We start from the raw sequence: 144,179 nt of genomic DNA, 5'->3' as shown, positions 1-144,179 counted from the left end.
CTTCTTTGTTGAAGACAGAGAAGTGTTGTGTCTTGGTTAACCCCTTCGACGCGGATGACAAAGCCAGCTCGTCATGGGCGTTACCTGCGCTACGCGGATGACGAGCTGGCTTTGTCACGTTACCCGCGATTTTCAAAATTCAGCGCACAGCGGGAAAACCCGCTAGCGCGCATGCGGTTAAAGTATAATGGAACTGTGATCTGAGTGAGGATATGGCATTGTGTGATTGCGGTGTTTACTTATTTATTTATTTGTTAAGCTTATAGGGCGCACAGCTACCCAAGAAGGGTTTCCAGGCGCCAACATTGTACTTCAATGTTGAAGAAGGGAGAAGTGCTGTATGTTAGGTACTGTGCAATCATGGTACACTGTGATGTGATCTGAGTGAGGATTTGGCATTATGTGAGTAAAGTGTTGATCTTTGTTGAGGAAGGAAGCAGGGTTGTGTCCAGGGCGGGACTGGGAACGGAAACCGGCCCTGGCAATTAAGTCGGGGGTGGGGGAGGAGGGATGGTGTTTGGGCCTGTACCAAAACCAACCCCCACCTTTCTGTCTCACCGGGAAAATGCCTGGTGCCTGCTATGGCCAGTCCGGCCCTGGTTGTGTCCTGGTCTTGTGTGATGGCACTGTGATCTAAGTGAGGATGTGGTATTCTGTGACATGCAGTGTTCAACTTTATTGAAGAAGAGAGCAGGGTTGTGTCCTGGTATTGTGTGATCGCACTGTGATATGAGTGGGGAGGAGGTATTGTGTGAGAGCTCAGCCACTCTTCTTTGCTGAACCTGGGAAGTGTTGTGTCTTGGTTATTGTATACTGGCACTGTGAGTGAAGCGAGGATGAGGTAATGTGTGATTGCTGCACCGGCCGTCTTTGTTGAAGGCGACATACATGTTGTGCCTTGGGTATTGTGTGATTGCACTATGAACTGGGTACGGATGCTTCAATCCAGCCGGGGTGTATTTTACATGTTCGGCTGACAATGCTCAGATTTAAGTGCTGTATGTAATTTCATGGAATATCATTACTAAGAGAACATATCACCTAAAATGTTTAAAGGAAAATTGCAGGATGAATGGCAATTACCGTTTCATAGAAGCCAAATAATAGAATGTCTTTTTTTCAACATTGGCTTTGCTTTTGCAGGCTTATTTTATACGGTGCAAATGCAATGGTTGCTGGTATTACTTTCAGAAACAATTCCATTTCAGTGCTTTACTTTAGGGGATATTAGGGGACATTACTTTGGATTTACATATTTTACAGTGTAGAACAATTACTTCAAATGCTTTTAATTCTCTGACCCTCACCCTCCAAACACCATCCCTCACAGACCCCTCATAGCTCCCATATACCATTTACCCATATACCATCCATCCTTGCCCCTTTAAAACCTCTCATCACACCACACCACCCACCACCCACCCCTGACCCTAGATTCCACTCATGTCTGACCCTAGAAGCCCTTTCAACCCTTTAACTCCACCCATACCTTAACCCTAAAAAGCTCTCACCACACCTTAACCCCACCCATCCCTAACCCCTAAACTTCACCCATCCCTCAATCCTGAAAGCTGTTTCTACCCCTCAACTCCACCATCTCAGAGTGATTGAAGTGCCTCGCTAATCCAAACCTGAACCCATTCCTGAACCCCAAAAAAATCCATACTATGCTTAAACCCCACCCATACATACACCTTAAAAACCCATCACCACCTCTAAACTCCACCCATCCCTAACCCCTAGACGTCACCATCCCTCAACCCTGAAAGCTGTTTCTACCTCTCAGTTCCACCCATCTTTGAAGCCTAACAATGCTTCACTAATCATAACCAGAACCCTAAATAAATCTCCTCCATGCTTAAACCCCACCCATTCATACACCTTAAAAAACCCTCACCACCTCTAAAATACACCCATCCCTGACCTCTAAAAACTCATCAAAAACCCTAAGCAACACCTATCCTAGATGCCTTAAAACCCCTCACCCCCCCTAAGCACCAACAATCACAGGCCCCTAAAAACCCTCAACACAGACAAAAAATCCCCCATCCCTGATTCCTAACAGCCCAATCTAAACCTAAATTCCACCCTCCCCTAAAAATGCCTCAACACAACTTAACCACACCCATCCATGGACCTGAAAACCCTTTACCACCCTTAAACTGAACCATCAATAAACGTTAAAACACCCTTATCAGCGCTAAACTCCTCCTATCTCTGAACCCTCAAACACCCGTACACTCCACCCATTGCTGAATCCTAAAACCCATCAATGCTTCTAAACTACACTCATCCATTAATCCTTAAACCCCAGTGGATGGAATTTTACGTTCCGCCCGCTCAATTGGCAGAATTTTGGCAAATCAGCCAAATTCTGCCAATCGCCGGGAGGCCGAATTATTTCTCACATGAGGCTCCAAAACAGTAGTTGGTGAGCCAGAGTTGGCATACCTTAGTGCGATTTCCGAATGCTAAGAGGACAACTAGCAAGATTTTCCTAACATGGGCGGTCGTGACCATTTACAGTCCGAAGGCTTCGACTTGAGTAGAAAATCTACTCAAGTGGCGCAAAATCAACTCAAGTAGAGTAGCTGCGCCTACTGGTGCACCAGGTGGTGCTGTTCATGCTGATTTTTCTTGAATTCCTAAATATATCTAACCTTGTTCCTGTGTATACAGTATTGGGTCTTCGAGTGAGATCATGACTAGTCAACCTGTATGGGTTCCTCCTTAGGGGATGACCCCACCACCTTGCATCCCCCCTAGAGTAAGCTTGTGCAGGGGCCAATCTGGTCACTAGATTAATGACCTCGGGCTCCCCCTACATCCTACACTTTCCCCCCTAGGGCCTGTACTAGCTTGATGCCCACGTGCCAGTGTGGGGATTGGCCCAAAGGGCCTGTTGGTAGCGAGCATTCCTACATCCCCATCACTCTGCATCCTCAAGCCGACTTGTTGCACACACCCCTTGGAAGGCCCTGAGAGACCACTGTCCCACCTAGCCCAAGTAAAAGGATGCCTTCCATTGACCCGAGCTGCCCCACCAATCATGGCCTCACCAGCTGACCTATCATACAACAAATAAATACGATAACGCAACAGTTGAAAGGGAAAGTTAATGCACCTCAAGCACAAAAATTGATACGAAAAAACACGTGAATCAGTCAGTCAAAAATATCTTTATTCGGATAATCAAATATCCATAAAAGAAAAACCACATTCAGAACACATAAAAACATATAAGGTACAAAATAGAGAATAAAACACAAGTCATCACACAGAAAAGTGACATATAAAAGCAATACAGTTTCAACAGGGCAATCTTGACCGGGAAACATTATGGAAAATAAACACAATTCCTTAGACACTAAAATAAAAACCAACATATGGTGGCATGTATAAGCACTACAATTTCAACAGGGCCATCTTAATCAGAAAGCATGGTACGCTGAGCACGAACTGCTGATTTAAGAAAAGAGCCTATATATAAGCTTGTCTCATCATCTGGCATTTGTGAGAAAGTACTGAATGCCACCTTAAGATCCCTAATATTATGTTTTTTAGTGAGCGGAAGTAAAAAGTGCTTTGTAAATCTTAAATAAAATTTGTAAAAAAAAGTGCAATATGCTGCATGAACTGACCAAAGCACATAAACATAAGATCAGAAGAAGCTGAAAGGGAAAGTAAATGCAACATGAGACAGGAAAAAATTAATACTGAAAAAACGAACGGAGTCCCTGGAAAATAGGATACAACCCTACCAAGGAAAATACTGATTTGGAAAAGAGAAACACCGGGCACAGTACTGTTTACTTTAGAAGGGCATGTGAACTCTAGATATCTATATGCTTTAATTTTTTGTAAATATCATCAAGCAAAACATTTTGATAATTAAATGTGTCTTTATTCTTTTTATAAAAATAATTTTTCCTATTGAGTAGAAAAAACTTTCACATCTGAAAATTGCTTATACAAAATTGATAAATACACATTCCGAATGTTATTGATTAGAACCACCTATACATATTCGTCTAATCCTATAATGTAACATTAGACAAACATTACAATGAACATCCTAGTTCAATCTTTCCCATGGCACAATTTGATAATTAGAAATTCATGATAAGTCCGTTGCCAGTATTTCAATGATTTACTTGCATAGTCTTATTACTACAATACAATGTGCAGAGATTGGTGACACGTGTTGAAAACCAACGCGTTTCGGCTATGCCTTCATCAGGGCTCCATCACATTGGTTTACTCTGCTTATCTCTTATATATCGAGAATGGAGCTTGTGTTCAGTCATGAGGATAGATCAAAAAAGATGCCCTTTCAATACGGAAACTTAATTGGAGGAGATGAATTCAAAGGCAGCTAAATGCTTCTTAATGACTCAGGGTGGATAAAGAAAAAATTGAACCATGCAATGATATTCTGTCTAAGGGGATGGTGGGCGGGACAAAAAAGAGAATCCTGGTACCCCCATCGGAGTACCGGCAGCATCTGTCCTTTGTTGGGCAGTGAGTGGAATAAAGAGACCACTCGTTACTCTGCTGCCCCTGTTATGGACGGGGCCTGGCGGGAAAACCAGTGCACTCAATGCCAAAAGTGCTCAGCCCACTTCTGTGGTGCCGCTCACCCAAGGCCCAAACCCTGCGACCTTTACTGGGTGGTGGCGTCAGCGATGTCACACGCCCCACCCCCACCCTCCACATCCCTGGCTAGTCCTGTCATGACTGCCATACATGCGGCTCCCCCGATTTGGGGGAACCTTCGGCAGGAGCAGCCTCTGAGCATTGCCTTTAAAACTGTAGCATCACAGATCATCTGCATTGTCAGGGCTTTAAGTGGGACAAAAAAACTCGGGGGTCTCTCAAAGGGGCGTGGTCAATGTAATTAAGGGCATTTCTTAAAAACATGTAAGCTAAAAATCTGTGCTTAGCATAGTGTGCCGCCCGACTTGTATTTTGTTGTTTCTGTCATTGCATCCGGATATATGATATAACAAGTAACATCACACCTACAAGAAGTCAGGACTATTGGCTTTGTCAATGGTTGTTAGTTGCATAAGATAAATAAGCAGCAACTATGGCTTGTATATAATATTGAAAAGCTTCCACTTAGAGCCCTGGTGACACCACAACAAGGTTACTGCTCCTAAGTTTAAAGAAGTGAAGGGAAATCCAGAGAGAAAATGACTCTCTTTAAAGAATTTCCCGTCCCCTCCAATGCTTACCAGGCATTACATGCTGTAACTTCTCCAGGAGTGAGAGTGAGCAGTGTGTGAACGCGCACATCAACGTGCCTGCATCACTGTAGTCCGGAAAAAAAAGACCGTCTGTGCCAGGGCACACAAAAGAGCCCGGTAGAGACCTGTTTCGAGGCCCCCTTTAAAAAACTGCCGGTACTCAGCACCAGTGAGACCCGGCCCACTTAAAGCCCTGGGCATTGTCGATGCAACTAATCTTGCTGCAAGGATACAGAGATGGGTAGGCAGAACATTACAGCACAAAAACGTTGAAAATATCAGATTGAATGAATGAATGAAAATATTTATAGAGTGCGCTACTGCCAAGGCGTCTTGGCGCTAGAGAAAAAGAGCAGACCACAATGCAATCAAGGAATTATTGTTGAGTAAAGAGACAGGTTTTAATTTCCCTCCGGAACATTCGTCTGTTCCAGAAGACCTGTCAGTGCATTGTGGGAGAAGTAGTTTGAGACTGCATGGATTCCAGCATCAGGTCATCAAAAACGATAGAAAGTGCACATTCTCGTTTCAGGTACCCAACTGGAAGGTACCAGTGCTTGATGGGTGCTGTAATGCTCGTATCTTGTGAATGCGGCCAAACTAATATCCTAAGCAGTTCCCTTGCTATTCCAGCCAAGAAACATACAGCCCCTCGGAGGTCATGGGATTCAAGCAGGGATAGTGGAATTACAGGGCAGGGGAGGACCAAATTATGGGGCATGGCTGCCTGAGTGATACCCCAACGAAAGGCAAAGTATGCAGCATAATGTGCTATATTTTGTGATGGTATTAACTCATTATTCTGTCATTTTTACATGTTAACATTCTCTGTGAAAAGGTTTTACATCATTGGTACCAATTTGACACCCACATATAGCAATAAGTAAAAGAAATAAAAATAAGTCAACCTCAGAGAACTGCCTTCCAATGAGCAGCTCCATTTTTATTTACTTTGACCGGTTTGAGATAGAAACAATTTTTTTTGTTAAAATCTGCAGATTATGCAGCATATTATGGTTTATGTGGCAAATACGACAATTCCATGATTATGCTGAAAATGCCTCGTCCACAAAATCACATACTTCCAGTGGCCCTAGATATAAGAAGTCGAAAATGCACCCATGAAGGAAAAAAACATGCATTCCGTTTCCCACGAGACCACTGTTGTGTGTAGTTGAGGGAAACGTGAATGCTGCTGCTACCTCTGTGGTCTCGGGATTGGGGGTGCATAAGGCAATCTTGCACCGTAACCTCTCAGTGTGTATGATGGAAGCTTGCACTACTGCAGCTCATGCTGTAACTCCTCCCCCTGTATGAAGGAAACTTCACTGCTCTGGCATGTGCTATAACAGCTATGTTTGTATATGGGAAGCTTGCCCTGCTGCTTCCCCTGTTCTCAGTGTATGATAGAAGCTTACCCTTTGGGAACCACTGCTTTAATGAGGGAAGCTTGCCCTTCTGTGGCTCATGCTGTAAATTCACCCTGTGTATGACGGAAGCTTGACCTCTTGCGGCTCATGCTGTAAGTCCTCTCTTTGTGTGAAGGACGATTACACAGCTGTAGCACACGCTGAAATTCTTCCCTTTTAATGGGTGAAGCTTGCACTGCTGCAGCATATGCTGTAAGTGCTCTAGATGTATGAGGTAAGAATTCACTGTTACAACATGTGCTGTACTCCCCTGTGTGTATGATGAAAGTATGCAAAGCTGCTGCCCCTCCTGTACCTTGCTCTGTGTGTATGAGGGAAGCTTGCACGGCAGCTGCCCCTCATGTAACTGACCTGTGAGTATGATGGAAGATTGCACCCCTGCTGCACATGCTGTAGCTCCTTTGTGTGTATGAGGGAAGCTTGCACGGTAGCTGCCCCTCCTGTAACTGACCTGTGAGTATGATGGAAGATTGCACCCCTGCAGCAGATGCTGTAGCTCCTTTGTGTGTATGAGGGAAGCTTGCACGGCAGCTGCCCCACCTGTAGCTCCTCTGTTTATTTTATGAAATACATTTACATTGCTGCAGCACAGGCTGTAATTCTTCCTTTTTAATGAGTGAAGCTTGCACCGCGGCAGCATATACTGTAACTGCTCTCGATGTATGAGGTAAGCTTTCATTGCTACAACATGTGCTGTACTCCTCTGTGTGTCAGAGGAAAGTATGCACAGCTACTGCCCCCCATTAACTGGACTTTGGGTATAATGGAAGATTGCACCCCTGCTGCACATGCTGTAACTCCTTTGTGTGTATGAGGGAAGCTTGCATGACAGCTGCCCCATCTGCAGCTCCTCTGTGTGTATGAAGGAAGCATGCAGTGCTGTGGCACATGCAGTAACTGCCCTGTGTGTATGACTGAAGCTTTCACTGCTGCAGAACATGCTGTAACTGCTCTGTGTGTATGACTGAAGCTTGTACTACTTCTGCCCCTCCTGTAACTGCTAAGTGTGTATAATGGAAGCTTGCACGACTGTGGCACATGCTGTAACACTTCAGTGTGTATGGTGGAAGCTTGCACTGTTGTGGAACATGCTGTTACTGCCCTGTCTGTATGATGGAAGCTTCCACTGCTGCTGCCCCTCCTGTAACTGCTAAGTGTGTATAATGGAAGCTTGCACCACTGTGGCACATGCTGTAACACTTCAGTGTGTATGGTGGAAGCTTGCACTGTTGCTGACCCTTCTGTGAGTGCTCTGTGTGTATGATAGAAGCTTGTGCTTCTGGGGCACATGCTGTAACTTCTCTGTGTGTATGATGGAAGCTTTCATTGCTGCTACCCCTCCTGTAAACTGTTTTGTGTTTATGATGGAAGCTTGCACTGCTGCAGTACATGCTGTAACCACTCTGTGTGTATGATGGAAGTTTGCACTGCTGCTATCCCTCCTGTAACTGCTCTGTGTGTATGAAGGAAGCTTGCACTTCTGTGGCACATACTGTAACTGCTATGTGTGTATGATGGAAGCTTTCATTGCTGGGACCCCTCCTGTAACTGTTCTTTGTTCATGATGGAAGCTTGCACTGCTGCGGTACATGCTGTAACTGCTATGTGTGTATTATGGAAGCTAGCACTGCTGCTGCCCCTTTTGTATCTGCTCTGTGTGCATGATGGAAGCTTGCACTGCTGTGGCACATGCTGTAACTGATCTATGTGTCTTAGGGAAACTTGCACTGCTGCGGCACATGCTGTAACTGATCTATGTGTCTCAGGGAAGCTTGCACTGTTGCGGTACATGCTGTAACTGCTATGTGTGTATGATGGAAGCTAGCACTGTTGCTCCCCCTTTTGTATCTGCACTGTGTGCATGATGGAAGCTTACACTGCTGCGACACCTGCTATAACTGCTCTGTGTGTACGATGGATGCTTGCGTGGCAGCTGCTTCTCCTGTAACTGTTTTGTGTTGACGATGGCAGCTTGCACTTATGCAACACATGCTGTAACTGCTCTATGTGTGTGCTGGAATCTTGCACTGCTACAGCATGTGCTGTACTCCTCTATGTGTCAGAGGAAAGTATGCACAGCTACTGCCCCTCCAGTAACTAGCCTTTGGGTATAATGGAAGATTGCACCCCTGCTGCACATGCTGTAACTCCTTTGTGTGTGTGAGGGAAGCTTGCATGGCAGCTGCCCCTCATGTAGCTCCTCTGTGTGTATGAAGGAAGCTTGCAGTGCTGTGGCACATGCTGTAACCACTCTGTGTGTATGATGGAATTTTGCAATGCTGAGGCACATGCTGTAATTGCTCTGTGTGTATGACGGAAGCTTGCACCGCTGTGGCACATGCTGTAACACTTCAGTGTGTATGGTGGAAGCTTGCCCTGTTTCTGACCCTTCTGTAACTGCTCTGTGTATATGATGGAAGCTTGTACTTTGGGGGCACATGCTGTAACTTCTCTGTGAGTATGATGGAAGCTTTCATTGCTGCTACCCCTCCTGTAACTGTTTTGTGTTCATGGTGGAAGCTTGCACTGCTGCGGTACATGCTGTAACTGCTCTGTATATATGATGGAAGCTTGCACTGCTCTGGCACATGCTGTAACTGTCATGTGTGTATGATGGAAGCTTGCACTGGTCCGGCACATGCTGTAACTGATCTATGTGTCTTATGGAAGCTTGCACTGCTCCGGCACATGTTGTAACTGCTCTGTATGTATGATGGAAGCTTGCACTGCTCCGGCACATGCTGTAACTGCTCTGTGTATATGATGGAAGCTTGCACTACTGCTGCACATGCTGTAACTGCTCTGTGTATATGATGGAAGCTTGCACTGCTCCGGCACATGCTGTAACTGCTCTGTATGCACGGTGGAAGCTTGCACTGCTCCGGCACATGCTGTAACTGCTCTGTGTATATGATGGAAGCTTGCACTGCTCTGGCACACGCTGTAACTGGTATGTGTGTATGATGGAAGCTTGCACTGCTGTGGCACATGCTGTAACTGCTATGTGTGTATGATGGAAGCTTGCACTGCTGCTTATCACCTTTTTGTGCTCTGTGTGATTGATGGAAGCTTGCACTACTGCTGCCCCTTCTGTAACTGCTCTGTGTGTATGATGGACGCTTGCGAGGCAGCTGCCCCTCCTGTAACTGTTTTGTGTTCACGATGGCAGCTTGCACTTCTGCAAAATATCCTGTAACTGCTCTATGTGTATGATGGAAGCTTGCACTGCTCCGGCACATGCTGTAACTGCTCTGTATGTACGGTGGAAGCTTGCACTGCTCCGGCACATGCTGTAACTGCTCTGTGTATATGATGGAAGCTTGCACTGCTCTGGCACACGCTGTAACTGGTATGTGTGTATGATGGAAGCTTGCACTGCTGTGGCACATGCTGTAACTGCTATGTGTGTATGATGGAAGCTTGCACTGCTGCTTATCACCTTTTTGTGCTCTGTGTGATTGATGGAAGCTTGCACTACTGCTGCCCCTTCTGTAACTGCTCTGTGTGTATGATGGACGCTTGCGAGGCAGCTGCCCCTCCTGTAACTGTTTTGCGTTCACGATGGCAGCTTGCACTTGTGCAAAATATCCTGTAACTGCTCTATGTGTATGATGGAAGCTTGCACTGCTGTAGCACATGGTGTAACTGCTCTTGTTATATAATGGAGGCTTGCATTGCTGCAGCACATTCTGTAACTGCTCTGTGTGTAGGATGGATGCTCTGCAGCACATTCTGTAACTGTTCTGTGTACAAGATGGAAGCTTTCACTGCTGCCACACATGGTGAAACTGCTCTGTGTGTATGATGGAAGCTTGCACTGCTAAACCACATCCTGTAACTACCCTGTGTGCATTATGGAAGCTTGCACTGCTGCAACACATGCTGTAACTCCTTTGTGTGTATGAGGGAACCATGCATGGCAGCTGCCCCTCCTGTAGCTCCTCTGTGTGTATGAAGGAAGCTTTCAGTGCTGTGGCACATGCAGTAACTGCTCTGTGAGTATGATGGATGCTTGCACTTCTGCAGCTAATGCTGTAACTCCTCTGTGTGTATGAGGGAAGCTTGCACATTGGCTACCTCTCCTGTAACTTCTCTGTGTGCATGATGAAAGATTGCACTGCTGAGCGTATGATGGAAGCTTGCACTGCTGCAGAACATGCTGTAACTGCTCTGTGTGTATGATAGAAGCTTGCAATGCTGCTCCCTCTCCTGTAACTGCTAAAGTGTGTGTAATGCAAGCTTGCACTGCTACGGCACATGCTGTATTTGCTCTGTGTGCAGGATGGAAGCTTGCACTGCTGTGGCATATGCTGTAACTGCTCTGTGTGTAAAGTGGAAGCTTGCACTGCTGTGGCATATGCTGTAACTGCTCTGTGTGTAGGATGGGAGCTTGCACTGCTGTGGCATATGCTGTAACTGCTCTGTGTGTAGGATGGGAGCATGCACTGCTGCTGACCCTCCTGTAACTGCTAAGTGTGTGTAATGGAAGCTTGCACTGCTACACCACATGCTGTAACACTTCAGTGTGTATGATGGAAGCTTGCACTGTTGCTGACCCTTCTGTACATGTTCTGTGTGTTTGATGGAAGCTTGCACTGCAGCTGCCTCTATTGTCGCAGCTCTGTGTGTATGGTGGAAGCTTGCACTGCTGCAACACATGCTGTAACTCCTCTGTGTGTATGATGGAAGCTTTCATTGCTGCTACTCCTCCTGTAACTGTTCTGTGTTCATGATGGAAGCTTGCACTGCTGCTGCAAATACTGTAACTGCTCTCCGTATATGATGGAAGCTTGCACTGCTGTGGAACATGCTGTAACTGCTCTATGTGTATGATGGAAGATTGCATTGATGCTGCCCCTCCTGTAACTGCTCTGTGTGTTTATGATGGAAGCTTGCACTGCTGGGGCACATGCTGTACCTCCTCTGTGTGTACGATGGAAGCCTGCATTGCTGCTGCCCCAACTGTAACTGCTCTGCGTGTGTGATAGAAGCTTGCACTTCTGTGGCACATGCTGAAATTTCTCTCTGTGTATGATGGAAGCTTGCATTGCTGCCGACCCTCTTGTAAAATCTGTGTTCGTGTTGGAAGCTTGCACTGCTGCAACACGTGCTGTACCTCCTCTGTGTGTAGGAGGGAAACTTTCACATTGGCTTCCTCTCCTGTACCTGCTCTGTGTGTCTGTGTGGATGATGGACGTTTGCACTGCTGCAACACATGCTATACCTCCTCTGTGTGTACAAGGGAAGCTTGCACATTGTCTTCCTCTCCTGTAACTGCTATGTGTGTATGATGGAAGTTTGCACTGCTGAGCATATGCTGTAACTTCTGTGTGTGTGTGTGTTATAGAATCTTGCACTGCTGTTGCCCCTCCTGTAACTGCTCTGTGTGTTATGGTGGAAGCTTGCAAGGCTGCTGCCTCTCTTGTAACAGCTCTGTGTGTATGGTGGAAGCTTGCACTGCTGGGGCACACGGTGTAACTGCTCTGTGTGTAAAATGGAAGCTTGAACTGCTCCGGCACATTCTGTATCTGCTCTGTGTGCATGATAGAAGCTTGCACTGCTGCTGCACATGCTGTAACTGTTTTGTGTGTATGATAGAAGTATGATAACTTGTGTTATAATAATAACTTGTTTGATACAGTGATTTGACCACGTTTACGTTGTTTCAAAGGACTTTTATGAAAAAAGTATTACTTTTGATAAGTGTAGTGTCTACGAGAAAGTGAGTTGGTATTGCTGACATGCCATGTCTCAAATGTAGGTTGCAGTAGAAGTCAGCCGCGAGCATTTAACTAGCCGAGTAGCCTTGTCATAAGCATTTGCTGTGGGGCATTTTTTTGTTGTTGCAGTTTTATATAGCGCAAACTCGACTCAAAGGTATCAGCGCTTTATATGAGCATCAGTTGCATTACAGACCGACACAGTCATTTTTAGGCACGGGGAGATTAAATGATTTGCCCAGAATCACAGGATGCTTGAGGGTCCCTGCGAAGACTCGAGCCCAGTTCCACAGCTTAAAAGTGAGCTGCTCATGCCGTTAAACCACACCCTCTGCCTCTTGCATCTTAGATGCATGTATAACTATGTAAAACTATTGCATGGATGTGCTCTTGATATCGAGGAATGAAATAACTGTAACATTGGGGCATATTACCAAGCAATAGCGATAATTATCGCTATTGCTTGGTTAGCGTGAAAAAATTATCGCCGAGCTGCGGCGATTTTTATCGCAGATAAACCTTGGTATTACCATGGTTTATCGCAAATGCGATAAAAATCGGCCGCAATGTATGAATATCGCTGAAAAGTCAGCGATATTCATGCATTACCGAGCTAATGCTCTTAGCCATGTTATCCACCTCCCATTGGATAACATGGCTAAGAACTGCTCAGGGCAGGTGTTAGCTTTTGGAGATATTCGCGCTTAGCGCGAATATCTCCAAAAGTTGGTAATAGGAGATAGCGATGTAAGCGACTGTTTCCAGTCGCTAACATCTTGGCACGCCCACTTTGCATGTCAATTGTGATAAATATCACTGACATGCAAAGCGGGGCCCAAGATGGTCGCTATCTCCTACTAGCTGTCGCTAACTGGTGTTAGCGACAGCTAGGTAATAGGGAGATCATTTTATCTCCGCTTTCTTGGCTTTTAAAGCCAAAAAAGCGGAGATAAACACCCTTGATAATATGCCCCATTATTTTTCGACAGTACCCCTTTCTTCTCTAAAGCTGTGCTTAAGAAGTGATCCACTCCTGAGCCAGGGCGGGGCGCCAGGTGTGGGGCTCACAGCTGGGGTGCAGGTTATGGAGTGGAGGATGCACACGTCTGCTGTAGAAAAGGCAGAATAAAAACCCAGCCTCTGAAGAGGCTCCGGCCTTTGTTAGTTGTGAATGTTTTATTGGGCGTGAAAGCTTGTAGTTCTTGTACGCACTGAAGCAGTAAAGCACGACCGCCCACCCTCCCAGGAGCGGCCACTCTCCACCAGGGCCCGGGATTTTTTTCTTGTGTTTGACAAGGTCAAAAAGAGGTCAAAGTGAGGTTCCTTCTATTCCCACGAGGGTGTAGTCCCCCACACACCCTCTCTTTTTCGTTTTCCTTTGATTTATTGAAGATTTTGGTGTTAAAACCCGTGGTATGTGCGCCCAGCATTAGGCATTCATTTGTCAAACCAAAAAAACTGCCTGATGACCTGCAAAATCATTTTTTAAGGATATTTTCAGCATACAAAGCATGGATAAAACCAACCTGTGTGGTTATAGTGTACTTCTCGTTTGTGAAATAGTGAGTGCCTCAAGCATTTCAATGGAGATGGAAGGATACAGCCAAACAGCCAATAGAAAAAGGATGAGACTAAAATACTCTAGTAGTTTGATCAAAGTTGTGATTCACCCTGTCTCATGCAACAGGATGAAGGATGCTGCGCGAAAGAAGCCAATGGCTGAAGGGGGTGATCCAGATTGTGTAGGTTAGATATGTAGGAGACAGTAGGTTCTACAGGAATAGTGCAAGTGTCATTACATGTAAAAGCGAAAAATAAGAGGTCAGACTGCAAGACTGTAACCCTTGCAGCATGGGAGGAGTGTGAGAACATAATAAGATGTCAATGTTTAGAAGGAGAAATTATTTCTCAATGGTTCTGCGCATCAATGGGAGTCTTTCTTCAGTGTGCACTAAATACAGGTCATCATGGTAGACAGACTATTCAATTCACAGTTGGCAAGAAAATTGAGTCACAGACATTCGGATAATACAAAAAATTAGGGTAGATCATTTCAGGAGACAAAATTCTATCTCATCACAGTCTACATTAGATCCCAGGTGACAGAACAGTGCCCTTTAAGTCATTTTGCATTTGCCACATGGGCTGCTCTGGAAATCGCATATTCTACCCATTCGCACATCACAAACTCTTCACTCATATTCTCATTCACTACTGTCGGTCCAACAAACACAGAAAAGGGGATGGAAGGCTGCTTGCAATACGTCTAACCACCGTCAATAGCTCAAGGTAGCATTCCAACCCATATTCTTGTGCCCACCATGCCACCTTAGTTTGGACCCAGCCATATGCAAATCAGTCTTGCCCTGCTCCAATAGAAACAGTCCAGCCCCAACGGTCCACCCGGTCCTCCCTGAACCAGAACACAAGCAATTGTAAATGTAAATGTAAATTGATACTTGTATAGTGCACTACTCACCAGCAAGGGTCTCGAGGCGCTTGTACGAATACCGCTGTGGAACCCATCCTGGCTTTCCCTGTGAGGAGTCCACTCCTGGGCACCCCCAAGGTGAAGGCCAGGCATCCTTAGTGTTGTGGGGGCCGTTGTGGAGATTAAGCAAGCTATTGCCCAGAGTTGCAGAGTGGGACTCCATGATTGGAATAGGCACCGAGGCGAGAATTATCAGGTCCGTGGAATTTTGAGCCCAAGACTTGCCGAGGCGGGGAACTGAACCCTGGTCCCCGGCCAGATCTCTGCATCAGGGTTTGCCGCTGTAACCATTGAGCCACACTTCTCCAATTCAAGACTGGTTTCACTCAGATCTGGGCTCTTCAGTCGGTGTAGCTTGGTTCAAGTGGGACAGTGAGCTCGGGACCCATGTCTGTGAGTACCCTTGCCACTTAGGGCGTTACGTCAAACACACAGAAGGTGATGGGAGGAATGCTTGCAAAAAATTTAACAACTGGCAAATCCATTGGACTACTTTATATATGAGCATATATTACACAAGGTCAGATTCATTTTCTTTCTTTTTAGGCATGTGGAGTTTAAATGATTTGCCATGAATCACAGGATGTTGAGTCAACGCCTGGACTCAAAACTGGTTCCCCAGTTCCAAAATTGGCAGCTCTTGCCGAAACGCCATCTTCTTTCCCTTCTTTAGAGTTTGGTGGGCAGAAAACTCCATTACATATTACAAATGCCATAGGCCATAATGCATTTGTAATAAGGAAGACAGGATATCAATCAAGTTTTGTGATGGAGTGTCTTGCCCCTTCAACTCTAAATTCCCTTTGTCTTTAAAACATAAAAGAATATGCATTGCTGTTCTGGTATTCTGTATTCCAAAGTGCTTGCATTATAAGCAGGGCCACTGGACTCATAGGATCGTGCAGCTGCTGCAAATCTCGCATAATTGTAGATTTGCGCATTTGCCACATAATCCATTATCTGCTGCTAAATCTGCAGATTTTAACAACCCCCAAAAAATGTTTCTAGCTCAAATGGGTCAAAAGTTACTAAAGACACAATGACATGTGTTGCAGCGCATTGTAGGGCGTTTTGCAAAGGTTGGCTGGTCACAGCGGTTCGCCGCGGAGCGCGGCCGCTCACCTAAAATGGCAGCTGGGCTCCGATACTGACAGCGCTGCTTCACTGCAGAGAGACTCACTAGGTGTCCTGCGACTGTGGGCTGCGGCGACCCCTCCCTGGATAGCAAGACGACCCAGGTGAGCACCAGTCCTTGGGTCTGAGACACGGGAGATGGCTGGGCAAGGATGCGAAGGCGTCTTGGTGAGGTGACCACAAGATGGCAGGCACATCGGAGCGTAGCCCCGAGGCGGGGGGCCCGCTGGAGCGGCACAGTAAACTTGCTGCATGTGGGCGGCTACGGAGGGGGTTCTGAGCCCCGGGAGACGCAACAGCGATGAGGATGACCTGGTTGGCCTTAATAATCTCTACAGACTGGTGAGAGCATTTCCCTCCTTCCCTGTGGCGAGATGGCCCCCTGTGCTCCTGTGAGAAGCTCATTTCCCCTACTAAGAGCACAATATCTGGGGAGGGCATTGTGGGTCTTGGATGGCTGCTGCGGCGGCAACAAGGGAACTGGTGACTGCAGAGGGAGCTGCCTGACCGCCATGCCTGACCTTAAGATGGCGTCCTGAGGCTTCAATGTGAGTACATCCAACACGACTGATCCCCCCTAAGGCTGCACAGCTGGATGGACACTCTTCTACGGTAATGTATGGGATCCTCGGGGGCGCACCTCGAGGACCGAAGGGGGCGTATAGCCAGGGGCACTCCTTGTGGTGCGCACGTCGAGGCACTTTAACCGATTTTGAGGGCAAATCACAATCTCCCTAAGAGTGGTGCTGGGCCTGGACCTGCATTTATGCCTCCTAAGAAAACACAACCCAACATGGTCTCAAGCTATTTTGGGACCCCCAACGTAGAGGACGGACAAGGCCAAGTGCGCATTCAGATGGCAGGGGTGATACAGTTCACCCACGAGGACCTGCTGGTGACTCAGAGACTTCAAAAAAGAATTGCAGGATGACATCAAAGCAGATATAAAAGCCTCCCTTGATGCATTTAAATCTGAGATGGGCTCCTAACTCAGTGATCTGAGGGCAGATGTTGACTCTGTGAGGACCCACACCCTTGACCTCGAGGCGAAAGGCCCGAGCTTCTCTCGATGCCTTCAAATCTGCCCCTTACCCTTCCTTGCTCCATCCACCTTGTCCCCTATGTTCCCCTTACCCTTCCTTGCTCCATCCACCTTGTCCCCTATTTTCTTTAAATGTTTTTCTTGATACTTATGTAACTTTTAACTGATGTAAATTGCAACATTATTGTTCCTCATGTAAAGCGCTCTGATTCCCTCTGATCTAGCCAGTGCTATATAAAACTCATTAATTAAATATGTTCCCATTTAGTACTCTTTCTCTCTTTGTCTACTTCCCTAGCTCCTATACCCTCTCCCCTTAATCTCTCCCCTTGCCTGCTACTCTGCCTAGCTCCGTGTCTTTTGTGCCCTTTGAGTAAGCTCTCCTTCTCCCCTTGTTGGGGAAAGATCCAATATTTATACGCTGGAGTCTCAGCAAACCCGCGTAGAGAGTCCACTGCGCCAAGGGAGTCACTCACAGCTGATGTATGGTATGGCACCCCTTGCTAATGCACTCCCTCTCCCGTTTTTGGGGTTGGATCCAGTATGTAGGACTTGGAGTCTCAGAGACCCCTCTGAGAGAGTCCACTGTGTAAAGGGAGCCTTTCGCAACTGAGATAGGAAAGTGATACCTCTTCCCCTGGGATCACAGCTTACTGGACTTTGGACGTTGCTTTGACTCGCTACCGGTTTGTGTCCCCGTCACCCTTCCCCTCCTCTTTCCATGCTGTGTCTCTCACCCTCCCCTTCTCTTTCCCGCCTTCATTATCTGTCTACTTCCCCTGCTCCTTCCCCCTCCCCTGAATCTCTCCCCTTGCCTGCTTTTCCCCTTACGTATTTGTTCTCATTGTTTATCTCGACCTTACAGGTAAATATCTTGCCATGCTCTAATAACTGTGTAACCTTTGTAATGATGTAACCTGTAACTATGATCTGATACTCATGTAAAGCGCTCTGATACCTCTGGTCTAGCCAGCACTATATAAAACCTGTAAAAATAAAAATAAATAAATAAAATAAAATACCTTTCTGTTTCTTATTGCTATAGTTGGGTGTTAAACTGGTACTAATGCGGTGTGCTCAATGCCCAGACAGTGTTAACAAGTGTAAAGAGTACAAAATAATGAAGTAATACCATTTTAAAAAGTGCTGCACGTTGCATAATTTGCATTTTCTTGCTGTATAATTTACTCGATACTGCCGAATAATTTGGCACTCCCTGCCACATAATTCCAGTGGCCATGATTATTAGTAACTGTGCTTACTTACCACTGTCTCCCTGTGTTATCACTCCCACATGACACAAATCTCTCTTGTAACGTATATTGATGAGCATTTGGGGTTTAACCAGTTTGCATATCACTTTGCATCTCTACAGTCCTCAATTTATTGACATCAACTAAAAATAATGTTGAAAGAGTCTGGTTTGGATGAAAAAATGTGTACTTGGAAACTGCACCTTTTTCTTTCAATCTTCACATAATTCTGTTCAAAACTATGATTAATACCCAACAGTCACAAATGTATATGTGACCTAGACTTATGGGAGACAATTTAACTTTCCTTTCTCTATCAAATATTGAGTCACTTATGGGGGAAAGCTAGGTAATCTAAGCACTTGCATACAAAATGTTCACAAGTCGTCAGTGCAAGACATTTCTAGAAATGGGGATCTCTAGTTGACAGGTTGTTAACTTGTCCAAGTAGGTGCCCTTCTTCCTAGTCAGGAGAAGGGAGTTACACTTCCAAAACAACCCCTGCTAACCCCCTTGGAAGCTTGACACGAGCAGTCCGGCTTATCTCAGAGGCAGTGTGTAAAGCTTTTGCACATAACAGACTGTAATACAGTGAAAACACTGTAAAAGGACAGCACATCAGTTTTAGATAAATAGCCAATACTTATCTGTGTAAAACAAGACCAAACCAATAAAAATCCAACATACAGTTATTCAAGAATAACAATGATCAAAAAAAAACTTTAGAAATGGTTTCTTAAAGTGGATAGCTCCATCCGGGGTTACCACGGCGGTGTCGACCAAAAAATCCTACGGTTCCGGCTGACAGAGGTGGTACAACCCAGCTGCAGTATCGGAATACCTTTAAACAGTACCTTTGGTTCCGGCCAACTGTGGTGGAGCGGGCTGGTTGCGGCGGGCGTGGAGGCTGTGGATGGAGCTGTGCGTCGTGCGGTGCCCTCAGGTTGCGGTCCAGGCACCGGCTAGGTAGTCGTCATCCAGTGGCATTGGTGCGACCAGGGCAGCGGTGCAAAGTGGGGTGGGGCTCATCACGGTGCTGACAGTCACAGTGCAAGCAACTCTATTGGTCGAGGATCGGCTGTCGATGGGGCTGGCGTCGGTAGACCGAGACGGCAGTGTGAGACGGGGTGGTGCTTCGTGTAAGTTGCAGGTGGTGCCCCCAAACCATGAAGCAGGCAATGGCAGCAATGTCAGCTGGCAGCGTCATCATCGGTGAGACCCGGCCGGCGGAGTGAAGCAAGGCAGTGCGGGCTGTAGTGCCCACAGGTCGCGGTGCAAGCATCGGCTCAGTGGCAGCAGCAGACATCATCGTTGTGAGACCAGGGTTACGATGCGAAGTGCAGTGGTGCCCTCTGTGCCATCTTCAGGTCACGGAACTGCCGGCAGCTTTGGTGCCAGCACCAGATTACGGTTTCCCACTGTGGCAACTGGAACACACGGTCCCAGAGGTGGTACCCAGAGGAAGACAAAGTCTTCACTGTTGCTGAGACTTTTTGAAAAGGGGACAAGCTCTACTTCAAGCTCCAGCCCCATACTGCGAGCCAGGAATACTTTCATGCCGCAAGCAGGCTCATTCTGTTTTGCGCATTACTGAGATACACTGGCATAGACCGTCTTGGTCACAGACATCCCACGCTCCAAATCTTGAGGGGTACAGCAGTTTCACCCGGTATCTTACAATCATTCAAGGCCCCATAACACTCTTGTTTTTCCCTAAATTCAACGCCTAGATGGGGTAAAACAAATTTTACTCGGTTACCCATAATCACCTTAAGACCCCATAGTATTCTGGTCCATTCTTTGAGCAGGGTACAGTTATGGTCCCCTAATGACCATACTTGGCACCTATCTCCCCTTAACTCCACTCCCCTTTATCCCCTTTCTATAGCACTGCTTCATCCTACAACCCTGTCCTGAGGATGATCCAAACTTGATTGGATCGAAACGTCGTCGACTCCCCAGCCCATTCAAAAGGCGCTACCTACAATGTGACCACCTTCGAACACCAAAAACATTTTGTTCCTATTAAGGATCTAGTCACACTGTATTCTATCACTGTAAATATTGCACACTTGTATTTCTTGCGCCGTACACGCTGAGCACGTTTGTCACTTGCGTCGCTGTTGTGCACATCACTTGCACCATGTTTGCACCAAGTACAACTTGGGTTGTGTAATTTTAACTTCCAGTGCTGATAGTACTGTCCTTTCCAATTTGTTTGTTTAATCTTGATGCCAATGGCACATAAAAACGGATATACTGAGTCTCTCTTTTCTGTCATTGATAATGTTTTGGCATATCCTTGTAATTGTCTAATTGAATGATACCTGTTGGGATACTGTTTGTTTAAATACATATTCTTACCCCAATCCCAACGCGGTTGATGGGTTGTACTCCTGTTCTTTTCACCTACTTCAAGCTCAGCAGAAGAAGTTGTGGAAAGTCCAGTACAATCCTTTCCCTGCTCAAGACAAAAGCAGCAACAACAGCCCAACACAGCAAAGCACACAGCAACGTGGTAATCACTCCTCGCAGCTTCTCTGGCTCTTCGTCTTGGCAGGTTTCTTGATCCCAAAGAGTTCCAAATTCTGGGGTCAGGGCCCCAATATTTATACCACATTTCCCTTTGAAGTTGAACAAACAAAGTCCCACTGGCATACAATTTATAAAGCTTTATTCGACATTTGTCATAAAAGCATCCTTCCTATCCCTAATACAATAAATACTATAATTAAAAATAATTCTAAAACACATATTAAACATTATGACAGTCGAATATTATACAATAAATACAACGCAATTAAAATTCAGATCATTTCTATAAAAAGAGACAGTTCATGCAATGCAATAGGAAAATTTAAAACAACACCATTTCATGATACATTAACATTAGTCTTTAAAGTGCGTGTGCGTATTGACCATGCCCAGGCAAGAAATTTAGCTACGGCAACTACAAAAAGTGTGGAGCAATCCGTTTCAAGTATTCTCAAGGCTGTTAATTGACTACGTGTGCCAATAATTTGGCACACTGGCTTCAGCCATTTACGTCTAGGGGAAGCATATTGTGGACAACAAAACAGCAGGTGGGAAATGTGTTCAATTTGGTCCTTACAAGAATAGCAATGATCATCCCACATGGGAGACCAATGCTTTTTAAAAGCATTTACCGGTAAGGTTCCAATACGGAATTGGAAATACAGTTTCCTATCGTAAGGGCGTTCTATTATATCCCAATATATTTCACACGACGGATACATTTTAATATCCCAGAAGCGAGATGTCAGTGCTGATTGGGAGCCTTTACGAAACATTACTGTATACACCATTTCCCAGTACAGTTCTTTCAATTTTGCTTTCGATGGAAAGCTAGCCACATCATAATTTCCCCATAGATGATCCAATTTTAACAATCCAAGAAGCCCCTTGAGTTCTTTTAACCATTTGATACAATGGAAGCGGTCAAACTCAATGACGTCCTTCAAAGCTTTAGCATAATGGGCCAGCTCTGGGGTCACCATCAAGCGCCTCCAATATAGGAGTGGCCGTAGTCTGGCTATATCCTCAATATTTTTCTTGCCGAGGTCCAATTTCAGAGTGAGCATGGGTGTGCTTTGTGGGACCATAACAAGCCCTCGCAAAAACCTATTCTCTGCACAACTCAATTCTCTCAAATTTGAGAACCCCCACAGTTCAGACCCATACAAGCAGGCACCTAATACTTTCATATTGTATATCTCTAGTACAGATTTAACCGGCTTTGTTAATGATTTACGATGTTTCAGTGCTACTGCACCAGCGAGCTGGTTAAACTTTAATAGAGTATTATCAATATGCGATTGCCACTTCATGTTTCCTTGCATGGTGATGCCTAAATAGGTAAACGCGTCCACTTTCTCTAGAGGGATGCCTTTATACTTAATTACTCCTTTGAAAGAGGACTGATAGTTTAGGCACATGAATTTAGTTTTAGTAGTATTCAATTCAAGTCCTCTACTATCACAAAATTCCCCAAAGGCATCAACCACTTTCTGGAGACCGCTCGGTGTGCGTGAGAGTAGGAGCGTGTCGTCCGCAAACATTAAGACTGGAACGTGGCGACCTGCTATAATTGGGGCGTCACTTGGGGATTTCATTAGGTGGTCAACAATTCCGTTAATATAAATTGAAAATAGTGTTGGAGCTAGCACACAGCCTTGCCTGACTCCTCGTTCTACTGGGAAGGAATCTGTGGTTTCACCTTGCTTGCCCCATCTAATTTTAGCAAAGTTATTGTCATGGAGGCGGACAAGGAGGGTAACAAATTCCCGGCTTAGACCTACATCAGCCAGGGTCTGCCACAATTTTTCCCTGGGGACTAAGTCGAAGGCTGCTTTTAAGTCTACAAAGACTGCGTACAGCGATCCCTTTTTGAGTGTGACATTTCTCCAGTAAATTGTTAAGAAATAGAGAACTTGGTCAACACTACTGGTCAGTGGGCGAAAACCTGCCTGATAAGGGGATAGTATGTTTTTGTCGTCAATCCATTGTTGTAGCTTATTCTGGACTAGGCGACCCATCACTTTTTGCGCTGTGTCTATGAGACTTATTGGTCTATAGTTTTGAGCTAGTGTTTTGTCTCCTTTTTTAAATATGGGGATTATTTCCGCTCCCTTCCATGAGTGGGGCACTTCCCCTCCCATTGCCACAGCATTAGCCAGCATTTTAAAATATAAGCGCCACGTATTCCGGTCTGACAAAAATACGTCGGCCGGGATGCCATCCATCCCTGGCGCTTTTCCCCCTGCTATACCATCCAATGCTTTAATTACATCATTCTCATCAAATATTTGATTTTTGAAGAAAATAGATGGCGGATGTTGGACAGAGGCATGGGCCGAATTGCGGGCATACTGTGGTCTAAAAAACTCAGTCCATTTATTAATAGGGACATTATTTTGTGGCTGGGCAGCTATTCCTCCCCTCTCCCATTTAACAATAGCCCAAAAGCGCTTAGAATCCTTGGCAGCGCAAGCTTCCTTCAGTTCCTGCCACCCTTCTTCATCCCAGCGTTTCTTAGCCTTTTTTTGGGCTTGTCTGTATGCATCTCTCGCTCTCCTAATTCCTATTGCATTGCCGTTTTTTAATTCTGAACTCAGATTAAGTCGCGCCAATCTGCAACTTTTGTCGTACCAGCCTTGTCTCTGTAGGGTTTTACCCTCTTTACCAGATTCTACTTTTTTAATGAAAAAACTTTGTAGTTCAGTGAAAAGTTTTTCGTGGGCCTCCATCATATAATCTTGGAAGCTTGACATCCCTTGTTTAGACTTGATGTTATTTACTTCACTTACCACTAACATTTTAAGTGCCTCTAGTTTTATATTATCTTTTATCATCATTCCCCATTTAAGGTGACGCTGGTTGTTAGAACATACTACATCCTGTGTCACCAATCCATTGCCCTTAGGGTGCGATGGAGGCTTGCAGTGGGAGATAAAGGTTAATTTCAAGGGATTATGGTCGCTTTCTAGTCTAGGTTCTACAACCATGTCTAGTATTTTGCTCCAAAATTTTAAATCTATTAGTATGTAATCGATTCTGCTAGATGAGCGCCCATTGTCAAACGTCTTATTGCCTATTAGATCGGAAGGGGAGCGCCCATTTGCCGCTCTCAACCCTCTGGCTAAACAGAGACTTTTTAGCTGTATTGCCACATTACTCCATTTTTTAATGACAGGCAGATCCAACTGTGGAATTCCCCACTTAGCGTCCTCTTCCTCGGACAGAATCCGGTCCTCTTCCCCCAGGGGCTCAAAGGTTACATTAAAGTCACCACCTACTATTAGTTGATTATGTGGTGGTAATAATTCTATGTTTTGTTCTAAGACTGATAAAGTGTTAGAAACTTGTCCCCTGGACACTCCCCTAGCATAAACGTTGAAGATGCTGAGCTCTTGGCCGTTTTCCCATCTGACCGTAAGGGCCATAATGTCATTTGATGGTATTGATAGTCGTGTTATGATGACATTTAGGGATTGTCGTACCCAAATTAACAGGCCTCCAGAGGGGCGTCCGAGGCGGTTTCTAACTGCCGGGATGTAATAATTTAAATATCCCACTTTGAATGTTGGGGTAAGTGACCAGGTTTCTTGCAGCATAATAATATCATGCTGATTAATATATTCAGCCCATTCCAGTATATTTATCTTATTTACTATGCCTGCAATGTTCCATGATACAAGGGATAGTGTATTAGTTTTATACTGATCTAGTGGCTGGTCTTCTTTCTGATCGCTTGCGTTTTTTAACACTTCTAATAAAGATTTTTTTCCATCCCTTGAACTAATCTCAGAATCTCCAACCCCAGTAGCACATGTATGAACCTCAATTGCTATCTTTGACACTTTTAAAACGAGGTTTTTACATTTTAGGTGCAATGATTTATTTTCCCTTACATTCAGGTTGCTCAGATTAGAGCTAGTGATGTTTCCTTCACCTGCATGTTTTTGCTGCAGCAGCTCAGTGTGAGGAGCTAAAACGTGGCTTTTGAGTCAATCACATTCGTTTAAATCAGATAAGGCCGAAAAGCGATTATCCAAATTTAACCCCCAGTCACCGCTAGTGCCCCCCCTATCCCTTCTAGATCCTACCACTGACCACTTGGTTCTAAGGATGGTTGGTTTTGCTAGTAGACCTCTTCGACTATAGAAGAAGTCTAACGTTAGCGGGATTATTTCTGCCGTTCTTCGTTGGGGTGGGAGAATATTTTGTAGGATGTCTGGCAATACATCTGGACCCTTCAGATTTAATACCACACAATCCCCGGCAAATTTCTTGGGTTTGGACCCTATCCACTTAACTCTTCTTGCTGAAAGCAAGTCCTCGGACAACTTTTCCTTACCCCATGGAGTTGCTTGGATATTATTACCTAGCCACTGCAGTGATTTGTTTAGAAGGGAGTCCTGGGTCTCAATCTGATCTTTTTTCAATATAGGGACATTGGCGAGTACTAACACTAAAGGTGATGCTTCCACTATCAGCTCAACAGGATTTAGATCAAGGTGGGAATCAGATGTAAAACAATTCTCATTTGTTGGTGGCGGAACTACAACGGTGGGGTTGGTAAGATCATTTGTAGCATTAAGAGCATCAGTCTGCACTGGTGCAGATATAGCTTTTACATTCTCAATCATATTTTCCTGGAGCTCATCTATTTTATTTATGATTGAGTTGGGGATGCCTCCCATGTTGTCGTTTGTAGTTTTTACTAGGGACTCTAGTTTGTGTACTTTATCGGACAGTTGATCAATTTTCGATATGAGAGGTTTAATTATTCGTACAATCCTAGATTCTAACATGCCCATGAATTTATTCGACAACAAGTCATCCCAGTCTATAGTACAACTCCCTTCCTCTATTATGTCATCAATCACATTTTTGTGTTTAGGATTTGGCGGAGTTGGTGGTTTTTTACTATTTGATCGTAGTCCCGGCCTTTTAGTAGGAACTTTAGTAGACCTCTTAACTGCTCTTGGAGCAGGGACAGGTGTTGGTGGAGTGGTACTGGCATCAATTAACACTAAATCATTACAGTGTAAGTTGGGTTCATCAACCACTAGTGAATCAGTATTCATAACTGATTGTCCAACATTTACAGAAGTGTTTAGTGCAGGAGAATCAACATTTTCCACGTTCACAGTGTCACTTAAGTTCATAGCTTCTATGTCCAAATCAATTAGGCAGGACACTTCTGTTTGAGCGCTGGGAGGAGAATCATTAAGCCCTAATGAGGACCGCCGATCATTAATTATTTTAGTCACTCTGTGCACTAAATAGTTCTCCATAGTATTGACAGGAGTGTCAGGTGTTTTACGCTTTGACATGGTTAATCAAAGGTGCAGGATAGAATTGCAAAACAGCCTCGTACGTATAGATTGTCAAACAGCAAGCAAACACTACAACAGGTAACTCACGGTGCGACAGGAGTTAGTGTCCTGGTCCAGTCCAGTCGTGGCCAGTCTTGGACTGTCTTAGACTGTCCGCCCTTTGTCCGGGCTTAGTCCGGGCGTCCCGCTCGCGTCCCGCGACGCGGAGGACAGCGGGATTTTCTAGCGCCTCCGGGCGCGCTGACCCCTGGATGTTCTTCCGGGTCGCAAAGCAGGCTGGGAGTGGTAGTTTCCCTCCGCTCGGCGGCCGCGAGAGGGACTCGAGCGGCGGCGGGAGGGAAACCTGGACGAGGCGCGGTCAAGGGCTCAGGCAGTCCACAGCTCCGTGGCAGGTAGGGCAGCTTACTGGCACAACACCCGCTCCACCGAGGACAGCGGGATTTTCTAGCGCCTCCGGGCGCGCTGACCCCTGGATGTTCTTCCGGGTCGCAAAGCAGGCTGGGAGTGGTAGTTTCCCTCCGCTCGGCGGCCGCGAGAGGGACTCGAGCGGCGGCGGGAGGGAAACCTGGACGAGGCGCGGTCAAGGGCTCAGGCAGTCCACAGCTCCGTGGCAGGTAGGGCAGCTTACTGGCACAACACCCGCTCCACCGAGGACAGCGGGATTTTCTAGCGCCTCCGGGCGCGCTGACCCCTGGATGTTCTTCCGGGTCGCAAAGCAGGCTGGGAGTGGTAGTTTCCCTCCGCTCGGCGGCCGCGAGAGGGACTCGAGCGGCGGCGGGAGGGAAACCTGGACGAGGCGCGGTCAAGGGCTCAGGCAGTCCACAGCTCCGTGGCAGGTAGGGCAGCTTACTGGCACAACCACTGGCATACATAAACCAGTCCTGCCTGGCTCAGGCCAGATGCACTACAGGAGGTGAAGACAGCTTTGTGGAAGGCAGCCACAGTCCATTCGGGTGTAAGTGACAACTCCTCCCACTACTCTGAATGCAGCCAGGCCTACTCAGCCTGGCATGAGTTACCCAGGAAAGGCATGACACACCTCAACCCCCCCCCTTGCATCTTTCTAGTGTGAATGCACATCCCCTATCACTCTAAACCCAGATAGAGAAAACACAAAAGGCATAGGCACACAGGATGGTTAAGCATGAATAGGCCCACTTTCTAAAATTTGCATTTTCAAAACCATTATATAAAAATCATCTTTACTAAAAGATGATTTTTAAATTCGGAGTTCAGGAAGCCTAACTCCATTTCCCTATATGTCCCAATGGAAAGTTATGCTTGTAAGAGGTTACAAACCAACTCCATTGTTAGCCTTTGGGACAGATAGCCTTGCAGTAGTGAAAACAGAAATATCCAGTATTTCACTATCAGGACATGTAATAAACACCAGTACATGTCCTACCTTTCACACACACTGCACCCTGCCCATGGGGATACAGTGAGCCTACCTTAGGGGTGACTTACATGTAAGAAAAAAAAGGTTTAGGCGTGGAAGGTGGATGCAATTGCAAGGTCGACATGGCAGTAAAGGCAGTAAAAACTGTGTGCAGACACTACAAATGGAGATCTGAGGCATCTTTGAAAGGCCACTTGTGTGTGTACGGCACAACCAGTGCTGCAAGCCCATTGGTAGCATTTCATTTACAGGCCCTGGGCACACACACTGGACTGTACTAGGGACTTACTAGTAAATCAGATATCCCAATCATGGAAACAACAATCCATAAACGCAATTTACAGCAGGACCACTAACACTTTAACACTGAAAAGCAGTGAGAAAGTGTGCAGAGACACTAACCCCGCAAAAACAAAGTCCAGCACACCATCAAAACCAGGTCAGAAAGAAAAAAGACAGGGGAAACACGCCAAAAGATGCCAGGTCTAACAGATGTTTTTCCAGTATTCACAGTGCTTTATTTGAGCTGGTGGTTTCCAGTGTCTGGCACTGGCACTTAATTGTCAGCATCAGCAATTATGACAGTCTGCCACAAGGTGGCACTATCTGTATACACTATAGATGAACACAACCGTTGTTTATTAACTAAATATGAAAATGACTAATGTCTACTACTCAAACTGGTCTTACAGCTTTGAGGACAAGGAATAGTATAAATTGTCCAGTTTGTAGGAGTATGATGGTCAGCACTTGTGGTGGCAATGATATTGGGACTGCTGGTAGGAGCAATGTGAAGTGCATGCTGCATTGGCCACCTAAAGAGGGCCATGGCACTTATTTTTTTTTACAAATTAAGCACTTATGTATTAGTGAGAAAAAAGCACATCTTGTTTCAGCACCAACTAACACTACTGAGCAAACAAGCACTGGCAAAGCCAAAAGGTTTGATGCTTGCAATCGAACACTGACGAAAACAATAAACAAGTATTTGGTGCAGTCCCAAAAAAAAGTAAACAATTGTTTTATGCATTAAATTCATGAACAAAATAAATAATTAAATGTGTGATCGCAGAGTGCACTATCCAGATATAAAATAGTCCTTAATTAATTCTAATGAAAGTGAAAGGATACCAACAAACAGCCAATAGAAAGAAAGTAAGACTAAAATAGTCCTGTGGGCTTTGATTGACAATGTCTCAGGCAAACGGATTATGATTCCTGAACTAAAAAAAAGCCAATGACTGAAGGATTGAACCAAAGCCCTTTAAAGTAAGTACAGTATGCAATATGTCCGTTATTAATAAATCTAGAAACGAATCGGGTATATTCGGAACACCCTCAGAAAACCTTGCGAATGTCCATAATGGATAACTAACTGAATCCTTGCTCATGGAATAAAAACCATGGGGTGGACCTCCAAGATACACTAGGGGCATCCTGACAAACTCTAGAGTCGTGCTACGTAGCATAGGTTCCTTCTTATAATCTTCATGGAATTGTGGAACTTCACAAATTGATAAAGAAAGCGAGTTCTATGGTTATCCCGGATGCTAAAAACTTAGATTTATTTCGAAATAGGTATACTTGCACAAGAAATCCACTCTTTTGTATTGTTAAAATCTGAGAAAGGTAATTTTTATAATTAACCACATCCGTGCGGGTAAGATTTACCGCCGGTGCTGAGCCCTAACGAAAACGGGCATGGTCATGACGGAACGGTTCCGTCATGAGCACAGCTCAACCGATGCTCATGACGGAACTGTTCCGTCATGAGCATCGAAGGGGTTAAAAGTCTTCCTGTGTTTACCAAATTGCCAGGGCTTGAGTAGGGTGACAATTATCTTGTGATGCGTTAAAATTTATCTTCCCATCAGCAGTAAAACATTGCAGTGGCAAAGGACACCTATAACCAGAAATTTTACTGGCATTGAATACACTATACATTCTTGCCTAAACCTAATGGCACAGCTAGCAGATATGTCTATTAAACCTACAGTCCCATTTGGCCTCACCGTAAGAGATGATGGAAACAGATTCTACTTTGAACAGCTTCACCGCTTGTGGCGATAGACGTATCATGCAACATTCAACCTCACTCAATGTCATCAGGGTACCATGTTTTAAATTCTGTGATATTCGCTTGCAAACTATTGTTATCTGGGCCAAGATTTGTTAGGATTTTGCATCGGTTTTTTGGGGTAGCACCGCCACAAAATCTATTTTGGCATTTACTAAGCCATACAAAGTTGATTTGCTTGGCTTTGTGTGGTTTAGTAAATACAGAGTAACTAACATAGGGCATAGCATTGCGTCACTTTGTGTTGGGTAGGCGTTACATAGGTGGCACATGGCCATTCCTGTACTTCCAGCTATGTATTTTGATGCAAACACAGATTTGTAAAACTGGGTTTGAACAAAATGGTGCGCCTACCTGCCAGAGGCTTACAGAGGAGAAATATTGTCTTTTCTCCTAGTTACTTCCTCTTTCCATTTGTGCTGCATTCTGTAGCAGACATTGTAAGAAGAATATGTCTTTAAGGATTGTTTTTTGTGCAAGGAGGTATGCCTTACTGCACACAAAAAATCCTGCCAGTAAAACACCCTTGCACTATGGTGCAAAGGTGCCTATGTTAGCGCAAGGCAACCACAAGTGTGTCAGCGCATAGACGGAGCCGAACAGTGCCATATCTTAGTAAACATGGTGCTGTTAAGCTCGTTTCCGTCCACGCCACGCTGCATTGCATTATGTGAACTGTTAGAAAATATGCCCACTTTTTGTCTTACTTTTACTTAGTTCAATGGAAGTAAGCCAAGACTACAGAACTAGGAATGCATTCGGTTGTCACATGAAAGACAAAACTTGGAAAAAATAGCGTTCATAAGGAGACGGAATAAGATGGCCGCCAGACTGTCCTGCATGGGGTCAGGCTGATGGAGGTGCGCAGGAAGTAGTTAGCGCGAGAACACGCAGACCAATGGGGTCCGGCGCCCACGAGCCTCAGCTGCCTTCCCTGGCCGCCGTCCACGCCACCTGTACCGCTCAAAATGGAAGGGCCTGCTTTTCATTTGAAACAGTTGAATGCTCTTCCCGGCTCCTTCCCTAATTAGGATTTTTTCACCTCCGCAGACCGCCGCGGAGCGACTTCCCCCGTTTGATCTCTCAATTAATGAGCAGACAGCTCGACAATTAGTCTTCGGCTACACTTGAGGGAATTAATGAGGCGGCCATGCGCGGTGTGGCGCGCAACAGATGCGGCGCGATGAGCGGCCAGTCCCTCTGCGTGGAGGTCTGTCTGTCTGCCACTCACTCCAAGGTGGCATGGCGAGGAGGGAGGGGGCGCGCAGCACCTGCCAGGACCCCCAGAACTGCCAGCGAGCACATTCTCTTTCCTTAAATATATGGATTTTTTTTAACACATGAAGCTAAATCTATAGTTAAGGGGCGGTAATCAAGTGCTCCACCTGCTCGGAAAGTTCCGACACCTCCTGTTTTTTTCGAGTGGTTTTAGGGGCGCAGGATGAAATCCAGTGAGAAAAGACCATCCTTTCAACTTTTTGAAAGTAAATTTCTGTATGCTATCTCAGATCCTTCCTACCTTAATTTTTTCCTTTCTTAAAATCAACAGTTGATAGGGGGGCAGCCATGCTTATATACTGAATAACTGTTCCACCGATAACATAGCCAATGTGGCTGCAATGCATCCTGTACGACTATGCGCTGAGGTTGATACGTTTTATGTTTTGAAAAATACAATAAAGATACTTGAAATAAAAAAAAGAGCATTCTGCTAAAATAAAAAAAAATGCACAACGAAGTTGAAACTATAAATTAGTCAGAAACGGCAAAACACGAACAGCCTCATTTGAAGGTGGGTGGTAAGGGGATATCCACTAAACATTGGCAGAGGTAACGACCTCCCACCAGTTGCATCCACCGCCTCAACTGAGGCTGATAGGTAAAGTCATTCGTACTACATTTACAAGGATGCCCACGAGAAGACTATGCATGCCTGCAAGCATTTTTTTCCTGTCCATGCACACAGTGGTGCCCTGGACTGGAAGAGTACTGTTTTCACACCCTCCCACTCTAAGAAATCTCTGAGAGCATCGGGGACATTGTTGTTTTTTAATTTTCTGAAAGCTAGCCCAGATGTGGGGTTTTTGTTTATCTTCGGAGAATAATATATGTGCTTCCTGAAATTGGCGAAGATGACAAAACTCAGTTTTTTTTCTCCAGCAAAATAGTTCTCACCACGGAGTTGCATCGGCGTAAAAAAAGATGTTTAAACATAGTGGCATTCTTCAAGCAGGCGGCCCAGTGTCCTCCAGAATAGTGAGCATTAAGAATCATGTTCCAAAGACATCTGGGCAAGAATTCCAATAAACATTGTTTATATAGGTGTGGAGAAGTAATATAGCCCTACTGTTCTTAACTTTATATATTTGTATATGAAATATCTTAAAGGTATGTACATCTGGAGTTAATCCTAGTAAATCTATAAATTCTATATAAATTTGCTGTCTGGTATTTTTTGCATTCGACATTTTTGCTATTATATTTTATCTGTTGATGTTCGGATATGCCACAATTGGGTACTCAAATGGATGAAAGAGGCCCTAAAGCTTTGAAATAAACATTATTATTAGCGTTAATATTTATATTTATAAAGAACAACTGTGACCTGGAAAGGTGTCCTTGCGCGGGCTGTCACACACAATATATAATTTTCCTCAAACTAATAATATAATAAGTATAAAACCATATATTCAACCTAGGAAATAAGGCAATATCTAGATTGCCTCAAACTAATAATCTAACAAGTATACATCCATATATTCAACCTAGGATATAAGGCAATATCTAAATTGCAGCAAACTAATAATCTAACAAGTATACACCCATATATTTAACCCGGTATAGAAGGCAATATCTAAATTGCAGAAAACAAATAATCTAACAAGTATACAACAATATGCCCAACCTCGGATATAAGGAAATATCTAAATTGCCGCAAACTAACAATCTAACAATTGTACAACCATATATTCAACCTTGGATATAATGTGTACGCCATGTTTTTTTACCAGATAGTCATATAATTGTTTATTAAATAAAAGTGCATTCAGTGGACTTAAATAAAAGGTGTTGAACACATCAAAGAAATAATAGTTTTTTCTAAGCTATGTCTTTGTGATACTTTAATAATTATTAAATACTGAAAGAAAAAAGTCCTACTTGTGGAATCCGAGGGTGTGCACATTAATGAGGAGTAGGTGGGCAGCACACTTCCAACTTAATCATTATCTTAAGAACCAGTGCCGCTCTATGACGCAGAATTGGAATAAGGGGATAACATCCAGAATCCGTATTAATATTGGAGTTTACATCCTCAAATATTGCACCTTTAAAAAATATATATACTAAAACATGACCCTATGCCATACACTTGAGGAGCGATAATATGTGCCTTATTAAATACTAGTAATGTAACATAATATTTCCAAAGATTAGTGAATGTAAATGTAAATGTATGAATGCAGTGTAATCTCTGCTGATTGCGGTTCCACTGGGTGGTGTAAATCATACTGCTTTGTTTATGATGCGTAATGGCTCATTTCAGAGTACGTCGGCCCGTGTGTGATGCATTGGCCTACCCGCTATGTCAATGCGCCATTATGAACCTCGCTGCTTTGCATATGGAATATATTGACTTTCTGCCCCGTAAAATATTACGCGACATGAATAGCATATTGATATTATGACAATTAGGCTGCTTTATGTGGTATCTTGGCGGTATCTGGCTCTGCTTTACGGCTTTGCATTTTCACACACTAACTGGCGCGGAAAACATTGGCATATCAACGCACAGTATGATAATCATAAGAAAGCTGTCACCTAACACAAAGATAGTGCAACAGGACAGTGAGATTACTTGTCCGCTGACAATGCGCCTCGTCACTGCAACACTCCATTCCAGCCCGGGCCTTCCGGTCATAAGTGATCCTTACACAAATGGACTTGACCAAGATGCCTACCACGATGCATGGGTTTGTTAAAAGATGGCACAAGAATGTAAATATATAGAGTGATGTACCAAGGAGGCAGGTTGCAGCAAATTTTTTGCATTGCCCGTCAACAGTCCTGTCCTTTTTCCAGTGTGAGATATGTACAAAGCCATCGCGCAGCAAAGTGTCAGTTTGCAACAATGTAACAATTTTCAAACCTTTCCTCTTCATTAATATTAGTGGGATCGGGGTCAGTTTGCAACTCCTTTTACCATGTAGAGAATGCTGGGATGGAAGCCTGCATGGGACAGTAGAGTTAATTTCCTGCAATCACATTTGCAAAGTGTCTACTTGTTTTATTGGTTGCAGCCCGCTCCCTTGATGGGATATCCAGAATTATTTAGTTGATATTTACAGATGCGGTCTTCTTTTATGTATTATGTATTTACCATTTATAAAGCGCCTGGTTACACCAAAAGATTCTAACCCTTAACAGAGAAGGGATGAATGTGGCTTGATGGCTGTGCTCATTGCCTTAAAAACAATCGAACTTCTACAATGTTGCTTTAATTGAATTTTGATAATGTGTTTGCACTGTGTATTTTAATGTTGCATTATATCAAAACATTTACATTCAGTTGATTAAAAAATGATATTTCTAATAGGATGCCAGTGAAGCGCAGCTGGAGCTGGGGTTACGCCCGCGGTCTGTGGCCTTTATAACTGGTCCAGGAAATATATGGGTATTTGCATTGCAAAGCAATAGTCGTTAGTGGGGTGAAATCCATATAACACCAATAGGAGGGCCAATTGCATCCTATTTGAAGCATTCATGAATGGAAAACCCCACACTATAGTTTTAAAATGAAGCCTCCACCCCAGCCTCACTCTCGCCAGATTACTTTGAACCCCTGAGTTTTCAATGATAGGTCCTTCTCCATCCACAACACTACATTTTTTTATGATGTGAATGGGTTCCAGAATTTCCCCTGGTACACCCATAAATAGTTTGGCCAATAACCCTCCGACTACCATAGTTTCATTTCTTCATTTCCTTTGGGTTTCAGTTCATTTGATGAACGTATCCATCTGGCAACTGCTTCTAAGAGTTTAGTAACATTATTTAATCCAAATTACAAGGACATACCTTAAGAATCATCTGTGAGTCATGCATATAATTTCTCGGCATTCCACCAAGAGGTTTCATCAATTTGATGTGGCCACCGCTATTTTGTAAATTATAATAAAGTAATACTTTGAAGGGCAATTATAATATTTTCTCCTTTTCTTTTTTCCCCTCTTCAACTCCTTTCCTTTCCATTTCACTACCCGTATTTTGGAAGATACTCTAATTTCGCCATTGCCTTTAAACATTTCAGATTTTAAAAAAATTACTAAAATGAAAGTGGACCAGGGCCTGCTGATGCATTCGGCCCATAAAATGGCGGCCATACACTTTGAAATGGTGGGAGCCTAACAAAGCAAGGCGGGGGAAAAGAGTGGTGCTGTTGATAGACAAGATGCTGAACTTGAACGCACAAGGTCACGCTTCTGCAGGGCTTGCATCCAGCCAATGGCTGATAGATCCTGCGGACGCTGTTTGTGGCGCGCCGGCTTCACGACAGAAAGTGCTTGTCACTCACCGAAGGGACGGCGAAGTGGAGGCGGCTCTTTACTGGCTGCGGTGGGTGACGCATTGCCAAAGGGTTGGCGCGGTGATCTTTACTGGACGCATACGTCCTGGGCTCTTGGCAGCCCACAGACCCATCCATATCTCTAGATGACAAGGCGGGAGAGGTCCCCTCTCAGTGTCCATCTCTAATGGGCCCCTGGGCCTTGTTTAAGTACCACCCGGCGGAGGGCACTTGGCAGATGCTGGGGTGTTCGGGATCAGGCGAGGCTGGGATGAAGACGGTGATGGAGTTAATGAGATGTACAAAGAGGTCACCCATATTTGCCAAACGCCGGGCCCAGGGCCCTCTCTCCTAATGTAATGCTTGACACGCGTTTAATTTATAAACTCCATTATGGAGTCAGTAATCTGCTAATGGAGGAGAAAACCTCCACTAATCCCACACTCGCACATTAGGAGGCTAATATCACAATGGCTCCGGACCGCGGGCGCCCCTCGTCCCCGCCCTGCTCACACCGCGAGCCAATTCACTTTACACCGAGCAATCAGGGGAGATGGAAGCGCGGCGCGGAATAAACGGAGCGCCGGCGACAGTGGCTATAAAGGCGGGTATTTTATTGATAAAATACAACGTCTCCCAGGCTGATCTATGCGCTCGTGAAAGATTGGCTCAGCCGAGATTCGAACCCGTGACCTGCTGGTTAGTTAGCAGGTTGGCCCAGCATGCCACGTGTGTTGCCTTCAAATTATACATATAGATACATGCCGCTGAAGATGGATAAAAAATGGCACTTGCTGAGGATGAGGCTGCCGAACATCCCACTAAAAGCCAGAGGGACAATATCCCAGGGTTTAGTGATGAAAGTTAAGGAGAATCTAGCAGTGCTATATGAATGTCTTGGGTGGCAGGTATTAGTCATAGACACTTTAGTTTGAAATAATAAACAACTGTAGTTGTTTGGATTTCCAAATTAAACAAGCAGCGCCACTATGTGGCAGACTGTCATAAAAACCGGTATCGAGAATTAAGTGCTGGCGCTGAGCACCGGAAAGCACTGGCTCAAATTAAGCACTGGAATCTAGGATTTTGAAATTGGAGTTCTGCCTTTTTCAAGCTCACATATTATGTGATATCCCTCCAGCTATTGGACAGGGTGGTACTGAAGTGCCCTCTAGTGGCTGGAGTGGGTTAGTGTACTGATTTGAAGATGTGGTCCGAGGGTGTACTCTAGCAGGATATGTGGTGTGGTGACAGGGGCCCAGTCTAGCAGAAAGATGTCTGATATTAGTGCCTCCAGAGATGTTGATGAGATATAAATTCGATATAGGTGGTGTTGGCCTAATGTATCCAATATAATCATATTATTGTAGTGTTGTAGGTAACCCCGGACATATAGTCGTGGAAGATATTCATTTTTGTGTACGACCGGGCCTATTGGTATAACCGATGCCATCTTAGTTTCATTTCCCTGTGTTCACTTAGTCTTCTGTGAAAACACGTGATGTACCCCTCTATAGAAACCTAAGATGGTAGCCCAGGCTGAGCATAGATAGTTAGTTTGTAGCTCAGGGAAACCCAAGGTCACATCTGCTCTTCTTGTAGGAGTGGTACAAAAGGGGGTGGTGATGGACGGAGCATCTGAATCAATCAAACACTCACACCCAGTCAAAAGATCTGGGTTTAATCCATCACTGTTCTTTAGCCCACTCTGCCACCCCAGTTCAGACATGGCTATATGCAAATCAGTCTGGCCTTGTGCCTCATGGGAACAGTCCAGCCCGAACTGCCAAGCCATGTCTTCCCTGGACCGGAAACAAGCTTCCGAGGACCGGTTTCTGGCATTCCAGCCGTCCTCAGCCCGGCTTGCTTGAATCCAGTGGCGAAGTGAGCAAGGGACTCACGTCTGAGCATACCCTGCCACACCTATGGCGGCCAAAAGCGGTACAAAAGGGGGTGGTGATGGACGGAGCATCTGAATCAATCAAACACTCACACCCAGTCAAACGATCTGGGTTTAATCCATCACCGTTCTTTAGCCCACTCTGCCACCCCAGTTCAGACATGGCTATATGCAAATCAGTCTAACCCTGTGCCTCATGGGAACAGTCCAGCCTGAACTGCCAAGCCATGTCTTCCCTGGACCGGAAACAAGCTTCCGAGGACCGGTCTCTGGTATTCCAGCTGTCCTCAGCCCGGCTTGCTTGAATCCAGTGGCAAAGTGAGCAAGGGACTCACGTCTGAGCATACCCTGCCACACCTATGGTGGCCAAAAGCGGTACAAAAGGGGGTGGTGATGGACGGAGCATCTGAATCAATCAAACACTCACACCCAGTCAAAAGATCTGGGTTTAATCCATCACCGTTCTTTAGCCCACTCTGCCACCCCAGTTCAGACATGGCTATATGCAAATCAGTCTGACCCTGTGCCTCATGGGAACAGTCCAGCCCGAACTGCCAAGCCATGTCTTCCCTGGACCGGAAACAAGCTTCCGAGGACCAGTTTCTGGCATTCCAGCCATATTCTTGTAGGATGCACACATTCTTGCAGGCCCCGTCCCTGTCAATCCCCGTTTCCAGATAGAAAGGGAGGCACCTTACTGACCTGCCCCCGGAATAGCTTAGGCTCAGCTACTAGCAATCTATTGTGCCTTATATAGGTCTTCCTGCTGGCTCTCTGACAAGTAGTACTTTTCCATGTTAGGTGATATCATACTGTGTGTGAAACGTATATATGCTTTGTATTGCTTGTAGTCTTCAGTCTTTTCTGCGCACCTCCGAGGGTCCTGTAGACTAAGACTCCCCTGCGTAGGGCCTATTTTGCAAAATAAACGATTGAACCTTCTCCATTGCCGACTGACTCGTTACTTGTAAATAAGGTTTATGGGCTATTGGTGAGTATGGCCCCATTATAGAATTTTCTTGTACATCAATGTTTTTTATGCCCCAAGGGCTGGACCAGGTATTTCATCACTACATTTACAACAGACAATTGTTTTAAAGTCACTAATGCCCCGTGCTACATGACACACTGCGGTTTGAGGACAGTAAACTATTTTCAGAACGATGTGAGCCAGCTAAACAGAGGAAAAAATTACAGTAATATACTTTTTAAAGAGTTGTGTCTTGAAGACAAGATTCAACAGACCAAGCCTTTCAAAACAGAATTTCACCGAACCAAATTTTTAAATACATTCAAAAAAGTTTGGAATTAACTGGGGAAGGTGTAATTATAATGCACATTTTTTTAGCCATGCGTGGCATATTATAAAGATCCTCTCTGTAGCTCATACATTTTTTCAGTATTATCTTGCAAGAGAAGCGGACACGGGCAAAGAAATAACACAGTAAAGTTAATTGAAGATTGCAGTCTGTGACCATGTTTTAACGCAACAGGTAGGTAGTTCAGTGCTGAAATTCTGCTCTTGTGATATGTCATTTCCCAGCAGTACCATGTCCTGAGCCAGACTTTCAATAAGTGATGGAGCTTTGTCTGTGCATGTCGTTTGGACAGTTATTAATTTGGGCAGGGCATTGTTGAGGTTCGGCACCCGCATTCTCTTTTTAGGATCATGCAGTAGCTTCGCAAGGTTGACCTCTGCCCTGGTGCAAGCAAGGGAAATGGTCCCCTTGACTGCTGTTGGGGAGCAAAATACAGAGCTGTCAGGGTTCAATGGGCCACTCAGGACTCTGTATCCCGGTCCCACTATTACACCAGCAGTAACCATGCCCCTTCGACCAGGAAATATCCCACCTCATGTCCCCTTCTTACACCTCCATGCACTTCCTGTCTCCTTATCTCACACTTGCAGGTTCTTTTTTAATCCTTACTTTCTCCCCTTGCCACTGTTTTCCTGTCTTTCTTTTGCTTCTTCTTTTCTGCCCTTCTCTCTCTTGGAGTCAAAGTCTGATGAAGAAAAATGAGTCCTGGTCACCAGAAATGAGGGGCTTCCAACCCCTGCATCCGTAGCACTTATAAAACATAGCGCTAAGAGGCATTTGGACTCCTTCCCGACTGCATGTCTAGGAAGAAGTGATTATCCACACAAGTGGATTTGTGAATATAGGGTGATTCCACTTCCAGAACATGGGACCCTCCCTTCTCCCACTTCCTCAGAGCACTTCAAAAAAGCCTCCGGAAAGCATTACAGCTCAGGGATGTAGCTAATGTAGCTAGCAATAGTGCAGCAGGTGCAGTTGCACCAGGGCCAACGGGCATTAGGGGCTCAATGCACCCGAATTATGGCTGTATTTTACTGTCCAGTCAGTGAATAGGGAAGCGTTTACCTTGCTCACACCCGGGCAATTGGCAGCCTTGGCATGCCCCTGTCACTGCTGCAGAATAACAATACGGAAAATACCATCCGCAATGAATATGCATGAGGTCCATTTCCACTTAATGACTCTCAGTGGAGATTATTTGCATAGTTATTGGTCATTGTGAAAACCCGGTTGGATTTTACTCGTCAGTGGATTGGTGAGCAAAGGATGCCCGAACGTATGCGAAGTAGAGGTTGCAAAACTCAAATGGGTGTTTGAGCAGGCATGGTCTACAGAGAGCCTTATTTACAGTCTGCCTAGGTACACGGTGCAGGGAAATATGAACATTCATGAATGTATTTATTTTTATTTATGCGTTTTTATATAGCGCAGACTTTACCTGAAGGTGTCAGAGCGCATCACAATAGGAACAGACCTGATACATGAGAACATTACAAGTGAACAAATTACAAAAGCAAACGTTACATTACATGAGGCAAAAGTGACAATCGTGAGCAAACAAAATACAAGAGGTAGCAAACGGTGCATTACAGGAGGAAAAGGTGACATGTGTGCAGGTTACAAAAGCGTACAAAGTACAAGTAGAGGTATAATACTGCAATAAATGGAGGACACTCAAACACAAGAACAAACGTTACGTAGGCAGTGGTGGCACTTGTGCAAGTATCGAAAGCAAACAAAATGTAAGAGGTAGCAAACAGTGTGTTACAAGAGAAAAGTGACGTGTGCATGTTACAAAAGAGCACCAAACACAGGTAAAAGGGCAGTACTGCAATAAATGGCAGACTCTCAAACCACAAGAACACACTGGGAAGGCACTTCCATAGTCATGGAGGATAGAAAGTTTCTATACTAACAGGTCTTCCTTCAGATAATTGAGAGGGCATGAATGAACTTTGGAAGTGTCTTTGAGGGAGGAGAACTTTGAGGTCAGTTTTGAAGGCCTGGGAGGAGGTGGTGGTCAAGAGCTGAGGCGGAAGTGAGTTCAAGATTCTCACTGCGTTGCCTGAAAAGGATTGGGCCATCGATATTTCCTTCTTGAAAGTGGGTGGTTCAAGTAGTAGATTTTCCACATTTCGTGATGGTCTAGAGCCTCCAGAGAGTTTCAGTTTATTCGCCAGGTAGCGAGGAGAGGAGGAGTGCAAGGCTTTGTGGTTGATGCAGGCAGTCTTGTAGATAGATCTTGCCTCGATGGGAAGCCAGCGGAGGGTGGATAACATGGGTGTGATGTGGTCGCTTCTTTTGGCCCCATAAATGAAACAAGCTGCTGAATGGAGAACAGACTTAATGGGGGACAGGTGGGATTTAGGGAGGCCAGTAAGAAGAGAATTGCAGTAGTCCAGTCTGGAGAGGACCAGCGATTGGACCAGGGTTTTAAGGTCATGCTCCGGGAAGAAGCGACGAATCCCCCAAAGAAGGCGCAGTTGGTATCGAGCAGACTTTGCAATTGAATTAATGTGGGAGAGTAGATTGAGTTTTGTGTCGAGTATGACACCAAGGGATTTTGCGCTGTCGACAATGATGGGTTTATCGTTCAGTAGATGCATCTGGTCCATCCATGATTGAACCGGGGGAGGAGAAAGTGAGGAGGAGAGGAGGAGGAATTCAGTTTTGGAGGGATTCAGAATCAGTTGATGTGTTGACATCCAGTTTTGAATGGAGTCCAGAGTAGAGCTTAGGACGGAGAGATCGTGAGTGGAGGCAACCTTGAGGTAGATTTGAGTGTCATCTGCGTATAGATAATAGTGGACCCCGGATTTACTTAGGAGATTTCCCAGTGGTTCCAAATAGAGACTGAACAATGTGGGTGCAAGTATAGAGCCTTGAGGAACACCTTGACACACCGCCAAAGGAGATGAAAGACTGTCTACTATTTTGATCATTTGGGATCTATCAGAGTGGAAGGAAGCAAACCATTTAGGCACAGTGCCCTCCATGCCCATTCTCTGTTGAAGAGTGTTGAGGAGGGTGTTGTGATTGACAGTGTCAAAGGCTTCAGTAAGGTCAAGGAGAATTAGAAGACAAGACCCCCCCTAATCGAGTATCCGCAGTGGCGTCATCAATCACTTGCAGCAGGGCTGTTTCAGTGCTGCAGTTTTGGATGAAGCCGGACTGAAAATTATCAAGAAGATCATTGTCCTTGATATGACGAGAGAGCTATTTCGCAACATATCTTTCTGTGATCTTCGCAAGAAAGGGTAGGTTAGTGATGGGGCGACAGTTGTTGAGGTCATTCGCATCAGCAGTTGTTATTTTTTAAGCAGAGGAGTGACCTGCCCAGTTTTGAAGGGAACAGGAAAGGAGCCTTGACAGAGGGAGAGGTTGACCAGAGTGGTCCAATAGGGAAGAGAATGGGTATAGAAGTCAATGGCAATGGCACTAGGGATGGGGTCAAGAGAATGGTTGGAGGGCTTTGTTTCAAGGATGAACTTGAGGAGGACCTCTTCAGAGATGGGGTCGAAGTTCTGCCAAATGGTTAGTGATTTGCGCTCCCCTGGAGGGGTAGGATCAGCGACCTGATCCACAAGTGAATTCACTTTTTCGTCAAAGCAATACAGCGAAATCTGCAGCTTTCTTTGTAGAATCCTCCAACTTGGAGGTTGGGGGAGAGCAGTTAGTATTTTTGATGAGATCAAACAGTTTATGGGTCTATTGTTGGCTGAGACAAGGAGGGTTCTGAAGTGTGATACTTTCCCACGGAAGATGTGCTTGTGGTATTTGGATCTTGCTGAACGAAGCGTGGCCAAATTATCAGTGGAGGGCGCTTGCCTCCATTGTTTCTCCAGGAGTCTTAGGTGCTTCCTTTCTTCATAGAGGGATTTGTTGAACCAAGGTGCTGAGGGAATGGGCCTTTTCTTTTTGCTTTGGAGAGGAGCGACGTTATTGATTTCGACTACAAGGACTGAGAGGCATTGGGAGGTGAGATCGTCAACATCTAGGTTCGGGTCTAGCCTTGGAAGTGACAGCAAAGCTGTCCCTGGTAAACAAGTTCAACTTTATTAGAGCATTTACTAGCATGGAGGTGCAAGCCAGATTTCATCTCAGAGCATCATCTTGGCTTCTTAGGCTCCTCTGTGGAAGACACAACTAAATATAGGGCTGGAATGCAAAAGGGGTCCCAAAAATCATCTTCAAGAATAGGGGTGCGCTAAATGCGACTTTTTTTGGACAATGTCGCAAAAATGATCAGGGCATTAGAACAATGACTGCTACAATATACTATGAGCATGGAAATATATCCTGATATGGTTCATGGAGGAATGGCCGTTAGCAGGTCCATGTTTGGCCAGAGAACAGTTTTCCATAGCAGGCACCTGCAGGCAAATCACATGGACTGGCCTTTAATAATCTCCCTCCATTACATAAATGGGGGAAGTAGGGGAGATGGACTTTGCTACAGGGCCCTGCACCTGTCCATCAGATTTGAAGGTGGCTATTTGAAATAAATTAATATTTCATACTTCATCTATAGTTTCTTAAACGTTTTTTCCCAGCTGTGAATTAGGGAGACCTTTATTAGTAATTGTGGGAGGAGGAAGTGTCCCAGGAAGTCATGCTTTGATCTTCATCAGTTTCATGTTCCCCTTCTTGTTCCCACTTCTTACCTCCCTCCTTCGCGCCATAGTGTGGTGGTAATTCCAACTAAGTGTGGAGGACTTGGTATTGTTTCTTACACAGATCTTCAACCATGTTCCCATATAAATATACATGACATATTTTGATGTATGTTATTTCTTGTATTGTCACTTCGTTACCAGTGCTAGTCCCATGATTCCATTTCCCGCATCCATGTACATAGTCTAATTTTAACTATGTACTGCGAATCTTGTCGCTATGTGCGACATTTCTTGGCAAAATATTCCTGTTTTAGGAATAAAGAATAAACAAAAAGTAATGAATAAATAAATCAATCAACAGATACATACTGAAGGATGGATGTGTTAGTTGGGTCTTTCAATGGCGTAGCAACAGGGCCGCTCTTTCTCTCTTTCTTGCGGGCAGAAATGGCCAGCACCCCCCGCTTTTTCACGGGGCTGCCGCGGGTCGCAAAAGCAGTGATCGCCACAGGTGGCACAAGGGCTAGCTACACCACTGGGTCCTTTACTAACACTACTCCTAGGAGGTGGCGGGTAACGTGCTATAATGGGTGGAAGGTTTTTAATTATTTTATTTTTATTTACTGTTTTTAGTTAGTGGGTATTGTAAAGGATTGTGTGTTTAGAGGCTCGCATGTAGCTGACTTATTGTAGTTAAGAAGATGGTGGATTAGTCTACAGGGAAGTCAGGTTTGTCGTGAAAAGTAATTCCACTTCATTAGTGAATAATGTGAGATGAACATGGACCCTGGAGTAATGAGAATTATCAGTAAACAGTCAAATCGTTACAGATCTAGTGAAAGCCACAAACAGACTTCACCAGGAAAAGTTATCACTATTTTCAAAATTGTTCAGTTCAAAAATACAAACTAGATACACAAACATCTTGCACGGACTTTCAGACGTTGTTAAAAATGCAGTAGTAGCTTTAAATCCTACAGAATTGTAGGCAGGGACAATGCTCTTCTCTTCTGGAAAGGTGGGTGCATTTAATTCCACCAAAGTATAACATGAATTGTGGTTCAAAACATGAAATTCATCCCTCCCTCCCCCAAGGAAGTCCTTGATATATGTCAAAAGTATTATATATATATATATATATATATATATATATATATATATATATATATATATATATAACCTACTGGCGGTCGCCAGTAGGTATATATAGTTAGGATTTTTTTCCTATGGGATTTTTGAAAATTCTATGTCGAATAACTTTGGCGTTTGTGGACGGAATTGGCTGAAATTTTTAGGAAAATGGCACAATTTGTTTCTGAGCAGCCCTTGAAAATTTGGGGGGGTTTCATCAAGGGGGGGCCGAGAAAAAAGGGGGGGTCCCAAAACGCATTTTTCCCATTCATTTTTCCATAGGGCGGTTGGAATCACTTTTAGCTCGAACGGCTGAATGGATTTACTCGAAACTTGGCAAAATTGTAGATATGGTTTGCCCGACGTGCCTTTGCTATGTCTTAAAATATGTGCTCCAGTGGATTTTGAGAAATTAACGTTTTAAAAAACAGATATATCTGTGACAGCGTCCCGGTTAGCGCCCCGGTTCGCGTACCTGACGCGTAACGGAACTTCGCTAGGAGAAGCGGATTGGCTCCCCGGTGACTGTGAACATTCTAAACAGTCCGAAGCGGCCGCCATCTTGTGTCTCGGTAGGATCGAGCCACAAGATGTGGCAAAAACAAAGGGGGAAATGAGCATAAGGGGGCAGAGTACATCCTCCCTGACCCCCTACGTTTGATGAGGGGGCTTTAAAAGGGCCCCGCGGGGAAAAAAAAGAATAATTTTTATTATCGTTTTTTTTGCGGGGGGAGCGCTCGGTACGCGCACCGGGAAGCGGTCCGGGAAGTGTAATATAGGGAAAATAGGATGAAAGAATGTTCAAATAATGTATGTATATTGATTGTTCTTTTTGTTGTATTTTTTTTATTTTTTTTATTTAAGTACTAACATGTAGGTACCAATGCAGAGTCTAAAAATAAAAATACACCGTTTCCTTTGTAGATATTTTGCATGTTGTTTCAGAAGTTATTGTGGTATATGGAATTCATAGCGTAGTCTGTCAGGAAAGCAGAAACACCATGGAGGCAGGAGATGATAAAGAGATGTTAAATACACATACACATTGGAGATAATATAGTGGGAGAAAGGAAGTAACTATGAGCAAACTTACTATGCAACACAAAAAAGTTGCACAGTATATTTAAAGTCTGATTTTACATTTTACATTATAATCAATTTGGTACTAGTTTAAAAAATACATATAAAAATGAATAATGTCTCAAACAATTTTTGAATTATTAAATATAAATTTATTTCTCTGATTCGGTTTCAAAATTTAAAAGAACTTCTAATAATTGATTGTCAGAAATGTTCTCATTTTCAATCAAGTAATCTACTGATTCTACACATTGCAGAAGTTCAAAGTCCTGTGATTCATCAAAGAATTCAGAGTCATTGGGTTCAATTTCTGTATCTTTGTTGCTTTCCAGAACAATTTCGATGGTATTTTTTCGCTCTCCTTCCATTTTTGTGCTGTAAATTGAATTTTAAAAAAATATATCAGTACAGATAGGGCCCTGTTGGGTTTAAGTACAGACAGGTAGTTTAGTTTTTTAAACAGTGATTTTATCTTTGGGCAGTGTATGGTATCAGACTGGAAGTAGAAATATAAAAAAAATTATGTGATACAGCCTAAGTAAATTCTTAATTATACAAGACAAGCCTAACTCCATTCACAACTAAAACAGAGAAGTCTATCTTATTCTATAACTATTACAGAGGGATAGTATATAACTATCAGAAAATGTTTTCCTAATTAACTTAAAGTGCACAAAATACTTCAGTTTTTAAAATAACATCTTACCTTTCAAAAAGAAGTTTAAGTTCTCAGTTGAAATGCACTTGATATGTACTTCAGGAAGTAGTAGTCAAAATGGCTGTGTTTCTCTCTCTTTCTTTATATATATTCAGGTACATAACCAATCAAATGTCATGAAATAATAGAAGATATTGAAAGTAGCATTTTAATTGGTTGTCAATTCTAACACTTCATAAGTGTTTTTGTTAGGTAATTTACCTCAGGATATTTAGTCAGGCTTACAGCATAATTTTCTCAATGGAATTCCATCAAATTCGGGTAAATGGTAGGGACTGCTATGTAGTAGGGCCTATTCTATATTTGATGAAAGTGTCTGTAGTGGTTTTTCTGTAAATTACTGATCCACCTTTTTTTATCGAGCGCTCACGGGTGCGCTCCCCGGTACGTGAACCGGCAGCGTTACGGGAGTCCTCCATTTTGTGTATTGGTAGAATAGAGACACAAGATGGAGGACAAACTTTGTGACCCTCTAGGTTTTCTGAGGGGGGCTTAGGACGCTGATATATGCAAAAATAAAAAATAAAAATTGGAAAATTTTGTGGGGGGAGCAACCGTTACGCTCACCGGTAAGCGAACCGGGGAGCGTACTTTGGTGAAAAATAAAAGTTAGAAAAAGATAAGCGTTTTGAATGATCAGAGGTAGGGTAGCTCTGAAAAGAGCTATTGGGTTCTGTGGCTAATTTAGGTACCTACAAGTAGGTTCCAATGCACAGTTTTAAATAAAGGAGGAATATGCTATTCCCCTCATCAGAGAAGTGCACACCATCTCTTCTGTAGATGTCTTGAATGTTGTAACGCAAGTTATTGTTGTATATTAAACCCATTCCATAGTCTCTCATGTAAGCAGAAACAGATTTATTCACATGTTTCCGTGCTTTCTCAAATTGTGGAAAAAATTGGTTGGATCACTTCCATTTCTGTTTTTGGCATATATTGGAATATACCAAGGCAGTTTGGGGAAAAAGTGTCATCAATTGATGAAAGGTGTCCTTTAAAAGCATTTCCAGACCAACCCCAGTCATAGTGCCCAAATCATTTCCACCACAGTGCACTATTAAGAGATCAGGGTTTGGCAGATGCATAAAAAAATTATATTAAAAACATATAAAATATATTTTTCATTTAAAAGAATAATACATTTTACAGCTTTTGATATTTGCTATTAAAAAACCATTGAAATTCACTGAAAAAACCATAGGTTATAGACCATATATAGTTAGGAATTAGCATTTACAAAACCTTGAAAATTCAATTAAAAAACCATAGGTTATAGACCATATATAGTTAGGGATTAGCATTTACAAAACCTTATTTTACTCACACAAAACCATTGAAATTCGCATATATAGTTAGTTGCACTACCTATATATCGCGCACCCGCAATCCACTGCTGATGATGTCACATATTACATCATTCATGACATGGTCAGTGACATCACTGATGACAACTCAAATGACATCACTGACAACATCACAGATGACATCATTCATGTGTTAATACGATGAACCTCTACAGACTCTGATATAACCTTAGATACACTCAGTGAAAACAGACACTCACAGATTGTCACTCATCCATGGAGTTACTCATACACCTGGTCAGTCATGCAAAGAATCAATCACACCTCCATTTCCTCAACTATACAGTTATACACACCTTACTTATTGAAACATATTGTAACACATATTTACTCTCTTATACAATCACTGATACAAGTTTTCAATGATCCATGCAGCCACTCACACATTCACTGGCTCTTAAACACAGTAATTTATATATGTCAACTCTCACATGTACTGTGTTTTACATATGTACTTACTTTGACATGTAGCATTGACATATCCATTCACTCACCAATACACTCATGCACACAGTCAACCACCCATACAGCTGTTTCCACATGCTGTTTTGAACCCATACATCTAGTGAATCAACTGTTCACACATCTATGCACAGAGTCACACACCTCCTAGCCACCCCCACACACACACTCACTCTCCCATACAAATACTTGGGCAACCAATGAATAACCCATATAGTTACTCATATAGCTACTGATCAACACATGCAGCAGTTTACAGAACAACAGATATAATGATGCACAAATTAAGACAGTTTAATCACTAACCCATGCACTCAGTGAGACACATTTAATCACTCTCTCATACAATCAGTCATGCACCTACTAAATCCTTCATCCAGATATTTATACATCCACTCATTCTTCAATATGTAAGACATATTTTAACTTTACAGAAATATACAGTCACTGGATGTTTTCATCAGTGATGTCATTTGAGTTGTCATCAGTGATGTCATCAGTGATGTCACTGACCATGTCATGAATGATGTAATATGTGACATCATCAGCAGTGGATTGCGGGTGCGCGATATATAATTAGTGCAACTAACTATATATGCGAATTTCAATGGTTTTGTGTGAGTAAAATAAGGTTTTGTAAATGCTAATCCCTAACTATATATGGTCTATAACCTATGGTTTTTAATTGAATATATATATATATATATAATATTATATATATATATATATATATATATATATATATATATATATATATATATATATATATATATATATATATATATATATATATATATATATATATATATATATATTATATTATATATCTCGCTCCAAGTTCCACCTCGGCGCATCCAGCACACTTGCTGACGGGTGCCATCAGTGGGTCCATTCAAAAACATGTAAGCTCCAGTGTAAAAACACACAGCACTCGCGGAGTTCCTTTATCCATTTATTTAAGCGAGGACGCGTTTCGGCGGTCTGCCTTCATCAGCTCGCACTTGGAAATAAAACAGCGTATCTGTGGCAATACTTGAACTGACAAATGGCTTTTCATTGGGCGCAGCAGATGAGAGGGAGGAGGGTATTGGCTGATGGTTTACCAATGAGATTTCTCCACACTCGTTGTTATGATCAGGACACACTCGGGAAAGTTCAGATGTTTGTCTTTCATATTGTGCCGGTATGGCGCCCCCAAAGTGTCCAGTTATGTACATATCCTCCCTTTGCCACAGTCCATTCAAGAGTGCCTTGTTGGTTGTTGTGTTGAACTTCGTAAAGGAGCCCCTTCGTCAAACCCTGGGCTCTATGGCATCCGGCGTAGGGATCGGTATATGCCCGAGTTCCCACCAGCGTATATCTGGCGACTATGTCGACGCTGATGCCTCAGGTGCCCAATGGTGGTGCATAACGCCAATAATAAATCTCGCTCCAAGTTCCACCTCGGCGCATCCAGCACACTTGCTGACGGGTGCCGTCAAGAATGGAAGTGGGTCCATTCAAAAACATGTAAGCTCCAGTGTAAAAACACACAGCACTCGCTGAGTTCCTTTATCCATTTATTTCAGTGAGGACGCGTTTCGGCGTATCTGTGGCAATACTTGAACCGACAAATGGCTTTTCATTGGGCGCAGCAGATGAGAGGGAGGAGGGGATTGGCTGATGGTGTACCAATTGGTACACCATCAGCCAATCCCCTCCTCCCTCTCATCTGCTGTGCCCAATGAAAAGCCATTTGTCAGTTCAAGTATTGCCACAGATACGCTGTTTTATTTCCAAATGCGAGCTGATGAAGGCAGACCGCCGAAACGCGTCCTCGCTGAAATAAATGGATAAAGGAACTCCGCGAGTGCTGTGTGTTTTTACACTGGAGCTTACATATATATATATATATATATTTGTGCGAAACAACCCCCAGCATCTCACCTCCTTACGGCGAACTGAAGAAACGGACCACCAGCACATTCGAATGGCAAATTTTATTTCTCACTCTTCATTCCATGACGCATTTCGGGCATCCAGTGCCCTTGATCACATAAGGAGACAGCAGTACGCCTTGTTTTTTTATGTGTTTTTTTTATTAATGCAACACCACATGATTCATAAGCAGTGAAGAAACACCATGTCAATACCATAGAGACGCTTGAAACATGCACTGAGCTGATATTAAAAACAGCATTACATTCTTTATATGCACAATTATTTTGCGAGACAAAATATAAACATGTATTTTACACTTGGAAAACATGTATGCTCGCATTTTAAATATTGTGTGGTTTCAAATAAATAAATACATTAAATACATTCATTATTTAAAATTGAATAAATATGTATAAATAATTTAAAATATACACATTATCACACAATAATAAATCTAGTTTTAAATATAAAAATCCTGTGCAAATTGCGCAATGATCATAATTCTGCTTAAATGCTTGCTAGCTATTTGACCGTGGCTAATTACTACTGCTTAATACAGTATTGGTTTTCCATTAAGTTTATAAATAACCGCAAGAATGCTCATATAACGTCTATAGGAAATTCCAAAAACAATGTATTTACAATTGAATTCCAGTGCATTACTTTGTTGTATATGCCATCTATATGTACTTCTGTGTTTCAAAAAAGAACTGTGCAAAAAAATATTATTATGTGTTATTTATACCCTAAAGTGCATAATGCATCCTATAAAAATAAATAACCAAAAATTTTAAAAGTATAGTGTTGATTCAAAAAATAGCCTTATAAAATGTTTAAAATGGAGAGGCAGTCTGTCAATGTCCTTATGATTCACAGTTGACAGCGGGCGAGAATGATATCTGAAAATATTAGTTTACCCAACAAGCCTGTTGGGCATATTTAAAGTGAGCATCGTAATCAGTTTTAGACATATCCAATATACATAATCAATTTATGGAAAGTACTATGTGTTTAAGACATACCAAGACTGCACTGTCGTCACTTGGTTAAAATATCCTAAAATATCACATAAAATCAATCCATAAGAAAAAAGACCCAGATTCATAAAACAGTATGCATATCTTCTGTATTGTTAAGTCCATTCGGGAATTTGCTATCTAGCTCTAAAAGAAATTTAGTTTCTCTTTGTTTTAGCAATTTTTCCGGATTGCCACCTCTACGAGGGGCTGAAACAGAGTCAATTACAATATAAGATTAGCATTTATGTCATTGTTATGTGCTTCTTTAAAGTGTCGAGGGACCGGATAGGCCGAATCACTGTTAATGATAGCGAGCAGATGTTGCAATATTCTAACGTGCACCTGCAGCTTAGTACTTCCCATGTACCTAAGCCCACAGGTGCACGTGAAAACATATACTGCGTGATCCGTTCGGCAGTTGTAATTGCCTTTAATCATAGCCTCATTCTCTCTAAATGGAGTCCTATACTTTGTTGTGTTCACTCCAAATTTACATGCACAACAGGATTTACATTTAAAGAAGTCTTGTCCTGGTTTTAGCCAGGTTCCACTTGCCCCTAGCTCCGAACTATTTCTTGTTAGTTTTGCTTTCATACATTGTGTTTTCCTAAACGTGATAGTTGGTTTAGATGGGAGTCTACTGTTCAAAACACTGTCAGTAAGAACTATAGGCCAATTTTAATTAATTATTGACCTTATTCTTCTCTCTTGGCAACTATACCATATTATTAGTCTAGGTGTTTCAACAATGGTATCTTCAGGATTTTCCTCACCCTCATCTCTTTGTGGCAGCAGTGATTCTCTTGATCTCATTTCAGATTTATTAACAGCATCTACTAGCATCTTATTAGTGTATCCTCTCTTTCTCAATCTGGCTAGAGTCTCCTGTTTGTAGCTTTCAAACTCATCCACCGTGCTGCAAATTCGCTTCAGTCTCAGGATTTCCCCATACAGGATACTGCTAATTAATTGCTTCGGTGTGCACTTGTTGCATGTAGTGTTGCATTTCCTGCTGTTCGTTTTCTATAAGCAGTAGTAGTCAATCTTCCTTCATTGTCGCCTCCCATCGCAAACTTTAGAAGTATGGCTGGTAACTAACGCGCTACCCTTCTTTTCTTTTCTTTCATCTTCTATTTTCGTTTCCCATTCTCTTTTTAAAGCCTTCTCTCGAAGGTAATACACAAGATCATCAACGTCAGCAAACGCCATGGGTCGTGAATGCCTACCTAACGTATAAATGTCCCATCATATCTAACGTAAGCCAACTGTAACCACAACGGCGTTATAACGAGACCTGTATTGCCTTCACTGTCTCTGTACTGTATATTTAAAAATTTTCTAATAAAATCTTTTGAAATAAAAACGCTAACGTCTCTAAATCCTATCCTGCTTTGACTGATATGTGATGTAAAGTGAAAATTCATACAGTTAATATTGATTGTTTTTACAAATTCTTCAGCACTTTCAATTCCATCATTCCAAACAATAAAAACATCATCAATGTAGCGTAACCAATGAACAATTTTGTTTGAGAAGATTTCATGTTGTTGAGCCCTGAGGACCCGCTCCTCCCAATAGCCCACATGCAAACACGCGTATCTAGGAGAGAAGCAGGCCCCCATGGCAACACCCTGTATTTGCCGATAGATATCTTTACCAAATGAAAAGAAATTGTTGTTTAGACACCATGTAATCAGGGCCAAAAACATTTTGTTATGTTGGTAATTTAATTTTGATTGTCCACAGCAGGCAACTCATTCGAGAAAGACGGCAGGCACTACGAGTACCAGCAGACCACAGTGAAGGCCACGCCCACTGTGGCGGGTGCAGTGAATTCAAAAGGATTCAGCCAAAAGTGCTTTGCTGTTGCTTTCAAGCCCAATGCCCCTGAGGAAGTGATACACGAAACACGTCGGGATGGGACTTTGATCTGAGTGGACAGGGTTGTGCTCATGCTGCTGCTCCCATCATTAAACAGAGTTTGGCGAATTATTACCTGTGGTGTGGTGTTTTCTATAGCAGGCAACTTTGAGTATTGGATGTTTATCGGCTTGCCTGAGCCACAGAAGACGACCCGATGCTGTTCCAGCATTCCTGCAGATCCGTCAACCGGCGGATTTGCATATGGCACGATTGCCGTTTTTGAAGGGATACAAGCCGTGGCAGTGAACTACAACCTGATGTCACTATCCACTGGGCTGTTATAAACTTTAATTTTGATTGTCCACAGCAGTCAACTCACTCGAGAAAGACGGCATGCACTACGAGTACTAGCAGGCCTTCGTGAACGGCACGCCCACTGTGGCAGGGTGCAGCGAATTCAAAAGGATGCCGCCAAAAGTGCTTTGCTGTTGCTTTCAACCCCAATGCCCCATAGGAAGTGATACACGAAACGCGTCGGGATGGGACTATGATCTGAGTGCACAGGGTTGTGCTCACCCTGCTGCTTCCATCATTAAACAGAGTTTGGTGAATTCTTACCTGTGGTGTGGGGTCTTCTATAGCAGTCAACTTTGAGTGTTGGATATATATATACCTATATATATATATATATGCAAAGAACTCTGCTTTTTCCTCCTGTATCAATCCAGAAAAACGATCACGGAACCAATTAGGTAGTTTGCCAATATTTATTTCGCGTGCAACACAACCTCCGCCATGACGTGTTTCGGGCCCTTGAGCCCTTGATCACATGACATTTTTCAACAAGCCACCATCCTATAAAGTGCATATGCAAGTCACCAGACCACTGGGCCTGAGGACATAAACAACAGACTTCCGCCTAATTTCAGTTTCAATCTTATGGAAAGGTTTAAAACATCATAGCAATCAGTATTACTATTAAAACAAGCATTGGAAATGCAATAGGTCTCGCATTAGAAAAGTTTGAGTTATTGTTCTTGTAAATGTAATATTTTTTTCATTTATGTTTATGTTTTTATAATTTCAAATGTATTAATTTTGTTATTATAAATGGGATTTTTTTTAGAAATTGCAAATGTGACACCTATAGCATTATTAAATGTACATGTTTAGTATTTCCCTGACCTACATGTATTGATATGACAAATTGTAATGGCTTATATTTTTTATAAATATTTAATAATTACATAATATTTCCAGTAATGTATAATGGCACTACCTATTTTTTTTTTGTGATAATGTGTAGCGTATTATAATATTTGTAAAAATGAAGATTAAAAGTGTAACATTTTTTTTTCTACTTTTTGTAATAAAGCCTTAAACATTGATACATTTCATTTTTGCTGCGAACTGGGACTTAAAGAAGGAAGTGCTGGAATAGAGTTTCATATTATGACGGGTGAAGAGATGTAAGCATGTAATTATAGAAGGCGTTAGAGTGAGTGAGGGTTGTAGAGTTAGTGATGTTGGTATAGCGGTAGAGAGAGGGCGGTGTTGTAGTGTTGTGTGTCTGTGTATGGCGATATATTAAGTGAGCGTAGATTTTGAGCCTGTAGTTTGAGTTTTTATTTGGAATGTGAATTTAGAGTGGTGAAGTGGATTTGGATGTTGTAGTTTTAATTTTTATTTGGATGGTGCATTTGGAGTGTGTATTTTGAGGATGTAGTTGGTGCTTGTAGTTTGAAATATTTTGTGGATGGATTTTTTTAATGCTTTTTTAGGAGTGTTGATTTCTGAGTGTTGCTGTGGTGGTGTTGAATGTTATTGTGGTGGTGCTGAGTTGTGCTGTGGTTTTCGTTTCTGCTGCTGTGTTTGTTTTTAGTTGTGCATGCTTCGTGGTGTTGTGGTGGTGCTTAGTGATGCTGTTGTGGCGCAGAGTGGTGCTGTGGTGTTGGTGAGTGTTGCTGTGGTGGTGCCGAGTCATTCTGTTGTTTCGCTTAGTGTTGATGGTGTTTGCTTTTAGTGATGGTGTGGTGGTGCTGAGTTATGTTGTTGTGGTGTAGAGTGGTGCTGTGGTGGTGCTGGTGTTGCGCTTAGTTTTAATGTTGTGCTGCCTATTGATAATGTTATGAAGGTGAGCGATGCTGGTGTGGTGCTAAGTGATGCTGGTGTTGTGCTAATGTTGATTTATGGGTGGTGCTGAGTGATGTTGTGTTGGTGTTGACTGATGCTGGTGTTGCGCTGAGTGATGTTTGGGTGTTATTTATTTATTTTGGTGTTGCGCTGAGTGATGCTGGTGTGGTGCTGATTGCCGCTGTGCTGTTTTTGAGTGGTGCTGTGGTGGTGTACAGTGATGCTGGTGTGTCCCTTATTGATGCTGGTGTGGTGCTGTGGTGGTGCTGAGTGGTGCTGTTGTTGTGCTGACTTATGCTGGGCTGGTGCTGAGTAATGTAGTGTTGTTGTTGAGTGGTGCTGTTGTGGTGCCTAATGTTGTTTTTGTGGTGCTGAGTGGTGCTGTGTTTTTGCTTTTGTGGTGCTGAGTGATGTTGTGGTGGTGCTGAGTGGTGTTGTGGTGGATTTAAGTTGTTGTGTGGTGGTGCTCTTGTTGCGCTCAGTGTTAATGTTGTGCTGCTGAGTGATAATGTGGTGGTGCTGAGCGTTCCTGGTGTGATGCTGAGTTGGCGTTGAGTGTTGTTTGCGTGCTGCTGAGTGATGCTGGGGTGTTGCTGAGTGATTTTGGGCTGGTGCTGAGTGGTGTTGTGGTGGTGTAAAGTGATGCTGTTGTGGCGTTTAGTGATGCTGGCCTTTTGATTAGTGGTGATGTGGTGGAGTTGAGTGTTGCTGTTGTTGTGCTGACTTATGCTGTGTTTGTGCTGTGTAATGCTGTGCTGGTGCTGAGTGGTGCTGTGGTGGTTTTGAGCGTATCTGTGGCGGTGCTGAGTGTGGATTTGGTGGTGTAGAGTTGTGCTGGTGTGTTGCTGCTGTGATGTGTATTAGTGCTGTGGTGTTGAAGAGTGATGCTGTCCTTTAACATTATGAGTGTCTTGTATGTTGTGGTGTTCTGCTTAGTGTGTGATGTCTGTATGTTATTTAGCAGATGTGATGGTGTGTGAGTGTTTTGCATGTTTTATTTGTATGTTTTATGTTAATATGTGTGTGTATGTGTCGTTTTTTTTATGTGTGTGATGCAATTGTGTTGTAACTTTATTGTCCTTTTTTTCAATTTAAAAATGGCGGATGCTATGTTTGTTCTTTACGTTCTGTACGTAATTGTGTTTAGCGTTCTAGTTTTTTTGTACCTTTCATTTTGTTAAAGGCGTGACGTAATTTCCAGCCAATGGCAGCGCTACGTTTTGTGACGTAGCTTTGCGTCAACCGGGAAATTCCCAGATCGCCGTGAATCTTCGCATGGGAAAGGCGTGTTTTTCTTCCGGTCTTGTAGCTGCTCGTTTGACAGGTAAGAATAAAGTTTTATATTATTTACTACATTATGATCAATGTATTATTGCTTGTGTGTATATTTTTTACTAAATGTATTAGTGTTTTGTATTTAATTCCGACGTTTGTGTATCGCAACTGTTTTTTTTAGCGTATGTACTAACTATAGATTTCTGTAAGTTTATAATCTGTGGACGTGCTATGTTTTAATTTATTGATATTTAATGTATAGCAATGTATTGTTTGTATGTGACATTTTTCTGAATTTTCCTGACTTAAATTTATTTTGCTTATGCACTTATGGGCATTGTAACAACAGTAACACTTGAAGGTGAATGAAGGTGAATGACTGCAGGAAGTTGTAGGAGGGGAAGGGCTAGCCTGCAACCGGGAGGTAGACGCCCTGGGCAGCAGGGGAGTGAGTCTGGAACATATGGGCTTAACTACTCTTTGTTTGTGGGGGCATACATAGAGCGTTCACGGGAGAGCAGGGGCTGTAATTTGTGTTTAAAGAAGAAACAGATAACATTTTCACTTTTATTGACTAAAAAAGGCAAATACCTTGTGTAACAGGCAGCACGTGGTTCTTGAAGGAAACCAAACGTGCACTACCAAGTATAACGACTTGTTGTGGGGGCAATGGGACGTATTTGTCTTAAGTACACAGAAAAAGTACTTTAAATTGGAGAGCGAGTTGCTCGCTGGAGAGGGAAGGGGTGGTCTGAGTAGCCAGCAAAATGGGAGAATGGCTGTGGGAAGGAGGCGAAATTGGAGAGCGAGTTGCGCGCTAGTGAGTGAGAGGGTGGTTTGAGTAGGCAGCAAATTTGGAGAATGGCTGTACGCAAACAATTGAATAACATTTTACATGAAAGTCTGGAGCCTTTGCGTGTCAGTATGCGATCTGTGTGCACTGGGAACACTCACTGCCAATGATGTGAAGAGTAGCGATGAATATGGGCATTGTAACAACAGTAACACTTGAAGGTGAATGAAGGTGAATGACTGCAGGAAGTTGAAGGGGAAGGGCTAGCCTGCAACCGGGAGGTAGACACCCCGGGCAGCAGGGGATCGAGTGCAAAGGGCGATATAGAAGCAAGGAGTACCAAGAGCTTGTATTACTGTGAGAAAGGAAAATACCATGTGTAACAGGCACCCCGTGGTACATGACAGGCGAACGAAGCCAAACGTGCACTGAGAGGTGATGAGCCGCTAAGAACTGGGGCAACAGGAGCCGCACTGCTGGAACATATGGGCTTAACTAGTCTTTGTTTGTGGGGACATACATAGAGCGTTCACGGGAGAGCAGGGGCTGTAATTTGTGTTTAAAGAAGAAACAGATAACATTTTCACTTTTATTGACTAAAAAAGGCAAATACCATGTGTAACAGGCAGCACGTGGTACTTGAAGGAAACCGAAAGCAGGCACCACGTGATACTTGAAGGAAACCGAACGTGCACTACCAAGTATAACGACTTGTTGTGGGGGCAATAGGACGTATTTTTTTAGGTACGCAGAGAAAGTACTTTAAATTGGAGAGCGAGTTGTGCGCTGGAGAGGGAGGGGGTGGTAAAAGTTGTGTGTGGTAGGCAGCAAAATTGGAGAATGGCTGCGAGCTTCGTGTTGTCGGCGTGCACAAAGTAAAGAGCCAATGAAAGGAGAGTCTGTGGGAGGGAGGGGGTGGTATGAGCGAGAGGCGCACGCAGGACAGGGCGAGGCTGTGAAAAGTGGTCAGATGAATGCAGCGTGCAGAAAGTAAAGAGCCAATGGGAGAGAGGCTGTGGGATGTGTGATAGCGTGCTGGAGAGAAAGGGGGTGTGATCAGCGCGAGGCGCGCAAGTCAGCTGAAAAGAGCGTGCACTAAGTGAAGAGCCAATGGGAGAGAGGCTGTGGCATGAGTGTTAGCATGCTAGAGAGAAGGGGGGTGATAAGCGTGAGGTGCGCGCTGGACAGGGAGAGGGTGGGAGGACTTAAAGTGAAGAGCCAATGAAAGAACTTAAAAAAAGTGCATGTGGCGAGAATGCGCGTCCTTGTGTTCACGTGAACTGCATGAAATCGCCGGATGGTTAAGCTCTGGTTAAGCCCCAATATCTCTCGCCAGCAATGCACAAGCGCATAAGCAGGTGAGACCTAATGCGAGCTTCATGTTGTCGGCGTGCACAAAGTAAAGAGCCAATGAAAGGAGAGTCTGTGGGAGGGAGGGGGTGGTATGAGCGAGAGGCGCACGCAGGACATGGAGAGGCTGTGAAAAGTGGTCAGCTGAATGCAGCGTGCAGAAAGTGAAGAGCCAGTGGGAGAGAGGCTGTGGGATGCGAGATAGCGTGCTGGAGAGAAAGGGGGTGTGATCTGCACGAGGCGCGCGAGTGAGCTGAAAAGAGCGTGCACTAAGTGAAGAGCCAATGGGAGAGAGGCTGTGGCATGAGTGTTAGCGTGCTAGAGAGAAGGGGGCTGATAAGCGTGAGGCGCTCGCTGGACAAGGAGAGGGTGGGAGGACTTAAAGTGAAGATCCAATGAAAGAACTAAAAAAAAGTGCATGTGGCGAGAATGCGCGTCCATGTGTTCATGTGAACTGCATGAAATCGCCGGATGATTAAGCTCTGGTTTAGCCCCAATATCTCTCGCCAGCAATGCACAAGCGCATTAGCTGGCGAGACATAAAAACATTCCTCTAAATACCATGTTATCAACCAATTCATACATTATTCCGCATATATATTACTGTGCAAAATTCTAGATTGTGCAAAATTCTGCAAATACATAAATAGATATTTAAAAATACAATAAATAAATAACATTATATGAATATAAATATATAAATACATCATTCTATTTACAACAATAATAATCTGTTGTGCAAAGTTGCGTTAGAATTGTACAAATATGCAAAATATATATATATATATAGAGATAGATAGACGGATATATAGATAGATAGATAGATAGATAGATAGATAGATAGATAGATAGATAGATAGATAGATAGATAGATAGATAGATAGATAGATAGATAGATAGATGGATAGATAGATATATTCACTGAAAAAAACATAGGTTTCAAGGATGTTATAGTCAGGAATTAGCATTTAAAAGACCTTTGAAATTCACTGAAAAACCCATAGGTTTCAGGGACGTTATAGTTAGAAATTAGCATGTAAAAAAACATAGAAATTCACTGAAAAAACCATGGGTTTCATTAACGTTATAGTTAGTTGGACATTTCACTCATACAAAAGCATAGAAATTCTGCGTTATAGTTAGTTGAGCTAACTATAACTTGCGCGCCCGCAGTGCACTGCAGATGACATCACATATTACATCATTCATGACATGGTCAGTGACATCCCTGATTACATCACTGATGACATCATTCACGTGAAAATCTGATGCACCCCCTCATACCTTAATAAAACCTTTGTACACCCATTCCAAAATACAGACTACATTTTTGAATGAATAGAGACATCAATACCAGTTACTATATACGCATTCACAGATTCATAGGTCTACACACAGTTCATGTAATTTATCCATACAGTTAGTCATAGATGCAGTGACCCATCAATACAACACTATAATAGGCACTCATACACCTAATTTCTAACTATTACGTCCCTGAAACCAATGGTTCTTTCAGTGAATTTCAAAGGTTTCTTACATTCTAATTTTAAACTATTTTCTTCTTCAAATCTATCGTTTTTTCAGGGATTTTAAATGATCACTTCATTGTCAAACCTAGTGAAAACAGCCAATATCCCCAGTTTACCAGCAATAGCTTCCACAAATGTTTTTTTGTCACAAATGAGAACAACAACTAATGGTAATAATATACAGAGTAGACGTCCCCGTGCAAAAATAATACAAGAGCACCAGTTCCCGAAATTTTCAACGAGCAGCCAAATCTGGGGTGCGATCCAAAAACAGGTTTGCAGTAGAAATCTAACATCTGCATTTTACTGGTGTAAAGCAAGACAACTACCTACAGTGTGAAAGGGAGCCCAGACAAGAATCACATCTAAAGACCAACACATGTCATAAGTTACTGATCACGCAACTCAAACACCCATGAAGGCCACAACACTCACTGCCACCTGCCTCAGGATGTCTCCCCGGGACCACCCCCTCCCTACTACCACCTAGGCAACGCAGAACAGGGTAGCGGACCTTCCAAAACGGCATGGTCTCTCACACAACACTTGAATGTTGGCAAGTACGTGTGTGGGATGCAACTCATCCATCAATGATAATAATGCACATAATACCAAGTGTAGCGGTGATGTGCTGGACAGACCTCACTATGCAGATCACAAACCTCGCCATGTGTACATATACCACTGGTGCTTGTAGTGTTGTGCACAATAGACGCAACCATGTTACCTCAGGCAGTGAGGAAGATCTTGGACATGTAGCTGTGTTGTCCTCCCCTGGAAGCGGAAGCACAGTGGGCTGGTCCAATGTACGCCACTCCAGCGTAGGAGTATGAATAAATAAGACGTGGCTCTGGGCGTGGTTCACTTGTGAACTGTGAAAACAAATGAGTCTGCCAGAGCGGCGGGCCTCACCCTGCCACGTGCTTGCCGCCATGACCGAGGGCCTCCTCGACACAGGCCCCCTATGAACCAAGCGGCACAGCACCCCAGACTTATGCCTGTACAGACTACTGCCTTCGATCTACACTGCGGACAGCAAGCCTCACAATTCAGATGGAGTAGCGATTGCAGATGACGCAGTGCAGTACGCAAGATACATTACTCCCAGTGCGGCCCTCTGGGACCACGCATCATCGCACGGTGCGCACACGCTGAGTGCTTCAGGTGCCACTAACTCAGTGCACCACAAGTCATCACCACATGGCCTTATTAAGGCAGAATTCAAAAGACGTTGGTCGGAGTGTGGCCCCCGGACCACGTATCATCGCAGGGTACGTACATGCTGAGCGCCAAAGGTACTACTAACTCAGTGCACCATAAGTCATTGCCATGTGGCTTTAATAAGGCAGAATTCAATAGCCTCAAGACTTTGCTCCGAGTGTGGCCACCGGTCCACGCATCATCGCAGGGTACGTACACGCTCAGTGCCAAAGTTACTACTAACTCAGTGCACCATAAGTCATCGCCACGTTGCCTTATTAAGGCAGAATTCAATAGACAAAAGACATTGGTCCGAGTGTGGCCCTCCCCGGACCACGCATCATCACAGGGTACGTACACACTCAGTCCAAAGGTACTACTAACTCATTGCACCATAAGTCATCGCCACGTGGCCTTATTCAGGCAGAACTCAATAGACAAAAGACATTGCTCCCAGTGCAGCTCGCCCAGACCACGTATCATCGCAGGGTGCCCAAACGCTGGTTGCTTCAGGTGCCACTAACTCAGTGCACCACTTATCATCGCTGGTTGCAAGCACGCTGAATTTCCAATAGTGTACAGCTCTACTCAACGCCACGTGGCTGTGCGCCCTTGCTCACTGCTACCTCCTGTCTACACTACGGTCATCAGGGCTCACAAAAATTAAATTACATTTTCAGTCAGTAATGACAGAGTAGAGTAGGCAACTAACTATAATGTCCCTCAAACCTACACAAAATCCTTTTAGTATCCTTGCTTCAAGAACTTTTTTTGATATCAATTATAGCATCATCGCAGGTGGCACAAACACTGAGTGCTTCAGGAGCCACTAAGTCAGTGCACCACAAATCATCGCCACGTGGCCTTATTAAGGTAGAATTCAAAAGACATTGCTCAGAGTGCAGCCCCCCGGACCACGTATCATCACAGGGTATGTACACGCTGAGCGCCAAAGGTACTACTAACTCAGTGCACCATAAGTCATCGCCACATGTCTTTATTAAGGCAGAATTCAATAGACACAAGACATTGCTCCGAGTGCGGCCCCCGGGTCCAGGCATCATCGCAGGGTGCGCACACACCTAGTGCTTGAGGTGCCACTAACTCAGTGCACCATATTTCATCGCCACGTGGCCTTATTAAGGCAGAATTCATTAGACACAAGACATTGCTCCGAGTGCAGCCCCCCCGGACCACACATCATCGCAGGGTACGTACACACTCAGTGCCAAAGGTACTACTAACTTAGTGCACCATAAGTCATCACCACATGGCTTTATTAAGGCAGAATTCAATAGGCAAAAGACATTGGTCAGAGTGCGGCCCCCCCGGACCACGCATCATCGCAGGGTACCTACACGCTCTGTGCCAACGGTACTACTAACTCACTGCACCATAAGTCATCGCCACATGGCCTTACTAAGGCAGAATTCGATAGACAAAAGACATTGCTTCCAGTGCAGCGCGCACGGACCACATATCATCACAAGGTGCCCATAAGCTGGTTACTTAAGGTGCCACTAACTCAGGTCACCACTTATCATCGCTGGTTGCACGCACGCTGAATTGTCAATACTGTGCAGCTCTACTCAATGCCACGTGGCTGTGCGCCCTTGCTTACCGCTGCTCCTGTCTACACTGCGGTCCTCAGGGCTCACAAATAACATTACATTTTCAGTCAGTAATTACAGAGTGGAGTAGGCAACTAACTATAACGTCCCTCAAATCTACACAATATCCTTTTATTATCCTTGCTTCAAGAACTTTTTTGATATCAATTATAGCATCATCGCAGGTTGCACACACACTGAGTGCTTCAGGAGCCACAAACTCAGTGCATCACAACTCATGGACCCTTTATGAGATGATATTTTGTTATTTTCAAAAAAATAGATTACTGCATGCAGTTGATACTGTGGGCGTTCTTATGAAGTGAAAAATGTCTCTCCAATTGAAAAAGAAAAGATAGTTCCTAGAAATGTTGAACAAGTAATAGCGAAGAACTTCAAGGGAGACATTCCCAGGCTCCAGTGTTTACATAGGATTGTAGTAGTATTTGTAGTATAGGTCAACAATCTATTGATATTTTACTAAATTTCCTAAGACAATATAGAAAAAAAACTGTGAAACAGAATATTAAGATATTACAAGAACTAGATCCTTCCAAAGTGAGAAAAAATACAGGATTGCAAGGTCATTCTCTGGCTTGTCTTTCAAGGAAAGTGTCACAGTTGTTTTCAGCATTTAACAATGTTAGCAGTACATCATTCCGAAATGCGAAAGTTAGTTAGAAGATTATACTACGTGAAAACTCATGCATTATGTCTAAATGAAATTAGTACTGCTCTTTTGCATGGTTCAGTATTGGATTTAAAACAAATTTGTGATATAGAATTACGTTTTTTTGCTAGTCTTGAGAAGTGTACAGAAAATAAGTTTGATAAGTGTACATGTTGAAGAAGAGATGGAACATAATACTGATGTGAAGTTTGAGAAAGAGATAACAAAGTTTAAAGTAGTTTCTGGTGAAAATCCCAACTATGTTTGTATTTGTTCTCGACGTACTCATCATAATATTCAAAGTAGGAATGTACATGTGTTTTTAAAAAGTGAAAAGGAAAACAATGATAAATAGAAAGAATTTCCTGTTTATCTGTTTCCAAAAGCTCGTTTTAAGGTACGTATTGTACAATATATTTGTAAATATTGTTACAATAAATGAGAACAAAACAAAATGCCAGCTAGAGCTGTCCATAATGACTTAGAATTAGTTGCTATACCTCCTAAACCTACAGATTTAAATAGATGTAAGGCCATCCTTATACAATCTGTGCACCCTTTTCAGGCTATAATTCGTATGCAGCCTAAAACAGGTAAGCTGCCTTCAACAGATCTATAAAGAGATTTAAAAGGAAGAGTTGTGTATTTACCATTAGATTTTAAGAAAAATGTTGAAACTGTTAGTGTAGAAAGAGACAATACTGAAACTGTAGTCATTCTTGTTAATGGTGTACCCACAGACAATCGGAAAATATGACAAGAGTTGGTACATGTCATGAAAGTCCAAAAGGCTACATTATATCTGGTGCAAAACAATAATTACTATAAAATTGTAAATGTAGAAGATGGAGAAATTACTTTAGAAGATGAAACACATATTTCAAGTGGACAATTCAAGAAAAGAACACATTTATGAACATTATACTATACATTTTCTACATTCAAAAGAACTGATAGGAGATACTATTGAATTGTTTCAGATGAAAAAAGCAAAACGAAGCCCCATGAGTATGTGGGATACAAGTTTGGAAGCTTGTTATTTTCCACAGCTGGTCTCTCTACTGGAAAAGGTAGACAATATGATGAACGACCAGTTCAGATTCTAGCTTCAGAATACCATATTTTACAACTGTACTCGGAACAACCAAAATTTCCTCAGTTTATTCCATAAATGTTTCATCTTTTGTTCCATACACCTACACTGCGGTCAGCACAGCTCACAATTTAAATTGAGACATCATTTATTTATTGGAGAGAATTGTACTCTATGTCCTTGAACTTTGTCAAGAGGAAGTGATTAAAAACATTCCTCGATGTCTGTGCTGACTACTGCCTTCGATGTACACTACAGATAGCAAGGCTCACAATTCACATTGAGTTGCGATTGTGTGGCTTGTGTAGCATCATCACTGGCTGTGCAGATGCTAAACGCTTCTGATGCCCCTATCTCAGGGCAGCACAACTCATGCACCCTTTCTGAAACAATATTTTGTGTATAATTTCAGATCTGCTGTCCTACCTCAGTGTATCGCAAGTCATAAACCCTTTACGATAGAATTTATTCTGTATGATTTCATATCTGGTATTCGTACCCATAGTGCAGCACAAATCATTGACCCTTTATAATTGAATCTCTGTGTCTGATCCAATGATTACTCTTGTACTTGTTGCCAGCACCAACCATTCCCGAATGGTTGGCTTACAATCACCCCACACGCATCCACCACAGACGTCACTGGACATGTGACCCTGGTAATAAAAAGGAGTTGATCGCACATGCCCGTACCCAGTGTAGTGAATTTATAAGTATGTGGGGATTGGCAGAGTGACTGTATAAGTACATATGTTGGCGCAGCCTAACTCTGACAACAAGCTTGTCTCTAATTGGCTGCCCTCCATGTGCCAAAAACTGAAACTTCAACTTTCCATATCTCTGTATTGCTACAGCTGTAACACTCCACTGAATATGCAATAAACATTAATATCAACACACAGGTATCATGTCCACCATCTTTCTTGTGTGAAACTATGGATGAATGTAGGGTCAGTGATTCCCCGTACCTTCCATGTTGGCCATATTTTGGACTTGGCTCACAGAGTGACACTTTGGCTTTTGCAACCCGGGTGACAGTAGCACTCCAACACGGACAACCGCATCCAGTGTTGTCAGATTTTTTAAGCTTTCTATAGCCCAAAGACAACCAAAAGTAGCCCAAAGTATCCCAATATTGCTACTTTAGGGAAGGAGGGGCAGGGACAGCGTCAAGCAGGTGGTGAATGCATTGGAATTGATGTTGCAGCAGGATGCCAAGTAAATATTTGTCTAATAAAGCACTTTAACATACTACTTTCCTGGAGCGCTGTGTATATATATTTATTATCTGGCAACTAGCACAAACCACAATTTTACCACAGAAGCAGCAACATATAGCCCACTTGTGCGTAATCTAGCCCAATCTGGCTACACTGCCCGCATCACTTGATTCATCATAGAGCTCACGACGGAGCCACGCACATAGCACCGCAGCCATTCTCCACATCCTCACAGTGGAAGGCATACCCCAGGCCAGCCCACGCCGCTTACACTTACAGAGAAGGACAACAACGCTACATGGCCCAGATTTTCATTGAAGTGATCTGCTGGTCACAGGTCTAGTTGTTAGTATGCCACAGCCACTCCCTCACGGCTGGTATACACCCACACCACACCCATCCATCCCAGGCGTCATAGGACACGTGACCCTGCCAATATAAAAGACCAGGCGCACATGCTCTACACCATTTTAGAGTTGCTCACAACGCATGCACTGCGGCCGGCACAGTCACACCCCCATGGTGATGGCCCGTCTTGGCTGTCCGGCCACTTGATGTTTTGTTTGGTCTGCTGCACCACAGTGTAGGCCTGAGCCCAACAGTGAGGGCCTACCGCCACATGCATGGCCTTACTTCTCACTGAGCTAGTAGCACCATAAGCACTGATCGGGTGTACAACCTGCGATGATGATAGGTGCACTAGTATGTCCTCTGCCATGGCGATATCAAGACTCAGTACCAAATATGAGACCTGTTAGCTTTCAAAATGTAGCTGCATGATGTGGAGGGTGCCCTGACCACAAAAAGGTGAGCAGTGAGGCCTTGGTGTGCAGCGTCGGGCAGATACCTCTGGGCGGCGGAAGTAGATGGGGTACAGCAGCCTGAATGCAGAAAGACGGCAGAGAGATTTAGGCATACGCACTCGTATATACTCCCTGCCACAGCGTCGCATTCGTAACGCGGGCACTAGTGCTATGCCTGAGGGGCCGTTGCCAACTTTCAACTGTGGGCAGCTTTTTGGAGCAGTCTGGAGGGCAGATCTGAGCAGTGTCGCTGTAGTTCAGATACAGCCAGCGGCCCAGTGGGTGTCTGAATGGCATTTCTGGAGGAAGATGGGCGTCATTACTTCACGTTTAGCAACAGGCAGAGATGTCACTTTCTTTCTCTCGCAGGGCCGGCCCATTAATGTATGCATACCTAGCGAGGCAGGGAGCCTGAGCAGAAATGGCCTCACTTCCTTTTAAGTCACCAGTGTAAACGAATCTGTGCATTTTTTTGTATCTCCCCCACCCCCCCTTTTTTTAATAAAATTTCGCTGAAGCAGTGTTTTGAGGAAAGGCAATATGCAAATGTGGGCCACTTTTTTTTAGAGTGCCCGCACGGATATTGAATCCTGATCCAACCCTGCTCTGCCATTACTATTTCTGTACAATATTTCAGATGTGGGAGCTTCAGAGTTCCACTAGGTCACGGCACGTGGTTGGAGACAGAGAGGTGGCGTAAAGGTAAGCTGTGACGGTTTTGTACACAGTGTGGGCACTCAGTGTCCCTCTTCATCTCTTCCTTTTCTCCCTCACACTCTTTCTATCTCCCTCTTCCTCTTACACTGTTTGTCTCTTTCTCTCTCTCTCTCTCTTCCTTTCCCTCTGTTTCTCTCTCAATCTTCCTCAGTTTCTGTGTTCCTCTTTCTCACACCATTTCCCTCTTTCTCTCTTTCTTACTCTCTCTCACTGTTTCTCTCTCTCTCTCTCTTCATCTTTCTCACTCTTTCTCTCTGTCTTCCTCTCACTTTCTTTCTTTTTTCTGTCTCTTTCTCTCACTCTCACTGTTTCTCTTTCTCTCTGTGTTCTGCTCACTCTTTCTTTCTTTCTCTCTCCTTTGATGGACGCATGATGCACAATCTTAACTTGCTTTTTATCTAACAGGCTGTGAATCACGAATCGAAGTTCACCCCCCCAACACCACCAGAGCTGATCGCGTAAAAAATCTGTGATGATGCGTGGCCATCCTAAACGGATGACAAAGTTGCTTCAGCACGAGGTGAACTCTCTTACACACACGCCGGTGGCGGAAGGTGAGCAGAGAGACTTCTTTCCGCAGCAGCGAGCAGTCACCTCTGGGTGGTGGGAGTGGATAGTGTGCAGCAGTCTGGGAGCACAAGAGCGCACAGACACCTCTGAGCAGTGGGAGTGGATAGGGTGCACCAGCCTCATTGCGCATTGGCGAAACAGAGAATTATGCGTGTGCAGTTGTATGTACTCTCCAATCACTAATTCTATACTATCTTTCGGATCACTAAACTTGAGGGCTGCACTATCTCCCGGCACATGGTTGGAGACACACCAGTGGCACAAAGGTGAGCTGCGAAGATTTTTCCAAGTGTCAATACTCCCTCTCCATCTCTTCCTTTCTCTCTCTCACACTTTCATTCTCTGTCTCGTCCTCTTTCTCTCATTCTCTTTCTCTCTTCCTCTCTCTCACTCTTTCTCTCTCTCTCACTCTTTCACTCCCTCTATCTTCCTCTCTCACTCTTTATCTCACTCTCTCACACTGTTTCTCTCTTTCTATCTTCATTGTATCTTACTCTTTCTCTCTTTTTCTCCCACTCTTTCTCCTCCTCTCTCTCACTCTTTCTCTCTTTCTCTCTTCCTCTCTCACTCTTCCTCACATTCACTCCTTCTCTCTCTCTCTTCCTCTCTCTCACACTGTTTCTCTCTTTCTCTCTTTACCTTGAAACAGAGAATCACGTGTGTGCAGTTGTATGTACTCTGCAATAACTAAATCTATACTGTCTTTCAGACCACTAAACTTGATGATTCACTATGTCCCGGCACGTGGTTGGAGACACACCGGTGGCACAAAGGTGAGCTGTGAAGATTTTCTCCAGTGTGAACACTCCAACTCCATCTCTTCCTTTCTCTCTTTCACACTTTCTCTCATTCTGCCTCCTCCTCTCTCTCTCATTCTATCTTTCTCTCTTCCTCTCTCTCACCCTTTCTCTCTCCCTCTCTCACTTTCTCTCTCTCTTCCTCACTCTCACTCTTCATCTCTCTCTCTTCCTCTCTCTCACACTGTTTCTCTTGTTGTCTTCCTCTCTGTCTCACTCTTTCTCTGTCTGGCTTCCTCTCTCACTCTTTCTCTCTCACTCTTCCTCTCTCTCGCTCTCTTCCTCTCTCTCACACTGATTCTATCTTTCTTTCTTCCTCGTATCTCACTCTTTCCCTCTTTCTCTGTCTTTCTCTGTCTTTCCCTCCATCACACTGTTTCCCTCTTACTTGTAGCTCACTCTTTCTATCTTCCTCTCTCTCTCTTCCTCTCTCTCACTCATTCCCTCTCTGTCTTCCTCTCCCTCACACTGTTTCTCTTTCTCTCTTTGTTGTATCGTACTCTTTTTCTTTCTTTCTCCCTCTTACTCTATCTCTCGTTCTCTGTCCTCCTCTTTCTCTCACTCTTTCTCTCTTTCTCTGTCTTCCTCTCTCTTACTCTTTCTCTTGTCCTCTCTCTCTCTCTCTTCCTCTCTCTTACTTTTGCTCTCTCTTTCTATCTCCTTTGCTGGACGCAGGACGCACCATCTTATCTTTCTTTTTGTCTTGCAGGCTGTGAATCACAAATGGACCAGCGATGACACGCCACGGCTGTACACAGTTTTATTTTTTCTTTTGTTTTAATTAAATATTTTATCTGTAAATCTATACATGACTAAGATTCTTATTTGTCCAACCTCACAAGCAACTTTTTCTTAATGGTTCACAGAGGGACATTTCCGGGCCCAAGAATGTTGTCGGGGGTACTTTATAAATAAATAAATATGCTGGTGATGTGGGAAGAGGGTGCTTTACCTGCTAATATGGGGAGATGCAGCGTGAAAGGGGTATCTCTCACAGAAAGAGCTCTGGTATGTTTTAAAAAAAAATGCCTCGGACAGATGCCAGCTGACGGACTGAATCACAAAATGGCTTTTCAATGCTCATATAGTGTGACTTATGAACAGTTTGCACCCAGGCTCGCAGAGGGACAACTGCGGCCCATCTGCTCGACTCACAGAGGCAGAACTATGAGCCATCCGCTTCCAAAGGAACAGCAGCATAGTAGCTCGCAGAGGTAGAGCCACAGCGGCGTAATAAGCTTGCAAAGGTAGAAATCTGCGAGCCGATGGACTGGCTTCTAAAGACATAGCTGCGAAGTGGTCATGTTGGGCACAGGGTGTGTGAAAGGGTTAACTTCCTACTGGTGTCCTGGAGTGGAAGTTGTGCTGCCTGGTGTTCACCTGTTTCTCCTTTATTGTTAATAAATCTTAAACCTTCACTGCATCCAAATCATCATTACACAGAGCTCCGCTATATTAAATTGCCCCCGGAATCTTTCTTTTATATTTTCACTCGGTGTGAGGCACAAGATGGCTGCTTACACTGCCTGGTTTGAAGTGTTAGCAGCAAATCAGAGGCAAGCTTGTGCTCGGCAGTTAGGCACCGACCAGATATAAATATTTTTTTCCTTTACTATCTCAAAACACTACTGAGCAGATTTACACCACTTCTACAAAAGCACGCTTTCTGGACCAAGACCTTTCTCCCTGCCAAATTTAGCATAATTCCGTTCAGCAGTTTGACCTGTAGCCTTGTCTAAAGTTTCATATGGAAAATGCATTGAGAAAACATGTTTTGGGACCCCCATTTTTTCTCAACCCCCCTTGACCAATCACCCCATAACTGTCAAGATAGGAGCTGATCAATAAAGAGAAACCTTTTGGAAAATGTTGTAAACATTCGTCAAATGACGCCAAAGTTATAAGCACATGGATGGCTCCAGGAGAGAGGCCGCACAACATCCCTCCCAACATGAGTGAAGCCCCGGGTCTGCAGGGACCCCAGTGGGCCCCAGCAGCCCCAGCCAGCCCCCACTATTATTTTTTAAGAAATGCCCCTGGACCTAGCCCACCCCAGGGTCTCATTAAAATAAAACACAGGAACCTGCGACCCCAGCGCGAATTGCGCCAATTTTATATATATATATAATATATATATATATATATATATATATATATATATATATATATATATATATATATACAGCACCGCCACGATCGGATGCCCGATCGTGGCGTTGCTGCAGCGAAAATTTCAGTGCTGCCAATTCCATCGCTTTTAGAAACAGAAATTCGGGCACACCGGAGGTAACCTCCTGTGTGCCTGAATTTCTGTTTCTAAAAGCGCCGGAATTGGCAGCACTGTGATATACATATATATATATATTACCTACTGGCGGTCGCCAGTAGGTGTATTTGTTAGGATTTTTTTCCTGTGGGATTTCTGAAAATTCTATGTCGAATAACTTTGGTGTTTGTGGACGGAATTGGCTGAAATGTTCAGGAAAATGGCACATTTTGTTTCTGACCAGCCCATGAAAGTTTGGGGGGGTTTCGTCAAGGGGGGGCCGAGAGAAAAGGGGGGTCCCAAAACGCGTTTTTCCCATTCATTTTTCCATAGGGCGGTTGGACTCACTTTTAGCTCGAACGGCTGAATGGATTTACACGAAACTAGGCAAAATTGTAGGGACTGGTAGCCCGATGTGCCTTTGCTAGGACTCAAGATATGTGCTCCAGTGGATTTTGAGAAATTAACGTTCAAAAAAATATATATATCTGTGACAGCGTCCCGGTTAGCGCCCCGGTTCGCGTACCTGACGCGTAACGGAACTTCGCGAGGAGAAGCGGATTGGCTCCCTGGTGACTGTGAACATTCTAAACAGTCCGGAGCGGCCGCCATCTTGTGTCTCGGTAGGATCGAGACACAAGAGGTGGCAAAAACAAAGGGGGAAATGAGCATAAGGGGGCAGAGTACATCCTCCCTGACCCCCTAGGTTTGATGAGGGGGCTTTAAAAGGGCCCCGCGGGGCAAAAAAAAAAAAATTTGTTTTTATCGTTATTTTTGCGGGGGGAGCGCCCGGTACGCGCACCGGGAAGCGTCCAGGGAGCGTAATATAGGGAAAAAAGAATGAAAGAATGTTCAAATATATTTATGTTTATTGATTGTTCTTTTTGTTGTATTTTATTTTTTATTTTTTTATTTAAGTACCAACATGTAGGTACCAATGCAGAGTCTAAAAATAAATATACACAGTTTCATTTGTAGATATCTTGCATGTTGTTTCAGAAGTTATTGTAGTATATGGAATTCATACCATAGTCTGTCAGGAAAGCAGAAACAACATGGAGGCAGGAGATGATAAAGAGATGTTAAATACACATTGGAGATAATATAGTGGGAGAAAGGAAGTAACTATGAGCAAACTTACTATATAACACAAAAAAGTTGCACAGTATATTTTAAGTCTCAGTTTATATTTTATCTTTTTGGGTACTATTTCATAATTTTCATATTAAAAAGAATGTCTCAAACAATTTTAACTTTTAAAATTTTAATTTATTGTTCTGATTTTTCAAAATCTAAGAGAATTTGTAACATTAAATCATTAGGAATGTCCTCCTTTTCATTCCAAGAATCACATTCTTCAGCACATTTTAATAATTCTTGGTCTACTGATTCATCCATAAAGTCTAGTTCTTCTTTTTCTTGGTTTGGATTGCTTTCAATCTTAATTTCAAATGAACTGTATTTTCTTTTTGCTGTGCTTCCATGTTCTTGCTGTAAATTGCATAAAAAATAAATATATCAGTAGAGATAGGGCACTGTTGGGTTTAAGTTCAGACAGGTACTTGTGAGTTTTTAACAGTGAAGTAATCTTTGGGCAGTGCATGGTTTCAGGCAGGAAGTAGAACTATTAAAAAGTGCCTGTGATGAAGCCTAAGTAAATTCATAATTATACCACAGAAGCCTAACTCAATCAATAATTTAAATAATTAAGTCTTTCTCAATGACTAACTCTTATAGAGGGACAGTATGTAACTATCTGAAAACGTTTTCCTAAATTAATTTAAAGTGCATAACATAGTTCTCCTTTCAAAATTTTAAAATTATATCTTACCTTTGAAAAAGTAGTTAAAGTTGACAGTGAAAAAAAATGCTCTTGAAATGTACTTCAGGAAGTAGTAGTCAAAATGGCTGTGTTTCTCTCTCTTTCTTTATATATATTCAGGTACATAACCAATCAAATGTCTTGAAATAATAGTAGAAAATGAAAGTAACATTTTAATTGGTTGTGAATTCTAACACTTCATATGTGTTTTTGTCATGTAATTTACCTCAGGATATTTAGTCAGGCCTACAGCATAATTTTCTCAATGGAATTCCATCAAATTTGGGTAAATGGTAGGGACTGTTATGTAGTAGGGCCTATTCTATATTTGATGAAAGTGTCTCCAGTGGTTTTTCTGTAAATTACTTTCCCACCTTTTTTTATCGAGCGCTTACCGGTGCGCGCCCCGGTACGCGTACCGGCAGCGTTACGGGAGTCCTCCATTTTGTGTTTCGGTAGAATTGAGACACAAGATGGAGGGGAAACAATGTTCGGAATGGGTAGAAGGGGGCACGGTAGACAATTTCTGACCCTCTAGGTTTTCTGAGGGGGGCTTAGGATGCTCATATAGGCAAAAAAATCGGGGAGCGTACTTTGGTGAAAAATAGTGAAAAAAGTTACAAAAAGAAAAGCGTTTTGAATGATCAGAGGTAGGGTAGCTCTGAAAAGAGCTATTCGGTTCTGTGGCTAATTTAGGTACCTACAAGTAGGTTCCAATGCACAGTTTTAAATTCAGGAGGAATATTCTATTCCCCTCATCGGAGAAGTGCACACCATCTCCTCTGTAGATGTCTTGCATGTTGTAACGCAAGTTATTGTTGTATATTAAACCCATTCTAAAGTCTCTCATGTAAGCAGAAACAGATTTATTCACATGTTTCCGTGCTTTCTCAAATTGTGGAAAAAATTGGTTGGACCACTTCCATTTCTGTCTTTGGCATATATTGGAATATACCAAGGCAGTTTGGGGAAAAAGTGTCATCAATTGATGAAAGGTGTCCTTTAAAAGCATTTCCAGACCAACCCCAGTCATAGTCCCAAAATCATTTCCACCACAGTGCACTATTAAGAGGTCAGGGTTTGGCAGATGCATAAAAAAAGTATATTAAAAACATAAAAAAATATATTTTTCCTTTAAAAGAATAATACATTTTACAGCTTTTGATATTTGCTATTAAAAAACCATTGAAATTCACTAAACAAAACATAGGTTATAGACCATATATAGTTAGGAATTAGCATTTACTAAACCTTGAAAATTCACTGAAAAAACCATAGGTTATAGACCATATATAGTTAGGGATTAGCATTTACAAAACCTTATTTTACTCACACAAAACCATTGAAATTCGCATATATAGTTAGTTGCACTAACTATATATCGCGCACCCGCAATCCACTGCTGATGATGTCACATATTACATCATTCATGACATGGTCAGTGACATCACTGATGACATCACTGATGACAACTCAAATGACATCACTGACAACATCACTGATGACATCATTCATGTGTTAATACGATGAACCTCTTCAGACTCTAATATAACCTTAGATACACTCAGTGTAAACAGACACTCACAGATTGTCACTCATCCATGGAGTTACTCATACACCTAGTCAGTCATGCAAAGAATCAATCACAGCTCCATTTCCTCAACTATACAGTTATACACACCTTACTTATTCAAACATATTCTAACTCATATTTACTCTCTTTTACAATCACTGATACACGTTTTAAATGATCCATGCAGCCACTCACACATTCACTGGCTCTTATACACAGTAATTTATATATGTCAAGTCTCACATGTACTGTGTTTTACATATGTACTTACTTTGACATGTAGCACTGAGATATCCATTCACTCACCAATACACTCATGCACACAGTCAACCACCCATACAGCTGTTTCCACATGCAGTTTTGAACCCATACATCTAGTGAATCAACTGTTCACACTTCTACGCACATAGTGACACACCTCCCAGCCACCCACACACACACACTCACTCTCCCATACAAATACTTGGGCAAACAATCAATAACCCATATAGTTACTCATATAGCTACTGATCAACACATGCAGCAGTTTACAGAACAACAGATATAATGATGCACAAATTAAGACAGTTTAGTCACTAACCCATGCACTCAGTGAGACACATTTAATCACTCTCTCATACAGTCAGTCATGCACCTACTAAATCCTTCATCCGGACACTTATACATCCACTCATTCTTCAATATTAAGACATATTTTAACTTTACAGAAACATACAGTCACTGGATGATGTCATCAGTGATGTCACTGACCATGTCATGAATGATGTAATATGTGGCATCATCAGCAGTGGATTACGGGTGCGCGATATATAGTTAGTGCAACTAACTATATATGCGAATTTCAATGGTTTTGTGTGAGTAAAATAAGGTTTTGTAAATGCTAATCCCTAACTATATATGGTCTATAACCTATGGTTTTTTCAGTGAATATATATATATATATATATATATATATATATATATATATATATATATATATAGATATATATTTTAAATTCCAATAAAAAATTGAAAAGTCGCAAAATAAAATCTACTCATCAAAAAAACTGTTTTCTATGAAAAAGTGATGAAAAACTCAGTCTAGTAAGGGAATTCTGTTTATTCTCTTTTTTAGACTAGTTCGGGGTTGCGCCTTTGATGTGTTTCAGAGTGGAGTGGCTACATTGTTGTGGAGGCTACCTGGGGCTGGATTCAATCCCCCAGAGACCCGTACAGCAGCATGAGGTGGGGAAACCCTTTCAATCCCGCCAAAAGTGCAGAGTTTTTTCCATGGGGGGCATACGGTACGGCATATGCCTGGGCAAAGAATGGGCCAAGAGCGGGTCAAGATCGAGCCCACCTGGGCCCGTCCACGGCCGTCCGTGGCTAGGCTGGGCCATCCCTTTTACACTGCCAGCTAACTCAACCGGGTGAGTGAGTGTGTTATTTAGCTTAATACCCTTCTAAGTGTTCCCTTGTTAACAATCACTCATCTCTATTGGTAGTTTGCCGCACTATAAATTGCCACCTCACCCATAAAACTGTGGACTAAAATACGTCATCTTGTCTACTGCAACAACTTTGTGAAGCCCCGCTTCTAAAAAAAAGATTATGGGGAAATGGAAATGTGATGGTGCACCCCACCTGGTTGCCCCTCCCCCAAACCAACATCAATTGACATGATGCTGCACAGGGCAATCGGGGTAGTGGCAACAGAAATTGACCTGGTAGAGAGGAGACTTCCATTCGGTGCAGGGGCACTTGTTGGAACGTCAGTATCATCTAGATTAAACTAATCTGACCCAGAGGATCTGATTACCACTGGAGAGCTTGGTCAACGGAGGTTAAAGAATCTCAATCTCAAGCCCTAAATGGTTCACCTAACTACGAGGCTTGTGGGAAAAGAAGAGTAGGGTTCTTCATAGCAGGTATCCAAAGACAGAGAAGTCAGGGTCAAAAACTGTTACTGTGCCCGATGTGTCCATCAATGCACAAATGGCAAAAACAACTACAGACCCAACTGGAGCTGCCTCAGATGCTTGCCCCACATGGGTGGTTCGAATGGTGGCTGAGATAGTGGAAAAGGTCAAAGGGATCTTGAGTGCAGAGCTGACCCTAATACTGGCACATTTATCAATTATTGAACAAGTAAAAAAAAAAAACGTGAGTAAATCAGACACCACAAGTGCATGAGGTGGGTGGAATGGGAAAATGATACCCTAAGAAATAGTGCCAGGCCCCTTAAAGGTCCTGCTCCGAGAACCAATTGTAGAAGCTCTGGTTGAACTGCCTCGTCATCATTACTAAATATAACATCATCAAATGCGACAACAATACTCCCTTCCCTGAGGAGAGTTGAAAAACAGTGGGAGACTCTGGCCTGCCAGATGGAAGTTAGTACTGAATGCCCAAGAATGGACAAACATGGGAACAGTCAAAAACTTCCGGCTATTGATCTACCCCCTTAGCCCTGTCCATATGTAATAGTGATTGTCTGCTGCTTCAGAACTACATGAAGGCCAGTTCGAGTCACATGAGGAGTTACTGAACAAATGTCTGAACTGGTTTGGAATGAATAGAAATGTTCTCATTGGCGCAAAACATTCTGTTGGTCCGCAGGGTCGTGTGCATTGGGAAGGGAAGGGTGGACCGGACAGGGGACTGCATTATTGTAAATTTCAGAAACCCGGACATGGCGCAAATATTGTTGTTTGGCGCTATGCACTAAGGAAGGGAATTCCCACCTTGTGCTTTTGCCTCTAGGTTACTTCAACAAACCTAACAGGCGTCACCGTCACCAAATTCCTCACCCCAAATGTCTAGAAAATATTTCACCAGCTTATTGTATCCTATACAAATACAACAGGAATTTTACTATCCCTTTCTTAAACAGGTTTGACCCATTGGAAATGATTGATTGACTTTATCTGAAGAGACTGGACCATCTAGTGTTTGTCTAGGGGGGAAGAGACAAAGGATCAGATATACCACCATCTTTGGAGGCATCGATTTGGCAGCAGTTACCAGCTGCATGCAGATCCAGCCCAAGGACACCTATTTGGCGCATCTCTTAGTATACACATAGAGCAATCCAATATATCCACCCAAATAACATGATTGAATCCCTCATGCGTGCACCAATATGACCATGTGAGGTGCACTGTAACTGTGTGAATGTGGTGGTTGAGGATGATCAGGGTCCAAATAGATCGAGCAGTGACCATTTGGCTGGGAGTCTCAAGGACAGGAGGACAGGAGGACAGGGTCCACTGGAAGGCTAGCTAAAACCAAGGAGAGCCATCTAGGGGGACAGGGACACAAAATTTTGGAATAGCGGTCGAACCAAAATGTCTAGTGAGGGTACTCGCATGGAATGTTGCCGGGCTAGTCTCAAAACTGGATTCCACGGAATGGAGTAAATTTTTAGGGCGCTATGATGTATATCTATTGCAAGAAATTTGGCTTACTATGGGAATTCAAAAAGCTGGATTTGCTTCCTATAGTCAAGAGACAATAGTTAGTTAGAAAGGAAGAGGTAGACACTCAGGGGGCTTAATCACCTGGGTAGGAGCACACCTTGGGTGCTCAAGCGAAACAGGCAGATATAGCCTCTGATGACAGTCTTTGTGTCCACCTCACATTCCCTCAAAAACCTGGGTCCATATTATCAAGAAAAGGCAATACATTATTGCCGCTTTTATCGGCAGGAAACTGCTGATAAAGTGGCGATAATGGGCTTGGTAAAAGGCCCTTGTGAATTCCCATAGAAGCCCAGGTTCTGGTGTTAACATGAGCAGAACTAATCCCAGGCCCATAGTGTCAGGAGGGGAAGTCACTAATATCTTTCCTGTAATTAGAAGAGTTAGTCAAGGGTGCATATTAGCACTAACACTCTTTACATTGTTCATCAATGATCTTGTCTCCTATTTCAACCAGTGCGACAATGATGACCCCCAACTTGGATAAAATGAAGGTGCCTGCCTTAATGTTCACGGATGGTACTTTGCTCATTTCCTAATCTCCCATTGGCCTTCAGAAGATCTTGAACCAATTTAAGTTATTGCAAACTCAGGGGCTTGGAAATAAACATTGACATGACAAAGTACATGATGCTTAACCCATGTCGCTCTACAGGAGCTAAACCCACTTTAAATGGGTCTCCCCTGGAGCAGGTTCATACGTTTGAGTGCGTGGGAATCACCTTCAGTGAAAATGTGGATTGTCAAGCACAAATCTCCAAACGCAGACTCTCTGTGAAGCGAAATATTGGTGGGCTGCAATTATTCAGGGTGTGCTTTCACAAACCCATATCCCCAATAATGCAAATCTATAGACTCAAGACCCTGCATTCCACATCATATGGGGCAGAGCTCTGTGGACACAAGTCAGTTAATGCATTGCCAATGACAGAGAATAGGTTATTTAATAAACTTTCCAACCAACATGCCACTGAACCCATTGAAGCTAGACATGGTGTCAGGTCTATTGAGGAAGGGAGTGCCGTCAAGCCCATATTATATTGGAGAAGCATATGGGACACCCAGGAATTGCCAGCATATTGACGAGGGCTAAAAGAGCTAATGGAAATGCGAGGTGCATGTGATCTACCCTGGTTGAGGCACATTAGAGAAATACTGAGCAAAATGGGGAAAGACAGGCTATGGGATAACCCACAGAGAAGATGTACACAAAAAGTATCTAAAGAAAAGTTTAAAAAACCTAAAGTTAGATAATTTGCTAGCAAGTTCATCCGTGGGCACATTGACTGATGGGTTCTTAAAACATAAGGCCTTATGTAAAGCTGAAATGTTCATGGATGAGGTTGAGCCCTATCTTGCTAGAAAGCTGTATCTACAGTTTAGACTTGGGTACCTACCCCTGCGTGATTTCACCCACAAATGTCCATCTTCCTTTCGACGGCATAATATGACATGTCTGTATTATGGCAGATCTACTAAAACAGTGGCCCACATTATGTTCTGTTGGCCAAGGTATAGATTGGCATGTATAAAATGGATTACAACTATTTGCAGGAACCTGGGGTTTGCTCAGCACATGGAGGCTTTGAGAAATCTCCAAACCAACAGAAGCCAACATATTGTATTTGCAGTGTCAAAATATTTGTTTGCAATTGTAGGAGAGTAGGATCTGCTTACTATGGTTACCCCCACTTTTTGCTGTGTTTCACTGATTTATCGACTTTAGTCTGGATGTGGCCCTGCTAACCAGGACCCCAGCCTAGCTGCTTCCACTGAAAATGATTGCATGTACATTAGGTACACTCCAGATTGGTTACTGGGCTACCCTTGTGAGTCCCTAGTATATGGTACCTTAGGTACCAAGGGCATAGGTACCCCAGAGGCCTACCAGGGGCTGAAGCATGTATTATACCACCCCTGGGAAGCCTTACACAATGATACCACAGGTCTGCTACTGCAGCCTGGGTAAGGTGGTCCTTGTACCCCTTACTTAGATATAGTATACTTATATCTACCTATATATATCAACACATATAAACCTATAAGTTACTCCTATGGCAGGCCTTGACAATCCTGAAGGCAGAGTGCTTGGTTTTGTGTGAGAGGGTGCCCAAGCATGAGCTGAGCCCCTCTGCAGCTTTTGGAATCTCTTCCTTATAGCTGTTTTATGATACAGCCATACCATATACTCTTAAGTGCATTATAACCTTGCTGGAAATGCTAACTTTGGGATGGCTACATCAAAACATGTTATGTTTGGTGTCAAACACTTTGGAAAACTACCCCCCGCCAGTTCTGGCAGCGGGGGGTAGCATTCAACCCTTCTAGAGGGAGAAGACATGTACACACTGATAAACCCGGTAGAAGTTAAACAGAGCCCCAGCATCACAAAATGGATGCTGCTGCCACAGACACGAGTCTGACCTCCTGCTGCTGGACGAAACTCCGACAGGGAAGGCTTGGACAATAGGTTTTCTGTCCACTGAGGTGCCAGCATCTCCCCAGACAGGCTTTAGTGTATTGGGGCAGGGTGGGTGCATTCAGTGAATGCTTTCCAGACAGTGCCTGGGGCACACAAGGTGTCCCCATGCATTACCCAGTTCACACCAGTTGCTGGGGCACTCAGCCTCAGCTCTGGTGCGAAACTGGACAAAGGGAAGGGGTGTAACAACCCCCTCCCGAGGTCCTCCCATAGGTGGGACCTTAGAGTCCAACCCCTAAACTTAGCATAAGTATAGGAACCCAGTCTCTATGACTTTAGATTACCCTGGACGAAACTCTGAAACATATATCTTGGACCTTTGACATTCCATTTTGACTGGAAGATGGAAGAAATCTCCCTAGGGGTCAAGGAGTGATGCCTCTGTTCAAACAGGCACCAAAGAAGCATCTTGCCGGTCTGCATTTTTGAGGCTCCCGCCAGATCCTGAAGAATCTGCGACACAGAACGTTTACTTCAAGACATTTCCGAGGTCGACATGAGTCCCCAGCAAAGCTGAGACCTGTAGCCATCACGAGAGACGTGAGACCGGAACTCCTGGACGCCAGCACATTTGCTAGTGCGTCAACTTTCCGAACTTCGCGAAGTTGTGCATTGGGCTACTTGTAGTCCAAGCCCTGAGCACCTTTTGAACCAAAGCTTAGAGGCCTACTCTCCACGAGTGTTCCATGGGCCCGCTTCCTGCATTTCTGCTCAAGGCCCCTTCGTGATCCCTGGTCCATCAATTGGTGGGTTCCCAAAAAGGAATCTACTTTGTTTCTTGGGCTTCTCTGGTTGCTCCAGACGTGCCGTGACTGCCCTCCAAAAGGTGAGTCCCTCAGATCTTGCTGGTCTGCTCCAAAGCCAATCTTTCCATCTTGCGTGGGTTGCTGTTGCCAAGGCTTGTTGGGACAATCCGGATACCGACACTGCAGCACTCGACGTCCGACATGGGACAGCTCAAATCCAGCCCCTGGTTGTCGTCAACACCTCCTAGACCTCGTGGCTGAAGAGTCAAGCTTCACCTACATCACCTGAAAGCACCCGACATAGGCTGGCATCTTCTTGCCACCTTCCTGGTCACTGGCTAGTGACCCAGACTCTGTCCCCTCTGCTTTGAGGTTCTTCAGATCTCTGATCCACCCTTGGATCCATCCGGACACTCTTCACCTGTTCGCTTGCAGCACTTCTTTGCAGCTCCTCTCCATTGGAAACGATGACGAAACCCGACACGAAAAGACACCTATGCACCCGGCTTCCCTGGGTGAGGTAAAACGAGTACTTCAGTGCTCCCTTGGGTCTTGACTCTGGAAGTGTCCAGTACTGAAAGGGTTTTACCGTAGTCCACTCCTAAGTGTACTTATTCTTTAAAATTCTAACTTTAACTTTCTCCATAGAAGTCAATAGTGATTCGCGGCTGTGTTTAGACACTGCACGCGTCCCCCGTGGGTCTCCTGCATCCCTACCTTGGGTGGTTCCTGGTTGCCCCAGCAGTTCTACAGGCTCTAGGCCTTGTCTCTATGCTGAGAGCGGTACTCATACCACTTTCTTAGTATATGGTTTGTGAGGCCCCTAGGGCAAAACGTATACTGTGCCAATTTACTGTGTGCTATTTAAGTTCTTGTATTGTACTTTTGCCTCTAGCCTCATAAAGAGACTAGAGGGGTGTGTTAAGATTAAATACATATATTTTATATATGCCTGGTGTTGTTCTGCTTTCATTTGGTCATTCAAGAGATTATAGTCTGGTAAAACAAGCTGCTTTACATTCCTTCAAGACTTAGCCTGAAGGCTGCTCTCCACAGCTACCACTAGGATAGCTTTCTATAAAGGTTCTCTAAACCTACCATCAATAAGGGTCCTTTGGACTGGTACAAGGTGCCCACTAGAATAGTGGACATCATATGCCTGGCCAACTTCTCACACTGGTGTGCAGCGTGTGGGATTCCAGCTTTCATTGATTTACCAAATAATCTTAAGTATTGATCATTTCAAAAACCACTAAAGGTACCATAGGTACATATAATACAAGCTTATAATACAGTAAGTTCTACTGAACTTAGAGTTGTGTGTCAAGGGCTTAGCACACCCTTTCTACAACTTAAGAGAGTTTCAGTAGGAAATAGTGTAGGAAGGTGCATACACCACACCTCACTAGTTGCTGCTGCTTTGCATTCATTAGGGCGGACCCCTCCTGAGGCGGAATCCGGGAGGAAGACTACTGTTTTAATCTTGTGTAACTGCGTTGATCACTAGCAAAGTGTACAAATATTTACTGTGTGTTGTGCTGACTACTAGCGCGACGCGCGTCTTGTAATCGCCGAATTTTAAATAATTTTATTTTCACTCCCCCCTTCACTCACTTTTCTCCCTGTGCTCCCCTCTGCCGTTTTCGCTCCTCTTCCCCGCACCCTGGTCGGTTCCAGACGATTTTCGGGCTGATCACCGAGACCTGGGCAGAGTGCTCCCACAGCGGACATCTTGAGTGGGAGGTACCAGGACCTTTAGCGTTCTAGTCCTCCTTACTTAAGGAGACGGTTATGTCTCGGCGCAGCGGACGCGTAAAGCGGACGCGCCGTATCAGCGCCGCAGTCACGCCTGAGTCCAGCCCGTCTGCGCCAGTCAGCGCCAAGGAGGCGCCGAGGGCCGGTAAGGTTACTGGAAAAACTACTCCTGACTCAGATATTTACTTCTACTCTCAGGATACTCTCCTAGCTCTAAGACCCCCCTGGAAGGCCTGTCATCACGGGTCTACTCCTCAAAGACTATGTAACGCTCTCAATTGTTGTTCCACTGAAGGGCCGAGCAATTACATCTCGCCTGCTCGCTCTGCTAAGAATACTCCTAAAACATCCCCGCCCCTTCACAAGGAATTTGGCTTCCTTATTAACGCCCGATCATTGGTTAAAAATAACATCACTTTTAATGATTTTGTCTCAGAAAGAAGGCCCTCTTGGGTTTTTATAACCGAAACCTGGGCCACTGACTCCTCGGGCCCCGAACTAGTAAATGGCGTCCCCGATGGTTACGCCCTAGTGAGACTGGACAGAGAAAGGCGGAAAGGAGGAGGGATTGCCATCCTACATAAATGCTCTACTATCTGCCGGATTGAGCCCCCCTCCTCCCCGCTGGACTCTCTTCAAGCTCTGCATTTTAGGTTAAAATTCTCTTCCTCTGCCTCCTTTGCCGCCATCCTTCTTTATAGACCACCCGGTCCTAGAGCTACCTTTACCTCCGACCTCCTGGAATTAATGGAGCCCTATATTGACAAAACCAACCTCACCATTCTAGGTGATTTCAATTTTCACCTAGAAAACCCTAATTCAGCTGACTCCACGCTTCTGCTCGACTCTCTAGCATCATATGGCTTCGTGCAGCAAGTAATGGGCTCCACTCATTCCGCAGGGCATACCTTGAATGGAGTTTTTACTAACGACTCCAGGCTACTCACAGGCCCTCCCCTTCCCCTATCTTGGACTGACCACATGGCAGTCCCTCTTGAGCTCACCCTCTGTCCTTCGGCCCCTTCCGATACGTCCACTAGTCATCAGGTCTCCAAAAGGAACTACAAGGGCCTCAATAACGAAGCCCTAGGCCCTTTTATCGCCAACCTTAACCTTTCATCTATATCAGATATAGATATGGCTTCCCTGGAGCTCTCCAACTCCATAGTAAAGGCCATTGATACTCTGGCCCCGGCTAAATCTTACTACTCTGCCAGAAAGCCCCCCTCGTCCCCCTGGTACACCGACGCCCTCAGACTGCTCAGACAGGACTGTAGGAAGCAAGAAAGGCTTTGGAGGTCCCATCTCGATCCACATGAAAGAACTAAACATAAGGACATGCTCAAAAGATATAAGGCCGCAGTTCTAGCGGAAAAAATGTCATACTTCACTAACCTTACGACTACCCTCAGATCACCCAGAGAGCTATTTAAAATCGTGGATAATCTACCATGGCTCTCCTCCCTGACCCTATTGTGCCCTCCCAAGAGTTGTGTAACCAGATTTCCACTTTTTTCCACACAAAAATCAAGGATATATACACAGCTCTAGAAGATTGCAACACTAACACCAATATCGCCCACCTTCCGACAACTCTCCCCCCGCAAGACTCGATGTCTCTACCTCGTGGCAGCATGACAAATTTTCCCTCTCTAACTTTGTAGCTCCTCCACCAACTCCTTGACAAACTTAAGTCTGGTTCCCCCCTTGATCCCTGTCCCCTAAAAATCCTGAAGGAGTGCAAAGAGGTTCTGCTGCCCCCACTCCTCCACATCATGAACCAAGCTAAATCCAAGGGCGCTTTCCCAGCATCTTGGAAAATGGCCATAGTCAAGCCACTCCTCAAAAAACCCTCCCTAGACCCCACCATCCTAAAAACCTCCGCCCGATATCCCTGCTACCTGCTCCTGCCAAGCTATTAGAGGCCCACCTTAACTCTCATCTCAGCGCCTTCCTGGATAAATCCTGCCTGCTAGATTCTTCTCAGCATGGCTTCCGGAAGGCGCACAGCACAGAGTCAGCTCTCACAGTGGTGGTAAACAACATCCGCACTAAGGTCGACAGTGGTCAGACTACCCTTCTGATCCGGCTCGACCTTACAGCTGCATTCAACACCCTGTCCCCCGCTATTCTGATTGCTCGCCTCAGTGAGTTGGGAATGGATGGGCCTGCCTTGAGCCTCCTGGCCTCGTTCCTCAACCAACGCATGCAGAAGGTTAAACTGGGTGACTTCCTCTCTCCTGCCAAGCCTGTGCAATGTGGGGTCCCGCAGGGCTCATCCTTGAGCCCTACCCTTTTCAACATTTATGTGGCCCCTCTTGCCAGGCTTATAAGATAATTTGGTTTGGAAGTATTATCATATGCCGACGACACCCAGATAATGGTCTCCTCAATCAATCTGTGGAGACCGAGGCATCCAACTTCAGGAACTGTATGGAAGCAGTAGCAGGATGGGTGACCAAAAATTTCCTGAACCTTAATGGGGAAAAGACGGAGGTCTTGGTCTTCGGAGGCAAACATGAGATCTGGTCAGCTGACTGGTGGCCATCGGCCCTTGGAGTATGCCCCACACCCACCCTTGCAGCTCGTAATCTAGGAGTTATTCTTGATACCACACTCTCCCTCGATAGACAAGTGAATAGAACCGTTTCTACCTGCTGCGGGGTTCTAAGGATCCTCCGCAAACTCTCCAACTATCTTTCCTTGGATTCCAGAAAACAACTTGCGGTGGCCCTTATCTCTTCACGCCTAGATTATTGCAATGCACTTTATCTGGGCATAAATAAGAGCCTGGTTCAACGTCTGTAGGTTGTGCAGAACGCTGCAGCCAGGTTTGTTGTCAACGCCCCTAGACGGTCCTCTGGCTCGGCCATAAGAAAACATCTCCACTGGCTTCCGATGCTGTCCAGGATAGATTTTAAGGTTTTATGTCTAACCCACGGTACCCTTCATGAATCTGGTGCAGAGGACATCAGGTCCCTGGTATCCTTCTATACCCCTGGCAGGGTCTTGCGCTCTGCCAACAAGAACCTTCTGTCCACTCCCCGGACGAAGAAGACCAGATGGGGAGGGAAGGCTTTCTCTGCTCTTGCCCCGAAGCTCTGGAACCTTCTCCCTGATAAGCTCAAGGGTCTTGCACCACCTGATCAATTTCGCAAAGCCTTAAAGACCTTGCTTTTTACCAAAGCTTACCAGTAGTTTTCCCCCTTCTAATCTGTGCACTGCTCCCAGCTTTTACATCTTATGCGCCTTGATGCCTCTGGGCAAAGTTCTGCGCTATATAAAACTAATTTCATTCATTCATGACTTCAAAGGAAGGATCTAGTGGGTCTGTTCCAGATGTCAGTCAAGTACAGACATCTAAGTATGACACATTCCCTTTCAAAGAGTTAGGGGCTCTGTGTGCCATGAGAAAATTGAAGTCAGGACAGAATCCTAATACACAATGCCTTAGAGTGGAGTGGTGTGGCTCACTGGTTAGAGGCGGCAGACCCGGAAGCAGAGGACGGCCCGGGACCAGGGTTCAATCCCCGACGCGGCAGGGTCGTGAACCAGGGTCAGCGGACTCGATAATTCTCGCCTCAGTGCCTACTCTAACCAGGGATCACACTCGGCAACTCTGGGCATTAGCTTGCCTCATCTCCACAATGGCCTCCCACAAACGCCGGGGATGCCTGGTTTCACCTTGGAGATACCCAGGAGGGAACATCTCACAGGGAAAGCCAGGACGGGTTCCCCAGCGGTCTACAGCGCCAGGACGCCTCCGGGTAGCAGTGCGCTTTACAAGACACACACATTTACATTTATAGAGGTGTTATTGCTGGATGACTTTAAGAAAGCATCAGATCCTGACAGGGTAGGCAATGGGCTGGATACATCAGAAGAAGAGAACCCTGGTGAGTTGCCTCACCAAGACTCTGACTCTGATGAAAACAAGACAAGTGAAAATGACCTAGACCTGGGGAATCCAGCTCTGAATGGAGATGAGGAAGGCCAAAATGGCCCTGTCTTTGTCCCCCAGGAAGAGTTGGTGGTGTACCCAGAAGAACAAGATCTCCTTTGTTGGAATCTAATCATTCTGGTACATCTATAGGGTCCTCTGTCTCTTCTCATAGGAAGGGTACCTTCCAGGAGAAGAGAAAGCATCGGGTGAGTATGAAAGAAGCCCAGTTGAGAATAAGGAGACAGGAGGAAGCCATAGAGAAGGAGACCCTAGAGCTTGAAAGATTAAGAAAAAAGATGAGGCTAGAGTCCCATGGTGGCAGCAATATCCCTAGTGGTAGGGATATGTCTTATGACCATAGAAACCTTAACAAGATTGTCCCTCCCTATCAGAATGGGGATGACATCCACAAATGGATTACTGCACTGGAGAGGGCCTGAAAAGTACAGAAGGTATCCCCAGAAGCAGTGGGCAGCAACCTTGTGGCTCTCCTTTGCAGAGAAAGGTAGAGACAAGCTCCTCACTGTCAGAGAAGAGGATGCTGATGATTACAAGATCCCGAAGAGTGCTCTAATAGATGGGTTTGGCTTAACAACTGAGCAGTATAGAATACAGTTCAGAGACAACCAGAAGACACCTGCCCTCTCGCCGGTCCCAATTCCTGCCGCTGCGTCCACTGTGGCCCCGCCCCCATTCGGCCATTCCCCCTCCCAGCTGCTCCTCCCTCCTACCTCCCCTTAGTATGGTGGCCGCTGCGCGGCTGTGAGAGCGACCCTTGACCCTGTTGTAGGGAGGATGACCCCCACGCCACGTAGCTCCACCCGACTGCACCGTGTCAAGGACCCAGCTGCTGATGAGTTCGAGGCCCACCTCCACCCGCAGGCTACCACCTGCGCCTCATCCCTGGTGGCCAGTGGTAGGCCTTAGGTTTGTCTTCTCTGTCCACTTTATTGTGCCCTTCTTTGTGCCCTGTGCATTGTCATCTGCTGCATTTTATTCACTGCTTGTTTTAGCCTTGTTTAGCCATGCCTGAGCCTATTATTTGTATTTCTTGCCCTGTTGTCTTGCCTTGCCTGTGATTGTTTGTGTGCCTCACGCCCCCTTGCCGGTCTTGATTTCCGCTGCTGGCGCGCTTAAGGCAAGCCCTTCTGCGCCCATCCACGCCTGGACCGCGCCTAGCGCCAGAACCCCTGGTCCCCGCGGACGCTACAACGCCCGACTGAGCTACGATGCCAGCACCCTCCACACACTCAACACTAGCCGAGAACACACCTGCTACTGGGCCACCCTAAAGTGCACCCAAGGTCCTTTCACCTGCCTGAGCTGCAGGTTCATCAGCATCCAGCCAGCCAAACCGCCAACCAAGGAACCCAACTACCTCAAATGCATCCTCCTCAACACCCACTCCGCAAGCAAACGCGCCGTTGGACTATGGGACCTTCTCGACTCCACCATCCCGGACTTCGCCTTCTTAACAGAGACCTGGTAGAACCCCGCCTCAGCACCCGATATCGCCATAGCCATCCCGGAAGGCTACAAGATCACATGCAGAGACTGTACCAACGGAGTAGGAGGAGGGATCGCCATCGTCCACAGGAACACCCTCAGAGTCTCGACCAACACCGACGACACGACACCGCCGAACACATGCACTTCCAGATCCACACCGACCCCAACACCACCCTCAGAGGAACCCTCTTCTACAGACCCCCCGGACCACGACCACAGTTCAGCGACTCCATCGCAGACTTCATTAGCACGCACGCCCTACATCCTCCTAGGAGACCTGAATTTCTACTTCGAGACCAACAACAACGCCAACTTCACCACCCTGATTGACAACCTTGCCAACCTCGGGCTCAAACAGCTCGTGACAACACCCACCCACGCCGCCGGCCACACGCTCGACCCCATCTTCACCGCAAGCCCCCAGGTCTCCTTCAACCACACCACCGAACCCCACTGGACCGACCACCACTGCATCCACTTCACCTTCAGGAAGCCCACCACGCACCGCCACACTCAACAGATGCCTTGGCGCTGCTGGAGCAAAATCACCGAAGACCAGCTAACCGCCACCCTCAACCAGAACTCACCTGCCGACTCCACCAATCCCGGCACCGCCGCCCGCAACCTCAGACAATGGATCGACGACTGCGCCCCGCTCAAGTCACCCTCCAACTGCCACTCCAGAAAGAAAGCCACCTGGTTCATCGACGACCTCCAGGTCTCCAAACAAACATGTCGAAAATTGGAAAAGATCTAGCTCCGCGAACGTTCAACGGACAGCCACATAGCCCACAAGAATGCCAACCGCAGACACCATCAACTCATCAGAGCCGCCAAGAGGGCCTCCTTCAAGGACCACCTAGATAATAACGCACACAACAGCAAAGAACTCTTCAACATCGTGAAGGAACTCTCCAACCCCAGCAACAACACCAACGACATCCCGCCTTCGCAAGACCTGTCCGACTCACTAGCCACCTTCTTCCACCGCAAGATCATCGACATCCACGACAGCTTCAGCGCCACAACCACCCTGATAACCACTGTGCCCATGACCACCACCTGCACCAACCGCCTGCTCACCTGTACCAGCGTCAACGACGAGGACACCAGAAAGATCATGAACACCATCCATTCCGGATCCCGTTAGACCCATGCCCTCACCACATCTTCAACAAAGCCAGCACACCCATTGCACCCCATCTCCGGATAATAATCAACTTCTCCTTTGAGACAGCAACCTTCCAGGAAAGCTGGAAGCACGCTGAGATCAATGCCTTACTCAAGAAACCCAAGGCGGACCACAAGGAACTCAAGAACTTCCGACCCATCTCCCTGCTCGCGTTCCCGGTGAAGGTCACAGAGAAAATCGTCAACAAGCAACTGACCCGCTACCTCGAGGAGAACAACATCCTGGACCCATCCCAGTCCGGTTTATGCAGCAACCACAGCACCGAAACCACCCTTATCGCCGCCACCGATGACATCAGGACACTGCTTGACAACTGAGAAACAGCGGCCCTCATCCTCCTGGACCTGTCAGCCGCCTTCGCCACATCCAGAACGCCTCTGCATGCCTGATCCTGGACATCCCCCGCCGCCGCCACATCACACCCCACCTGAGAGACATGCATTGGCTCCCCGTCAACAAGAGGGTAACATTCAAGCTTCTCCTCCATGCGCACAAAACTCTTCACAACATCGGCCCGGCATACCTCAACAGACGACTCAGCTTCTACACCCCCACCCGCTAGCTCCACTCCGCCAGCCTCGCCCTCGCCACAGTCCCACGCATCCAAAGAACGACCACCGGCGGCAGATCCTTCTCCCACCTTGCCGCCAAGACCTGGAACACCCTACCCACCAACCTACGGCAGACCCAAGACCTACTGGCTTTCAGAAGACTCCTCAAGACCTGGCTCTTCGATCAGTAGCAGCATCCCCTCCCCCCAGCGCCTTGAGACCCTCACGGGTATGTAGTGCGCTTTATAAGTGTCTTGATTGAAAGTGTCCTGATTGATTGACTGATTGTGACTCAGGACTGGGTTGACTTTGTAGATTGTGCTACTAAGGCTCTGGAGGACTGCTCACTGGGCAGTAAAGTGTATGACTATACAGGATTGTATAATCTGATCATGATGGAGCAGATCCTTAATAACTGTCAAAATCAGCTGTTGCATCAGGACCTGGTAGACTCTGATCTGACCTCTCCCCAAGAATTGGGAAAGAAGGCAGACAAATGGGTCAGAACCAGGGTGAAGCAGAAGATACAGAACCAAGGTGGTGCCAAAAAGAAGCAAGATCAAAAAGGTGGAAAGAAGGGTAAAGACCAGAAGTCTTCACAAGGTCCCCAAAAAGCTTCTAATGGTGGGAATTCCCAATCTTCCAAAAGGAAAGAAGGGCAAGAAAACCGTGGTGCAAAGTCTGTAAGCAGAATAGTCACTGGACCAGTGACTGCACCAAAAACGAGACAACACCAGCCACCATTGCCCCTAAGGCTACTGTTGCCACTAGTTCAGCTACAAGTGGTGGTGCTCACCAGAAGGGTGTAGTGGGGTTAACCCTGGGAACTGAGATGGACTCTGGCCTAGTCAGAGTATCAACTCAGGCTGTGTTAGTCGGTGACGGAGGCATGGATATGACCTCCTCTGTGAGTCCCAATAACTTGGGCAAGTACAGACACAGCCTTTGATAAATGTGAAAAGGGCAGAGGCCTACAGGGACACAGGGGCAAGTGTCACAATGGTGACACCAGACTTTGTGAACCATGAACAAGTCATACTTGGTGAGACTTACCAAGTGATCAGTGCTAGCAATGTCAGGACCACTTATGCCCTGGCAGTTGTTAATTTCTCCTGGGGAGGGGTAACTGGCCTTAAGAAGGTTGTGATCAGTGCAGACCCCCCTGTACAATGCTTGCTTGGAAATTACTTAGAGACTTCAGCCTGGTCTGAAGTGGAGTTGAGGACCCATGCAGCAATGCTGGGGATCCCTGCATGTGTGTTTGCTGTGACTAGGTCACAGAGAGAAAGTCTAAAACTGGACACGCCCTGGATTCTGGAATAATGGGCCAGGTGCCTTCCAAGAAAAGGAGCAGTAGGGTTAAGGCAGTGCCTTGCCCCTGACTCAGAGTGATGATCAGTCTTTTGAGGAAGATGATTGTGAGCCTGAAGAAGGAACTGTCCCAGGGGAGCTTGAGCCTGATCAGGTTGAGTTCCTGTGGACAGGGGGGCCCTTCCAGGGCAGATCTGAGTCAGGAGCAGCTGAGCTGCCCTTCTATTGAACCCCTCAGATAGTAAGCTGCTGCTGAGGCTGCTGGGAATGCTAGTAGCGCCCATACGATTTATTGGGATGATGGACTGCTGTATTCAGAGAGTAGAGACCCCAAGCCTGGTGCAGCCAGGAGGTTGGTCATACCTTTGAAATTCAGGGGCTTCCTATTGACACTAGCCCATTATATTCCCCTAGCAGGACACCTAGGCCAGAACAAGACTTGGGACAGAATTGTCCCTCACTTTCACTGGCCCCACATGTCTGAAGACACAAAGGAGTTTTGTTGCTACTGTGTAACCTGTACAGACAGTGGTAAGGTAGGTGGCACTACAAAAGCCCTCCTGATACCACTACCTGTGGCGGGGGTTCCCTTTGAAGAGAGTGGGGATTGACATTGTTGGACCAATGGATCCTCAGACAGCATTTGGGCACAGGTTTAACCTAGTGGTAGTGGATCATCCCACTAGGTACCCAGAAGCTATTGCACTTAGGACCACAGCAGCACCTGTTGTGGCAAGAGCCCTCTTGGGAGTGTTCTCAAGAGTGGGGTTTCCTAAGGAGGTAGTGTCCGACAGAGATGCAAACTTTATGTCCAGCTACTTGACTGCAATGTGGAAGGAGTGTGGAGTGAACTATAAGTTCACCACACCCTATCTTCCACAGTGCAATGGTTTAGTTGAAAGGTTCAACAGAATCTTAAAGGGTATGATTAAGGGTCTCCCAGAAAAGCTCAGGCGGAGATGGGATATCCTGCTACCCTGCCTTTTGTTTGCATACAGGGAGGTTCCTCAGAAGGGGGTTGGCTACAGCCCTTTTGCACTTCTGTTTGGACACGCTGTCAGAGGACCACTTTGTCTTGTGAATGAGGGATGGGAGTTAACTCTCGTACCCCCTAAACAGAATATTGTGGACTATGTACTTGGTCTCCGCTCCAGGATGGCTGAGTACATGAAAAAGGCAACTAAAAACCTTGAGGCTAGCCGAGAATTACAGAAAGCCTGGCATGACCAAAAGGCTGTACTGTTTACCAGCCAGGACAGAACGTGTGGGTGTTGGAGCCTGTGGCCCCAGCAGCTCTCCAAGACAAGTGGAGTGAACCCATACTATTGTTCAGCAAAAGGGAGAGATTACCTATTTAGTAGATAGATCCTGGAACTCCCAGGAGCCCCCATAGGGGGCTTCTGTCAACAGATTGAAACCATATGTTGACAGGGCAGACATGGGCTTGCTCATGGCTACTAATGAAGGACAGGAGGAAGAGAGTGACCCTCTGCCAGACCTGCTCTCTCAGAACCCTGATGGTGGATCAGTTGATAGCCTTGGCATGCAGCCTCACTGATCAGCAGCAAACTGATTGCAGACATGCTCTAAATCAGTTTAGACATATGTTTTCACTGACTCCAAGTCGGACTACCTGGTGCACTCATGAAGTGGACACTGGGGACAGTCTGCTTGTTAAAAATAAGATTTACCGGCAACCTGATCATGTCAGGGACTGTATCAGGACAGAAGTCCAGAAAATGTTGGATCTGGGAGTGATTGAACCCTCAGATAGCCCTTGGTCAAGTCCAGTAGTCCTGGTACCCAAACCTCACACCCAGGGTGGTAAGAGAGAGATCAGGTTTTTTGTAGACTACAGGGGTCTCAATGCAGTCACTAGGACTAATGCCCATCCAATACCCAGAGCAGATGAGCTCATAGATATGTTGGCCTCTACAAATTTCTAAGCACATTTGATCTAACAGCTGGCTACTGGCAGATCAGATTAGCTGATGATGCAAAGCCAAAAACAGCATTTTTAACCCCTGGTGGACATTATCAATGTGTGGTAATGCCCTTTGGTCTGCAAAATGCACCTGCCACATTTCAAAGGTTGGTGAACAAAGTCTTAACAGGCCTGGAAGACTATAGTGCAGCCTATCTAGATGATATTGCTGTCTTTAGCTCCACCTGGGAAGATCACCTGATCCACATGAAAAATGTTTTGGAGGCCCTGCAGAGAGCAGGCCTAACTATCAAGGCTACTAAGTGCCAGATAGGGCAGAGTTAGGTTGTGTACCAGGGCCACCTTGTTGGAGGAGGCCAGGTTCAACCATTGCAGCACAAAATCCTGACCATAATGGACTGGGTTGCTCCAACCACCCAGACTCAGGTCAGAGCTTTCTTGGGCCTGACTGGGCACTATAGAAGATTTGTCAAGGGGTATGGATCCATTGCAGGCGCGCAACACCAATTGAGCTCACGGGGCTTCAGCCCCCCTGTTGTGTGTGTCAGCCCGGGCTGACACAGCTATGCGGGCTGGGGACCATCTAATTGCAGCCGCACCCGAGTACTTAACAGGTCTTTAAAAGACCATTTACTTGTAAATTAGGCTTTTGTTGTGTTTTCACCCCTTCTTACAGTCGCCCTGTCTATGGTTGGGAGAATTAGCCCCCCCCCCCGAAATATTTTTCAGCCCTCCCCCCCGCCTGATCCATTGTGACACCCCAGAATGACCTAACTTCTAAAAAAATGCCTAAGAAAGTTCAGTGGACAGTCAGCTGTCAAAAGGCATTTGATGACCTGAAGCAGGCCATGTTCACTGCACCAATTCTGCAAAGTCCTAACTACTCCAAAGAATTCATTGTCCAAACAGAAGCATCTGAGTTGGGGGTAGGGGCTGTGCTGTCACAATTGAATGATGAAGGTCAGGAACAGCCAGTAGCTTTTATTAGCAGAAGAGTGACCCCTAGAGAGAAACGCTGGTCAGCTATTGAGAGGGAGGCCTTTGCTGTGGTTTGGGCTCTGAAGAAGCTGAGGCCATACTTGTTTGGCCCTCAATTCACAGTTCAGACAGACCATAAGCCCCTCTTATGGCTATAACAGATGAAGGGTGAAAACCCCAAACTTTTGAGGCGGTCTATTTCTCTACAGGGGATGGACTATACAGTGGAACATAGACCTGGGAGTAACGATGCAGATGGACTCTCCAGATATTTCCACTTAGAACATGAAGACTCAACTGTTCAAGGTTAGTTTAATGTCCCTGCATTGGGGGAGGGGGTTGTGTAGGAGAGTAGGATCTGCTTACTCTGGTTACCCCCACTTTTTACTGTGTTTCACTGATTTATCGACTTTAGTCTGGCTGTGGTCCTGCTGACCAGGATCCCAGCCTAGCTGCCTTCTCTCTAGATTGATTGCATGTACATTAGGTACACTCCAGATTGGTTACTGGGTTACCCTTGTGAGTCCCTAGTATATGGTACCTTAGGTACCGAGGACATAGGTACCCCAGAGGCCTACCAGGGGCTGAAGCATGTATTATGCCACCCCTGGGAAGTCTTCCAAAATAGCACCACAGGTCTGCTACTGCAGCCTGGGTAAGGTGGTCCTTGTACCCCTTACTTAGATATAGTACACCTATATCTACCTATATATATAGACACATATAAACCTATAATTCGCTCCTATGGGAGGCCTTGACAATCCTGAAGGCAGAGTGCTTAGTTTTGTGTGAGAGGGTACCCAAGCATGAGCTGAGCACCTCTGCAGCTTTCAGAATCCCTTCCTTATAGCTGCTCTATGATACAGCCATACCATATACTATTAAGTGCATTATAACCTCGCAGTAAATGCTAACTTTCGAATGGCTACATCAAAACATGTTGAGTTTGGTGTCAAACACTTTGGAATACTATCCCCCCCCCCCGGCAGGGGTAGCATTCCACCCTTATAGAGGGAGAAGACATGTACACACTGGTAAACCCGGTAGAAGTTAAACAGAACCTCAGCATCGCAAAATGGATGCTGCTGCCACAGACACGAGTCTGACCTCCTGCTGCTGGATGAAACTCTGACAGGGGAGGCTTGGACAATAGGTTTCCTGTCCAGGGAGGTGCCAGCACCTCCCCAGACACGCTTTAGTGAATTGGGGCAGTGTGGGTGCATTCAGTGAATGCTTTCCAGACAGTGCCTGGGGCACACAAGGTGTCCATGTGCATTTCCCAGTTCAAAACGGTTGCTGGGGCACTCAGCCCCCGCTCTGGACGCAAAACTGGACAAAGGGAAAGGGGTGTAGCCACCCCCTCCCCAGGTCCTCCCATATGTGGTACCTTAGAACAGGGGTCTTCAAACTGTGGGGCGCGACCCCCAGGGGGGCCGTGGAGTGGTGTGAAGGGGGTTGCGCATTCACAGTCACACTTCTGTCCTGGCCTCCAGGGCTTCAGCCCCCATCCTCCGCCGTCCTGTGTCTCAGCCCGGGCTCCTGCAGTGAAACTCGAGCTGCTGGGGGCTCGGCTGAGCAGTGTCTGGAGTCTTATCTCCAGAACGCCCGAGTTTTTCACAGGTCTTTAAAGACCATTAGCATATTTACATGCCCCAGTAAACTGGTTACTGAGGCTTAATGTTTTTTATGGTTCCAGTCCTTCCTGGGCCCCCACTCTGCCTATTCTTTACATTTGTATTTTTACACTTACTGATCACCGTGCACTCACACTGATCACCATGCACTCACACCAATCACCATGCACTCACACCATTCACCCGCTCACCCTGCACTCACAGTGATCACAATGCACTCACACTGATCACAATGCACTCACAACATTCACCCGCTCACCCTGCACTCACAGCGATCACAATGCACTCACACTGATCACCATGCACTCACAACGATCACAATGCATTCACACTGATCACAATGCACTCACACTGATCACAATGCACTCACACCATTTACCCACTCACCCTACACTCACAGTGATCACAATGCACTCACAGTGATCACAATGCACTCACACTGATCACCATGCACTCACAACATTCACCCGCTCACCCTGCACTCACAGTGATCATAATGCACTCACAGTGATCACAATGCACTCACAGTGATCACCATGCACTCACAACATTCACCCTCTCACCCTGCTCTCACAGTGATCACTCTGCACTAAAAATGTGCTTGCATTGTTCACTCTGTACCTCACCCTGCAGTCACACAAGCACACTTCTCATCCTGCACTCATGTGACACTTCACTCAACTGTCCCCCCCTCACTGCTCAATCTGTATCTCACTCAAACAAGACCATCACTAACCATGCACTAATTCGTCCCACTCTGCACTTACAGCCGAACCCAAATTCATATGGTCACCTTACTCAACCTGTAGTCACTTCTTTTACCCTACTCTCACACTGTTGCATTGCTCTCCGTGCAGTCACATGGGCATTCTTGTCACCCACACAGTGCAGAAGGTTAAAGTAACTGGTACACAGAAGATGTACCATTCACATCATAGAACTGAGTGTGAGTAAATTATGAGTATTTTGTCAGACAGGTGCTATAGAGAGATGAGGTGTATTGTTGGTGAGTGGTAGTGAGGGAATGCATGCAGAAGGTGGAAAGACTGTTGCACCATGTGCGACCAGTGCTAGGGCCAGCCCTGGCTGGGAGTGTTAAACCCCCCTGAAGTTCAGGTCTAGTGGATCCCCTGCTTCTGCCTATTATTACTTACATTTGTAGTGCGCTACTGTTACCAAAAGGTGTCCTGGGGCTAATAACCATCTGCCTGCAATGTGAGAGAGGGATCCGGGGTTGGGAGAGGAGAGAAGAGAGGGATTGAAGGAAGGGGTGAGAGGAAAGGGGCATGGGTAAACTGCTTAACTCTGCACAAGACTGCCAGGGTTTTAAGGGACCCTTGCTGCTCCCGGCCATGGCCAGGTGAGCTTCTAATGTGGCAGTGCGTATTCCTGCGGAGTGGGAGGCCCTTCACAAAGGTTGACTAGACATCTTTCTGATGTTAATTGCTGTATTTTGGTTATAAACTGGTACTGCTGGGGTGAAATCTTTCCTCAGTGTTACTGTGTTTAAAAAATGTCAAAATAATAAAGCAATGCTATCCCACAATACGCAGCATCACAGAACATTATTTAAATTTTCTACTCACACAATTTAGTCAAGCCTGTCGCATAATTTGGTCCTCGCCTGCCTCATAATTCCAGTAGCCCTGCCTAGAGGTTTAGAAATTTTTGTCAGGAGGGAGTCCTTACCCCTGAAATGTTGACAGGGGGGTCTTGGCATCCAAAAGTTTGAAGACCTCTGCCTTAGAGTGAGTCCAACCCCTAAACTTAGTATAAGTATAGGAACCCAGTCCCGAGGACTTTAGATTACCCTGGACGAAACTCTGAAACATATATCTTGGACCTTCAACATTCTATTTTGACTGGAAGATGGAAGAAATCTCCCTTGGGGTCAAGGAGTGACTCCCCTGTTCAAACAGGCACCAAAGAAGTATCTTGCTGGTCTGCATTTTCAAGGCTCCCGCCGGATCGGGAAGAATCTGCGACACAGGACATGGACTTCCAGACATCTCCGAGGCCGACACGAATTCCCAGTAAAGCTGAGACCTGTAGCCATCACAAGAGATGTGGGACTGGAACTTCTGGACATCCAGCACATTTGCCAGTGCATCGACTTCCCCAGCTTTCCCGAAGTTGTGCATTTAGCTACTTGTAGTCCAAGCCCTGAGCATCTTTTGCACCAAAACTTAGAGGCCTACACTCCATGAGTGTTCCGTGGGCCCACTTCCTGCATTTCTGCTTGAGGCCCGTTTGCGATCAACTCGTGGGTCCCCACAAAGGAATCTACTTTGTTTCATGCGCTTCTCTGGTTGGTCCAGACGGGCCCTGACTTCCCTCCAAAGCGTGAGTCCCTCAGACCTTGCTGGTCTGCTCCGAAGCAGACCAGCAAGTTGCCAAGTTGCTGTTGCCAAGGCTTGTTGGGTCCAATCCAGATACTGACACTGCAGCACTCGACATCCGACATGGGACAGCTCAAATCCAGCTCCTGGTTGTCATCGACGCCTCCTGGACCTCGTGGCTGAAGAGTCAAGCTTCACCAACATCACCTGAAAGCACCCGACATCAGCTGGCATCTTCTTGTCGCTTTCCTGGCCACTGGCTAGTGACCCAGACTCAGTCCCCTCTGCTTTCAGGTTCTTCAGATCTCCGATCAACCCTTGGATCCATCCGGACACTCTTCACCAGGACGCCTGCAGCAGTTCTTTGCAGTTCTCCATTAGAAACAATGATGAAAACCGACACAAAAAGACACCTATGCACCCGGCTTCCCTTGGTGAGGTAACATGAGTACTTCAGTGCTCCCGTGGGTCTTGACTCTCAAAGTGTCCAGTACTGAAGGTGTTTGACCGTAGTCCACTCCTAAGTGTCCTTATTCTTTAAAATTCTAACTAACTTTCTCCGTAGAAGTCAATGGTGATTCGCGGCTGTGTTTAGACATGGCACGCATACCCCATGGGTCTGTGTCCCTACCTTGGGTGGTTCCTGCTTGCTCCAGCGGTTCTACAGGCCCTAGGCCTTGTCTCTATGTTGAGAGCGATACTTATACCACTTTCTTAGTATACGGTTTGTGAGGCACCAAGGGCAAAACGTATACTGAGCTAATTTACTGTGTGCTATTTAAGTTCTTGTATTGTACTTTTGCCTCTAGCCTTATAAAGAGACTAGATGGGGTGTGCTTAGAATAAATACATATATTTTATATATATCTGGTGTGGTTCTGCTTCCATTTGGTCATTCAAGAGATTATAGACTGGTAAAACAAGCTGCTTTACATTCCTTCAAGACTATGGAGCCCATTAGGATCGCGGACGGACTTGCGTCCGTCCGCGACCCCAGAGCAGGAGGGAACCTCCGCATGGCATGCGGAGTTCCCTCCTGTGCAATTAGGATGTGACCACCACCCTGGCGGTCACATCCTCTATTTTTAACATTGCGGCGGGTGCGGCTTCAAGCTGCACCCGCAGCAATGTTAAAAATGCACGCATTGCATTTGTATGTATAAAGTGGCAGGCACCACGCGGTGCCTGCCGCTTTCTGCATACAAATGCTGGGGGGTACTATAGGTTCCCCCCATGTGCACCCCCCACCCCCCCCTTCACCTAGGTGGCCCACAACGGGCCCCTGCAGTGAAGTTCCACATGCTTTTCCACGGCGGAAAAGCCGCTGCGGAAAGGCATGTATCAGAGCCCATCCTAATCTGGCTGACGGTGTCTGAGAGACACCGTCACCATATTAGTGCTTTTCTGCCGCGGTTGTAAGCCAACCGCGGCGGAAAAGCTGCGGACGGAAAACAGGACCCACCAGCCATCCTAATGTGGCGGTGGGTCTTTGGTGGGACCGCTGCGGATTTTCCTCATCCTCCGGGCCGGCGGTGGCTTCCGCCGGCCCAGAGGATGCGGAAAATCCGCAATCCTAATAAGCCCCTTAGCCTGAAGGATGCTCTCCACAGCTACCACTATGATAGCTTTCTACAAAGGTTGTCTAAAGCTACCATCAATAAGGGTCATTTTAACTGGTGCAAGAAAGAATTCTAAATGTATAAAAGTTTGTAAACCAGAAATTGTAACAAATCGGTGCACCTCCCAGATGGTGGCGTAACAAGAAGAAAATTCTATTTTCCGTCTCGTCATTTCCTCTTTCTATGCATGAGGCATTCTACATCACACATAGAAAGAGGAAACTGCCTCTTGGATTGTTTTGGGCAGGAAGGTATTCCTTTCGGCTCAAAAAGAATCCTGCCCTTAAAGTCGGTGCCCTTGCATTGGTGCTAGGCTGCACACAGTGCGCCAGCTCAAAGAGAGAGCAGAAATCTTCTATATCTTTGTGTATATTCGGCTGACTCGGAGCTGCACCCCCCTCTCCCCAGCGCCTTGAGACCCTCACGGGTGAGTAGTGCGCTTCACATTTCCCTGATTGATTGATATATTGAGCATTTCTGCTCTCTCCCTTTCATGCAACTTGGCCCAGCAGGAGAACTTTCTGTGCTGCGTTCCGTGAAATAATAGTAAAATGCGTCCACAATAATTTAAACAGAAATTGGTTTGTCCACCGGAGTAATAAACCATGAACCAGAATGTTAAAATTAAGCACTTTTAGCTGCATTACTGAAATTTTGCTGAAAGTCTGAAAAAGACAGATTTGGCATTTGTAGCTACCAGCACAAAATCAGGATGCTGTTGTCATATATATTCAAATATCTTGGACAGTGACAGACACCAAACAGTGGGACCCTTCCATATTATAGTAAAAAGCATTGTGCAGGTGAGTTTCATACTTGTTGCTCATCTGTGATGAGTATTTATTTGAGATGAAGGCCCACCTGACCCATGGGCTCCCTATTCACAGGCGTGACCAGTCTGTAGTGGTGTGACTGGCTGGTAGCACATGCAGTGTACAGTGTGGCCTTGACGCTTAAGTGTGTATCAGAGCCACATCCAGCGTTTTCTTCCGCATTGACAACCATGAACCACTTTGGTTTAGAAGCCCCTTGCGACACTTTTACGCCATGGTTGCGTCACTTTTGCGTCACAGGGAGCTGCGTTACGTTGTAAAGCCCTAAGGTATAATGTATGCAGGGTGGGCGTTCCGACGCAAGAAAGCCTTGTAAAAGTGAAGCAGTGAAATCTACAAAATTTCACTGGGTCACTTTTACGGCACCACTGCGTCAAAACTCTGCATCACTGCAACACTGCATCACTCCTGACGCCTGCTTGAAGCAGGCGTAAAGAGTTATGCAGCAAAATAGGAATAGGCATTCCTGAGCATTGATGGAGTTGCGTCATGTTTGCGGCACAACTCCAGCAATGCATTACCTTTATGCCAACAGATGAGGGACGCATCTGTTAATCCTTGCGCCACGGTGAGCAGCATTGTAAATGCAACGCATCCATGGTGGCGCAAGTTTTTTTTTGTGTTATGCAATTAAACTGACACATCTCTACTAAAATGAAGAGATGCGTCAGTTTCTTGTAAATCTGCCCCACAGTTGGTAGAACGCAGTTCCCAACACTGCTGTAACACTTCCAAGTAATTTCATTTCTCTCCCTAGAAAGGAGTTGAAGTGCTATGATATACATCCAACATCGTTGAGGATAATTGAGATCAATTTAAGTCTCATGAAGATCCACCACCATTTTTAAAGTTTGACCAAGACCTCCATTATTAAAAACACTACATGTGGTAGGAGTTCCTGAGCCAATGTTAAATCACAGATCACCACCTCCACACACACTGTCACAATCACAAAGAAAACCAGCTCTGCAGTAATCAGGTGTCGTAGCACACCCTAGAAATATTTGGCGAGCAGGGTGGGAACCCAGTGATGAAGTAGGTCACCAACTAGGTTGGTGAATGAGGGTTCTTAAAAAACACCTTGTGGGTTCCAAGGCACACTTGCTGCATCGATTATGAGAACCTAATCTTTAGTTAAGTAGGTAGCAAACATTTTCTTATTTTGTTTATATTAGTGATTGTCTGGAAGACAGACGAGTTCCCTATCCTCTTCTCTCTCTCTCTGTTTGACTATACATTGAACATCAACATCCTTCGTTTGCCGGAGTATTGTTGTCTGGGCTTGCACAGTGACTGTCGGGGACACATTTGCGCTGAATGCATTGTGATTTCCCCTACACCCCGTTCTTTCTGAGTCAGATAAAGGGAAGACAGGGTTAAGGGTGTAATTTAGCAATTAGGGATGTGCTTGCCTTTATTCCATATTTGTGCTTATTTTACAGTTTGTGATTCCGGATGAGATCTAAATTCACAGTTTTGCAAGATCAGGATGCAAGTGGATTATGCTAGTGGAAAACTAACTTTGTTAACCAGGAACTTCAATTTAAAATGGGCTAACATAGCGATGGCATGTTCCTAGCTGCAGTGTTGCCACAGTGTGTTCCTTTATTGTTCATCAACTTCTGCCAGACTTGCAAAATATCTAACTAAAGTAGAAAAAATAACAAGCATAGCTGCCTAACATGCGGATTACCTACACTTGCAGTAAAAGATTCAGCAAAAACGCATAGCTAAAAATGCAGTTCAGAGTGTATTTGCAGATATTGTGAGTCCTGTAAGGAAACTATTTGTATTTTTGGATCTCTGTACAGAACACCAAGGAATGAAAACAAAATCATCATTACAGCAACTTAAGCCTCCATCCGTTGGGTTGTCAAATTCCTACGAGAGTGAATATTTAATAGTAGGTCTAAATTATCCAACCAACAATTTCTGCAGAAATAAGGCAAATTGGTGGCCTGGTCCTAAAACAGTAACTTTTGGCCTAAACAATGAGGTCGAATAGAACATTGTTGTATTTTAAACATCATGAGTTGTTTTTGTAGCCCAACACAAAGCTCATCTTCAAGAACAATAATACTGATCCACCTAAGCCCACGGATCTGAACCAAAACCATTTTGTAAGAATCCAAATGAAACACTTTCAATCTTTTGCAAAAGGTTACAGGTTTAGCACGATATGACAACTCTAAATAACTAATTTCTCACTTTATTAGTAATGTTGAGTTCTGCACCGAACATTGCTTCAGAAGTTTCCGCGAAATTACTGAAATATATTCAAATTTGCTACGCTCTGGAACCCTATTTAAAATTGATGTCCTTGATTGAAGGTATGCACTAATACCAGTCATTTTTTTCTCCAAAATACAAGATACAAGCATATACTACTATTGAAATTGTTAAAACTCTGTAGAAAATCTAAACATGTTTTTAAGAATTATAAAGTTCGCAAACTTTGCTACAAAAAATGCTCTGGTTTAGTGCGTTTTACGAGTTTGTGCTTTCAATTAGATGTGTTTTTGTCTAAGAAGGTTTGAGAACCTCAAGTGAAAAATGAACTTCAGACAAAACTTCAATGTTACTGTTTGTGATTTATTTACATACATTAATCGACATTAGACAAAGGTATACAATGTGTGTTTGCTATGAACATTTGATTTTGCAAAAGAAATAATAATTTTTCAACCTATAATAGAAACAGTTTAATTGGTTGGTGCGACCACCAGCTTGAAATACTAATATTTTGTTTTAAATTGACATACTGAAATGGGTGTATATTAAGGTACTCATATATTTATATTTCGCCGACAAAGTGCCATGATATATGACATTAGGGATTTTCATACTCTGTATGAGGTCCAACAGGTACAGAAAGAATAGAAAACAAGTATATGCACTATTTGTGGTGGGCATATACCACTAATTGTGAGATAGCCTGGCTACTTACACTGGAAGGTCAACAAAATCGTCGCATATCTCAATTAGCGGAAAGCGTAGACATATATTCCCAATCTGACAGCAACCTTGGAAGATACACTTTTTCTGTCATGTCCTGTGTTTTAAACATCCCCAAAAAAACTACTAAATACTAAACTTATCAAACCTTCAGCATCAACCTCGGCAGCAGCATTTCTGTAATTTCCCACAATCTTAACGCAGGGAGGGGTCACAAAAAGGGAACTAACCTCATGGAAAATCCACCTGCTTTATCTTTAACATTGAAAACCTCAGATTGTTTCAACTGCATTTCGTTTTTTACAATTGTCTGAAAAATACATAGCAGAATATCTGTGCCCTTTAAACTCTTCAAGTTATGTACGTAATAGAGATTTGATTTAACTTCCTTGAGAGGTGGCTGTCTTTCACGTTTAGAATACGTATTTCACACAGTTTCTTTGTGTAGCCTGCAGCCACCGATGGATGGCGCAACAAGAACTCGTCGAGCGCGCAGAGGATTTTTTTTCTGTTGGTTGTTGTGACATTACAGGAAAAATAATGAGGCAGATCCTTTCTAACCCCCCACGTACAAACACTCCCTCGGTTCCCTCCCCCCACAGGGCAGAAAGGTCCCCCTTCTTTCTGAGGTACGTCAGTGATTGAAACGCTGGGGCTTTCTCTCCCTGACAAGCTGCTCCCATCAAGGTCAGAGCCCCCTCCCTGGCAGGGAGCCATTTTGTTCTCTTGTCGCCTGGCAACCAGTACCATCCATTCCTTCCCTCTCTCTCTCACCACCCTTCAACACGCCCACCCAGTTACACGCACGCCCCCCCCCCCCCCCCAATGACAGGGTGCTCTTAAACCTGAACCCAATTAAAATATGGGGTGGCTCACGGGATAACCTCTACAGAGTTCATTTCCATAATGGTGGCCTTTGGCCCTTCCTCTCCCTCCTGACAGAGAGAATGCGTCTTTTTTCTACCCAGGGCCCACAGAAGCATAATAAATTTGGTCATAATGTATTTTAATATAAAGCAGTCCTCAGTTGCTTTCTTGTGGGCGGGCTTATAAATTAGATACCGGGCCGGGCAGTCCTTCTGTCCTTGAAGCCCTCTGTAGTCTGATCTGTGGGGAAGCAGGGGGACATTTCCCTTTGTAGGCCGGCGCCTTTGAAAAAACGGTAGGGCTGGAGCAGAGCACGTTGCAGGACATGCTTAAGGTGATATGGTGACCCGCTGTGACCTCTCAAGTGTTAAAATGCTGCAATAGAACACATTGGTGAAAATCCCAGCTAACCTGTTACAAGTGGCTTCTACAAGCGTCAGTTCAGCAGCTGGGACCTTATATTGCATTGTATTATATTTGCATTTGTATAGCTCCTGCTACCACTGATAGTGTTGAGGCGCTCAGTCCATATATGCAATGAAAACAAATTAAAGAAAATAAAGCTAAAGGAAAATGCCCACTAAAACCATTACTCACCCATAGTATTAGTTCCAAGATGTAAATGCAATACAATGAAATGTTCCCCATTACAGCAGAGTCTGGGTCCAAAAATGTACATGCCAGCAACTTTTTAAATATTTCTGATGCTTTATTAAAGAGTATAAAGATCACTGGATGTGTGAGATTCCAAAAACTGAGTTCAGATATAATCATTCTTTACTGAGGGATGATTTAGCATTTGAAAGACGGTACTCTATTTGACAGAGTGGCGGAGAGCATTACCTCCATCATGCTGATGGACCACGTACCTCAGATTTAGAGATGATCATCAGCTCAGCGGCCATCTTTGAACGGTGAAAGGAATAGCCATCATGTAGATAAGTTACAAAGAATTAGTATTTAAAAAGTATAGCGGAGGTGTAGGGGTTCCACTGTGCTGAGAGACATCATGTCAAAAAAAAGTAAAACAAAGGGCAGCAGAGGGACCTTTCTCACAAAATGTGCTAAACTAATTTTAAAAAACTAGTGGGCAAAAAGTCTGCAAAGGATATTTGAAGCCCCTTGGCACTGCCAAGGTGAGAAAGGGGGAGTGTATAACGGCTGGGTAGAGAAGGTAACATTGGCTGCTGCTGTTCTCTTCTGGCTGGAGAGGTGGTTGGCTTTCATTTGTCTGTCTTGGCTGGAGGGAGTAGGAAGATTCTACTTCTCTCTTCTGAGCGGGAAGAGTAGGGTGACTTCCACGGCGCTCTTCTGGGTGGAAAAAAGAGCTATGACTTCCATTACTCTCTGCCGGGAAGGGGAGAATAAAAGAGCACCCAATACTCTCCCGGGTGGAAGTGGATGGCATTGCTTCCAATATACTCCGCTGAGAGAGGGAGAGTGGTTTCCACTAATGTCTGCTGGCTGAGAGTCAGTGGATTCTCTTTGAATGAAGAGTAGCCTGGCTTCCATTAGTCTCTCCTGGTTGGAGGGGAATAAGATGTTCCACTACTGTCTTCAGCAAAGGAGAGAGTAATATTGCTTCCAGTACCTGGCTTGCAAGAATGGAGTGGAATCCAATTTTCCTTAAATTCCTAATTTGGCCCCTTGGATGGAGAGCTTGCACAGTCCCTTTTCTCTTTCACACACACTGGAGTATAGAGCTATCAAAGGTTGTTAGCTGTCTCTCCGTGTGGCACTGAATCTGATCAGCATCAAGGGTCAGATTTCCTGTGTACTCACCAACAGGGCGTAAAAGGCATCCCTTTCTTGTCCAACGTCCAGGTCACAATGTCATAGCCAATAATCATGTTCCCAAATTCATCATAGTAGATGGTGCTGTTTCTGATGAAGTTTATTGTCTTTAATTTTTTCAGCAGCTCCTCTCCAGCCTGGACGCTATTCACCATCCTCTAGAAACGCACGGCACGGCCGTCTCTATCCTTCGCTAGCCACAGAGGCAAGGCTGGTTGGGGCAGAACTTCAAGAAACCCTGTCCAGGGTACCAACAATTTTCTGATAGAGTCTGAGGTCTGGGCATCACTTTCTGTGGTTTTCTTCCCAGAGTCTGTGTTCGCTTTGAATCCAGTCAGAACTTCAAGAGACCCCGTCCGGGATACCAACAATTTTCTGACAGATTCTGTAGTCTGGGCAGCACTTTCTGGGGTTTTCTTCCCAGAGTCTGTCGGTGTCGCCAGAGTGTTCGCTTGTAGGTCAGTCTGTTCGCGAATGCGGTGCAATTCAGCATCAAAGGCTCGGGAAGGCTTCTCATCTGGGGTCTGTAATTGCAATGGGTGGTGCCTCAGGGCTGGGACCAGCTTGTAGCTTGGTATCCTCTGAACAGCTTCATTCCGCTGCTGCATCTTATTCAGCTGCTCCTGCGCACTACGCAGCTTAGCGCGGACCTCTTCAAATGCATCGCGAAGAACTGTACTGTCTTCGATTAGTTTCGATATTGTATCCATCAGCATCTCCACGTGGTTCTCATTCTCCCGCTGGAGCTGGGCGTATTTCTGGTTGTGGCTCTCCAACGCGCGCCGGTTTTCCAGCTTTAGGGAGTTATACTGCGCCTGTAAGTCCAGGAGCTGCTTCTTGGCTCCTTCATGCTGGTTCTTCAGGGTCATGTGCCGAGAGGGGAGGGTGACGTCGGGGTTCATGGCGCCTTCCTTCTCCTTGCTCAGGGCTTCTTGAACTTTTAATTTATGTACCACAAAATCTTCCTTGGTCTTGTACTCCGCACGCTCCTTCTCATAGGACTGCTCCAGACTGGACCGCTGCTCATACATCACTTCCACCAGGCCGGAGAGCGTCTCCTGCTGCTGCTGGAACTGGAGCTGTGAGTGCCTGTACAGGTAGATCACGGACCCCAGGCACGTAACGAAGGCCAGCAGGCAGAAGACTACCTGCAGAATCCTCGTCTGCCTGCGAAACCCGCAGGCGCAGAGTCCCATCATGGCCGGAGAGCTTGGATCCTTGTCAGGAGGGCCGGGCCCTCGGACTCCCGTGATCATCTTGACCGCAATGTCCGACTGACAGACTTATGGGCCTTGCGCGGCCTTATATAGCCCTGCTCAGCCTCCCGGATTATGACGTTGTTTTGAATCACAGCACAGCACTGTGACGTCGAGTCAACGCGCCTTGCGTCCCAGACAGCATCAACCCTGGATGTCTAAGTATGTCCGCACCGTGAGCAGTGCACGCCAGGCCCTTGGCCTTCAGAGCCTGTGAGGGGGCTCCTCGAGCCCTTGAAATGGATGGATGTGATAAACGACTCTCAGTCGAATATTCCTGCAGGAAGCACGTGGCCTTCGACGTACAGCTCATCCTTTTTTCCGTGGAAGTGTGCCGTTTCCACAACTTTGCACTCTGTGCGTCCGAGGGACCAGAGAGTCTGCAGCCAAACTCTCACCAGATCTGACTGCAGAACACCTCCTGGTACCGGAAACACACAAATCACCAGGTCCCGAGCCAGGTGGAATACAAAGAAATAGCAATAAACAAAGTGTTAGGGCTTTCCATCGTTAACACATAATCTAAGTCGCTCTCTATGTGCACGGGTGCTAACGCGCCTCCCACTGGCAGTAATTCAAAGCCCTCCAGTGAGGCTGCCTGCAGGCCACACCTTAGTGCCAGAGAAGGGCACACCCGACAGTCTAGTGTTTGGATCGACTGGGGGTCCTGCGCTGTTAGGTTGAATTTTCCATGAAAAAGTCCCAGCTCTACCGCCCATCAAACTAACCAGGATCAGAAAACCTTCCTATAAGGACCTCTTTAATTACGTGGTTTTTTTTCATCGTTTTCCACATAATTATGAATTTGCCGCATGGGCTGTACGATCCATAATCTGCATAATTTACAGATTTGGGGTAAAAAATGTTTTTAGCTCAAACAAGTTACTTAATTTTTTTTTAAAACAGCAACCCATGTGGCCATGCAGTGGAAAGCCCTTCACAAAAGTTGACTGGTCATCTTTCAGAAGTGTATTGGTACTGAGATGACATCTTTGCTAAAACAGTGTTAAAATTGGTGAAAATGACAACATTTTGAAGTCATTCTATCACAAAATGTGCTGGATAATGCCACCTAATTTGCCTCTTCTTGCCGAATAATTTAGTCAACCCGGCCGCTTAATTTGGTCATCTCCTGCTGCTCAATTCCAGTGGTGCTGCCTATGAACTAGATCCCACTCTTAAACATGTTCCCTATGTCCATTCTTTTATAGTCCCGTTTGGATTTTAAGTGTGTTTTTTCACGTGTTCTCGCATGCGGGCGCACTGAAGTTGCTTCAAAGTGTAAAAAAAACCTGTAAATATGACCTAAGAAATACGTGTTTTTTCTATTATGATGTAATGCATGATGAAAAGGCTGCGTCTTTGCACCATATGAGCGGCTTTGGCGTATTCCTGAGAATTCTGCAGCGAGCTGTCGCCCTGAGTACTTGTGACTCCCAAAGGGCCCTCACATTCTCTTTTTGAATTTTTCTCAGATAATAGGTCCTTAAAATGACTTTGAGTATTTAATTCAAAAGGTTTGAAAGCCATCTAGTGGGCCTGTTATTAGCAGAGGCAATTTGTTCTTTTTAAAGCTAAGCAGTGTTTGTTTCCCTCCTCTCTCCCCCAGTTAATGTTTGATTGAGAGCACTTATAAATCACCAAAAATACACATAAACGCTTCTCGTGCAATCAGTGGGATTAGCAGCTTTGACACACAACAGCCCTTGCACGTATTGGTACAACATGGGCTGCAGCAGCGCACACTGCTCTACCACAGTCCTGTCCTGAGGTGAGTTAGCTATCTCATTCTCCATTCCCATTCAAGTCCTGGCCTCTCAATTCAATTCAATCTTTATTATGCTTTGGAACTCGTTAGAGGTCCACATAAAGAAAAAGTACAATACAAAATACCATTCTCAGTGAAAGTAGGCAAATCATAGCAATGACAATTACTGGAACACAGAGTGACACATTATTAAGCATGCCGGTCTTCAATAAATTTCTAAAAAACATTTAAAGAAGTTAAAAATATGAAAACAAAATCTCTCATTGGGGGGATTATATAAAGCATACATAAAAGAATTCACATTTAGAATACCCATTTGCAAACATACTTGTCTTATCCACTTACTGCGATGAGAACGCAACGCTGGGCATATCAAAAGTACATGTATTCGGTCTTGGGTAGAGAGATGACAAAAGTTGCAAATTGCAGATACTCCGTGCCATTTAGACAAAAGATTATTTAGGGGTAACAAATCTTGTCTCAATAAAAACCAAAATCTCCTAATACCATGAGGTAAGTTCCAAGTGGCGTAAGGTTGGGCGGATTTTCTTGCAAATGAATCAGTAAGAAGATTGACACCCTTCTTATCAAAAGTAGCAGTAAAGTCTAGTCTAAAACTAAGGTCCCAAGTGGCTTCCTTCAGGACAGACTTTAACTGGGATGCAGATAAAGAAAAGAGAGTACTCTCTTCCAATTGCAAGAGGGATACAGCCTTTCTAAAGTTGCTAACAATCAAGGAGTGTTCCCCTAAACCTCCCAATAATTCAGTCCTTAAGAGGAACCTCATAGTCCCCTCTTCTCCTCTGGCTATGCTTGCGACCCAGCGCACCACAGCTGCCAAGCCTTGCACCCAGCTGCTGCGCAGACCGAACTCAAGTCTGCAGGCTGCCACGGAGCAGGCGGAACTGACTGAAGAAATACTTCTTAGCAATTTCCCCTCCATCTTATTTAAGAAATCCCAGTGCTTTATATCAATTAATTCTAAACCATATAGAAGGGTGGATGGGACCTTTGCCCTGAAGACCTCCAGTAAATGAGAAAAATGCCTTTTTCCCAGTGCCGAGTACAGTGAATTTAGACTTCTTCCTTGAGCTAATGCCTTTCGGACACTGTTGTCGGTGTGGGATTTGGCACTTAAATTATCACAAATTACTTTTCCAAGAAAAACATAATTCTTTACAACCTCCAGTTTGTCATCTCCCACGGACCAGGAAAAATTCCTGAATTTATGTTTTTTCCGGCCTGTGATGCACATAATTTTACTCTTACTTGCATTAATTTTTAGGAAATGAACAACTGCATACTCATGTAGAGCAAGGAGGCGTTTGGCAAGACCTTTGGGCATAAGATCCATTATTATGATATCATCCGCATATAACATACATGAGATGTGTTTTCCGCCCAGAATTGGAGCTATACCATCGCAAGAGGAGAGAGAGGCGGGTAAATCAGCAATATATAACGAAAAGAGTAACGGGGCAAGTAAACAACCTTGCTTAAGGCCATTGCAAGAAGGAATAATCTTAGAGAGCCCCCTGTCTCCTCCTTGCAACACCTGGCACCAGGTGTCTGTATGCAACAGCTGAATCATATCTAATAGATATGTCGGCATTCTCATAGCCGCGAGCTTTCTCCACAGCAGTGGACGGTCAACCTTGTCAAATGCTGTGGAGAAATCTATAAAGGCCACATAGACTCTTCCGCCACGTACCCCTATGTATTTATCAGTAATTGTCTGAAGAGCGGAAAGATTGTCCAGCGTTCCGTGGCCCTTACGAAAGCCTACTTGTTCTAGGGGAAGGATTTGTTTTAGCGCCACCCAATCATTAATTAGTGATAATAGACATTTACAAAACACTTTCCCGATAGCGTCTAGAAGAGCTATTTGGCGATAATTGATAGGCAAATTCCTATCACCCTTTTTAAATAGCGGAACCAGAATACTCCCCTTCCAGGATGCTGGAATATATTTTTTAAGGTAACAAATCCTAAAAAGAGGAAATAGGATTTTGCTCCAGGATACTGGATTTTGTTTTAAGACTGATATCGGGAGTTCATCAGGACCCATGGCACCTGATGAACGCATGTCTCTTATAGCTAATTCTATGGATAGTACTGAGGGGTATTCAGTTATGGGGGTAGTATTTTCCTCAATTCCCCTAAGTTGCACAAGCTGATCATTTTTTGCATACAGACTTAAGATGTAATTAACCCAGGTTTGTTCGGAGATAGGAATTGGAGATGGGCGCACTCTAGAACCACATCCTTCCCCAATAAGGGTCCAGAATTGTCTAGCGTTCCCATGGACAGCGGCTTCTCGCAATCCAATCCATAACATGTCCTCTTTTTCTCTTTTCATTTTTTCTTTAACCTGCTCCGCCTCCTTTTAAGAAGGGATATTTTCTGTGATCTTTCTACCGCACCACATATATATTGTTCCCTCACCAATTTATTTATTTCCTTATTAAGGGAAACAACCGCTTTTGGGAGGATGTTTTTTTTCCTAGTTAGATTCGATTTTTTAACAGCAGAGATGACCTCCTTTATAAAAACATCAAAAGAGCACTGTTCCACCCCCTGCCAATTATTTAAATTGGACACAGTTTTTTCAAGAAGGGGTTCTAGATCCTTCATGGCTTTATAATCCCAAAAACATCTTCCTGTTTTTTGAAAGGAGACCACCTCCCTATCCAACACCCGGGTATCAGAATTCGGAGGCACTAAAGAGAGCGTTAGTACCATAACATTATGGTCACTAAGGCTAGTGTCCATGACCACCAAATCCCTTAACAAGGGGAAAATAGGTTGGTCAACAATTATATAGTCTAAAATTGATTTGCTGTTGAAGGAGCTATGGGTATAGTTTGCAGGGACATCAGAAGGAAGCCTACCATTAACTATGAGTCCCTCCGTACTATATAATTCTTCCAGCAGCAATTTGCCCCGTTTGTTTGTTTTTATTTTATCCGGAAAAATGGCTTGGGGTATCAATAAAACCTCCTCTTTTTCTTTATTCCTAAATAATTCTAGACTATAATTGGACACTTTACAATTTAAGTCGCCAACTAACAAAGAATTAGAGAGAGGGGTTGTTTTTTTAATTTGTCTAATAAAAGTAAAAATTTGCTTCATCAAGGTGTTAAAAGGATCACCAGGCGGAATATAGGCATTTATTATAACTAAAGAGTGACTCTCCCCAATTTTGTCTAAGTTGGAGAGGGTCACAGCCTGAAAAAGGTTGCTGGGATCTGTATAATGAGAGAAACTCCACTTTATTGTATTTGATAAAAGACAGGCAATTCCCCCTTTTGCATGACCTCTGCTAGAGGGGGTTGCCGCCACCTCCAATACATAATAATCCTTCACTATATTCAATTTATCAGTACACCAAGTTTCCTGAATGCAGATTATATTAGCATTCAAGGAAAAAAGATATGACAATTTTTCAGGATTATTATTGATGCCAGCTGCATTCCAGGAGATGACAGAAAAACTATTGCTAAAGGTGAGAGAACAGTCTAGGGTTGTCCGTCACCTTAGTCACCAGGGCACCGGGTAACCAGTTCCATTGCTGATCATTTTCAGATAAACCTCTGTTTATTGTTATAGGGGAGAGAATGGGATGCGTTACTATCCTTTTAGTTTTAGACACTCGAATTTTTAAGTCATCAAAAGGTTGAGAGAGACCAACCGAACTCAATCCCCTAAGAAGACCATTCGCCATGTGATTATCTCCACTAATGGCGGTAAATGGCACCACATCAATCCCCTGGCTCTGAAAAAGTTCAGCTTTATTTAATATTAGATTTACTATCAAATTTGAGTAGAATCTTACCCTAGTAAATGACGTGGACCCTGATCCCAATACTGTTACTAGGTCAATGTCGCTAGATTTGATTAGATTCAGTCCCTCAATAACCTTACAACATTTCAACAGAAAAGATCTGTTCAGACTTAAATCATTATCAAATAATGGGACAAAGTCCAAAAACAAAGAATCAGTACAGAGTTCCGTGGATTTATGAACGGTGTTTTGGCCCACAATTGCCCCCTCTATCCGGGTCTGGAAAGAAGGTGCAGAAGGATTTAAAGAAGTGGTAGCCACCAAGGTGGAACGTCTTTCTTCTTCAACTAAACGGTGGGGCGAAGATTTTTCTTTTCCTATACCCTGATCAGTTAGATTTAATTTAGAGCAGTTCATAATAGTTTCATCAGAATCAAGGGAGCGCCCCAAAGAATCAGAGGATGGCCTAATTGGATCAAGCTTCAGAAATACCTTATCCTTGTCCTTGTTATCTTCAACCTCCACAGAGGGGGACTTAAAGGAAACTTTGGGATTCTCAAAGAGAATTTGTCTCTGCCTCCTTTTTTGGAATCTGCGGAGAGCCTTCCTCTTTTTCCCCCCCTTGGGTTTTACCTGTTTTTCCGCTTTTTCCTCCAATTCCAACCCCTTAGATTCGAGATCGAAAATAGGGTATACTGCCACTTCGGCAATAACATTAGGAATTACCAAATTATTTTCCTCAGCAACAATACCTGGGATGGAATCACTTATACAATTATAAGCGGAGGATTTCAAATTAGGACACACGTCCTTCACTACAGGAGCCACCGGCGTGTTCTCAATCACCAGGCAAGATGTATTGGCCCGAACATTAATGGGAGGTATTAAAGTGGGAGAATCAGAGCCACAACTCCTTTCACAGGTCTTTGTTAATAAAACCTTTAAAATTTGGGTAACAGAGTCCAGTACGCAATCCGAGCTACCCACGAATTTATTAAGTAGCGTAAGAATTGAGGATAGCAACTGTTCCAAAGAAAGTAAATATTCAGATATAGGTTTCTCTGAACATTTCAGGCTAGGATCATTGATGACCTCAATCCCGGTTATATTGAGCAATGGACTTGAAGACATGTTTGTTTTAAATGAAAGATCTTGCGAGTTGAGAGAAGGGGTACTACTAAAAAGATGGAGGCCAGAAGGAGTTGCGCCCATATGAGAATTTACAACTTCTGATAATGCCCTAGGGACGTCACCCAAATAACGTTTGCACAGCACGGGGTCAATAATCAGGGGCTGTGATTCTTCATTTATATCCTCCCTCAGCTTAGTGAAGGACGAGGACCCGTTGTGCAAAACATTTACAGAAGTTAATAAAGTCTTAGAGTTACTGGGAATAACTTGACTGGAAATTAAGCATTTCTCATTCTCCAGGAGTACAGAAGTCGTAGATGAAATATCCCCAGAAATACATGGGCTTAGACCAGGAGTTCCCAGTTCCACCATCTTCTTTTGGCAAGCCAAAGATGTGATAGGGGTTGAGACCAGGGAGGAGCTTTTATCAGAGACAATATTTTCCTGGGAAACACCATCTAACGCTTTCTCCCAGAGCTGGAAAATCTGGGTTTGACCTTTCAACTGAATCGTTGAAATATTCTTATTTCGAAGGGGGTTTGATCTAGTCTTAGCTGTAGATCTTCCCCCCAACACTCTTCCAGATCTCAACTTTTTGGCAGTCATACTATAACAAGGATCGAACTATAATAATGTGGGGAATATAAGATGCCAATACACAAGTAATAAATAAGAAAAAAATAGATACTATCTAATCACACAAGCAAACAATCATAGGCAAGAATAAAGTCACTCGATAAACAGCAGTTGCCTACTTTAACACGCATTCAATGGGATTAATCGAAAATAATATCTCTGTTTAAAAGAAAATTAGGGAGTGGCCCCAGCCCAGCCTACTTCAGCCCACTGAGGGCCACAGAGGGCCCGCCCTTGTCCCGGGCTTCTCCCGGCGCGCTCCCGCGCGCTCCCGCTTTGCGGTACCAAGTAAGAAAATATAGCTGCGCTGAGGTGTGGGAGGAGCCAGCAGGGAGAGCGGGTCAGCTGTTGAAGAGGCCGAGGGTAAGGCGCTCCTGGGACTGGAAGTCCTGCGCCTCCCCTCGCTCGCAGCCCTGCTTTCCCCAACACCTCAGAAGCCCAAGCGCTAGAGTTTCCAAAGCGCTATGCCGGAAAGTGCAGGCGAAGCGGGATCCACAACTAGTGAAGGCTTAAAAACCGAACAGCCGTCAGGAAGAGCGAGTCCTTGATGCTCGCAGTCCGAAACGCCTTCAATGAAAAAGAAATCAGCAGGTGAGCAATCAACCAAGGCAGCTGACGAGCAGGCTTTAGCTGCGCTGAGGTGTGGGAGGAGCCAGCAGGGAGAGCGGGTCAGCTGTTGAAGAGGCCGAGGGTAAGGCGCTCCTGGGACTGGAAGTCCTGCGCCTCCCCTCGCTCGCAGCCCTGCTTTCCCCAACACCTCAGAAGCCCAAGCGCTAGAGTTTCCAAAGCGCTATGCCGGAAAGTGCAGGCGAAGCGGGATCCACAACTAGTGAAGGCTTAAAAACCGAACAGCCGTCAGGAAGAGCGAGTCCTTGATGCTCGCAGTCCGAAACGCCTTCAATGAAAAAGAAATCAGCAGGTGAGCAATCAACCAAGGCAGCTGACGAGCAGGCTTTAGCTGCGCTGAGGTGTGGGAGGAGCCAGCAGGGAGAGCGGGTCAGCTGTTGAAGAGGCCGAGGGTAAGGCGCTCCTGGGACTGGAAGTCCTGCGCCTCCCCTCGCTCGCAGCCCTGCTTTCCCCAACACCTCAGAAGCCCAAGCGCTAGAGTTTCCAAAGCGCTATGCCGGAAAGTGCAGGCGAAGCGGGATCCACAACTAGTGAAGGCTTAAAAACCGAACAGCCGTCAGGAAGAGCGAGTCCTTCTGAAACCACAGTGGCACAAACCAAAGTGTGTAAAATCCAGTGAGGACATAATAACAGTGCCTGTTAAATAGCCAATGGAGCAGGGCTGGACTTCACATTTAGGACAGACGGGAAACGATCATTCAGTACCCTTATAGGGGCGACTGGAAGGAAGAATTACCAGTTATCCAGCCTGGCTAGCAACTTTAATGACACACACACAATTTTTGGGGATGCATGCATACGTATTAACTCATTGACTCAAAAATGCCGATGAAGTCAGGTAATTAAGAGGGAGATTTTAATAAGGTGATTCAGAGCGAGCACTTTGGAAGGGCATATAGGTGTGCAACGCCGGTGACCCCATTAAAGTATATGGAGGCATTTGCTTGTAATATGGGGGGTAAAGAAAAGTATAAAGGGGTGACAAAGGCGAAATGCGGACGAGCTGAAACGTATGGCTATAAATATATTTTACCCTCACCCCCGAATTAGTCCTGAAGATGTTCCGACTCGCTCAGTACACTAGGATCTGGTATCAACACATTTTACATGAATGTTTTTTCTCTCATGTCCCCCACTGCAGGTGTGATTGGTGAGCCCCTGCTCGATTGAGGAACTAACAAGCCTGATTTATGTATCAAAGTATTTTCCACATTCTGTATGTACGGGGAAGGGCGCTGATACATAAAGGCGTTCGTTTGGCATTCACCTTAAACGTCATTGATTTCCTACTGTTCGCCCTGTTGAGGCATGCGCTGGCTTCTATTTCTATGGCGCCTCGCGCAGCTCCGCGTGAACGTTCTATTCCTCTGTAGAACGTTCAAAGAGAAGGAGGCGGTTAACGACTGACTTCTCCTCAAAGTGACGTTTTGGCGGTGAAGGGGGCTTGAGACTATGCCCCTTGGTTTACAACTTAAGGCGGCACCTGCCTGCCCCCCTGCATACATTTATATTAAATGACTGCTAATGAAGCACGGCACGAGCCCGTCTCTGCCTGGCCACCGAAAGCAGCTCAAGTGGCTAGTGTGTGGGAGTAATCTAAGGCACGTGTAGGACACCGGCCTAGCCGTATCTGTGGGCAGGCAGGTGGTCTTGAGTGCAGGTTTCAGTGACTTGACCGCATAATTGCAGGTGAGCTTGTCAAAATGCGCCAACAAAAGAGTGTCGGTCCCACTATACCTATACACAATCTACCTAACGCCCAATAGCCTCTACACCACTAAGTGGAGGCCATTATTCCTATATACCACCTATATTTGCAGTGTGGGCCCACTTGTTCTCAGGAAATTCCTGAAAATAGTTCATAACTTCTTATACAAAATGGAATGACTTTCCTGGGCTGGAATCAAAATTCTTCATCTACAGGCATGTAACTATTTGATCAGATGCACAGATATGTTGAATGCCCCGAGGCAGGGTGGGGAGGCTCAAGAGCAAGAATATTTAACAAACAATGTTTCTACCATTCACCAAGAGCTAAGCCTGCCACCTACCATTGATGTAAAGAGCATCACATCCTCAGGCTGTATTTATTCACAAAACAAGACTAAACAGTCTTTGCATTCATATGACTACACACAATGTATACAGCAATTAATAGAGAAAGCTAGACATTTGATAAGTAGACCAGCAGAATCCCTAGGGTCATGGTTGACCACCTAGCTGGCTGTGCCAACATCAGCTAATTGGCTTAGAGCCCCTACCATAATTTCCAGGAGGCACTGTTGGATTTTCTTACAGGACAACCCCCCCCCCCCCCCCTCCGGAAGCCTGGGACAACTTTTAAGCTGCACTTCTAATAAATCAATGCCAGGGCCAAGCCATAAAGACCATTTCTCTGTCACCATTTGGGAGAGGTGTCTTAGCAACCAAGGTATAATTGGGTCTCCTGCAGAAAGCACCACCCTGCACATACTTCCTCAGGGCTGTACTATTGAGCACCCACAATAGGCTAGGGGCAGTCACTGTAGCACACACCTCCAACTGACCTCCCACAAATCACTGACATATCATTGCTGTTGCTTGGAGTGAAATTTACGTGGATCCAGAATTTGCTTGATTTTTGAATATCTGATGCAATATGTCTACCTGCATTGAGGCTAACGATGAGTCTACTACAACACAGGCCCAGATGGTTAACCAAACATCTTTGCCACACCTCAGCCTTGTGCATGGTCTTACTTTCAAGCTGCAGAACAATGCTGCATTGTAAAGGCTTCCCTAGCCACTCCTCTGGCTCTTGACAAAAATTCTGAAGACGCCTACAGCAAACTGCATCCCTCCCACATCCCGGTGGGGCCCCCACATATGCACCAGAACCTGCCATGTTGGATGTCCCTTTGATCATTCTATCCCTACATCGATGTACTTCAGATTGTACAGTATTTTACCCCTAATGCACATTGAATTAACTGAAACGTTACATATAGCACTTTAGAAAAGTCTAAAATGAATAATGATCCAAATGTGTTACCTAGGAGAGGCTTATCAGACATATGGCCTTCTAAGTTATCCCAATTTGTAATGGACACTAGTTCACAATGTGAGGACCATCAATCCCATGCATGATCTAGGCATGGAGTGTCAAACCCATAAGTAAGAATAGTCCAATCTACAGCAAACCTCTTTGTCCCACACAGTTTAAGAATTTGGTGAATATCCTATGCATTTTCCACATATTTATTTAAAGGTTTTATATAGCGCAAACAAGACCCTCGTGGGTATCAGAGCGCTTTACACTTGTTAAAGAACAGAGACATATACAATCAATATAAATATAGTCAAGAAAGGAACATTATATGAAGGAATCTCTGAGAGGGTGGGATCGCCTTCATGATAGGACAGAAAGTAAAAACAGTGAAATAACCAGCAGGCCATATCATGAGAGAAGACGACGGGTCGGGTAGGCTCAGCGAGAAGAGTTCCAAGGACCTAGGGCAGAAATTTGAACTTGAGTAATAATTTAACTTCTTTCCTTAAGGATGCTGTTGACGGATTCAGTTTGCTTTCAGGGGAGAGAGAGTTCCAAATTCTCAGGGCTTTGCCAGAGAAGGCTCTATTGCCGGTTTTCTTTTTTGAAAATCTCTGAGGTTTCAGCAGTACCGTGCACGAGCTTCTAGAGGATCCGGAGCCCCAAGAGAGTACAAGCTTCTGAGACAGGTAACTTGGGGTATTAAAATGTAAGGCTTTGTTGGTTTTGCATGCAATTTTCAGCTGAATTCTTGCTTCATAGGGGAGCCAGTTGAGGGATTTCAAATCAGGGCTGATATAGTTGTTTCTTTTCGATCCTGTGATGAGCCTTGTCATAGAGTTGAAGGAGGCTCTTAAGGGAGCAGTTGTTGATTTAGGCAAGCCGGCTAGGGTTGCGCTTCCATAGACCAGCTTGGAAATCACTAAGGTTTGGACGGCGGAGTGGAAGTCCTTGGGGGGTAGGAAGGGTTTTAGTCTTCTTAAGATGTTGCTTTGGAGGTTAGCTTCTTTGGTGGCAGCACTAATAGGGTTCTGCATGTTGCAGTTCTTGTCCAGAATAATGCCTAGTGATCTTAATGAGTCAATGACTTGAGGTAGGCAGTTGAAGGCTATTAGTCGCTGCATTCAGTTGTTAATGACTGGTGATTGTTTTAGAGGGGCGATTAGGAGGCATATCCATTTGAGAGTGGTAAATTTGAGGTGGTTGCAAGTAAGCCAATTTTGTTTTGTTAGGGTTAAGTTGAGGGCTTAGATGTCTTCAGGGGAGGAGATCTTCAGGTATAGTTGGGTGTCATCAGCATACATGTGATAGAGGATGTTGGATGAGCTCAGAATTTACGTTAGTGGTTCCATGAACAGGTTAAGGAGAGTGGGTGAGAGGGAGGAACCCTGTGGAACACTAAGGTGATAGGCATGGACTTAGACATTGGCTGATTAACCTTTATTTTTTTAGATCTGTTTTTGAGAAAGGAGGTGAACCAGTTTAGGACAGTCCCTGAGAGTTCCATCCTGCGTTGTAGTAAGTCTAGTAGGTAGTCATGCATAACCGTGACGAAAGATGAAGAAAGGTCAAGGAGGACAAGGAGTCATGATTTGTTTTGATCCAACATTTTTAGCGCATCGTCCACTATATTATTATTATTTATAATTATATGGCGCACAAATCATCCCAAGGGTATCTCTCAGCGCCCAGGAGGTGAGCAGACCAGTGAACTTGAAATGCTCATCTAAAATAGCCAGGTCTTAAGGTGCTTTTAAAAAAGAATCAGGGTAGGGCTTGCCCGCAGGTCTTCCGGCAGCGAATTCCTCTACTTAGGGGCCAAGTAGGAGAAGGCGCCTCCTCCCGTCTTCACCTTCTTAATTCTCCAAATTCTAGGGAGCTTTTGCCCACTGGATCTGAGCTGGCGGGCCGGGACATACCATTCTAGTTTCTTAGTAAGGTATCTAGGTCCAAGTCCATGGAGTACTTTAAACACTAAGCAAAGCAGTTTGAACACTGCTCTTTTCCTTATCGGGAGCCAATGTAACTCTCTCAGTAGAGGTAGGGATGGTTTTCGTGCTGGCTTTGTTCAATGCTAACCGTGCCGCCATGTTTTGAATGACTTGTAACCTTGAAAACAAGTCTTCCCTCATCCCTACCAGTAGCACGTTTCCATAATCTAGTCTACTGACTAGAAGCGCCTGTAACAGAGCCCTTCTGGTGGTAAGAGGGATCCAAGGAAAAATCCTTTTCAGCATGCGCAGCATTCCAAAGCACTTGCCCGATACAGTCTTAACATGCTCCTCCATAGAGAGGTTGTTATCAATTACAATGCAGAGGATTTTTGCCCACTTTTTTGGGGTGGGCGCTTCTCCTAGCTCTCCTGGCCACCACTCCTCAGCCCATAAGTCCTCAGCTTTTCCAAACAATAAGATCTCAGTTTTGTTGGAATTAAGCTGCAGGAAATTCTTTCTCATAACATACAGGTCTTAAATATATCTCTAGTCACACCGGGGTCCTTCTCTGTGGGGACTATCACCTGAGTGCCGTCCGCATAGGAAATGGTTTGGAACCCACAGGATTTAAAAACAGTGGCCAGAGATGCCACATAGATATTGAACAGGGTGGGGCTCAAGATGGAGCCCTGAGGAACAGCCTTGTCCACTGTTGTTGTCTGGGATATAAAAGAGTCTAGTTGTACACATTGCGATCTGTCAGATAGGAAGCTCTGCATCCACTCTAACGCTGCCACTCCGACACCAATGTGTCGCAGCCTATCCAGTAGGATTCTATGAGAGATGGTGTCGAAGGCTGCCGACAGATCTAGGAGAACCAGCATTGTAGGTTTTCCCTCATCTAGCAGTAGCCTGACCGAGTCTGTTACCTCTGTCAAGGCAGACTCCGTGCTATATCCCCACAAAAGCCTGACTGTGAGGGGTCTAACAGATTATGATGCTCCAAATAATCTGAAAGTTGTTGGTTAACCAGCTTCTCCATTATCTTTGAGCAGCCTGGCAAAAGAGAGATGGATCTGTAATTTTGCAGATCAGCACAGTCAGCTGATGGTTTCTTGGGCAAAGGTTTTATGTATGCCTTCTTCCATTTAATGGGAAGGAGGAGGTTGCTAGTGACAGATTGCAGATATCCCTAACTGGATTAACCAGCTCCTCTGCCAGGTCCGACATGATGTAGGGGGGAAAACATCTGACGGGGAACCTGACTTAATATGTTTCAACAGTGGTAGTACTTGCTCTGTGGTGATGGTATCAAAGGTCTCTAATTTGGGTGGGAGAAGGTTATCTGGGATAGGGATTACTTCCCTAATCTTTGGTTCCTGATCAAAGGAGTCATACATTTTGTCTATTTTGCCTTTGAAGTATGTGGCTAGCTCGTCACATAATTCTTGCGTGGGCGGACATGAGGGCTTGTTAACTCTTGGAGTAGTAAACTCTTTGATGATCTTAAAAAGCTCCTTTGAGGAGCATTTTGCCTCTTCTATTCGAGTGGCAAGATAGGTACGTCCAGTGTACTGTATTAAAGGACTGTTTATCTTCCCCTTGTTTTGATTTTCTCCATTTATGTTCTCTAGCTCTGCAAGAGGCTTTCTCCATCTTTAATACCATGGCTTCGGGGCAGCTCTTTCATGAATAATTATTGTTTTAATCGGGGCGATGCTATCACAAGCTGTTGTCATTGCTGTCTCCAGTTTATTCAGAGCTGCATTGCTGTCATTGCAGTCGCTAATTGACTGAGGAGAGAATACAGTACCAAAGGTTTTTGGGGTTTTATTCATATATGTGTAAGTACTGATTTGGTGCTGTGTCCTGGTTGGAAGCCGGGTCGGAATTGTTCAAGAAGACGGAATTGCTCTATTTGGTTACAGAGTTGGACATGTACACATTTTTCATGGAGTTTCGCTAGAGTTGGAATACTAGAAATGGGGTGGAAGTTATTTAGGTCTGTGTGATCAGTGGTAGCTTTGTTTAAAATAGGGGTCACCTGCCCAGCCTTTAGTCTATCAGGGAATATTCCTTGAAGTAGAGAGGCATTAATGATCTTTGTCCAAAGTGGGAGAATCAAACGTTTGATCTCATCGAAGAAGTTGGGGGGTAGCGGGTCTTTGTTATGGTTTCAGGGTTTCAGATCTGCTAGCGGTTTTAGAATGGCAACTTCTTCATTGGTTTTGAAGGAGTTCCACGAAGTGTTGTGTTTGAGGATGTGCTCTGGTAGACTTGAGGGTACTGCAACCCAGGAAGTGGAAGGGCTGGGTAGAGATGTGAGGAGACAGTGTTCCAGAGCCCTCAAATCAGATTTTATATTTTCCATCCTTTCAAGGAAGAAGGAGGCAAATTCTTCACAATTTGAAAGCAGGCTGGGTCCCGCTGAGGGTGGGTTGGGTAGGCAAGTTGCTAGCATTTTTGGTCTGTTTCTTGCTCGATCTAGTTGGTTTCTGAAGAAATTCGCTTTCAAGTTCCTAATTCTTCTGTAATATGAGTTCCTAAGTGATCTAAAATGCTTGAGGTGCTCAAGGGGAGGTGAAGATCTCCACTTTGGTTCAGTTCGTCTCAAGTTACGTCTTTCAGTATAAAGACTACCAATGTACCAACGTTTAGAGTCTTTAGTGGACAATCTTTTGAGCTATAAGGGTGCTACTGAGTCTAGAATGTTATTAATGGAGCTGGAGTAGTGGCATGTAAAATCTTGGACATCTGACATGTCCTCAGGAGGGGGAAGGAGGTTATTATTAAGGGAGGTCAATTCATTATGGTTAATGTTGTGCATGCTCCTTTTCCATATTTTTGGCTTTACTGATTGAGCGGTATTTGTTATTACGGATTTCAAAATGAAGAATGTGATGCAGTGGTCAGACCTGTCACAGGGGAGGATAGAATCTAGTGGAAAAGCGTTAGCATTGGCTATGATAAGATCTAAAGTCACTCCCTTGTTGTGTTGGAGCTGTCACAGAATTGTATCAGGTTGAGATTAGCAAGAAAGGATTTAAGGCTATTGACTACATGGTCATTCAAATCATTCTAATGGAGGTTGAAGACCCCAAGGTAGATTTGGGTGCAGTCTTGGCCCAGGTTTGTTGAGATGATTTCCATAATTTCTTCTGTGAAAGATAGGTTATCTCCAGGTGGGTGGTTGATTGTGTGTGATTTGCATAGTGATTGTTGTTGCATGCAATGTCGATGCATACACATTCACTGTGGGATAGAACGGGGGTAGAGAGTATTTGACTGAGAGACTATTGCAGTGAATACAGGTAATTCCTCCACCTGGTCAGCTGGGTCTATCAGATCCGGTGATGTCGTAGCTAGAAGGGACTAGTATGTCCAGGAAAGGTGCAGAGGAATCATTTAGCCATGTTTCTGTCAAGAAAAGGAGGCGAAGGTCGTGTGTGAGGATAAGGGCAGCAATATCCACTGCATGTTTTGAAGCCGATCTGCAATTGAATAGCAAGCATTTCAGATGGAGGGTGGCCCTGGTTGAGGAGGTCTGAGTAAGGGTAAGCTGCTTAAGGTTGTATTTGTTTACCGCTCCGTGATCACGCTTTGATTCTCTGTGTGGGTTTGCAGGGATGGATTAGATTTGCCCCTGGTTGTCAATGTTATGTAAGTAAGTAATTAGTAAGTAAATGCTTTATCTAGCACACAAATACCAGAAGGTGTCTTAGCACTGGCGGTGACTTATTAGGTGAGGAACAATAGGCGAGAGCTAAGCAGCTACACCTGAAAAGATTCAGTAAAGAGCCAGGTCTTCAATTGCTTCCTGAATAGTCACAGGCTGGGTTCGTAGAGTAGAGTTAAAGGTAGAGAATTCCAGAGATTCCCCACACAGTAGGAGAACATACTTCCACCCCATCTTGTTTCTTCATCCTGGGGATGATTATCAGTTTAGCTGAACTAAATATTTAATGCCTGCTGGGGCTGGGGATATACCAAGCGAACAGATTCTGGAAGTATAGAGTACCTGCCTGGTAAAGTGCTTTATGAACTGGGAAAAGTGCCTTAAAAATTATCCTCTTCCTAACAGGTAGCCAATGTAGGCCTTCCAATGATGAGGAGATGGATACAAACTTAGGAATTTTTAAGAGCATTTTGTCTGCTGCATTCTGTAAGGATTGCAGTTTTTTCACCTGTTGCTTTAGGCGTCCAAATATAGGGCATTACAGTAATCAATCGTGAGGTGACAAGTGCCACCATAACGGTCTTTTTTAGGTCCTGGGGGATGTATGAAAAAATCTTCTTAAGGACCCTAAGCAAAAAGAAACCAGAAGAGGTGATTTGATTTAATTGTTCTGAGAATCCAAGTTTAGTATCGAAAATAACACCCAGGTTTCTCACTTTTTGCACCGGCACTGGAAGCAGGCCTAGATCATCCGGCCTCCAAGACGAGTTCCAGAAGGTGGTGTCCTTTCCAAAGATCAGAACCTAATTTTTTTCGGAGTTCAATTTCAGGCAGTTCCTCTGCTTCCAGCTAGCAATATGGGTCATGCAGCTTCGAAAGTTGTTTGCTTCCTTCATGATTTCAGAATATATAGACACCATAATCTGCGTATCGTCGGCGTAGAACGCTACAAGACCATAGCTTCGGATGAGATTGATCAAGGCGGTAACGTAGATGTTAAAAAGTGTAGGGCTAAGCAAGGACCACTGAGGCAGCCCACAGGGGAGGGAGAAAGGAACTGAACTAACATCACCAATCTCTACTCGCTGTTGCCTGCCATCTAAAAACGAGCTCAGCAAACTCAGAGCAGAGTCCTGCAAGCCCAGTCGGTGGAGCCTGTTTTGAGGAGCGAATGATGGACTGTCTCGAAGGCCGCGGAAAGATCTAATAAAATCAATGTGACTTTGTCTTCCTTATCAATCAGCGTCTTTAGATCTTCTGATGCAGCTACCAGAGCTGATTATGTACTTTGGTTGGCTCTGAAACTACATTGTGAGGGATCGAGAAGCAGGTTCATATCTAAAAAGGCAAAGATTTCCTAATTCATTGCCTTTTCTAATATCTTTGCAGGAAAGGGGAGGAGCGATATGGGCCTATAATTCTTTACCTCTTTAGAGTCCAGTGAGGGCTTTTTCATCAGAGGCAGGATGGAAGCCTTCTTCCATATACCCGAGAATTGCCCTACGGTCAGTATTTTATTTAATAGTTCTCTGAGTGGACCTGCAAATGAGCTAGAGATTGTGTTGACGACCTGTGGAGGACAAGGGTCTGATGGAGCTCGAATGTAATTGACTGACTAAGGTTAATCTGCTTTTCTTCATTTAAAGGGGTGAACCTTCCAAATGTGTAACTGTCTGGACTCTTGTGGCTATTTAATGGACCTGTTCTTCTGTCAAGGTTAAGGCCACTCCTAGATCCCCTGTAGTCTGAGTACGATTAAAATCTTGAAAAATAGAGTTAACTTTAGTCTGGAAGAATTCTGCCAGCTTGTCACAAAAAGATTGATCAGGGTTTAAGGCGTAATTCTTGCTCCAGTTTGACAATGACTTGACCATTTTTAAATAATTATCTAGAGGATTTTTTTGCAAAGCAATTGTTTTCCGCAAAGTGTTTGGACTTTGTGGCTTTGATTAGATCCTTATACTCTGCCAATAATTTGTTATATTTTGTCTTTTCCTGTTGGCAATACTCACTTCTCCACCTATGCTATTGGGATCTACATTTCATTTGGAGAGTTTTTAGTTCTTGAGTAAACCAGGGGGCTGAAGGCTTTTTCCTGAAACACTTAATTAATTTTTCTGGCTCCTGCATAAGGGTAGCTGAATCTAGCCAATGTGTGTAGTTGGATGCTGCAATATCCACATGTTTGTCTAAAGCAAGGGTTTGAGTACAAAAGACTATTTCTTAGCTCAACAGCATTAAGCTTTTTCCAGGGTTGCATCTTAAAGGATCTAAGTGTATTTGTGCCAGGGCCACTATTAAGTGAAAGAAAGATAGCCCTGTGGTCCGACTAAACTATTCACTCTTATATTTTGATTATTTGTGAATACTCCATCCAATGTGTGGTTTGCTAAGTGGTAGGTTCCTCTATTAACTGCTTTAGGTCAATGCACTTAAGATTGTCAACCAGGTGATTGGAATCTTGGTTATTTGTAAGTTCTAAATAAACATTGAAATTGCCCATGATCGTGAAACTAGGATATTCAGCACCTGATTCCATACAATCATGGAACTTTTGGATAAACTTTCCTCTAGGGCCTGGTTGTCGATATAGCAATAATCCCTGCAATGAATATGTGTTATTCAGTTTCAAATTGAAACTCAGTGCCTCACACTCAAGGTGGAAAATGGGCTGGAAGTTTGCTTTGATCGAATTAAGATAGACAATTGCAATTCCCCCTCCCTTTCTATCTACTCGACTCAGTCCTTCAGTATTATAGCTCGTTTGGTTTGCCATTTTGAAATTTGGACCAAAGTGATTGTACGCCCAGGTCTCCGTAAGAAATATATCAGATTTGTGTTGAGCCATAAATGCGTATTTATGTTTAATGATGGATCTTGTGTTAAGCACTATACAGGAAAACTCCCTCCTTAGTGTCTGCCTCTCAGTTGACTCAGCCTTTTTGTCTTGTGAGCTGTAGGGCCTTGCTGGATGTAGGGGTCTTTGTTAAATATAAGATTACACTTTTGATATTTAAAACATTCATGGTTAATGTTCCAGTCATGGGTCTGGCAGATTCTTATGCAGGCTCCAAGCACTCAATTATATAAACAATGTTCTTAAGTAAAGTCGTTATAGCTCAATGTCTTTTTATTCCGACATATTTCTCATTTGTAATCAGTTCTTAATTTTTCATCTGTACATGGATTTCTTCGCTTGTTTGACAGCATCTTAGGTCATGCCAACACGTGTTTCGTCCGTTAACAGTAAAACTGGAAAGATAATTGTATGTTTAGACAATTAGCTTTCTAGATGCGGAATTATTCATACTTGATCAACAACTGCATAGTAGAAGGTATAGAAAAGAAACATCGTGCAATTTGGTGCTACATGCCACAAGCGCCCACCCTCACCATCAGATTACAGCTATCCCTTATGGTAAGATGGTGAGGGAAAGGCGCAAATGTAGTATTGAAGATGGCTTCAAAACAAATATTGAAGACATCAAAAAAAGATTTAAAAACAGAGGCAATGGAGAACAGCTGATTAAAAAAGCTGCCACCAAAGCCATGAAACTAAAACGGGAAGTAACACTTTTAGACAATCCCAAAAAGGACGTAGGACAACAGGATGTGTTTAGACCTATCACGCCCTTTGGGAGCAACACAGGGGACATTAGCAAGATACTAAAAAGACATTGGTACCTACTCAAAGGTGATAAACACATTGCCCATTTTATTGCAACAAACAAGAGCATTACCTTTCGCAAAGGGGTGACGTTGAGAAGTATGATAAGTCCAAGTGATCCCGTTAAAACTGAGAGACCTGACTGGCTAACACAAAGAACCAAGGGCTCACATAAATGCGGCAATTGTTCAGTATGCAGAATTGGTAAAACGGTAAAATAATTTTCCTATAATGAAAGTCCACAGTTCCAAATTACTACCAACATCAATTGTTATACAAAGTTTGTGGTTTACATTTTAATTTGCAAATGTGATTGTATCTATATGGGGAGTACCATCAGGATACTTAAAGATAGAATTCAAGAACATTTCAGGGAAGTGAAACAAGGTGACCCAAGGTATCCTTTTGCAGTACACACACTGACCTGTGACAAGCAAGATCATCACAGGTCATTTCATTTTCATGGAATTGAAATGGTACCACCATCAGTCAGGGGTGGAAATAGAGAATTAAGATTACGCCGTCGAGAAGCTATATGGATAATGCGCCTTAAAGCGGTTGATGAGGGTCTCAATATTGATAGGGAATTACATTATTTCTTAGGAGAATAACCCCAAATGCTTACAGGTACTGAACAATGAGGCAAAGATCAGGTTCATTCATTTTAACAATGTATTCCTTTGTGTTGACCGAAAAGTATATATTGCATGTATATGCTGACTGATTTCAATATTCAATGGACAAATGATCTACCTTTGTGATGATCAAATATGTTTTGATAGATATGAAAAAAGAATACTAATGAACAATGTTTTTGATATATTATGCAAATACTGATGTACAAGAAAGCCTAGTGGTATTCCATGTCACGCTGTTACAATAGACTTGACCGAAGGTTAAGATATGGGAATCGGTGATATCATGTTATAATGTCAACATAAATATGGTAGAAATCATAGGTGTTAATTTGACAAAAAGAATATGTAAATAATGTTGATCATTGTATTGGATGGCCTAATGCCAAAAATGAGTACACCACTCTTTCTCCTACCATATGATTACTCTCCCTTCTACACTATATCTCCATACTGTATTCAATTAACACATTTTAAGGTGGAATAATATGGTCCACTGACGTTAATAATGCATGCAATACAGAATTAACAATCGCTTAAAAAACTAACAAACAGTATCCTTCGTTGTAACAATAAAAATATAAAGGACCTACTCAATCCAAATGGACACTATATGACTATTGAGTCACAAATTAGAATGATAGGCACATAATCTGATTATACAACAGGCAGGTCTCAAACCAGCCTTAACAGTGGCACTACATATTTGAAAATAGTATCCCAATTTAATGACATACATATAGCCTGTTACGTCTACAGTAACAGACTAGTATCATATACAAGCACGTCTTCAACATTGAGTACATTTACAGTGAAGAAATCCAGCATATAGGAGTTCGAACATTTGAAGTCCTAACACCTTTGGGCACACAACACATTCTAAGATGGCCGCCAACTATAAGCGAGCCTCATTTCCGGTCCAGGCACTCTCTGCCCGGCAAACATAAAACTATGATCATTAGAATGATGCGAATAAACAATGTTGTTAGACGCCTGATTATCAGGGAGGACTTAACCCCACAGTTTTTGTAGACGGTGATATTATTTTATTGAATTCACTGGCGAATTAAGTCATATCTTTGAAGGGTGCTGTGCCTTGCTGCCCGGTCCTTTGGACGAATATAGTGGTTCTTGCGGGCGGGTCGTGTCATAAAACAGATAAGTACGTGGAGTTTAATTTGAGTGTCAAATAACAAATATACCACTACAAGATGGCCAATAGTGAGCCTCTTTTCCGGACCAGGAACTTCCTGCCCAGTAAACTTAAAAATATGAGCACAAAGATGGCGCGGTCTCACAACGCCGTTAGATGCCAGACCTACGGAGCACACAACCCGACTGTATGTGGTGAGGGTGACGTTCATTTTAATTTACTAGAAACCGGGAGCTATGTAGCCTGAAGGGTGCTGTGTTAGGCCGCCCGGCCGTAAGTGTAGTGGTGGGGTAAGTTTGTAGTGGTGGGGTAAACCCCTAAAGATGAGGCAGAGGCAGGATTAGAAGAGAAAACGTATTTTATTCATATTCGGGGGAAAGCCGCGCCGGGAGCCGTGACCGCACTGTTCGGGGCTCCGCGCTGTCCTCAAGATGGCGGCTGCGCTCTGGCGTCATCACATGACACTGAACAACTAGAGCGCCCACACTACATATCTCCCTCCCTTAATGAACCAACAAATCTGAAACAATTAGCATGAAGTCCCACAGTCTCACTGCTTAACACGCATTGACTTCTCCCATCTCATAGTCTCTATATTTTGCTGGTCTTACCTCTGTTGTCCCAGAGCGGGTACATCTCACCGGAGTGCCTGGGATTTCCTCTGCTTCTTCTTGAAGGATTCTGGACCCTCGTCTTCCACCACTCATGTGGCGCTCCCTCGGTGAATCATTCCTTTGGATCTCCTGATGATCCCCTGTGCTTTGATCGTCCCTTCTTCTTGCTGGCTCTCCACTTCTATTCTCTTCCTTGTTCAATGTTTTTTCCCTCACTAGGACTATCTCCGTAAAGGGTTCACTCTGATGATCACTTTCCTCCTTGGTCCACCGCAGAATCCTGTTACATTTGGACATCCTGTCCTGTGGCCAAACCTTTCCATCGCTCAGTAGCGCCGCTCTGCTGTAAACCTCCTGTACTTGTAAGGTGCACTGAATTTGCTATCACCTTTCCTTCTCAACTGGGCCAACTTAACTCGAACCCACTCTCCTTTCTCCACCATCGTCTCTTTGGTATTTCTCCCTTTATTGTAATACTCCATGTAAACCCCCTGTGCTCTTTCCAGGTTGTGGTGGACCACAGCAGGGGACCACTTGCTTGTGATTGTGCATTCCTTCCATACCACATTATCCTTAGTGAAAGGATCCCGACCTCTCAGAATTTTAAAGGGACTGTATCCTGTGCTGGTAGTTGTGATCTTATAGGCCCACAATGTGCTTTTCAGGTCTTTCTCCCAGTTCTTCCCGGCCCCTATCGCCGCTTGCACTGATCCCATAATGACTCTATTGAACCGCTAGGGCAAGCCGTTTCCAACAGGATGGTACACCGACGTGTGCTTGATCTTGATCCCATTCCGATTCATAAAGGTGTTCCACTTTTCTGATGTAAATTGGGGCCCATTGTCACTTAGTATAGAGCGAGTAATTCCTTCTCTTAAAAACGTTACTGTGAGGAACTCCAATACTTTATCCGTGTCCATTTCTTCTTGTATGTCTATCTCTGGTCATTTGGAGTACCTGTCCACTAACACTGCTTCATATTTTGTAATTCCTTGGGCATCCAGCACCGGGCCCAGAATGTCTATTGATAGCACTTCCCAAGGTTTGTTGGGATTGTCGAACTTACCCATGGAGGGCCGCAACAAGCTTTGTGATTTATCCGCATTTTGGCACTGCATGCATTCTCTCACATGCCTCTCTATCTGGGCATCCATCTCTGGCCACCAGTACATTTGTTTGGTTCGGAGTTTGGTTTTCAAGATGCCCAGGTGCCCCTCGTGTAGTATTGCTAGTAGATGCGGAACCAGGGGCAATGGAGGAACTACTTTGCCTCCTCTTAACAAGAAGGTTCCTTGATCTCCGACTGACAGCTCCTCACGTACTTCGAAGAACTTCCTGTGCTCCACCTTTAAATGTCTTTTTTCCGGCCATCCCTGCAACACAAACTTCTTCACCGTCACCAGGTCGGCATCCTTCTCAAAAGCTTATTTCCATTGCTCTGCACTTATCACCTTCTCATGGTCTTCTAGGAAAGCCATACTGATGTTCTCTTCCTCCATGACTGAAGCCCTGCTTAAGTAATCAGCTACTTCATTTTGTGTTCCTGGGATGTACTCAACATTATACCTGTAATCCAACAGTTTCAACATCATCTTCCCTATGCGGGGGGTTACATTGGCATGTCCGCTCGACGTGAGTACTTTAATCAGCGGCTTGTGATCCGTCCTGAGCTTGAACCTCGTGCCCCAGATGAATTGTCGAAACTTCTCCATGGCCCAGACTGTCGCCAGCATCTCTTTTGCCATGACGCTGAACTTCTGTTCCGTGGCTGACAGAGACCGGGACGCGAAGCTGATAGTGGACACTTCCCCTTCTCTCGTTTCTTGCATAAGGACACTCCTAGTCCTTGCTCACTCGCATCCGTGGTTAGTATGGATCTCGCCTGTTGGTCAAACCCTTGTAGTGGCACCTCTGTACAAATATCCTCCTTAATCTTCTGGAATTCATCTTGCATTTCCTCTGTCCACTCGAACAATGTTTTATCCCTAAGGAGTTGGCGCAGGTGGTTATTCTTGATTGCGAAGTGCGGCACAAATTTGCTGTAATACTCAGCCATCCCTAAAAAGGAGCGCACTTCTTCCTTGCTCCATGGCGATGGTGCGTCCCTTATTGCTTTGGCTTTGGCTTTCTTGGGCGGGACCCCTTGATCACTGATTTCATGGCTCAAGTATGTGACTGGCGTCATTCCAAAATGGCACTTCTCCCATTCTGCAGTTAGGCCATTCCGTTTCAGAACATGTAACACCTGGAGCAGTTTTGCATCATGGTCCGCATTATCTTTGCCCATTATCAGGATGTCATCCTGAAAGTATTGCACTCCTTCAGTGTTCTTAAATAACTTGTGCATCAGTTTCTGAAACACAGCCGCTGCCGATGCGAGGCCGAACGGCATCCTCCGAAACTGGTAGCACCCAAACTGGGTTATAAATGACGTCAGCTTGCGGCACGTGTAGTGTAGGGCTATTTGGTGATATGCTGACGTGAGGTCGATGGTGGAGAATCTTTTCTCCCCTTTTGTTTTTGCCAGCATTTCGACAATTCAAGATAGTGGGATTTTTTCGACCACAATGTTCTTATTCAGCTCCCTCAGGTCCACACATAGACGAACCTTACCATTAGGTTTTCTCACTATCACCAGTGGAGATAGCCATTCCGCACTGTTTATCAGCTTGATGATCCCGTTATCTTCTAGCCTCTGTAATTCTGCTTGTACCGCCTCCCTGACTGCTAAGGGGATGTTTCTCACTTTGTGGCACACAAGCCTGGCATCCGCTTTGATATCTATCTTGTGGGTGAATTTCGTCAATTTTCCCATTTTGCCTCCAAATACTGAGGGAAAGTCCTCCTTTAAGCTGGAGACGTTTAGTTGTCGCCCTGGACTGGTCATCAGTACTTGTGTGGCTTCTCCTTGATCCAATTGTATGCCCAGATCGCGTTGATCAATCCAGCTCAGGACCGAAGGGCCCTTCTCAGCCACATACAACTTGCACGTCGCACTGCGATCCTTAAACTCGAATTTCAGGACTCGATATCCCACCATCGGGATCGGCTCCCCCTATAAATGTGACTGGTCGTATATCCGGAGGTTCCAGGTGGGGTCCTAGCTGTTGTTCAAAACTCTCTTCCCACACTTTCCGTTGTACTATGGTATACTGGGATCCCGACTCTGCCACCATCTGTATGCGCACGCCCCCAATGGCCATGTCACATTGCGGTTTCTTAGAGCGGGTGCAGTCTATACCTAATATTTGTTCTTCAATGCACAGCACATTGTCTTCCTCCTCCTCTTCGTCAGCGCCTTCATCTGGTTCCTGTGTGACATACTTGACCGATAAACTTCTCAGCTTGTGCCAACATACTTTCTCATAGTGTCCTACTCCATACATTTATGTAGAACATACATTTGGCACGGAACGCTGGACATCGTTTATCATGGGCTGCGCGGGACTGGCTACCACGCCTGTAACACCCATTCTTGTTGTCATTCAGAGTTTTTCTCCCTGAGGCTGGTCTGGGCATCCATCTAGCCGAGGTCTTCTTATCCCCGTCTCTGCTCTAACCTTGTCCAGTGAATCTGCTTCCGTGACTTTGTTGACCATGAGCCTTGTGGCGGTTTCTTTCTTTGCAGCCTTTGCGCATCTTTTTGATAGCTCGGCTTTGTTCACCATGGCTATGACCTCCTTCAAGGATGCATCTCCATTGACCCACAACTTGTCCTGGATTGCTGAGTTCGTGGTGTGCATGACAATTTGGTCTTTGATGAACTCGTCATGTAGGGCGCCGAACTTGCATGTGATCGCCAGTTTCTTCAATGCAGCCACATACTCGTCTATGGACTCCCCTACGCCTTGCTTTCTTTGTTGGAAGTTGTACCGGTCTATGGACGTGCACACCGCTGGTCTATAGTGGTTATTGAGATCTTCTATCGCATGTTGAAATACGTCGTCATCTGCTGCCTGTCTTGGTGTAGGAACTAGATTTTGATACACTCTGATGCCTTCCGGGCCTAGGTTATGGAGCAATATCCTCCTTCTTCTCTTGCTGGGGAATGCCTCACAATTTTCATCTTCCAGAGCCTCTACGTAGTTCATAAAATATTCTCTCCAGTCCTCCCATTTCATTGTGGGGTCACCTGGCCGGAGCAGAAAGGGAACCGGCGTGGTAAGTAAGGAGGGTTGGGCGCACATCTCTGCTCTCCTGTCTGGTGCTTCTCCCTCTCCTCTGGGGAGAACCCTGTCTGTGTTGGCGCATGGGGCTCTGTTGGGGCGCGGGTTTTCCCCCGTACCTTGCTGTGTCTGCTCTGCCAGCGTCCCGGTGTGAGACTGGTGGATTGGGGTGTGGCTCCTGGTTCTTCAGTGCCTGACTAGATGGTTTGTCCCCCTTCTGGTCTCCTCTAGTCTGGGACTCCTCAATCACGAAAGCACCGCTCTCCAGGGAAGACCTGGGGGTCTGGGAGGCGTCACTCTGCGCCTGGCCCGGTGGTCAAGTGGGTCCCTTGCCGCCCAGTGATTAGGCTGTCAGGTTCAGTCGCTTGACTTGCCTCGTGTGCTCTGCCCTTCAATTAGTGGGTTGGCTTCCTTTGTGTGTGGAAGCTGTGCAGTTTATGCGTCCTTTCTCCTCTGCCGCGCTCCTATCACCCTTGTTGCTTTATTCTTTGGCCCTCTCTTGCCTCAGTTCGCCTCCAGTGGGTTGTGGGGGGAGGGGCACCTCCTGGGCGTCTCTCCGCTCATATCCTGTCCTCGTCGCTAGTTTGTAGTGGTGGGGTAAACCCCCAAAGATGAGGCAGATGCAGGTTTAGAAGGGAAAATTTATTTTATTCATATTCGGGGGGAAAGGAACGCCTGGAGCCGTGAACGCACTGTTCGCTTCTCCGCGCTGTCCTCAAGATGGCGGCTGTGCTCTGGCGTCATCACGTGACGCTGAACAACTAGAGCGCCCACATTACAGTAAGCACAAGTATAGCGTGTCTTGTGGGCGGGTATGGTAGGAAGTTATGCGGAGTCCATTTTTAAAAATACTGAATTTCAGGCAAAATGAGGACTGACATGATTTATGTATAACGTTTAGATAATTTCTGGGCAAGAAATTATGCAATATATTTATAGTTAACTACTGGGCAACTACAGCAAGCCACATATTTAACGAGAGACGACGCAAGGATACTGATAAAAAAAACGGCTTTGAGCCGTGCATATAATATATGGGTCAAATGTAACAGCTGATATGCCCAATTTACGGCATACTACTTTGCGGTTTTAGGTTAGAATGGATAACAGTTTCGATTTTATTAGTGACTAGAGAATATTACTTTACTCCGAGTTCAGAACTCTTACGGACCTATAAATAGGTAAGCCTCTACCCCTTTGGGATAAATAGATAAGGAGACACTGTTGAAAATTTTGGTTGAGCATACGAAGTTGTACAACACTGCCATTACTTTTTTCAGATGTTGAATACTGATGTATAAATGGAAAATCAGGTCTAACAATATCTGATATGAGGTGAGCCGAATGTTGCCTGGCAAAGATACAGCACAATAGAAGGGAGATTACCAATACTTATTTTCTTTTTTCTTCTTACTTACTTCACGATTACTTTCAGATTAGAAATAATTCCTTTTGCACACAGTGAAGTTCACACTGTAATTTTACGTTTTTTTAATTAACCACTTGCGTGGACCACAGTGATCCACTAATAAACACAAGTCTTTAACTAATCATGTCACGGATCACAATACTAACAACCATGGGCATCCGCAGGGGAGGGCAAGGGGGTGCGCTTGCCCCCCCCGGGTCACCGGTCCCATTCCTTTTGGTCCGTAATGTTCAAGATTACAGCAGGCTGTTCCCCTGCGAGAAGCCCCCTGAGTTTAAATGTTCTCTCACTTAGGGCCTCTCGCAGTTCTCTTTGAACTCTAGAGGCTGCAGCAGCCCCTCCCCGACCTCGAGCAGACTGTGGACGGGCCCATTGTCATTCTGTCTGCTGCTGATCATCACTTAAAGAATGACAATGGGCCGTCTGCATTAAAAGTGCCCTGAAGACGAGTGAGGAAGTTAAAATGTTGCCCCCCCCTGGAACGCGAGTGATGAAGTTAAAAGTTTGCCCCCCCCTGGAAACATTTCTGCAGACGCCCATACTAACAACGGCCCCATATATGTGATGACACCGGGTGTTCTGGTGATGGTCGCATTAAAATACACCTAGCCCATCATCCCCTCGTTACACAATTTTGTGTATTTCAGCAAAATGGAGAATATCAAATGCTAAGAGCCATGATGAAGTCCAGTTTTACTGTTAATGGACGAAACACGTGTTGCCATGACCTAAGATGTTGTCAAACAAGTGAAGAAATCCATGTCCAGACAAAAAAAAAGAACTTGTTACAAATGAGAAATATGTCGGAATAAAAATACATTGAACTATAACGACTTTACTTAAGAACATTGTTTATATAATTGAGTGCTTGGAGCTTGCATAAGAATTTGTACAAGGAGAAGAAATTTGCTCTTCTTCTGTTGAGTGGGAGATTGGGTGGCTCTCCCTCCTCCTGAAGCACCAAGATTGAGTTGAATATATGGACAATCTTTGACCCAACAGGAGTGTGCACCGTTGCCCTGCCACTGTACTTGATTTGCTTCATGGGTCTGACAGAGATTCCCCTTACCAGTCAGGTTTAATGCCAATAGGGCTTCACTGAGGTAGATTTGCCAAGTAGAACAAGAAGGGGGTCTAGCGCCTGGCTCTGCCCAGGTGCGGACGGGCGCAGATGGACTTGCCTTTGGCGAGCCTTCAGTGTGTCCACTGCGCACCAGGGTCTGCATCTATTTTTATATCCTGGGGCGCAGCGCACTAGACCGTTGCTCTCAGTAATGGCGGCAGGGGAAGGATTGCGAGCAGAAGTGAAGTTTCAGCCTTTGACTTTCTCTGTGCAAAAAGGCACGCCCATGGCAGAACGGAAAGCCAAAGGTCCTGTTTAGGAAGTGTCCCAGGGAGTACTGCCGCGCACACGGTAAGAAGGGAAAAAAACCTGCTCAGTGAACGCTATAAGCGTGCAGGCCCTAAAATAATAAAAACTGTTGTTCAACCTTACTGCAGGTCCAACCTGACTGCTTCAAGAGAGGTCACCGCTGTGTGCCCAGGTCTGAAACAATTTTATATCCTGAGGCGCGGTGCACTAGACCGCTGACCTCAGTAATGGCGGAGGGGAAGGGTTCAGAGCGGGAGTGAGGTTTCAGCCTTTGGCTTTCTCCATGCAAACTGGCAAGCATGCGGCAAACCGGAAAGCCAAAGGTCCTGTTTAGGAAGTGCCTCAGGGAGTACTGCAGCACACATGGTAAGAAAGAAAAAAAACCTGCTCAGGGAAGGCTATAAGTGTGCAGGCCCTAACTACAAATGAAAACAAAGCGTGAGGAGTTAAAAGATAGGAGAGTATGGATTTCTTCGTCAGACACTGGATCTAGAAGTCTACAGGGCAGAGTGGAGGCATTGGGGTAGGGTGGAGTCCTACATCTTGAATTGGGGAGCTTTGAGGAGGGTGAACTCAGGTTGGTGGGGATGTGTATTGGTAGCATGGGGCGGTGGTTGGTGAGATGGTCCAGAGAATGACAGTCGGTATTCAAATTCCTAGTTGGTCACTGATTGTTAGTAACTTTTATGGTGAAGTGAATAAGGCTATGAAGGTCTGCCTTGAGTTGTAGGTTTTGTGTAATCTCTTCCAGTCTAGATGTAAGAGAGATGTGGGCACAGGTAGTCGGATCTTGTGGCAGGGGAGGAGGAGGACAGGGTGTGCAATTCTGTGGTGGTGGAGTGTTGTTGGCAAGGAGGAGCTAGCAGAGGCAGAGTGGATTTAGAGGGGGAAGAAGGCTCGCAGAAGGGTGTTGGGGATCTTGAAGCAGGGTCATATGTACTATTTCGTATTACTGCCTTTTGGTTATTTTGTGCGCTATATAAGAGCATTTGACTTTATGACTTTGTGCCGAAGAGCAAAAAATTAAGAAAGTCTGAGAAGTGCCGAGGATTTGGGCCAGTGTGGGAGCCATCAGCATAGGCCTGCAACAACCCTGCTGTCATTCACTAAAGTACTAACTAGTTTCAACAGCATCTCAGCTGATCTGTCAACTGGATGGAGCAGTAACACCTACCTAGTGAGTCTTTTCGGAGAAGCCACTCAACCAGCCACTGAGAAAACCGGTGGAGGTTCTCTTACCGCCAATAAATCAGCCTTCATTGAGGAAATTCGCACTTCGTGAAGATTCCGACTTAGCTTGAGACTGGCGTTTGGTTTCATTTCGTCCACCATACACATGCCATGTATTCGTATGTCCTACTGTTTATATGCAAGATATCACAATGCAGGGCATGGTGGCCTAAGGATAAGCCTATCAGCATTGACGCTTTATCTTACAGCTAGAAATCCCACCCTAGGACTTTCTACATCGATCAATGGAGACCGAGCTCAGCGCCAGTAGAGACCAGCATTGGCAACGCTAATAGGGCTGGCATTGTCTGAAAGCTATTAGGTTTTGTTAATTCTTGTTGTGTCATTTTTTTAAAATATTGTTTTGGGGAGCTGCTGTGCCCTTGCCAGTATGAAAAATGGAAACATTGGCTAAAAGCAAAAGTATTCTTTTTTTTCTCAAACAGCAAACCTTTCCACAGTACTTAGTAATGAAAGGAACTACGTTGGGTGTTGCTATGCTCCTTGTAAAAGAGCAGAATGAGGTTTACTCACAGTGAAGTTAGCCAATGTCTGAAGTCAGCTGACCCACTGAGCATGCAGTATGCCGTAACGGGCGGGAGAAAAATGTGACCAGAGAATAACAGCCCAATGGGTGAATAGGACTGGCTGAAAGCCCTTATAAGTAAGTATATTATGTAAATCATTTTAGTATAATCAAAAATGATCACTTGGCCTAAAAGCAGTCAAGTTAGTGCCAAGCAGGACATTGCAGTTGCCATTCTCGAACTACTAATACTAAATGCGTCAAACACTTAGGTTCTCTATCAGGCACAGACATGTAATAGATTGGGTGTGTGTGCTCGCAAGTATTTGTGCGCGTGTGTTTGTTTGTATGCAGCAACTATTGCATTAGGACACCAAAGTGTAGATTTACTAACTTTTAACGCAATGAAGAGCTCAAGGTGATATGCCTACTAAATGTTTCCTGTTGCTGCACTCTTCCCATGCACCTACCGCACAAATAGGCTGCCTAGCATCAGACACACACCTGAATACCTTTCCACTTTTTTTTTCAAAACAGATTTTATTGTGTCTTACAGCCATACACAACCAGGTAGCGCCTGGAATATTGACATATACATAGGTATGCTGAATGGAATTGCTGATATCGACTGTTATTTTTTCAGATTCAACAATAAAACATATATAAACTAGTGTCATGCCATAAATAACATAACTCATTGTCATCTGCCCACTGCCCCCCCAGTCTTTGCCACTGAAGATATAAACTAAGGAGGCCTCTCCCCCAGCTGAATAGGACACGTTACAATACAAACATTTACAAAGCATGCCTTTACAACGCGGTTTTTACATCGCAACATCAATTACAACGCATGATTTTACAACAAATGCCATCACAACGCATTTTTAGAAACTACATTTACAACGCATTCCATTACAACCAATACCATTACAACGCATAGTTAATTTAGGGCAACAGTAGGGTAAGTGTTAAATAGTGTAGGGGTACACATTACTTCCCACTCCAGTGAGTGCAGCAGTAGGGAAAGTGTTAGATAGTGTAGGGGTAAAAAAAATGCTATTCCCACTCCAGGGAGTGCAACAGTAGGGTAAGTGTTGGATAGTGTAGGGTTAAAAATGACTATTCCCCATTACTTAACTAATAAAGCGTTGTAATGGCATGCTTTGTAGTGACATGTGTTGTAATGGCATGAGTTGTAGTGACATATGTTGTAATTGCTGTGTTGTAATGGCATGTGATGTAAAGGCAATTATGTTGTAATGACTGAGTTGTGAATGTGGTGAGTTGTAATAACTGTGTTGTAATGGTAGTTTCCCCCAGCCACTACTCTATTTTCTCTGCAGTCTGCAAGATCACTTTTTGATGCTTTGCTTGACTTTGTGCAGCCACGCAAATTCTTAATAAATGAGCCTTCAATAGGCTAATGAATAAACGTGCTCGTGGGAACAGATATCAAGGCGTCATGATGACAATGGAGCGGGGGCTGCTGAAAGGAGGTAGCTGTGGTGAGATAGAACGAAGAGTCTGAAACATTACACATTTGTTTAATTTGCTTTCTAGGTGTTAAGGAGTATTGAAAATAGAAACTGAGAATTGTTTGTAGTTTCTCTCATCATATTCTAAGTTAATCGGAGAAATATTGTTAATTAATGACTTGTCGTTTCGTTTCTCACACCAGATTTTCCTATTTTAACAACAGGATTATGAAATTATATTGGCTGATTTTTCAATCAAGAAGGTAGGTCTCTTTAAGGTTTTTACCTTATACTTGTGCTTTTTAGGTTTTGACTAGCGAGCTGCGCACTGCGCAGCTGCAGGGAAAACCTTATGAGAAGAGTAGAGTGGCTTTGGTCCCCGCCTCTGTTTCCATTGGCTAGCTCCATAAATGGAGGCTAGCCATTGGTACAGACATCTGCTCGTCATCCTGAGAGCAGATTCGGGGGCGTTCCTGCAAATTTTAGGCTTTCCGCCCCTTTCGAAATCGTCATGCGGTGGTGGGCGGTGTTTATTTTTTTGTCGCGTCCATGTTTCTTTTGTTCATTCTGCGGCCGACCGCCGCCGGAGGAAGTCTTGGTCCACGTGAGTGCTTTTGGCCGTTCTCGCCTCTCCTCCCCCTTCCGCCGTCGTTGTCGTCTGTTTCTCTTTTATTTTGTGGGTGTAAGATGCCCTGTGTTGCCTTGTAGTAGCGTTTGCGATCAGCCTCCCCCCCTCCTCCCGCTGTCCGTGTGCCTCGAAGTAGCATTTGCGATCAGGTAAGCAGCTGTGTGTGGTTGTTGTTGTCTGTTGTTGCCGTACATCTTTGTTTACATCAATCTGTTCTGTTTCCCTTTTGTTTTTGTAGGATTAAGATGCCCTGTGTTCGACTGTTGAGCGATCACCTCTTTGCGTGTTCCGTCGTTGTAATCTGTTGTTTCCTTACATTAATGTTATCTGTTTCTCTTTTATTTTGTAGGTGTAAGATGCCCCGTGTTGCCTCATAGTAGCATTGCGATCAGCCTCCCCCCCTCCTCCCGCTGTCCGTGTGCCTCGAAGTAGCGTTTGCGGTCAGGTAAGCAGCTGCGTGTGGTTGTTGTTGTCTGTTGTTGCCGTACATCTTTGTTTACATCAATCTGATCTGTTTCTCTTTTGTTTTTGTAGGATTAAGATACTCTGTGTCCAGACTGTTGAGCGATCACCTCTTTGCGTGTTCCGTCGTTGTAATCTGTTGTTTCCTTACATTAATGTTATCTCTTTTTCTTTTATTTTGTAGGTGTAAGATGCCCCGTGTTGCCTCGTAGTAGCGTTTGCGATCAGCCTCTCCCCCCCCCTCCCGCTGTTCGTGTGCCTCGAAGTAGCGTTTGCGATCTGGTAAGCAGTTGCGTGTGGTTGTTGTTGTCTGTTGTTGCCGTACATCTTTGTTTACATCAATCTGATCTGTTTCTCTTTTGTTTTTGTAGGATTAAGATGCCCTGTGTTCGACTGTTGAGCGATCACCTCTCTGCGTGTTCCGTCGTTGTAATCTGTTGTTTCCTTACATTAATATTATCTGTTTCTCTTTTATTTTGTAGGTGTAAGATGCCCTGTGTTGCCTCGTAGTAGCGCTTGCGATCAGCCCCCCCCCCCTCCCGCTGTCCGTGTGCCTCGAAGTAGTGTTTGCGATCAGGTAAGCAGCTGCGTGTGGTTGTTGTCGTCTGTTTTTTCTTTACATCTTTGTTTACATCAATCTGATCTGTTTCTCTTTTGTTTTTGTAGGATTAAGAGGCCCTGTGTCCTGACTGTTGAGCAATCACCTCTTTGCATGTTCTGTCGTTGTAATCTGTTGTTTCCTTACATTAATGTTATCTGTTTCTCTTTTATTTTGTAGGTGTAAGATGCCCCGTGTTGCCTCGTAGTAGCGTTTGCGATCAGCCCCCCCCCCTCCTCCCGCTCTCCGTGTGCCTCGAAGTAGCATTTGCGATCAGGTAAGCAGCTGCGTGTGGTTGTTGTTGTCTGTTGTTGCCGTACATCTTTGTTTACATCAATCTGTTGTATTTCCCTTTTATTTTTGTAGGATTAAGATGCCCTGTGTTCGACTGTTGAGCGATCACCTCTTTGCGTGTTCCGTCGTTGTAATCTGTTGTTTCCTTACATTAATGTTATCTGTTATTTTGTAGGTGTAAGATGCCCCGTGTTGCCTCATAGTAGCGTTGCGATCAGCCTCCCACCCCCTCCTCCCGCTGTCCGTGTGCCTCGAAGTAGCGTTTGCGATCAGGTAAGCAGCTGCGTGTGGTTGTTGTTGTCTGTTGTTGCCGTACATCTTTGTTTACATCAATCTGATCTGTTTCTCTTTTGTTTTTGTAGGATTAAGATGCTCTGTGTCAAGACTGTTGAGCGATCACCTCTTTGCGTGTTCCGTCGTTGTAATCTGTTGTTTCCTTACATTAATGTTATCTCTTTCTCTTTTATTTTGTAGGTGTAAGATGCCCCGTGTTGCCTCGTAGTAGCGCTTGCGATCAGCCTCCCTCCCCTCCCGCTGTCCGTGTGCCTCGAAGTAGCGTTTGCGATCTGGTAAGCAGTTGCGTGTGGTTGTTGTCTGTTGTTGCCGTACATCTTTGTTTACATCAATCTGATCTGTTTCTCTTTTGTTTTTGTAGGATTAAGATGCCCTGTGTTCGACTGTTGAGCGATCACCTCTTTGCGTGTTCCGTCGTTGTAATCTGTTGTTTCCTTACATTAATGTTATCTCTTTCTCTTTTATTTTGTAGGTGTAAGATGCCCCGTGTTGCCTCGTAGTAGCGCTTGCGATCAGCCTCCCTCCCCTCCCGCTGTCCGTGTGCCTCGAAGTAGCGTTTGCGATCTGGTAAGCAGTTGCGTGTGGTTGTTGTTGTCTGTTGTTGCCGTACATCTTTGTTTACATCAATCTGATCTGTTTCTCTTTTGTTTTTGTAGGATTAAGATGCCCTGTGTTCGACTGTTGAGCGATCACCTCTTTGCGTGTTCCGTCGTTGTAATCTGTTGTTTCCTTACATTAATGTTATCTGTTTCTCTTTTATTTTGTAGGTGTAAGATGCCCCGTGTTGCCTCGTACTAGCGCTTGCGATCAGCCTCCCTCCCCTCCCGCTGTCCGTGTGCCTCGAAGTAGCGTTTGCGATCAGGTAAGCAGCTGCGTGTGGTTTTTGTCGTCTGTTGTTTCTGTACATCTTTGTTTACATCAATCTGATCTGTTTCTCTTTTGTTTTTGTAGGATTAAGATGCCCTGTGTCCTGACTGTTGAGCAATCACCTCTTTGCGTGTTCTGTCGTTGTAATCTGTTGTTTCCTTACATTAATGTTATCTGTTTCTCTTTTATTTTGTAGGTGTAAGATGCCCCGTGTTGCCTCGTAGTAGCGTTTGCGAGCAGTTTCCCCCCCCCCCCCCCGCCCCCCCCTGCTGTCCGTGTGCCTCGAAGTAGCGTTTGCGATCAGGTAAGCAGCTGCGTGTGGTTGTTGTCGCCTGTTGTTTCCGTACATCTTTGTTTACATCAATCTGATCTGTTTCTCTTTTGATTAGTAAAGGAGGAAAAATATCAATACACCCTGTATTACCTTAGCGTAACTTGTTGCTCTACTTTACTATGTGTTGTCTTACAATGCTCACTTCTTTCTATTCCATATGCCTTTTCTAGCATTATCTTGCTTAACTGCACTCTAATTTTTATTATGCACCCATTATTTGAGGATGTTGGTCTACTGTGCTATATGACACCATCATCTAAGCTTGCATTGTGTGTGTGTAGAACTCTATGTATAAGTGTAGAACTCAGTATGTGTGTAAACTCTGTGTTTAAAATGTGTAGGGAGGCTCTCTATGTGTAGTACTGTGTGTGTACAACTGTGTGTGTATGTTACTGTATATGTGTGTAATGCTATGTTTGTATAATGCTGTATGTGTGTAATCCTGTGTGTGTACAATGCTGTGTGTGTGGAATGCTATATGTGTGATGCTGTGTGTGCATGTTGCTGTATGCATATAATGCTGTCTATGTGTGTTATAAGAAGTGTGTGTGTAGCAGTGTGTGACTGTGTAGCTGTTTATGTGTGGAGCTATGTGTACAATAGCTGAGTGATGCTATGTGTATGTGTGATGTTATGTATATGTAATGC

Source organism: Lissotriton vulgaris, chromosome 12, assembly GCF_964263255.1.
Source record: "Lissotriton vulgaris chromosome 12, aLisVul1.2, whole genome shotgun sequence".
In the NCBI taxonomy this organism is placed as follows: Eukaryota; Metazoa; Chordata; class Amphibia; order Caudata; family Salamandridae; genus Lissotriton; species Lissotriton vulgaris.
Note: the sequence above shows the minus strand (reverse complement) of the source record.